The sequence below is a fragment of the Taudactylus pleione genome, unplaced genomic scaffold (genome assembly GCF_031769625.1).
Source record: "Taudactylus pleione unplaced genomic scaffold, aTauple2 ptg000108l, whole genome shotgun sequence".
NCBI lineage: Eukaryota > Metazoa > Chordata > Amphibia > Anura > Myobatrachidae > Taudactylus > Taudactylus pleione.
In genome coordinates this window covers 730036-862263 of record NW_028284510.1, presented here as the reverse complement: position 1 = coordinate 862263, position 132228 = coordinate 730036, and the positions used below count along the sequence as shown (strand labels likewise).

Sequence of the window (132228 nt, the reverse complement as noted above, 5' to 3'; positions counted from 1 at the left end):
TGTGGAAATGTCTATTGCCGTATAATTTGTCCAGATCCTGTGATATCAAGTTCATAAATACAGTTACTTCTGGACAGATGGTTTCAGGGGGAAAGAAGAGAGATTTATTTTTACATTTAGGTCGCTGTCGTTGTATTGATGTTATTGAGTCAGCTTCTTCTTGTAGTTCCTCAAGTGCTAATAATGCTGATGCTTCCAATTCAGTTAATGATTCTTGTACATTGGGATTGGTGCTATTCTGTTTGGATGAGAAGAACTTTTTTAATAGTAATTTGCGGCCAAATAATTTGAGGTCCTTTTCCCATCGAAAGCGATTGAAATTAGATGTGGGTGCGAATGATAAGCCTCTACTGAGGACATCCGTTTCTATAGTTGTAAGTGTGTGGTCTGATAAATTAATGATCTTAAGACTATCTGTTATTTCTTGTGTTGGTTTCGGGTGCTGTATCTGCTGGGCAATAGATTGGCCCATTTTGACCTTCCCCTTCTTGATCGACCTCCTGGTCTTCCTCTGTTGCCCCTGTATATTTCCCGATTTCCTCTTGGGTTCCCTAAAAAGGGGTGCTAATGAGTTGGGGGGATTAGATGTGTTGGGTGTGGTCCCCTCGTCACCTGAAGATTCCAGTTCCGAGGAAGAATAGTTGCTTTCCTGTTCTTTATAGGGCTACCTTCTATTTGATGATCTGCAATGAAAAATGCGACCCGTCAAAAAAAAATTTTTATCTCGAGAGAATTTACTCTTCTTTCTCTCAATTATAATTCTCTAGTAATTCTCCAGATCTTTTTTATTTTGCTCAAAGATTTTTTGGAAATTGATGTCCATTTCCCATTGTTCGAGTCGTTTGCCCAAGGATTCAATCTCTCTCACATTACTTCAAAATGAGATTGTCATGTTTAAGAAGTATGTTGATAAGATCTTGTGAGCATTTAATAAAGTCGAATCCCATTCCTTTTTCAATGATCCAGAAAAAAGTGGGAAAGCAGGGAAGAGATTAGGTCTCTAAACCCTCTAGGACAAATTTGATGTTTTTGATAATTTTCTAAAGTAGTCAAGTCCCATCCCACTCTTAGTTGTTTCTGAAGTATTGTTTGAGTTTCTGAAAGTCCATATCCCAGTTTGAATTAGGTTCCTCAAGTGTCACTTCACTAGGGAAAATCTCATTGAGATCTCCCATGAGTTTCCTCCTGGTGGAGAGCTCGGTTTTAAGATTGAAATTAGTCATGTCTTTAAATAGACAAAAATAGGTATATGTAAGTCAAAGTGATGTATTGATTCTATATCTATTACCAAATAATATACAAGTAAGATGATGTTCTGTTTATCCGTGCTAGGGCTCCAGAGACTGAAAATACTCAGTAAACAGATAGATTGGGGGAAAGGAGCTTTGGGGCCCACACAGGATAAAGCTAGAGAGAGAAACACCATCCCTAGTAATTGTTTTTATAAAATGGCTGGTGTAATGGTATTTTGATGTTACCAACTTAAATAAAGATCAACGTGCACAAGGATTCTGGAGTTGGCGGTGCTCCCCTAAGTCAGAGAAATACAAAGTATTATGGGTAGAGAAAAGAAGACTGTTTGTTGGGGGCACTCAAATTATACATCTTAATAGAATTTAAAACTTAACATTTATTCTAATTTAAATAAAATATAAATGATTTTACAATACAGTACAAATGACATGTGCATTACTTATCCAAGCTGCGTTGTCCAACGCAGCATCGGATAATCTGCGTAACATCGACCGGCTATGGTGACCCATGGGGTCAAACAACCGGCCGCCGCAGTTGAGAGGAAGAGGCCAGTAAATCACCGTCAGCCGACGAAGATCCTGGTCTATTCCCTTCCCCCTAAGGGCGGCAACAAGCCTCCATTTTAGTAAACGGAGGCCATCGCTGCCCCCTCCCCTCCCACAAATGGCAGCAGACTGCCAATCACTGACAGTCTGCTTCCAGTCTGCAAGGGAGATTGCATACCCATTCTGCACGTGCCCAGAACATCGGGAATCTGCGGTCAGCGCTGAATTAGACCCATAGTCTGGAGCACATAGCACAAAATACAGTATTTGTACCACAAAAAATAGATTATAAATCATGGCAGCATACTATAATATTTTAGTGCCTATTAGGTTGTCAAACTACACAGGTTAGAAATCACAGTATGTACAACTGATAAATTGGTGGTTAAGTTTACGCTGGGCAGTGGATGTAAAGCTGACCATACACCGGGCTGCCACAACGAACAAGTACAGATAATATATAAGTATAACTGTGGCTGTCCACAAATTGCCTGCTATGACAGATGAGTTGAATATGACACAATTTGAAAATTAATATTATTTTCTTACCTCTCTTGGGAAAACCATCCGTCTCGGTCGTCCTCTGCTAGGCAGAACAGATTGGGAATTTGCGAGGACTCTCGAGTCATGTGCTCGTCCGGGCCATCCAATAAAGACATCTGTGAAGCCATAAATAATGTATAATAATAATCTATAATAAGTTTTCAAAGGGACACACATTAGTACATATGTACACATTATAAAACACTCACTGGATAAAAAAAAAAAATTACCAATACTTGTGGTCCACAACGGCCTGTAAGACGATGGAATGCTAGCCTTTTCTATTATAATAGTCTGCTGGGTTGTCACAGGGAGCAATGATGGAGATATGTGTACCGTCTATGGCATCTGCACACTGTGGATACCCACGCCTCAGGAAACCTTGTATTGTGTCCTCTAAGCGCTTTCATTGCGGCAGGTTGATGAACCGCTGGTAGATAGTATCCAGCAATGCCCACGTCACCTTGTACACTATGTTGCAGACTGTGGATATCCCAACTCCAAACAGACAGGAGAGTGTACAGTACTCTCCTGGGGTAGCATACCACCACAATGCAATGGCTAGCCTCCTGCTTGGCTCTATGGTTCTCCTAAAGTCGGCGGACTGCCTAGAAAGTGCTGGGGTCAGTATGTCCAGCATGTAATTGAATGTCACATGCGACATTTGAAAGTGTGCCATCCACTGCACATCCTCGAAAGCTTCCACAGTCACCATGAAAGCTTCTTCATGCTTGCGGTCTTGAGCCCACAATCTTTGGTCTGTTGACATGTTCATTTTCAGGATGGTTGACACAGTAGAGGATCTGAGGCCTCTTCTCCTGCGCATATATTGTTGCCGAGTGGTTGCCTTCTCAGCCACAAACTGCGCCCTCCTCCTCCTCCTCCTCCTGAAATAACTGTATAATATGCTGCACATTGTCAGAAGCTGCATCATGCTCTCACTGGCTGAATGAAACAGCAGGAAAGCACAAACACTCATGAGCTCTGGAAAACACACAGGTAGTCCGTCTGCCATGATTGCTGCAATGCTGTGAGCAGTCCCCGACCCTCCATTTTGTTCCCATTTGTGACCTCATCTATGTGAGCCTACAAAAAGTTCATTTTTAATTACATCCATATGGTTTTACAGAGCTGACCCGGGTTCAGTGTGAATGGGGTCAACCCGGCAATAACCCAGGTGGAAGGTGCAGTGTGTAAGGAGTCTGACCCGGGTCGCAGCCAAATCCGACCCGGTTTCAAAATCCCGAGTCAGATCAGAGTTTGCGATGTGAAAGGGGTATTACAGAACTTGAAGGTCTGCTGCTAATTTCTTGGTGCCAGATATCACAGGACACCTTCAAAGGTCTTGCAGAGTCCATGTGTCACAAGCCGCTGCACTGCGAATTCTGTGCAAGGTGAACATCGAGCAAGTGTTCACTGATCTCTGCCTACCTTCTGTCCATCATTCTGTGGATCAGTCCAGATTTTCTCCGGCATCTATAGCTGCTCCAATGCCGGTGATAGAGTTCTTGTGTTTCCAGTTCTGGCTTGTCTCCTGTCTCCAGTTGAGCTTCAGGTTTCCTGCCTCCTATATTGTTGTTCTGCTGCTTGTGTCAACCCGGTGGCACAGGCCGCACTACAGTGTCAGCTGCTTGTGTCAACCCGGCTGCACAGGCCGCACCACAGCGCCAGCTGTTTGTATCAACCTGGTGGCTCTGGTCGCATTCCAGTGTCTTTTGTGTGCAGTCCTGCGCATCAATACCAGTGACTTTGTTACAGCTGTACCTGGCTATTGCCGCATCTTGCCAAGTTATTCCAGCCCTCAAGGTTGCCACACGGCCCAAAGGCTGTTACACTACCCAAAGGTCGCATCTTGCCAAGCTATACCAGCCCTCAAGGCTGCTGCATGGCCCAAAGGCCGCCTCATAATCTATGGTGTTGGCCCACCTAGCCAAGCTTCTACCAGCTCACAAAGCTGTTGCACGGCCGCATCCAGCCAAGAGTTCCAGCCCTCAAGTCTGTTGCAGGACTTTACTCAAAAGAGTCACACGCATCCCAACACCATACCTCGATGGGTCAGAGATGGTTTGGTGGCACAAGGGGACCTACACAATATTAGGCAGTTGGTCTTAATGTTATGGCTGATGGATGTATAATCTATTTATAAATAACATACAGAAGTGCTGGTCACATCCTGTCAGCAGAAGCTCCATGACATGATAGATGGATTATTATACATTTGAAATTGTGTGTAACATAAAACTTCTGCATTTTATAAATAAATAGGAGGCAGTTTTCATTAGTCTTTTTACTGTCCAACATCAGAGTGCTGGGGACATTTGTGTGCTTATCAGAATGATTACTTTATCTTTTTCATTATTTTTACATTAAAAAGTGCCACAGCAAAACCAATTACCAAATTAAGAGGGGAGGGGGCCCATGAGCAGACTCTGACCGGTTTTCATGAAAATGGGAGGAGGGTGTGCAATGTGGGTTCCTCTGGACCCAGAGACCTGTGTGCACCACACACTCTGCGCCCATTACAGATACACCACTGCCCATGTGGCTGTTGGATATTCAGTTCATATATTTTTATACTCCAAGACCAAGTTATACAGCTCTAGCACCTCAACACTATAATCCTATAATACAACATTCATTATATATAACCAATAACTACTCAAATGTCTTCAATAGCCCCACAAATATATTCCCAAGGTACCATACACATTAATTCCATTTCAAACACTATCCAACACATCCTCATCATTCTTACATATACCCATCACAACATGATATGACGTCCTCTTCTCAAAGAATTAGGGGTACATTTAATAAAGTGAGAGTTTGTAGAAGTGAGTTTTAAAAGTGATGTTGCCCATAACAACCAATCAGATTCTAGCTATTATCTTCTAGAAGGTGCTAGTTAAGTGTTAAGTAGAATCTGATTGGTTGCTATGGGCAACATCTCCACATCTAAAAACTCTCACTTTAGTAAATATACCCCTAGATATCATATTAGAGTGTATTAGCTGGAGGGGTCCGCTATTGATACTAGACCTTAAAGCTAGTGCTTCGGCACTGCTCGCTCTCCCTGCAACAGAACGGAAATGGAGATCGGGTGTTCCGTTATCCAGGTCAGACCCCTCCAGCCAGTGGCGTAAGTTCATCCCAGGTGCCCGGAGGCAAGTTATGATTTAGTGCACCCCTATCCCCCAAATTTACAGCCCTAAGTGGGGTGAATATATTGTGGGTGATGGAGGAGGTGCCCGTTCAGTGCTGGCGCCCGGCGGCAGGCGCCTCCATTGTCTCCCATACTTCTGCCCCTGCCTCCAGCTAATAAACTCCCTGCAATAGAATGGAGACTGAGATCGGGTGTTCCGCTAACCACAGCGGACCCTTATAGCTAATACTCTCCCTGCAAGGAGATACTGTAGCAACAGAAAACAGGTGATTATACAAAATTTATAGAAAGGAGATGTCTGGGCGCAACTAAAACGGTATGCTGTAGCTCCAATCCTATCCTACTCTTGCCCAAAATACAAGAAAACAATAGTATATACAGATAGATTTTTGAAATAGGATCAAAGAGCGCTCCCGACAACTAGAAACAGGCAAATAATATTCCAAATGTCCAAAAAAAGGTTCTTACAAAGTTCCTTTATCTTTTTCTTTTCTTTATGCTTCTTTCACTCTAAGATTTTTCAATATGAAAAGGAAAACAAGAAAAGACAAAATCTGTATAAACTCTTTAAACGTTCTTCCTCACTTCATAAAGACATATGTGGAAATAGGTCTCTTCAAAATTAGCTCTCAACGCGAATCCGCCATAAAAATGTAATATCCATCAAAAAAGTAATGATTGAGATATGTAATATACCTTACTCACTTAGTAACTACATATACACCTGCTCACCAAGGTATCTTTATAGACGACACAATCTATACAAGGGAAAGCGTACCTTACTCACATAATTGATGTGTCTTCCTCCTGTAAAGGGATCTTTATTTGGGTTTTCTCCACATTATCTCATATGCAAAAGTCACGTTGTTATTTTTTAATGAAAAATGTATTTACTTTAAAAACATGAAGAATTTTTCTTCTTCATAAAAAACATCACAATTCATAGAAAGTCCACAGATTATTGTTCTCCAAGAGACATGGAGGGAATAATATAGTGTTAACATAGATGGTAAGTTTGTACCGCTGTCTGGATCAACAGTACAGTCACCTGAAAATACCTCCAATAGTCCAAGGATTCAAAAATTCTGGTCCTTTTCAATTGCACAGTTTCCATCAGCCAACGCATTTTTAACAAGTCTTTCTCAAGTCATTCAATGCTATATTCTCCTATTTATACTATTCATTCCCCCTTTACAGTTAGTTAGTTACAGAATCTTAGGCAGGATATAAATAACTGGAGTTTTAGGATTTTCCACATTTAAAAAATCTAATTCCTTCTTGTTAATAACTCCTAAATCCATATATTTCTTGAGGAACTTCAAAAAGTTACTCTTGATTCTATTTGTAGGATCTCCTTTCAATTTTAGATAAATTCCATCTTTATTTAACTGCCCCTCAATTTCTTTAATATAATCTAGTTTATCTAATACAGCCACTGCTCCTCCCTTATCACAGGATTTAATCACAATAGATGGATCTTTTTTTAGAGTTTTTATAGCCTCTCTTTCTTTCTTGGTAAGATTACTATTCTTCCTCTTTTTCTTTTTCATAATATTCAAATCTTCAATAACTGACTTAATAAAACAATCTATCATACCTCCTTTTACATGTGCTGGATATAAAGTAGATTTCTTCCTAAATATGGTTTCTTCCTTATCTATTTCTACTATGTTATCAAATTTATCCTTTTTCATCTCAAAAAATTTCTTTAAAGTTAATTTGCGCGCAAACTTATGTACGTCAATGAACATTTTAAAATAATCTATATCAATAGAGGGGGCAAATTTGAGGCCTTTTCTCAATTTTTTTCTTCTATATCTGTAAGGTTTTTTTTACTTAAATTAAAAATTTTTGTTCATCCTGAATCATCTCACATGTTTTGTTTTATAGCAAACACACAGATTCTAATAACTATATCCCCCAAAATAGTAGCCACCATCCTAATTGGCTGAGGGGGATTCCCAAAGACCAATTTATTAGGCTAAAAATAAATTGTAGTGATGATTCTCATTACAGAACACAAATATTGGAAATGGGGAAGAAATTTACAGCTAAGGGATATGATCCTGAATATATAGAGAAAGTAAAAATGGAAGTAATATCAGATAGAAAATGTAGTTTAAAGGGAACCAGGAAAGAGAGGGTCAACTAGAATACTAATTGGGCTTTTATTTCAGGTTTTAGTTCAGATTTAAAAAATGTAGAAAAGATTATAAAAAAATATTGGGATATTCTTTTAAAGGACCCTGTTTTAAAGGATATAATCGACTACAAACCAGTATTTATATATCGCAGAGCAGCTAATCTCAAAGACAATCTCGTCAGGAGTGCATTAGCTTATGAGACCCCTAACCCTATATGAACAAAGGGTTTTCACAGATGCGGGGATTGTATTGCGAGCAAGGCGGTCCCTGCATCTAAAACTGAAATTACTAATTTTATAGTAAAAGGTGAAGAATATAAAATTAACAGATTTATTACCTGTCATACGGCGAATGTTATATATTTATTGAAATGTAGGTGTGGTTTGATATACATAGGATGTATATCTAGGTCATTAAAAACTCGCCTAGCGGAGCACATCAGAAATGTTAGGAAAGGGCGGAATACACATACCCTGTCAGAACATTATAGAGTATCCCATAACTGTTCTACCAAAGATTTAATTGAGTTTATGGGGATATAAAATATAAAATCTAACTGGAAAGACAGGGATATTGAGGGGAACCTTGCTCGAGCAGAAATGCAATGGATATTTAAATTACAAACATTGACACCTGGAGGGTTAAATGCTGACTTTGAGCTGAAGAGGTTCTTATAATTTTTTATAATTTTAAGATCTGAATTTTATATATTTCATCTATTTTTGTGTACGAGAGGAGGATTGCAATATATTAATCTTGTTTTTATGGACATACCTCCTATTTTATACCTCCAACCTATTATAGAATAGTATCTCTAACTTGCATTCCAACATATGGAACACATAAATTACCAACAGTTGAGATACAGATATGTGGAGGCAAGCTTTTGGCTTGCACTTCACCACATATGGAGACTAACATTTCCGGTTTGCGGTCCACTACATGGATACGGACACATGGAGGCAAGCGTCAGGCTTGCGCTCCACCACAAGTGAAGACTAACATTTTCGGTTTGCGCTCCACTACATGGAACGCAGCAACTTCCGGGTACAGAGGTAATAATATTCAGATTTTTTTGAATAATTAAGCTTATAAATAGCGTGCCGATTTTAGCGTCAGACCACCGGTCCCGGGGAGGATATCTATTATATCGGGGAAGGGTTTATTCTTTATATGATATGATATGTTTGAATTTTGATGTATTGTATGTAAATTCTGTGATTTTGTGAAGTTCCAGTTCTGCCCTAATTGTAAAGGGGGAATGAATAGTATAAATAGGAGAATATAGCACAGTCCCCATTGAATGCCTTGAGAAAGACTTGTTCGAAACGTGTTGGTGCTGGGAACTGTGCAATTGAAAAGGACCTGAATTTTTGAATCCTTGGACTGTTGGAGGTATTTTTAGGTGACTGTACTGTTGATCCAGACAGCGGTACAAACTGACCATCTATGTTAACACTATATTATTCCCTCCATGTCTCTTGGAGAACAATAATCTGTGGACTTTCTATGAATTGTGATGTTTTTTATGAAGAAGAAAAATTCTTCATGTTTTTAAAGTAAATACATTTTTCATTAAAAAATAACAACGTGACTTTTGCATATGAGATAATGTGGAGAAAACCCAAATAAAGATCCCTTTACAGGAGGAAGACACATCAATTATGTGAGTAAGGTACGTTTTCCCTTGTATAGATTGTGTCGTCTATAAAGATACCTTGGTGAGCAGGTGTATATGTAGTTACTAAGTGAGTAAGGTATATTACATATCTCAATCATTACTTTTTTGATGGATATTACATTTTTATGGCGGATTCGCGTTGAGAGCTAATTTTGAAGAGACCTATTTCCACATATGTCTTTATGAAGTGAGGAAGAACGTTTAAAGAGTTTATACAGATTTTGTCTTTTCTTGTTTTCCTTTTCATATTGAAAAAACTTAGAGTGAAAGAAGCATAAAGAAAAGAAAAAGATAAAGGAACTTTGTAAGAACCTTTTTTTGGACATTTGGAATATTATTTGCCTGTTTCTAGTTATCGGGAGCGCTCTTTGATCCTATTCTAAAAATCTATCTGTAGAAAACAGGAGATGCACACAGCACTCCATTCCGGTGGTTCCCTCCATAGGAAGATGAAGGTGAGAAGAATTGTAATTTTAATGCTGACAGCCGCATCATTTGCCATATACCGACCATCTGTTATCGCTTTCCAAACAACATCATTTGGCAAGTATATTACACGCTTTTTTCTTTATAGAGGAATAAAATAACCACTCTAGTAACATTCTTGCTTTTATTGTTACACTTATATGGAACATTGGGCCTGATTCAGACCCACTCGTGAGCGGCTGTCCGCTAGCAAGTGGGTCGATGTTCTGCACTGAGCATGCGCACGACGGAGGGAGCTCCGTCGAGCGCATGCGCCAGACGCGACGAGCGAAGGACTTTCCTTCGCTCGTTGTGTCTGATCAAAGGGGGCGTGCTGTCGATGTTGATTGACAGCACGCCCCCTTTGGTGGGCGTGCCGGGGGCGTGCCTCCCTGACGGGGGCGTTCCTAGGGGAACGCCTACCGTCAGAAGCCGGCCCACTGACATCACTAGTGATGTCAGTGGGAGTGATTTTGGCTTTGATAGAGCCAAAATCACTCTGGGCCTTGCGGTTGAAAACCTCAACCGCAGGCTCCGGCTCGCAGTTTCGATGGTCGCGATGGTCAAGACCATCGCGGCCATCAAACTGCACGCTTGTATAGGCTGTGGGTGGTGACCCACAGCTATACGAGCGTCCAGGAGGACGCTCCATAGTTATGGAGGACGGCCCTCATTCAGAGCGTGCGCTCTGCTCAGAGCGTACGGCTCTGAATGAGGGCCATTGTGTCTCTATGCTATAAACGGAGCTACCTACATCTCAATTACAGCAGTGTTTTCATTTCACTTACTGTACACTGTGGATTTGTTTATTCAAATTGACTTTTGTTATTGGAACAAGAACCCAGAGCAATTATCCAAAGGAACTTTCTAAAACCATAATATTCTTCTGTTTTTTTCTGCTGTATATATCTCATTTCAATTTATCTATATATGTGTTGTCTGTTTATATGCTTTTTAGGACCACAAGTGTCAGATTACTATGTAATGTCAAATAAATATTGTTTGTTTCTTTTTTCAAATATCTGGGCAAATTTTGTATTATTTTTTATTATTTATGTTTTCACCTCAACAGCGCTGTCTATTTATTTAGTTTATACCCCAAGACAAGTAGCATACCTTATTTTTATAGAAATTTGGCATATTAGACGCATTGTAGATATACCCAAAGCCGCTCACAGTGTGCCAGAGACACAAGGCTAAGATAATAACCGCACAGGAATTTGGTATAACACATGTCCGAAGATGAAGATGAAGCACAAATGAGGAAAAGCTGCGGCTGCATGAAGGGAGCCAGTTGCTGCCAGATAATGTCACAGTGCAGCACCCTGCTCCCTGTCACTGCGGAGGAGCCGGCATTTTGGTGTCACCACCTAGAAGGATGAAACCCAGGTGCATTGCTCAGAGGCTTACCATACTATCCCTTTAATCCGGGACACTCATGAATTACACATGTTCTGTGGCTGGCTGACTGCAAACGGGCATTTCACCTGGTTTCAGTCAGCCACAGAACCAGTGTAATTCATGTGTCCTGGTCTAAAAGGATAGTATGGTAAGCCTAGGTCTGCACTCCCCATGGGACATCTATGGTTGAGACATCATGATGCAACTATGGACCATCCCTAGTGTGAAACAATTTGACCGCTGAGCTAATATACTACAATGGTATCACTGTCTGCCAAGCTCTGTCTCATGATTCTGGCTAATTGTTTGCCCTCGAGCAATTGCTACATGTCCTGTACTGTAATCTGCCATCACCAACTCTTCCTGTAAATAATTCCATTTAGCATACAGAACGGGGAACTGAAACTGTGCAGTGTGACTTTTTTCTCAAAACAGAATGAGCATTGTCACTGCTAAAGTGCATTACAGGGTTTGTTGCCAAACTACAGGATAATATCTCTGAAAATGACTATCAGTATGTGTGCACTGTTATGTAAACTGTTTCCATAGCAGACTGCAGACATCTATCAATATCTGTGCATTGATCAGATAATTTTTACATTTCTAGTGTGTATCATGTGACCCAAAGTTATAGGTAATTGGCATTGACTTCACAGTAAAATATATGACACTGATTTAGCTTCCCTGATCAATTATTGCATACATTGTGAACACATTATGTGAGGCGAAGTGGAAGCACTGCACAGATCACTATGATCTGTGCAGGCTTGGTTGTATTAATATGTTAATAAATGGTTAAACTGTTAAAGATGCACCTCCACCCCCCAAAAAAAAATCTTTAACCAGCCCCTAGCCTATGAGCCTAGAAAAAGGTGGTATTGGAAAATAGGGGGGAAAACATTGTTGAACCACAAGTGCCAGCATCCGTGCGTTCCTTGCTGAATCAGGCTCATAGCTGCATCTCACTTTCAGCAGAAGGGGTGAAACTAGGCAGTGCCAGGGCATTCGCACATAGGCAAAGTTTAGTGAGGGCATGTAATGGACGTTCTGTTGGAATATGCGAGCTATGGGCCTGATTAAGATTTGGAAACAGCGTAAGATAGAGCAAGTAACTGTATACCCGGACAAACCATGTTGCAATGCAAGGGGTGCAAATACATACATTGTTTTTGCATGAGGGTAAATACTGGCTGCTGTTGCATGCAGCCCACAAATACTGGACAGCTTTATTTTCACACTGCAATTTATATGTCAGTTAGTACACCCCCCTTCCAAATCTAAATATTTCTGCACATGTTACATCTATCCCACCAGCAGTGCAGCATGGTTTTACCAAAATGCGCAGTTACTTGCTATATCTTACTCTATTCCCAAATCTGAATAAGGCCCTATGCACAGTTATTTGTACACAGAGTTAGGGTAAATGCTAGTGCGCACTGATAATGTTGACGGCAATGGAACCGAGTGAAAGGATAGAGGCAGTGCGGTCACACAGATGTGCAAATGAAGGTGCAAGAAGTAATTCTCAAATAGACACCTGAAAAGGTATTTGCAACTCTAAATAAGACTGACCTCAAAGGGACCATACAAGTGCACCACCCTCAGCCTGCTTTCCAGGCACATATATATGCAGGGGCGTAGGGAGGGCGGTTCCAGTGGAGCGCAAGCACCAGGCGCCGAAGGTGTCTGGAGGTGCCGCCCGCTGTGTACCCAGCAGCTGTCTAAGCTGACAGCTTGCTAGGCAGAGGCGGGCTGGGCAGGGGGGCAGGGTGCCATGTGCCCCCCAAGCCGCAGGCAGTCTGTCTCTGTGACACAGCTGCACCGTGCGTGTAGTGCTGACTGGACGGAGTTCGGTCAGCATTACACAGTGACAAACACAGCCGCCGGTGCCGGCAGCTGTGTGTTTGTTTTAATGAGCAGCCGATGAGAGTCTGTCAGACTCTCATTGACAAAAATAAACAAAGAAACCAAGCGCCACAAAGGATTGTATATCAGTAATTATGATAATAAATAACAGCTGTGTATGAAGCTGCCCTCCACCTGGGAGTAAGCCACCACTCCCAATAGGCACCAAAAAAGATGCCAAAGAACTGTAAAAATGGTATAGGTGAAATGGCACTAGAAATACATTATAGCATTGAAACAATGTAATCATAAAGGATCACAAGGACTACAGAGACCACTTTTATTCAACTCACTGCACCAGTACCCCACCATCTGATCACTCCTCCAGCCAGCGGTTTGACACACAGTCTGGTTTTCTTTTCACCTTGAGTCCTGTTTGAGCCATCACAGGACCGGACTACCAGCTGCGGCCGAGCCCTGTTTACCAACACACGCCACCTATATCTCTCTGGAGAGAGTCACAGATCACTGGGAGTCCGGTCGTCCACTATCGGAGAGAGCCGCCTCATTGCTGAGTCCGGCCATATCCCGCAGGTGACCGCACGCCGCTGTATCCCGGACCACAGAGTTCACAGCTGCAGTGCTCCCGCATGTACCTCCGCACTGCCGTCTAGACATCAGCACTTCCAGCCGCGTACCAGCCGGTCTCCACTCCGGGCTGTCACCGCATCTTATTCTAGACCTATTGCATTCCGCGTCCGAGGGGTGAGCATGAGCCACTACTGTTGAAAGCGGTACATTACCACCCAGACCCATCCATTGGCACACTTTTGGGGTACCCTACCACGACTTTTCCTTATGGCCGCATATTGGTTCTAATAACCATTCATTTGTGGAGATCCACTCCCTGCCTGCACGGAGCTTTAAGTAGCCATACTTAATTTTTGGTAACACTGTTGCAGTTGATATAGGATACTTCTTTTCATCCATTCATTTATTTATTGTCGCAGAGACACGATTTTATCTGTATATGTTTTATACTTTATTTCCTTTTGTTGTACCAATATTATTGCAATCTTACAATTTATAAAATGATTTATGATTACATTGTTTCAATGCTATAATGTGTTTCTAGCGCCATTCCACCTATACCATTTTTACAGACACTCATTGACTGCTGCGCCTACTGCCGGATCCGGGCTGGAGCTCATTCATGAGCTCCATCTTCCAGCTCCCACAGTGGGTAATGGGAGAGACGTCATGACATCTTTCCCATAATGCAGAGCGGGCTGGCCCAGGAGGACGGACGGAGGAGCGGATGGCGGCAGCAGGAGCGGGGATTCAGGTAAGTGTTTTTTATTTTTATTGCATGTGTGTCTACTGGGGTGGGACCACCACTGGGGGCACTACAAGGGGGAGACCTCCACTTGGGGCACTACAAGGGGGGGAGGGGCTACTACTAGGGACACTACAAGGGGGGGCGGGGACTACTACTAGGGGCGGGGACTACTACTAGGGGCACAACCACTGGGGTCACTGCATCAGGGGACCACTACTGGTGGCTCTATATAAAGGGCAATACTGGGGATACTGCATAGGGTGGGGGGACTACAACTGGGGCCACTTTATAAAGGGCACTGCATAAGGGTTAACACTATTGGGGGCACTGCAAGGGGGGGACTACTACTGGGGCACTATATAAGGGGCTTACTACTAGGGGCACAAGGGGCACTGCACGGAGGAGGACCACTACTGGGGGCACTATATAAAGGGCACTGCATAGGGGGGATCACTACTGGGGATACTACTGGAGGCCTGCGTTCAGGGGACCTCTCCTGGGGCACAAGGGGCACTGCATATGGGCACCACTACAGGGGGCATTGCAAAAGGGCTCAACTACAGGGGCATTGTATATGGGCACCACTACAGGGGGCATTGTATATGGGCACCACTACAGGGGGCTTTGCATATGGGCACCACTACAGGGGACTGCCCCGTATCTTTAGTTTTACTTCTCTTTACTTTAATCCTGTATGGACCCGTCTCCTCCCTGGAACACTTGAGAGGGGGGGGGGGTCGTAACCCGCATGTGCTCCAGGCGCTCTGGCTACACGCTACTCCTCTGTATGTATGTAGCATGTAACGCTAAATACCGTCAGACAATTTAGCACATACACAGTGGAGGGAAATGCATATAAATGTTGTACTAATAGACCTACGTGTAACTGTAAATGTGCCCAGTAAGTCCAGGCCAGCTCATTTGTGTTTACTAAGAGAAGATGCAGCAGATTAGGGGTGAAAGACTTCTCTGTAAATAGAAAAGGGAAATAGAGGACAGAATAACCCAGGAGAAATGCTAAATGTTTCTTATAGTCAGAGGACACCAAGTAGAGAGAGACTCGGATCCTGATTTGTGAGTACAATGTATTATAGTTTTTAGTTCCTACATTCCAGGTATTATTACTGATGCATTTGTAGTGTATACAGTATATAGGTATACAGTAATAAAATAGCTGATCTAGTCATTGCACACTGTGAGGAATTAGTATAACCATTATCATATGTAACTGTTTGCTATCAGAGAACATACTGTACTGTCTGAGTGCAGGAATTATGCTATAACAGGCAGACGGTGTAGCATGTTCTGTAGGTCAGCTGTGCTCTGATCAGTAGAAATATACACATATAGGGGTATTCAATATGGGAGCGAAAACTCTGTTTTTGCGTTCATTTCGTACCTACTGTATGACGTCATTATCGCAGGTTTTAGTTTTACACCGTATTCAATTCAAAGACTTTTCGCAGGTTCGAAAAATCTTTGAAAAAAAACGGGGATAACTTTTCACCACTGAATAGGTTGCGAAAAAAAGTGCAGAATTGGGGTTTAGGGGTGCAGGCTTAAAATAGTTTGCACCCCTGGGAATGACATTTTAAAAATAACTGTCAAAAATTTTTTAAAAAAATTAGGGACACCCCAAAAAATTTATTTCAAAATTGGGGTGAAAAAAAAAAATGGGAAAAAATTGTTTAACAATAGGGAAATAGGTTCAGGGCTATTCTGCAAATATGCGGCAGGTGTATTCTAGAATAGTTTAATAGCGGCAGGTACACAGTTGCAGAATCCCAGAAAAATCTCCGATGTGGAGCGAAAAGTCCAGTACGGACTTTTCGCTCCCATATTGAATACCCCTCATAGAGTGATTATTAAATCAATAATTAGAGATGTGCGCGGAGCCCTGTGTTTTGTTTTAGGTTCTAATTCATCATTGTGTTTTGGTTCGGATTCGGTTTGGGTTTGGGTTCTTTAAAAAAATGGATTAAAATAGATAAAAATTTCTCTAAAACAAATTTTTCTTAAATCGATAAATCATGTAACTCGGACCTGTTTACATGCAATCCAAAACCCGAGTTCAGTTTTTATATCTAAATTCCGAACTGACTACAGAACCGAACCAATACTCATTTCGACTTGGAACCCAATGTGATTCCAAACTGGGACTCGATTTGACTCAGAACCTCTAAGTTTGGGTGTGTTTGTATTTCAGGAAAATCGAACCACATACTGTATCGCTATAATCTGATGAGTAGAATAACAAATGCATTTTTAGCTGTTACACACACATTTTATATCCAATATATACAGACCGAGCCGTAGCTAGACATTTTAGTGCCCTGTGCCATGAAAAGTAGTTGTATCCACCCTCCCCATTTTAAATAGGGACAGAGCATGCCCAAAAAAAGGGCATGGTCTTGTGGGGAAGTGGCGTGGCCCCACAATAGTACCCCCAATTTAAATGACACCATACAATAGTGCAACCTTATTCACATTACACTGCACAGTAGCATCCCTTATACACATAATGGCATACAGTAATGCATCTTGCACATTATGCCACACAGAAATTTCCCACACACAATATGCCACAGTAATGCCCCTTACACATTATGCCACATATTAGTAATGCCCTTAAACACATTATTCCACACAGTAGCGCCCCTTACACATTATACCACACAGAAAAAGACGAATCACTGGTGCTCAACTCCAAATTACTAATTATATATAAATACATTATGCAATAAAAATTAGCAATAAATAAATAGTGGTTTTTAGCATAATCATGGCCAAGGTTATGGGCCTACCCACCATATCCAGGTAACCTCTGTAGGGTAGGTCCCTAACATACTAGAGTTCAAATCCAGAGAGCAGGACACCCCCAAACCAGCTCAGCCTAGCCACCCCATGTCATCGCTCTAATGAGAATTGGGTTGATTTTTGGGGCAAGGGTGCCCTGGATTGCTTTGGTTGGGCTGCTTCAGGGCATCGTATTATAACACATTTTTCCTTTTTTTGCACATTTTAACACTTTACTGTTTGTATTATATTTGTATTTTCACTTCTCCATCCTATATATGCAGCCGCAGCTGCTCTTACCTATCTTACTTTACACTTCACCTTTCTCATTAGAGTGATGCAAACTTGTCCGCATACCTACAATGCATTGTCCACCACTATATAACCAAACATAAGGGTGACAGGTCAGCACAATTTACTTCACTTTACTACATTTTTTTTCAGAACTTCTCAAAAACAAACTTTTGGCTTAGGGGTGCAGTGAAAACAATACTGATACACTAGGGCACCGTGATGCAAAAATGTTTGGGAACCACTGAAGTAGACTGCATTAGTAGTTAGAGGTTGTCAGGCTAGGCAAAAAGCAATGATAATTCAGATAATATATTCAAGGGTAAAGAGGCACATTGGCATTGGTACAGATATGTATTCAGTTGTTTGTGACAGCAGAGCGCATGCACAAATAGTTGTAAGTGAAATGGTCATTTCTTGTAATGATCAAACAGGGAGTTCCTTGTAGAGTGTCCTAGTTATGCAGACAGCAGGTGTTTGTGGTGAAGAGGTAGTGAACTCACAATTGATGCTCCAAAGCTGTCCATGGGGTAAATTTACTAAAGTTCGATTTTGTTTTCTGTTCGATTTTGGTTCGATTTTTATGAAAGGATTTACTAAAGGCCAAATCGAATGTCAAATCGAACAGAAAAAGGAATTAGAAATTAAATAGAATTTCTGAAAAACATCGATGTTTTTACATAGAGGACAATAGGATCCCTTCATTTACTAACATTCGATTTGTAAATCAAATGAAAAACGAACTCAAACTCGAACTGCAAATCCCCAAATGAATAGAAGAACTTCATGCAATCATTTTCAGCATGATCAGTTCGATATCACACAGATACATGCATACATCAGTGACATTCATGCATGTATCTTACTGAAAAGCTTGTAAAGAGTGAATGTTTAAAAAAAAATTATGTGGGGTCCCCCCCTAAATAAAACAACCAGCCCCGGACTTTCATAGCCAGTCCTTTTTGTGTAAGTACAGGGAAAAACTTGTGTAGGGTTCCACTGTACTTAGCACAACCAGCACCAGGATTAGATCTGGTCCTGGTTCTGGAATTACATGGGAAAAAATGCATAGGGTTCCCCTTTAATTCCCACAACCAGCACCGGACCATTTCTAGTGGAGGGTAATGTCACAGCCAAGGAAACACTATCATCGGGTTCCCCAGCCGAAACATTATCCCTGACCACTAGTCAGCCCAGGCCAGGAAACCCTGGGGAGTTGGGGATGCCCCAATAAAGGGATCCCCCTCTCCAGGACACCCCAAGCCTAGACTGATATCCCGGGGCTATGCCCACCACCCTTGGGTGGTGGGTTGATAGTGTAAGTGTAGTGTGTAGATAGATAAGTGTAAATATTGTCTTTACAGTAGAACTACAGGTCCCAGCAAGCGGTATACAATCGGGAAGCCGGCTGCCGGAATCCCGACAGCTAGCTTCTCGACTGCTTTATCCCAGCGTGGGATAAATGACCGGCGTCTAGACTCCTGTCATTTCCCCAATCGAAGGGATGCCGGGCTCCACGAGCGGACAGCCGTGGGTGTGGAGTGTTAGGTTTAGGGCACCCGGGGTGGACTTAGGGTTAGGCACCCCCCCGGGAGGGTTAGGCTAGGGGGAGGGAGGGTTAGGCTAGGGGGAGGGAGGGTTAGGGTTAGGCACCCCCGGGTGGGAACTTAGGGTTAGGCACCCCCCGGGGGACTTAGGTTTAGGCAGCGGGGAAGGGGGGGTTAGGGTTAGGCACTTGGGAGAGGTTAGGGTTAGGCACCCCTAAGGAGGGTTAGGGGGTTAGGTTAGGTTAGTTTATACTTACCTTAGTGACGATCGGGATTTCCAGTGCTGTCGGGCTTCCGCTGCCGGGAGCTCTGATTTTGTCAGCCAGGGCGCTGCCGGGAATCGAACCGCCCGCCATGCGGCCAGTGGTATTTCATACCGATTCCCAGCAAGCTCCCCCACATGCTGGTACGTGGAGAACCACAAGTACCAGCATGCGGGGCATTAAGGGCCCACTGGTACCTGTAGCTCACCTGTAAGGAAATGTTTAAATAAACACAATACACATACCGTGACAGTATAGTTTTATTACATACACTCACACTTCCTCACCTACATTACCTGGACTAGTCCACTGCTCCCTGTAGGCATCCATGGTCTTGGTAAATAAAAAAAATGAGAAACGCGACCCACGCAACACATAACAACCACGAGGCTTGTTACCTCCCGAATGATGAGCTCAGACGCGGCTTCTCCCTTTGTAGAGCAGTATCTGAGTGTTCTTTGGCTGAGAGAGGTCAGCCCCCACCTCTCTCAGCCAATGAACGGCTCCCACCATTGAAGTCAAGCACTTTTATTTTTTTGGACACTGGGGAAGAGCACCCCTAAATGAGGCAGCAGCCCCTTGATGAACAACACAGACAGAACCCCTTTTTTATGGACAACAAAGCACCCCTGCTGAGTGCAGACAGACCACCTGCACAGTCACAAATACATGGACGAATACCTGCAGCAGTGTCACCGAACAATAATAGCGCAGCTAAGTTTCTAACGCACACACACACAAAAAGTACTTCTTTTTTTTTTCACACTGGGGAAGAGCACCCCTGATTGACAGAGACCCCCCCTGGACAACACAGCACCCCTTTATGGACTCCAGACCTACCCTGATGGACAGCAACACAGCAGCAGCCACAGTTAATTGACAAGACAAGTGACACAGCAGCTGCAGCACACACTGAAGGAAGCCCCCTTTATATACTGCAGCCTAAGCCCCTTTATGTACAACACAGCAGCAGCCTATAGGCCAAGACCCTAACTTGACACACACACTGACAGTGACTGACAGTGACTGACTATGTCTGCTAGCTTCTCTCTCCACAGCCGGAGTGAAAATGGCGCCGATCGCGGGGAACTTTATATAATCCAAAACCTGCAAGAATCCGACAGCGGGAGGATGAGGCTTTTTGCTTCGTTTTCGGGTCTGAGTCAGGCGGCTAAACCTGAGCCAGCTCGGTTCTCGCCTCGAGTGGGTCATCTCTAGTTCATATATACACAGTCCAAGGAGTACAATTCTGCAAATAAAACTCTATGTACAGACACAACCATTACAACTTTAGTGTAGATCATAATCATGATTGTCAGAAAATATAAAACATGGGCAAAGGAAGAACATATTAGATAAAACATAAAATGCTGTGAATATAGGTCTAGGAGTAACAGAAATAAGAAAGAGGAAGCACTGTGTCACCACACGCTGCAGCTGGAGCCAGTCAGTAGTGTGAAAATGGAAATGTTCCGTATCTGTGAATTATTAGTGAGACAATGATACGTGCAGTAACCGTGAATAGTGGGTACAGTGGAATCAGTATGATTTACCCGACAGCGACAGCCCGACAGAGGAGGAAATCCCATTCGTCCTAAGGTAAGTACTAACTAACCTAATTCTACCCCCTAACTCTCCCTTAGGGATGCCTAACCCTAACCTCCCCCCAAGTGCCTAACCCTAACCCCCCTCTAAGTGCCTAAACCTAACCCCCCTTCACGGCAGCCTAAACCTAAGTCCCCCAGGGGGGGTGCCTAACTCTAACCTTACCCTGGGGGTGCCTAACCCTAACCCTCCCTTCCCCTAGCCTAAACCTATCCTCCCGGGATGGGGTACCTAACCCTAAGTCCCCCCCGGGAGCCCGTAACCTAACCCTCCCCCCCGCGACTGTCCGCGCCCATCTTACCTTCGATCGGTAAGCCGGGTGTCAGGCTCCCGGCATAGGTCTAATGACAGGCGTCAGGATTTCGACACCTGCCATTAGTGCCTTGCCGGGATTAGACAGTCGGGAAGCCGGCGGTCAGGATTACGTCCGTCGGTTTCCTGGTACGGTAGGTGAAACCTGAAAGTGCTGTATTCTCCAAGGCTGGATTGAAGTTGCTGATCAAAATAAGGAAGAACTTCGATACTAGAACAGAGGTTTCCAAACTCCACCATTACAGTCCACATTTAAGGCTATCCATGCTTGAGCACTGATGACAAGTTTTTTTTTAGTATTATTAGTTATTACATTTCATTCATAGAACACCACTATGGCCCCGATTCAGGCCCACTCGCAGCCGCTGGCCGCTCGTTGGGTCTGTGGGCATTTTTTTTTTCTCTGGCCGCTCGCAAAGCTGTGGGAGCTGTGGCACAGCTTGTGCGAGCGGGTTGCAGACCATTGCGATAATCGCGACCATCGGCCTTGCGACGAGACCCTGGGGTAGGGTCTAGCTGCCTAATAGAGCAGGAAGTCCACTACTGACATCAATAGTGATGTCAGTTGGACCGCCCAACAAACGCCAGGCGTTCCTAAGGGAATGCCTGTGTTTGTGCAGCCACCCCCCCTACCCACCCAAAAAAAGGGGTGAGCTGTCAATCAACATCGACAGCCTTCCCGTCTTGTTGCGAGCCCATAGCGACTGAACTTCAGTCACTCAGCGGGGCGTGCACATGCGCACGCCAGACCCGGCGCATGCACAGTGCACAAACATCGAGCCGCTTGCTAGCGCACAGTGCTTGCGAGCAGCTCTGAATGAGCTCCAGAGAGCAAAACAATAAGACAATACAGGGTAACACAGTTCAGTACAAATAACACTACAAATCTCCACACAGCCACTGATGCAATGTGTGCAATTGAAAAGTACAGCGGCAGCGGAAACCTGTATCTGCCAGCATGGGCACAAATGATGGATCTAGTTCATCTGCAAAATCAAAATCAGATGATTGGGGTCCAGGGGTAGAGAGCTGAAGGAGGATGTGTAGCAGGTGTGCAATAGAAGTAGGTGATGAGAACAGGAGGGAGGAGGGCCCTGCTCATGGAGCTTAAGCTGGGTACACACCAGACGATTTTATGAACAATTGGGCCGATTCTGATGCATCAGAATGAGAAATTGTTCATATCGTCCAGTGTGTATGCACTATGTTACTGACGATGCACGCTTTCACATGTGGTCAACAACATCGCCCATCGGACTTGTATGCAGGACCAACGAATGCGGCATGGTCCCCGGCGTCATTCCGTCGCTGCCGGCATCGGCAAGTGTGTATGTGCTTCCTGATACCGGGCTGCCGCTGTCAGGATTTGAACCGCTGGCCCTGCGTCCTGCAGTAATACCTACTACACCCAAACAGAAGACATAAAGGACCTCATTCAGGGGCGGTCGTAAGAAGTGATCGCTCTCTCTGAATGAGGGCGGCCGCTTCTTTTTTGAAGTGCGGCCTCCTGGTCGTTAGTTAAGCTGTGGGTTACCACCCACAGCTTAACGACCGACCAGGTTGATGGTCGCGATGGTGATCACCATCGCGACCATCGGGGCTTACGACCAGACACTAAGGTTGGGTCTGGGCACTCGTAAGCCCCAGGGAGCTTTCTGCTCTGATAGAGCAGGAAGCTCCCCCCTGACATCACTGATGATGTCAGTGCGGCCATCCACAAAACGTTAGGCGTTCGCTAAGGAACTCCTCCGTTTTGGAAACCACCCCCCGGCAACCAAACTTGTGTGATCACACTGAAAACTTGAAATAAAAGAAAAAAAGTGTGTGTGCTAGTACAATGTAACAGCATAATCACCAATAGTGATGTCATTCATTTAAAAAATATGTCACGTACCAATTTAAAAATATCACAGTTGATGTGACACACATGCAGAATTAATCTGAGAGTTAAACCTGTCACCCCACCCATGCAGCATGTATATTTACTATTTGCACCAGTTATTGTTCTAGACTGAAAAGTTTTTGTACACATTTTATATAAATATATTTTTTTCTATAACTCCATTCAATAAATTATATTGGGAAGATTTAGGAAGTGAGTCTAGCATGTTTTTCTATATAAGCAGTGTGTAGAATGTACAAGTATATGAAGATGTGTAGGAGTGTTCTTATTTTTTTTCCATATTTCAGGAGTTCATAGATATACAAGATAAACCCTGTATCCAGCTACGTATCATGGAGGGAATGGGAAAAGGCTGCAGTGTGTGGGTCTGTCATGTGATCACCATCCTCTCCCTGCTCTGGGAAGGTAAGTGTGACATACAGTACTGACATATAAGTGCTAACAGCGAGTGCACCTGCCATATAACTATACTGTATATGGGCTTGATTCAGCAAGGATCGCTATTCTGCTAGAACGCACGCACCGCAGTTGCTAATATTAGCGGTGACATGCAAATGTTTGCAAGCGCATTGCGATCACATCTTACCATAAGGACACCTACTTCTTCTTACTCTCATCCGTATACTTGGGCAACATAGTGAGGTAATCTGTAACATCGATTAACATCGGAGCCATACGCACAGTTAAGGCAGGTCAGACCTCACTCAAGAATTGCAGTGGATAAATTATGCACGCCCCTGCAATGCCGTCCCAATGCCCATGCACGCCTGCGTTCGCCCGACCACCCCCCCATCACCACCCACAAACGGGACTTCCTGTCAATCACTGTGCTCGGGGTCTGCGTAGCCTCTGCAAATGCATTTCCCATCGCAATTGCTAGTTCACGCACGCGCACTGCGATGCATACACAATGCGGGACATTATTGCGTGCAGTACTAACCACCTCCCAGTCACCGCCCAGGAAAGGTCATTTTCCACAACATTTCTGATACCGTCTTTCCCCCACATAACAGCGCCTGTGGTGAGTACACTCTGTGTAATGTATACGCTGTAGGGGCTGTCAGAAATTTTCACGCATGCGCAGTTGCAAAAATTGTCTCAACTATGTGACCATCGGCATCACGTGTGGGTTGTATGTGGCTCTGAATCAGAACCTTAGTATGTCACTATATCTCACATACATTCATGAACATGGTCACCCTGATTATAACCGTTATGGGGCCCCTTCAGCTACTGAACAATCATAAACCTTCAACAACTGAGCGAGTCTAAACTCAACTTCCATCCCCTCACTAAACTCCCTCATCCATCTAATCTCATGTAATCTCATCTACCCCCATCTCCACACCCATAGTACAACTATACACTACATTCCTCTCAGCGTCAGGTAATGAGTGCACATATGTTCCTGGTGGTATGTTATAGAAAATACAATTAGATACAATACAAAAGCCACAGGAGGCATCGTAAGTAAAAAGACGCCCACTGGCGACTTCCCTGGTCCATGGCTGCATCCGACAACGCAGCATAGGATCAGCTACGTGACCATTAAACATCTGAGTTACCCTCAGGTTACTCAGGAGGTCCGGGAAAATCATGCACCTGAAGCCAGTGAAATTGCATCCAAGGATGCACCCGCTGGCTTTGGCACGCACTGACAATGGGTTCGACATGGCCCTGTTTTCACCCCCAAACACCAGCAGTACGTCAATATCTAATTTATATAAATTTCTGACCCATATTTTGTATCTAAAACTGACTAAAATGAGACTGAATATTATTGCATGCAGTGGTGTCATTAGCGGTGTGGTGGGGGTGCGGACCACACCGGATGTCACCCTCCAAGGGGGTGACACCAAAATGCCGGCTCCTCCTCATTGACTGGGAACCGGGCGCTGCGCTGTGATGTTATTGTGCAACGCCCGGCTCCCGATCACTGAGGAGCCAGTATTTGGGGGGAGGATCTTGGGGGCTGCCCAGCATCTCCAGGAGTGGTCTGCATGCCTCTACATAGATGAAACAGGGGGAAACTAGCTTAGTTTAGCCTTTAACATGCTTGCTGCTTTATAAATCTGGGCATACTCACATGTGTTCCTGCAGCGGCACCAGCTCATACTCTATTCCATTTAGCCCAAGGTATAGGAATTTGCTCATCTAGTTGCTGTACCACCGGTAGTTCCATCAGGAGCCAGTTCCTATATCTTATCTGACTCCAGAACCATGGGGCTCTGGTCACTGCATCAGTTAGCAGTTTGCTACAGAACTCCTTAGTACCATTAATTATCCATGGCTCCTACTGAGGGAACCAGCCCAGCTATGGAGACATCCGGCTCCACTATCTACTATCTCAAAGTGGTCCAAGATTGCAGCCAGCAACCTAACGGTGAGCTGCATGAGCCCCTAATACAAGCACCTGTCAACACAATATATAACCCAGAGTAGAGTAGTCCATAAGCGCTGCTAGATAGAGTATTACCAGTCCCAGGAGTTTCTGTGGAAATGTCCTGTATTCTCCAAAAAGGAAATCCAAAACAGAAAAACAGGACATTTTCATCAATTATCCATATACAGAAATCTTCTATGAATCCTACAAGATCATCTGAACTAACCTCATATACACTGCTCAAAAAAATAAAGGGAAGACTAAAATAATACATCCTAGATCTGAATGAATAAAATATTCTTATTAAATACTTTGTTCTTTACATGCTGACAACAAAATCACACAAAAATTAACATTGGAAATCAAATTTATTAACCCATGGAGGTCTGGTTTTGGAGCCACACTCAAAATTAAAGTGGAAAAACACACTACAGGCTGCTCCAACTTTGATGTAATGTCCTTAAAACAAGTCAAACTGAGGCTCAGTAGTGTGTGTGGCCTCCACGAGCCTGTATGACCTCCCTACAACGCCTGGGCATGTTCCTGATGAGGTGGCGGATGGACTCCTGAGGGATCTCCTCCCAGACCTGGACTAAAGCATCTGCCAACTCCTGGACAGTCTGTGGTGCAACGTGGCGTTGGTGGATGGAGCGAGACATGACGTCCCAGATGTACTCAATTGGATTCAGGTCTGGGGAACGGGTGGGCCAGTCCATAGCATCAGTGCCTTCGTCTTGCAGGAACTGCTCACACACTCGAGCCACATGAGGTCTAGCATTGTCTTGCATTAGGAGGAACCCAGGGCCATCCGCACCAGCATATGGTCTCACAAGGGGTCTGAGGATCTCATCTCGGTACCTAATGGCAGTCAGGCTACCTCAAGCGAGCACATTGAGGGCTGTGCGGCACCCCAAAGAAATGCCACCCCACACCATTACTGACCCACTGCCAAACCGGTCATGCTGGAGGATGCTGCAGGCAGCAGAATGTTCTCCTTGAAGTCTCCAGACTCTGTAACATGTGCTCAGTGTGAACCTGCTTTCATCTGTGAAGAGCACAGGGCGCCAGTGGCGAATTTGCCAATCTTGGTGTTCTCTGGCAAATGCCAAACGTCTCCTCCACGGTGTTGGGCTGTAAGCACAACCCCCACCTGTGGACGTCGGGCCCTCATACCACCCTCATGGAGTCTGTTTCTGACTGTTTGCGCAGACACATGCACATTTGTGGCCTGCTGGAGGTCATTTTGCAGGGCTCTGGAAGTGCTCCTCCTGTTCCTCCTTGCACAAAGGCGGAGGTAGCGGTCCTGCTACTGGGTTGTTGCCCTCCTACGGCCTCCTCCACGTCTCCTGATGTACTGGCCTGTCTCTTGGTAGCGCCTCCATGCTCTGGACACTACGCTGACAGACACAGCAAACCTTCTTGCCACAGCTCCCATTGATGTGCCATCCTGGATGAGTTGCACTACATGAGCCACTTGTGTGGGTTGTAGACTCCGTCTCATGCTACCACTAGAGTGAAAGCACCGCCAGCATTCAAAAGTGACCAAAACATCAGCCAAAAAGCATAGGAACTGAGAAGTGGTCTGTGGTCACCACCTGCAGAACCACTCCTTTATTGGGGGTGTCTTGCTAATTGCCTATAATTTCCACCTGTTGTCTATTCCATTTGCACAATAGCATGTGAAATTGATTGTCAATCAATGTTGCTTCCTAAGTGGACAGTTTGATTTCACAGAAGTGTGAATGACTTGGAGTTACATTGTGTTGTTTAAGTGTTCCCTGTATTTTTTTGAGCAGTGTATATGAGATGGGTGCATCAAAAGCTTTCTTTAGGTCTTCACCCCCATATAATGGTATACACAATCAAATGGATAATGTCACTTCCCTCAAGAGAGACACTCACCTAGTACACGTTCCCTATGTTCACAAAAAGGTATCTTTACATCAGACCTCCTTTGGCTATGCGGTATATGATTTTTCTTTAATGTACAGATTCCAATCCACGGTGTGTATCCATATAAGTAGATAATTCAGGACGAGTTGTATATTAAAACATTTATTTTTACATCCAATAAATATAAAAAGTATTTTTCCATATGGACAAAAAAACATTTAAAAATCAACCATATAATATTTCATGCCCCCACATATTATATTGTTTGGTCCACTTCACACCCTAAGAAATCAGGGTACACCTCATCTCGTTTAAAAAAATCTCCATAAACAATGGCTTTTTCTATAGGGGAGAGTTTCCCCATCAGTTGTAAAAAAAATCCAAAAGGGTAGCTTAGAGTGGAAAATCAAACCTGGGGTTCTCCAAATCCTTAGGTCTGATTAACCACACACAGAATTTGCCAGCAGCCTATTTTTTACACCCATAGTGTGATTGGACCAAAACATATCTAATCAGCTATATACAAGGGAACACCAAGTGTCTCTCCACCTTCCCACATTGAAGTGCTGGAATATGAGCTACAGTACAACAAACTACAGTGTATCTTTGAAGAAACCACAGAGACAATTTATCCCCACTAAGATACTCTATTGACTAATATAATGACAAACGTTACCCAGTCTGCAGCTGACTCTAGTGTCAGGATGCGACTTGGGATCGGCCGCTACTCATCTCCGCGCCAGCATTCTTGGGCTTGGGCGTTCAATCGCTGGGAGTGGAGGTGAGTGGTGGCTGTGTATTCTCCCCAGGGTCTGCTAGGGCTTCTGTGCGTGCGTCCTGGGTCCCGGGGTGCTGGGCATGGGCACAGCCATGTTGGTCCATATCACCTGACTATTCTCTCCCAATGGTAGTCCTGCGGTCACTCAGCTGATCCTCTGATCCAATGACCAGCTACCCAGGTGTATTTAGTCTGACTCCAGGAACAGGAAATTGCTGTTCAACTTCGCTGTTCCAGTGACTGTGATACTCACCAGTGTTTCTCCATGTAATCCTCAGTATGTTGCTCCAGCTTTCTTGCTATCCTCCAGTGTTATTTGGATCAGCTCCCATGCTGACTCCCAGCATGTCACTTCTTTTCTCTCACTGAACTCCAGTTCTTCATGCAATAGCTCTTGTGTTGTTTATTATTGTGCTGTTCAGTTCCGCAGCTGCCTCCCTGTGTTATAGGTTTCAGCTTTCATGCTGATTACTAGTTAGCTCTCAGTTGAATTCCAGTGTTATACTTTCCTGTGTTCTTCAGAGCAAATCTGCGACTAGATCCATAGCAATTCTCAGTGCATTCCCGTGTTACACTTTCCTGTGTTCTTCAGAGCAAATCTGCGAATGGATCCACAACAATTCTCAGTGCATTCCTATGTTACACTTTCCTGTTTTATTCAGAGCAAATCTGCAACTAGATGCATAACAATTCTCAGTGCATTCCTGTGTTACACTTTCCTGTATTCTTCAAAGCAAACCTGTGACTGGATCCCTAACAAATTCTCAGTGCATTCCTGTGTTACACTTTCCTGCATTCTTCAGAGCAAGCCTGTGACTGGATCCCTAACAAATTCTCAGTGCATTTCTGTGTTACACTTTCCTGTGTTCTTCAATGCAAGTCTGTGACAGTATCTCTTACAAACCCTCAGTACACCCCTGTATCTACATTCCCAGTGCTCCTCGGAGCAAGGCTGCAGCTGGATCATCTCCTGTAACCATTTCATTTCCTAGTGTTAATGCATTTCTAGGGTTCTCAGTGGTAACTCTCTTAAATATAGTTTCCGGTCTTCCTGCAACTCCCAGGTACCTGTCCAGAGGGCCGCGACCTGTTCACTTGGTGCAGCGAAACCCATATCCCAACTGAAGGGGTCACTGGTGAAGACCACCAAGTGAGTTAGACTCCATGCCTCTGGCCAGGTCTAGCCAAACCTGGGTTTGGCTGCAATAGGGAGACCTAGTCACTTTCACTCATCTAGGGTCTAGTACTGTAGCATTTAGCCTGTTTACAAATATCTTTTTAGTCTGCAGCTAGAGATTGGTACACTCGAAACTCATTTGCACCTATTATTATTTTTATTTGCATCCATTAGATGTTGCTATACTGCTAAGAGTATGTTTTTTAATAAATGTGATACGTTTTTTTTTAACCCTTTAGACAGTAACTGAGATTTTTAATATAAATCTTGGAAGGACTTTTGTGCAGCCAATCTTTCCCAAAATAAAGACACCTTGAGCAGCTGACAGTATCTAATAATTGTAATAGACTAACAGCTAATAATACTGTAACTCCTGCAATACATGCAGGGTGCTTTTACAGATGAATGGTTCAGTTTTCCTGGAAACTGAACACACCCAAACTTAGGGGTTACGAGTGAATCCAAGTCTCGGCTCGGGTCTTCCTTCCCAGTTCAGATCCCAAAATGAGGCAAAACGTTATCTTCTCGGCATCAGATATCTCATATTATGGACCGCATATAAAAGTCCCTCAATTGAGCGCCATTTCACACAGCAGAGCAGAGGGAGAGGGTGTGGGACTGGGCTTATAAATAATGCCATTAGCACAACATCAGGGAGCAATAAGGGTGCCATTGGGACTGGATTAGGAGTCTGTGTAGGACCAGGACTGTAGAAGTAGGTAGTAGTAAGAGTAGGTAGATGGAGTAGGTGCCTGGGAACGGTTACTGCAGGCATCGTTGTCACCATACCTGTGTTTGTTGTTTGTCACGCACACTGACTACACACTCACACACTGCAGTGCAAACAAACAGGCTACTGTGTGTGCTGCTGCTGCTGATTGTTTTTTTGTTTCTTAAAGTGAACCTGCACCTTTTTTTCTCAAGGAAATCTATCACTGAACTACTGTATAGAAATACTCTGTCTGAGCTGAGGCAGCTGCACCCTTTGTTTTGAGTCTTTTTTCCTGTGGGGCAGATGTATGAAGCTCTGGGAAGTGATAAAGTGCAGAGTGATAAACGACCAACCACTCAGCTCCCAGCTGTCATGTTACAGGCTGTGTTTGAAAAATGACAGTTGGGAGCTGATTGGTTGGTTGTTTATCACTCCCCTTCATATGTCTGCCCCAGTCTTCTTTGGCTCTGTATGGAGGGGTACTCTGCTTCCTCCTGTATTGACCAGGTCTCTCTCTTACATTACGTCACCACCACCCCAGAGCAGGTCTGTCTCCCCTATCAGTTACCACAGACTCCCTCTATATGACCTGTCACACCTCATGTGCATGTGCTGCTGCTTCCAAAAGTTTCCCAGTCATGTGACCTGCTGACTGCTAGATCACTAGGACATGACACTGCACATGTGCCCATCTCTCTGCACTACCCAGACCAACCTGGGGTGCACAGTCTCAGACATGGCTCCCGTGCCTTCAATAACAACAGCTGCATTGGGACAAAGCTTAATCGATACCTCGCAACTGTAGGGTATAACACGCACACACATCAGGGTTGATGACTTTCTGGCTGCCTCTTCCGGGAGGGGGCAGCCAGAACGGCATTGCAGGTGGCCGTGGCCGATACTGAGGGGCGGAGCCGGGGGTGTGGCCACGTGAGCACATCATCTTGGCCCCACCCCCACTACACAATGCTGAGATTACCAGCAGTGTGAAGCAGGGGAAGGGGCCAAGTTAACGAAATTCAGCGTGAATCGTGTAACCACCCCCCCTCCCCCCCGCCTATTTTTCCGGGTGGCCGGGAGCGGCAGTTGATTTTCGGGAGGCTCCCGGCTAAATCAGGAGTGTAGGCAAGTGTGACACACATAGATAATCTTCCCTGAAATTTCTACTATGCTTCCTCTATGCAGCTTTATCCACTTATATAAATGTCTCTTATTGAGTATATTATGTTGTACTGCAATGTATCATGTCAGTTTGTGAGTAATCACTTAGTACATCTCTCCATAGATACCACATGTCAGGAGCTGCCTGGTTATACAATCCAGCTGAATGGTGACGTCACTGTACAGGAGGGTCTGTGTGTCACCATCCCTTGTACTTTTACTGCTGACTATAGGAGGACATTCACACATTCCACAGGATACTGGAAGATAAGTGATAAGGAGATTGTAGCCTCTAATAACAAAGCTGCTAAGGTGGTAAAACCAAACTTCCGTCTGACAGGAAATCCAGACACAGGAGACTGCTCACTGACAATAACTGCTGCCAGGAGGGAAGATACTGGGACGTATTATTTCAGGTTTGAAGAATCAATCAAATATAACTATATAACAACCAAAACATCTGTGACAGTAACAGGTAAGCTTTGCTTTTGTTCACCCTTTGATAATGAATATGAATTCATTTAATATTGAGATTAACCAAATGTTTATGCAGCGTGTAGTAATTCTACCCCAATAAGTAACCTGAGAATATGCCGCAAACTATCACACCCACCTCAGGAGCCGATCTCCTCCTGTCCTCCCCTTATGCCTAGTCAGTATCATCAGGATGTACAGGATGTAATACTATGGGGTCCTGTGGGGGAAGAAAGGTGGGAAGTTATTATGCACCAAAAAACATCTTATAGTGAATATTGACCTATATCTCACATGCTATAATTTTTTTGTAATACTACATTTTACTTTGGTTACAGGAATACAGTCATACCCTAAGTTTACATTCCCTGATTTCATAAATTTCTGCAATATACACTTCCTTTCTTTTCTAATGCATCTTAATCAGTGGAAAATTTGACCTAGGGGCTGCAGGGCTGTAGACCACCCAGTAAGATTCACCACCCAGTAAGTCCCCAGTCCATGCACTAGCAGGCGTCACATTGCAAGTTCTTTCTGCTAGTCCGACACTGGATTGTCACTCTCCAGAAGGAGTTTTTTTCTCCCTGAGACTGCCAGTCCTGACTAAAGCTAGATTAAGGTTTTGGGGGGCCTGGGATGCTTTTAGATGATCCATCAATTCAATCTTATCCAGAAATAATGATATACAATACATATTTAATCAAAGTTTGTTTTTTTTAACAGAATTTTGAAAAGTAACAATACAAACTTTGTAGACTATATAACAGTTGCAAAGCAAAAGCAAGTATAAATAAAAAGTGCAAATAAATAAACAAGCATATATCAAAAGACTGTGCAACATGTTAACAAATATAAATTGAATAGAACTTTAACACAAATGTAACAACCATAGGAAAATACTAGAGATGAGTGGGTTCAGTTTCCAGGAAATTGGACCCACCCAAATTTACCTGATCTGAGATGCCCCGGCTCGGATTTCTCCACCATTTTTGTAATCCAAAACAAGGCGAATCATCATCTTCCTGTTGTCAGATCTCACTTGTTTTCGATCCAATATAAGTCCCTCCGACTGTGATTTAGGCGTCATTTATCACAGGACCGCCTGAGGGAAAGATCAGGAGATACAGCGGAGCTGCAGAGTTCAACCTTAACTTCTTCAAGTTCAGCAACACTGTTTGTCTTTGATGGGCAGTGGCACCCACATCCCCCTTACAGTAATACTGTCCTAGCTAGTTATTTTGGATAGGCAGTCAGCAAAACATTGTTTTTTTTATAGCGCAGAACATTATTCTATTATATAACTAATTACGTGTTGTGTGTAGTTTAAAAAAAATACTGTTTGTTTAAAAAACTTCAGGTTATGATACTGTGTTCTTTAAGTCTAACACTAACGGTCAGTAGGTCAGGGGCTACCACCTTAATGTCTGCAGAGTGCGCCGCAGTCAGTGGGCACTTTTGTTTTTTATTTTTTTAAATTGTGTTTGTTCAAAAATCTTCAGCCCATGATACTATATTTTAAGTCTAACACTAACGGTCAGTAGGTCAAGACCCACTGCCTTAATATTACAGTATGTGCACAGTGTGTCACAGTTGGAGGGTAGTTTGTTATTGTTTTTAAAAAAACAGCATTTGTTAAAAAAATTCAGTCTGTAATTCTTTAGTTTAAGTCAACACAAATGGTCAATAGCACCTGTGCAGTGAATTGCAGTTGGTTGGTAGTAAATTTTCTTTAAAAAAAAATAATGATTGATCACAAAACTTCAGGCATCAATATGGATCACAATGATCAATCAATAGAACAGCAGGAGCAGCAACCAAGCACTCGCAATGCAGCTGCTGCCACCAGTCCTGACGATACCACTTCAATGTCATCTACTAAAGCCGATGCTCAAGGGCATAGTGGCTTACAGTCAGGGTATCTAATATCAAAACCATATTTTACATTTCTAAAGAAGAAAACACCTCTAATAAAGGGAAAGTTTAGGGAAAGGGTATAACACACACACATCAAAGGGTCTAACACACACACAACTTTCTGGCAGAGATTACCAGCATTGTGAAGCAGGGGCAAAATTACGAGATTCAATGTGAATTGCATCACCGCCCCCCCAGGCTTTCCTACCCTCCCGATTTGGCTGGGAGCCTCCCAAATATTCGGTGCCGCTCCCGGCCCCCCCGGAAAAGCAAGCAAATCTCCCGGCATCCACCTACCCTCCTGACCTCCCTCCAGAATAAACTAGAAATCCCCGTAGGGGGGGGGCAGTGACTCGATTCATGCCGAATCATGTCATCAAAAATAACAACGTTTCAAAGAGGGGGCGGGGCCAAGATGATGCAATTGCATCGCCCCACCCCGGTTCCGCCACCAATGTGACATAACTGTCTAGGCATGCCCCCCACTGTTAGCTGACAATCAGCTCCCTCCTGCAGTGGCAAGGGTAGGCTTGTCCTTTATTTTTAAATGGTGGTTCTGTAACTGCTGTCAGTCAGGCATCTTCTGCCTCACAGGATGATGCAAGACCGTCTCACTGTGAGTCAAGAAGAGTTATCTAAAATATGAAAACTGAAATAGTGCTTAAAAAACAACTAAGTGTGAGCCTAACCTCTCTGGTACTGTACTCATAGAGAAGCCTCCTTCCACTATTTCTGCACCCTCTGCCAATGTGGGGATGAGCATCACAAGTAAAGAAGCTGACCTACACATTGAGGATGCTACTGTGGAAGTGCAACAGGGATATGTGTGTAGCTTATGCCAGTGCTAATGAGGATGTTGTTTGTGTAAGTCATGCACCAGCAGAAGCAGTTCTTGCCCATGATAAGAATAAATCCATCGTCATGCCTGAGCATAAAACCCCAAAATCCACCTCTTATATGTGAAATTACTTTTACCCAAATCCTGATAATAATTATATTGCCATCTGTAGAATTTGTAAAGCCAAAGTAAGTAGAAGTAGGGACCCTAACCATCTAATGGTTTCCAGGATTCCTCAGAAGAATGCTTGAGCACTAGGCCTGCTGCCTATGCTGCTGAAGGTGGATCTTCATCCCAGAAGGGGACCAAGAATACCAGTAGAAGTTTTATAAAACAATTGACTGTTAAACTATACTTTTCAAGATTTCAAGAGGAAGCAAGTATGATATCTGCCACCCAGTTGCACAGCAGATCACTGAAGCCATGACGGCTATGTTAGTATTAAATCTTCATCCAATATCCATCAATCATTTTTTAGACAAGCTAATTGAGATCCTGTGTCCCTGCTACCAAATTCCATCTCAATTCCAGTTTACAAGAGCAGCAATTAAACAAAAAACTATGTATGGGCCTACAAAATGACATTGTACCCTCTATCCACTTAATCACAGATATTTGGACAAGTGGTATTGGTGAAACGAAAGGTTACATGACTGTGACAGTCCACTGGGTGGGTGTATAGCCTTCAGCAGCAGGAACAGCAGCAGCATCTAACAAACTATGCAAGCTCATTCACAGGCAGGCTACTTTCTGTGTTACCATCTTCACTAAGAGGCATACTGGTGTCAACATGTTAGAAAAACATGCAGTAGTCATATGGCCTACCCTGCTAGGACTCTGCTCAGGATTTGTCATTTCTGATAATGCAACAAATATTGTGAGAGCTTTACAACTGGGTGAATTTGAACATGTCCCATGTTTTGTGCACAATCAACTTGGTGGTACAGATATTTTTTGAAAATGACAGATGCATGCAGGAGATGAACATTTTCACCATTCAACAACTATATGTAGAAGATTGCAGCACGTACAAGAACAGTTCAATTTGCCATGCAACCAACTGAAACAAGAGGTGGTAACAAGGTGTAATTCAACCCTTTATATGCTTCAGCGAATGGAAGAACAGCAACAAGCCATTCAAACCTACAAAACAAGCCATGACATAAGGAGAAAAGGAGAAATGTACCTTAGTTCAGCACAGTGGAGAAAACATTTTGTGATATGTGAGGTATTGAAACCATTTGAAGTACGAACATTTGAAGTGAGATCTGACACTGCCAGCTTGAGTCAAGTTATTCCCATAATTAGAATACTGGAAAAGCAGCTTAAGAAACTGAAGGAGGATATGAAACTAAGTGATTCTGACAAGTATGTTCATTTGTCAACCATGCTTGATCCTAGGCTTTAGCCATACGCCATATCTTTCTTTCCAACTGGCACAGATCTTTAGAGATGCAAAGGGCTCCTTGTGGGCAAGTTGTCAGATCAAGCAGCACATGACATGATGACATATCCAACTGCTGCTGCCAGGATAAAACTGAGCTTTCCCAAGAGACCCACTCAGGGGCGTCTTAAGAGATGAGGGGGCCCGTGTGCACTCCCCTTGTGAGGCCCCCTCTTCTCTCCCCAGTGGCCGGCAGCCAACTGATGCAGCTGGCCAGCCACCGTAGCATTAGTAGACTCCGGGCACTAGAGTGTGCCCGGAGTCTACTGCACATGTGCAGAACACCAGAAAAAAATGGCCATGGTGGCCATTTTCCGGCATTCTGTGAAAGCGCAGTAGACTCTGAGCACTAGAGTATGCCCAGAGTCTTCTGTACAAGCACAGAGCACCGGAAAAATTGCCGCAGTGGCCATTTTCTGGTGTTCTGAGCAGAGCTGACAACTGATGCGGGACTACAGATAGGTGAGTTTAAAATAATATGGGTGCAGGGTGTGCGGTGCGGGGCCCCCCTGGACCCAGGGGCCCATGTGCCCTGCACACACTGCACCCATTATAGATACACCACTGGACCCACTGGTGATGAGGATGAGTCAACTCAGCACACTAGAATGACATAACATTTTGAAATCTGGACAGGTCAAAAAGAATTGCCCAAAATTAGTGACACCTCTACCATGACTCAATCAGATACAGTAACCACCCATTGAATATGGAGGATTATTTTAATGACAGTGTACAAATAAGCATGTCAGACAGTTCCTTTGACTACTGGGGGGAAAAAGGCAATTTTGGAGACCCTTGTAAAAACTCGCTTTAATGTACTTAAGCTGCCCACCCTCCAGTGTGTACTCGGAAAGAGTTTTCAGCACAGCCAGGAACCTTGTCAGCAATCAGTGTAGGAGGCTACTTCCTCATAATGTGAAAAAGAAGATGTTCATAAAAATTACCTTCAAATGGAAGACCTTTCCTGCCATTTAGGTCAAAGTACAGAGACTACTGTAAGTGGTACGCAGCAACTTTTTATTACCTGTGTTTGAATAACCACGATTTGTCATTTGATGTTTCAATACATTTGATGTTATTTCACTATGGGATGTCCCCTTTATGATTTTATTTGGAGGAGCTGTTGACATGGAGGAGAATTATATGTTAATTGATATCCTGAAGAAACCCATAAAATTAATTCTTCTGATGAGGAATTTTATCAACAGGAGTGACGTTTAATAGAATCTTAATTGGATTGAAAAACTGTGTTAGTTGTAGTATACCCTAGTGAAGGTGCGCTTGATATACATACCTGTTTCTACGAGGAAAAGGAACAAACTTACCGCATCTGTAGGCAGTGCTGCGCATGCGCTGGTTTTACAGATGTAACAGCGCATGCGCAGCACTGTTTCCAGATGCGATAAGGTAGTGTAGAGAGGGAAAAGTATCTATTTCCCCAAAAGCTGTCATCGCAAAAATGACAGCTTTTCGGAATAGATACTTATGGAGAGGTGGAATGATGAATTCCACCTATAATTAGGTAGAACTCCATGCGAGTTCTAAAGCTAATTATTTCCAGAGAAGTTTTAGGTTTAATGAATAGGCCCCAGAGTGAGAATCTTGTTGAGGTTAACAAGATAATAGTAGATCATCTTCATAATTTATGTTCAGTATTCACTACAGAAAGAGAGGGGAAGGGGCCACAGTTAAGTTGCAAGTAAATACATAAAAATGAGGTAGATACAAAGACATTTACAGAGGAGAAGGTCCTAAAAGAACTCTCAAAACTGAAAATGGATAAATAAATGGGGACAGATGGCATACACCAAGGATACTAAAAGAGCTTAAAAACAAATGTGGATGCAAGGAAGAAGAAAGTGACTACCGACCAGTGAGCCTTACATCAGTAATAGGGAAATTGATGAAAACACTCCAAAAAGAAAGAGTTGTAGAACACCTCAAACCAAGCAACTTACAAGGGGTGTAGTAGGTATTACCGCCGGCCGCATGGCCGACGGTTCAAATCCCGACAGCGGAAGCACAGCAGAGGTGAAGATCCTGATCGCTAATTAAGGTAGGTGCTGTTAACCCTACTCCCTACCCTAACCCTCCCTTAGGGGTGCCTAATCCTAACCTCCGCCCCTAGTGCCTAACCCTAACCCCTCTCTAAGTGCCAATACATAACCCCCCTTCCCTGCAGCCTAAATCTAAGTCTACCGGGGGGGGGCCTAACCCTAACCTCCACGCGGGGGTGCCTAACCCTAACCCCCCTTTCCCTAGCCTAAACCTAACCCTCTCAAGGGGGTGCCTAACCCTAAGTCCCCTCTGGAGCCCTAAAACCTAACCCTCGCCCCCCGCCCAGAGCCCGGCAAACCTTCATTCGGTACACCGGTCGTTGGGCTCCCAGCATAGGTCTAATGACAAGTGTCGGGATTTCGACATCCGTCAGTACCTTGCCAGGATTAGACAGTTGGGAAGCCGGCATTAGGCATTTAGACCGTCGGCTACCTGTCTACATCCCCTTACAAGATCCCAAACAGTATGGATCTACAGATGGGAGATAATGTCAAACAAATCTTATTGATTTTTTTGGTGGTGTGACTAAAGTAATAGATCAAGGTGGGCCATATATGTAGCCCATCTAGACTTTTGACACTGTCCCACTTTGCATACTGTTATATAAACTTAAAAGCTTAGACCTTGATTCTAAGATGGTTGAATGGATAAGATCTTGGCTGCAGGATAGAAAACAGAGAGTCATAGTAAATGGAGTGTATTCACAGGAGGGAAAGGTTACCAGTGTGAAAAAATATTATATAGAAATTCCAACCACAATAAAAATACAGTTTGGAGAAGTTCAGGGAATCAAACTTATTTCCAAATGTTTATTTTGATTGACATCAGAGCAAGGTAATAATGTCTGCTATCTGTTTCCAATTTATATTCAGATCTTGTGCAAAAGCCAGAAGTCTCCAATCCCGGGACCCTAGTTTCAGGTCGCCAGGTGACTCTAACTTGCTCTTTTTCTGTGAACTGCACGGGAACTTCCCCAATTTTCCAATGGACAAAGAGCAAGAGAGGAAATTGGGAAAACTCATCAACTGTGACATTTACTCCATATCCGAGAGATCACAACACAACTGTAACCTGTAAGGTGACTTTCCCAGGGGTGACGTCTTCTACAGAGAACACTATAAGCCTGAATGTTCACTGTAAGTATATATATTTACTCATAAGCATAATAGTACTACCTACTAACATTTAATTTGTTCACCACACATTTATACTTGGTGGCCTGTGTCATATATAATAAAATGGCTTATCCCAGTACATCACAGCAATAAGAAATGTTTAGTATTGGTTATTGATGAAAATGATCTTGCTTGGTTGGTGGCTCCGATAAGAGCCTGTTGCAGTGAACACTAAAGGGCATATTTACTAAAGGTAAATTTTTTTGTCTATATCAAAACCGACACCATGTGTGACTGTACAAATCGCATTATAACTAGCTGTCAGTTTTAATTCCATTTGAAAATTGACGTCAATGTCAGTTGGATTTTGCAGGTGTAAATGCAGTCCTGACAGTCCCCCTGTGCGAGCGCCCACAAAAGGGGCATGGCCTCGCATCAAAAGCAATGTGGGCTCGCCTGACAGGGACGTGCCGTGAGTCACGGGGACCTGGCCTCGCCGCACGCCCCCGTCTTTCAGATTCCCTAGCTGAACAGAGTGCTGGGAGTTGGAGCTGCTCGGCTGGGGTTTGACACGGACTGACTCATCTGCCCACCGGCCCTTCTGGCATTTTCCAGAAGTGCCAGATGGGCAGTCCAGCCCTGGGCACCAGGGAGGGAAGGTTAGGGTTAGGGAGAGGGGGAGGGTTAGGATACTGACTGACAAGTGTCGACATCCTAATTCTGTTGGGAAGCCGACGTCTGGATTCTGATCACCGTGATCCTGAGCGCCGACATCCAAAACCCAATCTGGCGTGCGCAAGTGTTTGTCATTTAGACTGTGCAGGTAAAGGCTGGTGGCTTCCCAGCGGCTCCTGGAGCACTGGGAAAACCCCCAGCATGACAAGGACAGGGACGTGACACTCAGCCACACCCCCAAAATGTAACACATTTGGGTGCATGGTCTCACCGGCATGAGGCCATGACCCCTTTCACGTGCTCCAAATGTGCACTGGGTAAAGACTACCCTCCTTCCCTCTCAGAGTCCCTGCACACTCAGCCAATAAACAAGCTCTTTTCCACATACTGTACCAACTAAACAAATGTATAAAGAGGTTTGGGGTTTTTTTTTACATCACATGCGAAGTCTTGCAAACCGCATTTTCTTATGTTATATGCTAAAATCTCTATAGTCTCCCTCATGGGAACTTACTCTAATACTCTAATAAAGCAAAAAGTATTCTAATGCATAATGCAGCAAAAATACTGCGGGAATTTGAGAAACATTATAATAAAAAAAAATACTGTATAAATCCAACATTGACTCAAAATCTAACCTGACATTAAATTCTGGTGGTGTTGAGCATTATGGTACCTTATAAATCAAATCGACAATATATTCTGTGGTTTGTGTTCCAAACTACAGGGCAGATTTATCAAAGCTTGGAGAGAGATAAAGTCCCAACGAATCAGCTCCAGTTAATTAAGAAACTGTGGGGCCTATTCATTAAGCGTAAAAATTCAATGGAGATAATTAGCTTTAGAACTCTCATGGAGTTCTAGCTAATTATAGGTGGAATTCATCATTCCACCTCTCCATAAGTATCTATTCCGAAAAGCTGTCATTTTTGCGATGACAGCTTTTCGGGAAATAGATACTTTTCCCTGCCTACACTACCTTATCGCATCTGGAAACAGTGCTGCGCATGCGCTGTTACATCTGTAAAACCAGCGCATGCGCAGCACTGCCTACAGATGCGGTAAGTTTGTGTACCCCCCCCGACCCCCCCCCCACCCCCCTCCCCCCTCCGCTCACCTCCCCCCCCGCCTTACCTGTCCGCGCAGCAGCTTCCGGCTCCGTCCTGCTGGTCTGTCATGTGGTTTCCCAGCAGACCACCTGACAGATTAGAGAAAAAAAAAAAAAAATTTATCTTTTTCTAAACTTTGTTGTGCTCTGCTGGGGAGCACACATGTCCGACCAGCCTCCGGAGCCTGAGGACGGAGCAGAGCGCCGGAGGGACTCGTCGGGGGACCTGCACACGTGGATACAGGTAAGTTTCACCTGCTATTCGCCACCTCACAGTGGCGAATAGTTACTGCATCAAATTCCGAAAATTCATAATTTTCGGAATTTGATGAATACCACAATTTCAACATCCCCATACTAATGTACTAATGTATGGGGAGTGTGGAAATTAACGCAGGGGGACTTAGCAAGGAGATATCTGTGATTCAATGGAGATAATTAGCTTTAGAACTCTCATGGAGTTCTACCTAATTATAGGTGGAATTCATCATTCCACCTCTCCATAAGTATCTATTCCGAAAAGCTGTAATTTTTGCGATGACAGCTTTTCGGGAAATAGATACTTTTCCCTGCCTACACTACCTTATCGCATCTGGAAACAGTGCTGCGCATGCGCTGTTACATCTGTAAAACCAGCGCATGCGCAGCATTGCCTACAGATGCGTTAAGTTTTGGACCCCCCCGACCCCCCTCCGCTCACCTTCCCCCCCCCCCGACTTACCTGTCCGCGCAGCAGCCTTCGGCTCCGTCCTGATGGTCTGTCATGTGGTTTCCCAGCAGACCACATGACAGATTAGAAAAAAAAAATTTTTTTTTTTCTTTTTCTAAACTTTCTTGTGCTCTGCTGGGAAACCACATGACAGACCAGCAGGACGGAGCCTGAGGACGGAGCAGAGCGCCGGAGGGACTCATCGGGGGACCTGCACATGCGGATACAGGTAAGTGGATTCTGCTATTCGTCACCTCACAGTGGCGAATAGTAACTGCATCAAATTCCGAAAATTTATAATTTTCGGAATTTGATGAATACCACAATTTCCACATCCCCATATTACTAATGTATGGGGAGTTGGGAAATTAACGCAGGGGAACTTAGCAAGAAGATATCTGTGATATCTCCTGTGTTAAGTCTGTTCATGAATACCAAAATAACGTTATTTAAGGAAAATGTCCTTAAAAACGTTATTTTAGTTTTGATGAATAGGCCCCTGTGTTTGAAAAATAACAGTTAGGGGCTGATTGGTTGGTACTTTATCTCTCTCCATTTTATCTCTCTCCAAGGCTTAGGGCATCTAACCTGGTGTCTGGCAGTTTAAGAATCATATATTAACCTGTTACATACTGTAGATCATCCCGGCCATAATAATTTTTTGTAAAGTTCACAATTTTGCCCCCGATTCACTAGGGATCGCTATTGCGATTGCGAACATAGGCGACCGATTGTTGCATACTGTGCGTGCGTTGGCTTCGCAGTATGCATGCACATCCACAGAACTGCGATCACGCATCACACAAAGCTATCGCAGAGTGAGTGACAGGAGGTCAGCGTTTTGGGGTAGTGATGGGGATGTGGTTGGAGAAACGCAGGCGTGCCTGTCTGGTTAAACGCCGTTGAATGGGCGTGCATAAATTATCCGCTGTGACGGCATACGCAGGTTCAGTGCTTACTGCTTGCGACAAGGTTAACAATTCTGAGTAAGGTCAGACCTGTTGCAATTGTGCTTGAGGGGCCGATGTTACTCGATGTTCCCGATGTATACGCAGGACTACAAGGTATTACGGATGTGAGATAGCGGTAGTGTGCGTCTCTATGCTGGCTGTGCGATGGCATTGTGATTGCATTCATTAGCATATTTTTGCAACAGATTTGCGTACGTAATCACAGCCGCTATCACAATAGCGATCTGTAGAGAATCAGGCCCTTTGATCTTCTGTTTCTTATCAGCTTGGATTGATGTAGAGGGGCTTGTTGTTCATTATTCTGTGTAGCATCTATTTTCTTTAATGTAAATAAAGTATTAACAGAAAAAGATGGGTATACAGTGATGTAAAAGTTCCACCAAAGCTGTCTCATTACAGATCCACCAAGAAAACCAGATATCAAATTTTACGAATATAAAGGTATGGCGATATGTCTGTTTAAATACTGTTATACTAAGTGTCTTGTTACTTCAATATTAAATTATAGCAGTTATAGACAATCAATAGTATGAAAAGAGTTGAATGAAATATACTCATCATTATAGCATCTACAGTACAAATATGATGCTTGGTGAACCCATGAGATTTAACAGCTTCCCAACCAACAAACAACTTATAATGGAAGATCAGACTTCAGAGAAGAAAATGGAAGAGCCAAGTCATCTTTTCCCAGTATCTCTGTAATAATACAATTATTTACATTGTACAGTATAGTAACATTTATATAGCGCCAGTATTTGTTGTTGGGCTTCGACATTTGAAACAAACTAGCAATAAAACAAGACTGATTAAGAACAGACAGACTGGAAAGAGGATCCTGCTCGTAATCTTATAACCTATAGATTATTGATAACAGTGATCTATTGGTAGCTGACACAATCAAGTGATCATTAGCTGCAGTGATGGGAATGGGAACAGCACACAGGCAGATGATAGGGTGGTCAGATCAGCTGAATGTACAATCGGTCAGTATCTACAGTACCTCTGATAGCAACATCTATATTAATAGGACAGTGATACAGAAGAGGTAGTTGCTTATATTATTATTATTATTATTATTATCCTTTATTTATATGGCACCACAAAGGTTCCGCAGCGCCTTACACAGTACATAAATGAGCACACAAGAAAAACAGTTAATAGTAATACAAAACAATGCAGGACAAGGACAAGGTTATAAACTCAGCTGCAAAACACAAGCAGCAGGACATGAGCAACCAGGTGGTAGGTGCCATTGTAGGGAGTTAGGAGTAAATTATACTATAAGTAGGGGGAGGAGAAGCACGTGAGGATGAGGGCCCTGCTCGTGAGAGCTTACATTCTAAAGGGGAAGGGCAGACAGACAGGGGCGACACAGAGGGGTAGATAGTGAAGAAGGAGCATGGAGCAGTGGGTTAGGATATGTGCTGCGGAATGTGTGTGTATAAGACGACCTGATGTTATGTAAAAATTAAGTCCTTCATACATCTATCTCTATGATAGAAAATAGATTGTTTGTGTTATTTACATGAGAGATGTACAAAGTAAAGTAGAAGCACTTTAATTTGTGTGTTACATTTTAGCATCTATATACAGCCTGACAAGAAATGCAGCTATTATGGGACTGTCCCGCCATCCTAATACAGTAGTGACTACTTTAGTTCCAGCTGCTGGGTGCTATGCCATGCTCCTGTGAGTGGGTGCATCTCACATGCTAGACCCACTCACAAATGGGTGCAGCCATACATGATGTGGTCCCACAGGATGTTGCAGTACCCGGGCCCAGAATTTCTCTTGGCAGCCCTGGAGGTGACAGACAGAACGAGGAGGGAATGGGGCTTAGTAGTGGGGTAACAAGACCATGGAGGGAGGTGGTTGAGAGTGGAGGTATAGGAGAAGTGGGGGAAAGAAGCAGAGGGTTGGAAGCAGACTGATGAGAGAAAAAAAGGAAGAACAGCAAGTGGAGGAAACAGGAGGGGGAAGAGAGGGACGGATAAAGTAGAGGATTATGTGGACATAGAATATGGGGGTTGTGTGAAGTAAGGGTGTTCATGCTGTGGACAAGGTAATAATTGAGATGTAAACTGGAGTGGAGGCTGTGTGATGTAGAGACAGTGAGATATAGAGTCAGTGTGGATTAAAGTTGTTAAATGTTCAAAAATACATGTAAAGAACAGTGCTGCTAATGTATGAGCGCAGCTCCAAAAGTGATATATAAAGGAGAGGTATGTGAGTAGTGGGTGCAGGAATTAGTTTATAAACAAATGATTAATGTGGATAGATGTGACACAATTGGAAAAGGCAATACAAAATGAATGAGGACAAAATTACAATGTACCCGAGCTGATCCAGTCCAAAGTGTTCTGTTCAACAAAGATCAATCAACAAGAGCAGCACACAGACAGGGGAGCACTTGCAGTGTCCAAGCAGTGAGTGCAGTAAGTAGTTGCCTGGATACAGCAGAAGATGTTGATTTTGTTCATTCACATAAGTATGTTGCTTCTTGTTGTTCAGAAAGTGTTCTGGTTTTGAGTTTCGTTTTCCTCCAGTTTAACTCCAGCGTAACTCCGACTTAGTTATCAAATTGTATTTACACTTATAATCAGAACACTTTGAATCTTAACACAGACTATGGCAGCCTGTGGGAGCAGTAATATCTAAAGTTACAAACATGTGTCTCTGTGCTCACTGATTGGGACCCCACCCCAAAAGCTCTAACACACACTAAATTGGGATGCAATAAAGTCTAAGATAAACAATTTGTGAGAAGGGGGAGGCCAACACAGATTCACAATACATTCCTAACTTCCTTTAGATAAATTGCTCTTAGTATAGCAGTAGTTGTAATTTACCCAGTATAAATTTTCAAAACTGTGCTGAGGCAATCACTAAAACAGCATCTGATGGGAGCAGTAGTTGTAATTTACCCAGTATAAATTTTCAAAACTGTGCTGAGGCAATCACTAAAACAGCATCTGATGGGAGCAGTAGTTGTAATTTACCCAGTATAAATTTTCAAAACTGTGCTGAGGCAATCACTAAAACAGCATCTGATGGGAGCAGTAGTTGTAATTTACCCAGTATAAATTTTCAAAACTGTGCTGAGGCAATCACTAAAACAGCATCTGATGGGAGCAGTAGTTGTAATTTACCTGTGGAATGCAGAGAAGAAGTCACATCAGTCTTTGCATGGTGCGCATATGACAAATAAGATCTGCAGCGTAACTCCGACTTAGTTATCAAATTGTATTTACACTTATAATCAGAACACTTTGAATCTTAACACAGACTATGGCAGCCTCCGGCTATGCAGCCTGTGGGAGCAGCAATATCTAAAGTTACAAACATGTGTCTCTGTGCTCACTGATTGGGACCCCACCCCAAAAGCTCTAACACACACTAAATTGGGATGCAATAAAGTCTAAGATAAACAATTTGTGAGAAGGGGGAGGCCAACACAGATTCACAATACATTCCTAACTTCCTTTAGATAAATTGCTCTTAGTATAGCAGTAGTTGTAATTTACCCAGTATAAATTTTCAAAACTGTGCTGAGGCAATCACTAAAACAGCATCTGATGGGAGCAGTAGTTGTAATTTACCCAGTATAAATTTTCAAAACTGTGCTGAGGCAATCACTAAAACAGCATCTGATGGGAGCAGTAGTTGTAATTTACCCAGTATAAATTTTCAAAACTGTGCTGAGGCAATCACTAAAACAGCATCTGATGGGAGCAGTAGTTGTAATTTACCCAGTATAAATTTTCAAAACTGTGCTGAGGCAATCACTAAAACAGCATCTGATGGGAGCAGTAGTTGTAATTTACCTGTGGAATGCAGAGAAGAAGTCACATCAGTCTTTGCATGGTGCGCATATGACAAATAAGATCTGCAGCGTAACTCCGACTTAGTTATCAAATTGTATTTACACTTATAATCAGAACACTTTGAATCTTAACACAGACTATGGCAGCCTCCGGCTATGCAGCCTGTGGGAGCAGCAATATCTAAAGTTACAAACATGTGTCTCTGTGCTCACTGATTGGGACCCCACCCCAAAAGCTCTAACACACACTAAATTGGGATGCAATAAAGTCTAAGATAAACAATTTGTGAGAAGGGGGAGGCCAACACAGATTCACAATACATTCCTAACTTCCTTTAGATAAATTGCTCTTAGTATAGCAGTAGTTGTGATTTACCCAGTATAAATTTTCAAAACTGTGCTGAGGCAATCACTAAAACAGCATCTGATGGGAGCAGTAGTTGTAATTTACCCAGTATAAATTTTCAAAACTGTGCTGAGGCAATCACTAAAACAGCATCTGATGGGAGCAGTAGTTGTAATTTACCCAGTATAAATTTTCAAAACTGTGCTGAGGCAATCACTAAAACAGCATCTGATGGGAGCAGTAGTTGTAATTTACCCAGTATAAATTTTCAAAACTGTGCTGAGGCAATCACTAAAACAGCATCTGATGGGAGCAGTAGTTGTAATTTACCCAGTATAAATTTTCAAAACTGTGCTGAGGCAATCACTAAAACAGCATCTGATGGGAGCAGTAGTTGTAATTTACCCAGTATAAATTTTCAAAACTGTGCTGAGGCAATCACTAAAACAGCATCTGATGGGAGCAGTAGTTGTAATTTACCTGTGGAATGCAGAGAAGAAGTCACATCAGTCTTTGCATGGTGCGCATATGACAAATAAGATCTGCAGCGTAACTCCGACTTAGTTATCAAATTGTATTTACACTTATAATCAGAACACTTTGAATCTTAACACAGACTATGGCAGCCTCCGGCTATGCAGCCTGTGGGAGCAGTAATATCTAAAGTTACAAACATGTGTCTCTGTGCTCACTGATTGGGACCCCACCCCAAAAGCTCTAACACACACTAAATTGGGATGCAATAAAGTCTAAGATAAACAATTTGTGAGAAGGGGGAGGCCAACACAGATTCACAATACATTCCTAACTTCCTTTAGATAAATTGCTCTTAGTATAGCAGTAGTTGTAATTTACCCAGTATAAATTTTCAAAACTGTGCTGAGGCAATCACTAAAACAGCATCTGATGGGAGCAGTAGTTGTAATTTACCCAGTATAAATTTTCAAAACTGTGCTGAGGCAATCACTAAAACAGCATCTGATGGGAGCAGTAGTTGTAATTTACCCAGTATAAATTTTCAAAACTGTGCTGAGGCAATCACTAAAACAGCATCTGATGGGAGCAGTAGTTGTAATTTACCCAGTATAAATTTTCAAAACTGTGCTGAGGCAATCACTAAAACAGCATCTGATGGGAGCAGTAGTTGTAATTTACCCAGTATAAATTTTCAAAACTGTGCTGAGGCAATCACTAAAACAGCATCTGATGGGAGCAGTAGTTGTAATTTACCCAGTATAAATTTTCAAAACTGTGCTGAGGCAATCACTAAAACAGCATCTGATGGGAGCAGTAGTTGTAATTTACCTGTGGAATGCAGAGAAGAAGTCACATCAGTCTTTGCATGGTGCGCATATGACAAATAAGATCTGCAGCGTAACTCCGACTTAGTTATCAAATTGTATTTACACTTATAATCAGAACACTTTGAATCTTAACACAGACTATGGCAGCCTGTGGGAGCAGTAATATCTAAAGTTACAAACATGTGTCTCTGTGCTCACTGATTGGGACCCCACCCCAAAAGCTCTAACACACACTAAATTGGGATGCAATAAAGTCTAAGATAAACAATTTGTGAGAAGGGGGAGGCCAACACAGATTCACAATACATTCCTAACTTCCTTTAGATAAATTGCTCTTAGTATAGCAGTAGTTGTAATTTACCCAGTATAAATTTTCAAAACTGTGCTGAGGCAATCACTAAAACAGCATCTGATGGGAGCAGTAGTTGTAATTTACCCAGTATAAATTTTCAAAACTGTGCTGAGGCAATCACTAAAACAGCATCTGATGGGAGCAGTAGTTGTAATTTACCCAGTATAAATTTTCAAAACTGTGCTGAGGCAATCACTAAAACAGCATCTGATGGGAGCAGTAGTTGTAATTTACCCAGTATAAATTTTCAAAACTGTGCTGAGGCAATCACTAAAACAGCATCTGATGGGAGCAGTAGTTGTAATTTACCTGTGGAATGCAGAGAAGAAGTCACATCAGTCTTTGCATGGTGCGCATATGACAAATAAGATCTGCAGCGTAACTCCGACTTAGTTATCAAATTGTATTTACACTTATAATCAGAACACTTTGAATCTTAACACAGACTATGGCAGCCTCCGGCTATGCAGCCTGTGGGAGCAGTAATATCTAAAGTTACAAACATGTGTCTCTGTGCTCACTGATTGGGACCCCACCCCAAAAGCTCTAACACACACTAAATTGGGATGCAATAAAGTCTAAGATAAACAATTTGTGAGAAGGGGGAGGCCAACACAGATTCACAATACATTCCTAACTTCCTTTAGATAAATTGCTCTTAGTATAGCAGTAGTTGTAATTTACCCAGTATAAATTTTCAAAACTGTGCTGAGGCAATCACTAAAACAGCATCTGATGGGAGCAGTAGTTGTAATTTACCCAGTATAAATTTTCAAAACTGTGCTGAGGCAATCACTAAAACAGCATCTGATGGGAGCAGTAGTTGTAATTTACCCAGTATAAATTTTCAAAACTGTGCTGAGGCAATCACTAAAACAGCATCTGATGGGAGCAGTAGTTGTAATTTACCCAGTATAAATTTTCAAAACTGTGCTGAGGCAATCACTAAAACAGCATCTGATGGGAGCAGTAGTTGTAATTTACCTGTGGAATGCAGAGAAGAAGTCACATCAGTCTTTGCATGGTGCGCATATGACAAATAAGATCTGCAGCGTAACTCCGACTTAGTTATCAAATTGTATTTACACTTATAATCAGAACACTTTGAATCTTAACACAGACTATGGCAGCCTGTGGGAGCAGTAATATCTAAAGTTACAAACATGTGTCTCTGTGCTCACTGATTGGGACCCCACCCCAAAAGCTCTAACACACACTAAATTGGGATGCAATAAAGTCTAAGATAAACAATTTGTGAGAAGGGGGAGGCCAACACAGATTCACAATACATTCCTAACTTCCTTTAGATAAATTGCTCTTAGTATAGCAGTAGTTGTAATTTACCCAGTATAAATTTTCAAAACTGTGCTGAGGCAATCACTAAAACAGCATCTGATGGGAGCAGTAGTTGTAATTTACCCAGTATAAATTTTCAAAACTGTGCTGAGGCAATCACTAAAACAGCATCTGATGGGAGCAGTAGTTGTAATTTACCCAGTATAAATTTTCAAAACTGTGCTGAGGCAATCACTAAAACAGCATCTGATGGGAGCAGTAGTTGTAATTTACCCAGTATAAATTTTCAAAACTGTGCTGAGGCAATCACTAAAACAGCATCTGATGGGAGCAGTAGTTGTAATTTACCTGTGGAATGCAGAGAAGAAGTCACATCAGTCTTTGCATGGTGCGCATATGACAAATAAGATCTGCAGCGTAACTCCGACTTAGTTATCAAATTGTATTTACACTTATAATCAGAACACTTTGAATCTTAACACAGACTATGGCAGCCTCCGGCTATGCAGCCTGTGGGAGCAGTAATATCTAAAGTTACAAACATGTGTCTCTGTGCTCACAATGTATTGGTCCATCACAGGTGCATGTAAGGGAGGGGTTGATCTAGATTAGACAAAATAAATATATGACCCAATGAAGGTGCTATTATTATGTAACGTAGGACCACCAGAGCAGAGACGCCTTGCCGTGGCTGGTGGCTTACCATATGTTTGCAAATGTATGTAACTGAGATCTCTGCATTGCTATTGTCGTGTAGGAAGTACAGTATGTCTCTTTTGCTGGTCCATTATGGTGTACTGGGGGAATTTCTTTTATGCTGAAAGGAGCCTGGGGAAGGGAAGGTGAATTGAATCATTAATGATGGTAGCCATCAGTGGCGGATTTTACCTAGTGGCTGCACTGCCCCCCCCCCAGTAAAAATCTGCCACCACCAGTGAGCCCCCGTGATTGCAGTGGTTTCCCATTGGAAGCAAAGTCTGCTAGTCGTATGCAGGAGACACCAATTGGAAGCCATTCCCTTTCATTTCTGACAGCTGTAATATGCTTCTAGGGAGCTGCAGCTGATGCAGTCCTCTACAGCTGAGGGGGAAAAAGAGGGGGTGGGTTTGTGTTCATGCGCAAGCTTGCGGCCCCTGATGTAGTCCATAGAAGCAAGGGGCTTGTGTGCAAGTGCAAAACCCTTTTTTTTTTCACGCATAAAGTTCACTTACAGGGTGCTGCTTAGGTGGGCAGTTATACAGACCTGGCCTGAAATTGCTACTCGTATCTGGACATTCCTGCACTGCCTTAGTTATTCAGAGCTACTCTGCAGTTACTACTGGTATTCAGACCTTCCTGCACTATTTTCTGCCTGCTGGACTTTTCGCCTCCTTCACCTGTTTTGCAGGCGGAAAAGTATCGCACGCGTGCCCGATAATCCCCGTATTCAATTTCTATTGACGCGGAAACGGGACCTGGCAAAACTGGAAGCGGCAAAAAAACCTGACAATTTTCAGAAAATCATCCTGGCTCCCCCCTAAAGATGTCCAGACACGGGGGATCACTATGGGTGCCCCCATTTTTGCCTGCTGAAGGGAAGTTGGGTTTTTACATGTGACTTTGAAGAGGTGATGAAAAAAAGCATTTAGCATTTTTCCCTAAAATTATTTTTAAAAATTCTTCAAAAATGCACCTGCCGCTACTACCCGCAATGAAGAAAACACCTGCCGCATACTTGGGTATCCCTCTGGAATCAATTTAGCTATTTTAGAAGTTTGTTCCCTGTTTTTTTTTTTTACCCCCAAAATGAAAGTACATTTTTTGGGGTGTCCCGATATTTATAATTATTTTTTTACTTTTTTTGACACACATTAATGTTAGGGGACATTCCCAGGGGTGCAGGCTATTTTTTTAAAGCCTGCACCCCTAAACCCCTATTCTGAACTTTTCTTTGCCACCTATTGTGTGGAGAAAACTTATCCCCGATTTTTTACAAAGACCTTTCGCATCGGCAAAAAGTCTTTGAAATTGAATACGGGAATAATTGAAACAGGCGAAAATTACGTCATCGGCGATAAATTATCACCGATAATGGGTTTTCACCTCAAATTGAATATGGCCCCTAGTTTCTTACAGAAGCTCCTACTATCCTGACTGTAAGTCCTGGGGGTACCCGAGTACCAGAGAGAACATAAATCTCTAAGGGAAAAGTTGCTGCTATACGTGAAGACCAGTGGCGTAACTAGGGCAGGGCTGCCGGGGCTCGTGCCCTGGGGGCCATGGGACTGGCGGCACGGGGGGCGCCGCCAGCCATGGTACCGGCCCATCCTAGTTAGCCAGTGAAGTGCCGACCACAGTGAGGACCTGAATCAGATTGTCGCCCGTAAGCGCATGCGTCTGTCATCTGCGATGTACAATCGAGCGCTCATAGTACACAGACAGGATGCTACTTTGAGTGACAGATAGTGCCGTTTGTGGGTGGTAACAGGGGAAGGTGCTTGTGAACGGGGGAGTGGCTGTGCGAACGCAGGCGTGTCTGACCGTCAGAGCGGTGTTTAATGTGTGTGCATAATTAGCAAAGTAGCGTCATTGCACATGTGACTAGGTTGTTTTTTAGCCTAAACTGCTCGCAGTGTTTGGGGTAGGTTAGGTCAACCCCAAGCGCTGTGAGCAGCTCCGATGGCCCTCAATGTTCACGATTAATCAGACTCTTCCCGGAGATGACATGTGCTGCGAGTGACAGGTGGGAGGTTTTAAAGTCCAGCGTATGCTAACTGCCGTCGGTCACTAAGACATAGAGGGCGTCCTTACAGCGCAAAGAGCGATCGCTTACACGGCCCCTTTTTGCAAGCGAGCGATTGCATCTTGTGAGCGGCTCTGAATCAGGTCCTGAGTTTGGTCAGCACTACACATTTACTCAGGACCAGCGCTAGGTTTCCCTGCACCCATCGCCCCCCAGTGCTGCACAGCCAAGCTCCTTCCCTCCCCCTGAGTGCTTACCCAATAGCACCAGGAGGAGAGTGGGAGGCGGGCACAGGCTAGTGCATTTACACACACATTGCAGCAAGCGCGGCTGCAATGTGTGTTATTCATCAGCCAATGAGAGTCAGACAGACTCTCATTGGCTGCTGCTGCTGCGCCCACTGCAAGAGCCGGGCTGGAGCTCACTCATTAGCTCCGAATTCCAACTCTTGCAGTGGGTCATGGGAGAGACATCATGATGTCTCTCCCATAATGCAGAGCGCGCCAGCCCGAGAGGACTGACTTGCAGACTGCAGCGGGAGCAGTGGCCACAGCCGAAGCATGGATTCAAGTAAGTGTATTTTATTTTCTTTTATTTACTTGTGTGTATTTGTGGGGGGCAGGAGGTGGACTACTACTGGGGGGGACTGCTACTGGGGGCACCACAGGGGTGGTCCTCTATTGGGGGCACGACTGGGGGGACTACTACTGGGGGCACTGCATCGGGGGGGCTGGAATACTACTGGGGGCACTACAGGGGGGTCCTCTACTGGGGGGGACTTCTACTGGGGGGGACCTCTACTGGGGGCACCACTGGGGGGGACCTCTACTGGGGGCTCTACTGGGGGGGACTACTACTGGGGAAACTGCATCGGGGGACCACTACTGGGGAAACTGCATAGGAGGGTACTACTACTGGGGGCACTGCATAGGAGGGGACTACTACTGGAGGCACTATATAAATAGCACTGCATAGGGGGGGCTACTGGGGCACTGCATAGGAGGGTCTACTACTGGGGGCACTATATAAGGGGCTCACTACTGGGGGCACAAGGGACACTGCACTGGGGAGACCACTACTGGGGAACTGTATAAGGGGCACTGGATATGGGGGATCACTACTGGGGGTCTGCATAATGGGGGACCACTTCATGAGGCACTGCATAATGGGCATCCCTACTGTGGGCATGCATAAGGGGGACCACTACTGGGGGCCTGCATAAGGGGGACCACTACTGGGGGCACTATATAAGGGGAACTAATGGGGGGATACATAGTATGGGTTGCTGGTTGGGTGGATAGCAGCATAGTAGGGGTTACTGGGTGGTAAAGGGCAGCATAGTAGGGGTAGCTGGTTGGTGGAGAGTAGCATAAAAGGGGTTACTGGGTGGTGAAGGGCTGCATAGTATGGGTTGCTGCTTGGTGGAGAGCAGCATAGTAAAGGTTACTGGGTGGTAGAGGGCAGCATAGTAGGGGTAGCTGGTTGGTGGAGAGTAGCATAGTAGGGTTACTGGGTGGTGAAGGGCAGCATAATATAGGTTGCTGGTTGGTGAAGAGCAGCATAGTAGGGGTTACTGGTTGGTGGAGAGCAGCATAGTAGGGGTTGCTGGTTGGTAGATAGTACCAGAGTAGGGGTTACTGGGTGGTAGAGAACAGCATAGTAAGGGTTACTGGTTGGTGGAGAGTAGCATAGTAGGGGTTGCTGGTTGGTGGAGAGCAGCACAGTGTGTGTTGCTGGTTCGTGGAAAGTAGCATAGTAGGGGTTACTGGGTGGTTAAGGGCAGCATAGTCTGGGTTGCTGGTTGGTAGAGAGCAGCATAGTAAGGGTTACTGGGTGGTGAAGGGCAGCATAGTAGGGGTTGCTGGGTAGTGACGAGCAGCATAGTAGGGGTTGCTGGTTAGTGGAGAGTAGCATAGTAGGGGTTACTGGGTGGTGACGGGGTGCATAGTTGGGGATGTTGGTTGGTGGAGAGCAGCATAGCAGGAGTTACTGGTTGGTGAAGGGCAGCATAATATGGGTTACTGGTTGGTGAAGGGCAGCATAGTAGGGGTTGCTGGTTGATGGAGAGCAGCATAGTATGGGTTGCTGGTTGGTGGAGAGTAGCATAGTAGGGGTTACTGGGTGGTGAAGGGCATCATACTATGGGTTGCTGGTTGGTAGAGAGTACCATAGTAGGGGTTACTGGGTGGTGAAGGGCAGCATAGTAGGGGCTACTGGGTGGTGAAGGGCAGCATAGTAGGGGTTGCTGGTTGGTAGAGAGTAGCATAGTAGGGGTTACTGGGTGGTGAAGGGCAACATAGTATGGGTTGCTGGTTGGTGGAGAGCAGCATAGTAGGGGTTGCTGGTTCGTAGACAGCAGCATAGTATGGGTTGCTGGTTGGTGGAGAGCAGCAAAGTAGGGGTTACTGGGTGGTGAAGGGCATCATACTATGGGTTATTAGTTGGTGGAGAGCAGCATACTAGGGGTTGCTGGTTGGTAGAGAGCAGCATAGTATGGGTTGCTGGTTGGTGGAGAGTAGCATACTAGGGGTTACTGGGTGGTGAAAAGCACCATAGTAGGGTTTGCTGGTTAGTGGAGAGTAGCATAGTAGGGGTTACTGGGTGGTGAAGGGCAGCATAATATGGGTTACTGGTTGGTGAAGGGCAGCATAGTAGGGGTTGATGGTTGATGGAGAGCATCATAGTATTGGTTGCTGGTTGGAGGAGAACAGCATAGTAGGGGTTACTGGGTGGTGAAGGGCAGCATAATATGGGTTGCTGGTTGGTAGAGAGCAGCATAGTAAGGTTTACTGGGTAGTGAAGGGCAGTATAGTATGGGTTGCTGGGTAGTGGAAAGGAGCATAGTAGGGGTTGCTGGTTGGTAGACAGCAGCATAGTATGGGTTGCTGGTTGGTGTAGAGCAGCATAGTAGGGGTTACTGGGTGGTGAAGGGCATCATACTATGGATTGCTAGTTGGTAGAGAGTACCATATTAGGGGTTACTGGGTGGTGAGGGACAGCATAGTAGGGGTTGCTGGTTGGTGGACAGTAGCACAGTAGGGGTCACTGGGTGGTGAAGGGCATCATAGTATGGGTTGCTGGTTGGTGGAGAGCAGCATAGTAGGGGTTACTGGTTGGTGGAGAGCAGCATAGTAGGGATTACTGGTTGGTGGAGAGCAGCATAGTAGGGATTACTGGTTGGTAGTGAGTAGCATAGTAGGGTTTGCTGGTTGGTATAAAGTAGCATAGTAGGGGTTACTAGTTGGCAGAGAGTAGCATAGTAAGGGTTACTGGTTGGTGGAGAGTAGCATAGTAGGGGTTACTGGATGGTGAAGGGCTGCATAGTATGGGTTACTGGGTGGTGATGGGCTGCATAGTATGGGTTGCTGGGTGGTGGAGAGTAGCAAAGTAGAGGTTACTGGTTGGTGGAGGGCAGCATAATAGGGGTTAATGGGTGGTGAAGGGCATCATAGTATGGGTTTCTGGTTGTGGAGAGTACCACAGTACGGGCTACTGGGTGGTGAAGGGCAGCATAGTAGGGGTTGCTGGTTGGTGGATAGCAGCATGGTAGGGGTTACTGAGTGGTGCAAAGCACCATAGTAGGGGTTGCTGGTTGATGGAGAGTAGCATAGTAGGGGTTACTGGTTGGTGGAGAGTAGCATAGTAGGGGTTACTGGTTAGTGGAAAGTAGCATAGTAGGGTTTGCTGGTTGGTATAAAGTAGGGGTTACTAGTTGGCAGAGAGTAGCATAGTAAGGGTTACTGGTTGGTGGAGAGTAGCATAGTAGGGGTTACTGGATGGTGAAGGCCTGCATAGTATGGGTTACTGGGTGGTGATGGGCTGCATAGTATGGGTTGCTGGGTGGTGGAGAGTAGCAAAGTAGAGGTTACTTGTTGGTGGAGGGCAGCATAGTTTGTTTTGTTGGTTGGTGGAGAGTAGCATAGTAGGGGTTACTGGTTAGTGGAGAGCAGTATAATAGGGGTTGCTGGTTGGTGGAGAGTAGCATAATAGGGGTTACTGATTGGTGGAAAGCAGCATAGTAGGGGTGTACTGGGAGGTGAAGGGCTGCATAGTATGGGTTGCTGGGTGGTGAAGGGCTGCATAGTATGGGTTGCTAAGTGGTGGAGAGTAGCATAGTAGGGGTTACTGGTTGGTGGAGAGCAGCATAGTATGGGTTACTGGGTTGTGAAGGGCTGCATAATATGGGTTACTGGTTGGTGAAGTGCAGCATAGTATGGGTTGCTGGTTGGTGGAGAGTAGCATAGCAGGGGTTACTGGTTGGTGGAGGGTAGCATAGTATGGGTTGCTGGTTGGTGGAGTAGCATAGTAGCGGTTACTGGGTGGTGGAAAGCAGCATAGTATGGGTATACTGGGTGGTGAATGGCTCCATAGTATGGTTTATTGGGTGGGTAATGGTAGCATAGTATGGGTTGCTGTTTGGTGTAGAGTAGCATAGTAGGGGTTACTGGGTGTTGAAGGGTTGCATAGTATGGGTTGCTGGAGAGCAGCATAGTAGGGGTTAGAGGGTGGTGAAGGGTAGCATATTATGGGTTGCTGTTTGGTGGAGAGTAGCATAGTAGGGGTTACTGGATGGTGAAGGGCTGCATAGTATGGGTTACTGGGTGGTGAAGGGCTGCATAGTATGGGCTGCTGGGTGGTGGAGAGTAGCATAGTATGGGTTACTGGTTGGTGGAGAGTAGCATAATAGGGGTTACTGGGTGGTGAAAGGCAGCATTGTATGTGTTGCTGGTTGCTGGAGAGCAGGCAAGTATGGGTTGCTGGTTGGTGGAGAGCAGCATAGTAATAATAATAATAATAATAATAATAATAATAATAATAATAATAATTTTATTTATATAGCACTTTTCTCCCAAAGGACTCAAAGTGCTTTACATTTACAGTACAAAATACAAAATAAGCTTAAACAAAGGACATTAGTGAAATGCTTGGGTGAATAGGTGAGTCTTGAGTCTATTTTTGAAGGATTCTAGAGTGGAGGCCTCTCGAACTGTGTGTGGAAGTGAGTTCCAAAAGGTTGGAGCCACAAAACTGAAAGCTCGACCCCCAGACGAATTCCGTGAGATTCTAGGTACTGTTAATAGTCCTTCGTCAATGGATCGCAGTAATCGAGTGGGACAGTAAGGAATCAGAAGCTGTTTCAGGTACCCTGGGCCATGGTCATGAAGGGCTTTGTAAGTTATTAATCCAATCTTGAAAGCAATTCGCCATCTGACAGGCAGCCAGTGAAGGGAGTAGAGAATGGGTGTTATGTGGCTGGAACGGGGCTGGTTGGTTAATAGCCTGGCAGCTGCATTTTGTACCATCTGCAAGCAGTGTAATTCTTTTGCTGGGAGACCGAGGTAGAGGGCGTTGCAGTAGTCTAGGCGTGATGATATAAATGCATGTATGACTTTAGGCAGATCTTCTGAGGGAATTAAGTGCTTGATTCTGGCTATGTTCCTCAGATGAAAGAATGAGGATTTGATTGTGGCTGATACCTGATGTTTAAGTGTCAAGCCACTATCCAGGACAACACCAAGATTCCGCACTTGTTTAGTGTTTTGTAATTCTGAACCCCGAAGCGTAAGTCCTGCTGGTTGGCTATGCTGTAGCCCTGTCCTGTGACCTATCATAAGGACCTCTGTTTTATCAGGGTTCAGTCGCAGCCAACTGGCACTCATCCACTCCTGAAGCTCAGCTCGGCAGCCATTTAGGGTTGTTATTGGGTCCTTTGTACCTGGAGCAAAGGACAGGTACAGTTGTGTATCATCTGCATAGCAGTGGTAGACCAGGCCATGACGTCTGGAATGCTAGTAGGGAATGCTGGTTGGTGGAGAGCAGCATAGTAGTGGTTACTGTTTGGTGGAGGGTAGCATAGTAGGGTTTACTGGGTGATGAAGGGTTGCATAGTATGGGTTGCTGGTTGGTGGAGAACAGCTTAGTAGTGTTTGCTGGTTGGTGGAGAGCAACATAGTAGGGGTTTCTCGTGGTGGAGAGTAGCATAGTAGGGGTTACTCGTTGGTGGAGGGCAGCATAGTAGGTGTTGCTGGTTCGTAGAGAGTAGCATAGAATGGGTTACTGGTTGGTGGAGAGTAGCATAATAGGGTTTACTGTGTGGTGAAGGGCAGCATAGTATGAGTTGCTAGTTGTTGGAGAGCAGGATAGTATGGGTTGATGGTTGGTGGAGAGTTGCATAGTAGGAGAAAGTGGTTGGTGGAGAGCAGCATAGTAGGGGTTACTGGTAGGTGAAGGGAAGCATAGTAGGGGTTACTGGTTGGTGGAGAGTACCATAGTAGGGGTGTACTGGGTGGTGAAGTGCAGCATAGTATGGGTTACTGGGTGGTGGAGAGTAGCATAGTAGGGGTTACTGGGTGGTGGAGAGTAGCATAGTATGGGTTACTGGTTGGTGGAGAGTACCATAGTAGGGGTGTACTGGATGGTGAAGTGCAGCATAGTATGGGTTACTGGGTGGTGGAGAGTAGCATAGTAGGGGTTACTGGGTGGTGGAGAGTAGCATAGTATGGGTTACTGGTTGGTGGAGGGCAGCATAGTATGGGTTACTGGGTGGTGAATGGCTGCATAGTATGGGTTACTGGGTGGTGAAGTGCAGCATAGTTTTAGTTGCTGGTTGGTGGAGAGTAGCATAGTAGGGGTTACTGGCTGGTGAAGGGCAGCATAGTATGGGTTGCTGGTTGGTGGAGAGTAGCATAGTATGGATTACTGGGTGGTGAAAGGCTGCATAGTATGGGTTGCTGGTTGGTGTAGAGCAGTATAATAGGGGTTGCTGGTTGGTGAAGAACAGCATAGTAGGGGTTGCTGGTTGGTGGAGAGTAGCATAGTAGCGGTGTACTGGGAGGTGAAGGAATGCATAGTATGGGTTACTGGGTGGAGAAGGGCTGCATAGTATGGGTTGCTTAGTGGTGGAGGGTAGCATAGTAGGGGTTATTGGTTGGTGGAGAGCAGCATAGTATGGGTTGCTGGTTGGTGGAGAGTAACATAGTAGGGGTTACTGGTTGGTGGAGAGCAGCATAGTATGGGTTACTGGGTTGTGAAGGGCTGCAGAGTATGGGTTACTGGGTGGTGAAGTGCAGCATAGTATGGGTTGCTGGTTGGTGGAGAGTAACATAGTAGGGGTTACTGGTTGGTGGAGAGCAGCATAGTATGGGTTACTGGGTTGTAAAGGGCTGCATAGTATGGGTTACTGGGTGGTGAGGTGCAGCATAGTGTGGGTTGCTGGTTGGTGGAGAGTAGCATTAGTAGGGGTTATTGTCTGGTGAAGGGCAGCATAGTATGGGTTGCTGGAGAGTAGCATAGTAGGGGGTTACTGGATGGTGAAGGGCAGCATAGTATGAGTTGCTGGTTGGTGGAGAGTAGCATAGTAGGGGTTACTGGTTGGTGGAGGGCAGCATAGTATGGGTTACTGGGTGGTGAATGGCTGCATAGTATGGGTTGCTGGGTGGTGGAGAGTAGCATAGTAGGGGTTGCTGGTTGTTTGATAGTAGCATAGTGGGGGTTACTGGGTGGTGGAGATTAGCATAGTATGGGTTACTGGTTGGTGGAGAGCAGCATAGTAGGGGTTGCTGGTAGGTGGAGAGCAGTATAGTAGGGGTTGCTGGTTGGTGGAGAGTAGTATAGTAAGGGTTACTGGTTGGTGGAGAGTAGCATAGTAGGAGTTTCTGGGTTGTGATGGGCAGCATAGTAGTGGTTACTGGTTGGTGGAGGGTAGCAAAGTAGGAGTTACTGGGTGGTGAAGGGCTGCATAGTATGGGTTGCTGGAGAGCAGCTTAGTAGGGGTTACTGGAGAGTAGCATAGTAATGGTTACTGGTTGGTGGAGAGCAGCATAGTAGGTGTTACTGGTAGGTGAAGGGCTACATAGTAGGGGCTACTGGTTGTTAGAGTGCAGCATAGTAGGGGGTTGCTGGTTGGTGGAGCGCAGCATAGTATGGGTTGCTTTACCACCTTCCATAGGCAGAGAGCTCCCCAGTTCCACTCTATCAAAGCAGGTTGAAAGCAGGCGCTGATATGATGTTGTGCGCCTGAATTATATCTTTTTGCTGGAAAACCGAGAAACTGCCTCTCACACCTATTTATTTATTTATTTATTTATTTATTTATTTATTTTTTATTTATTTTTTTAAGACACTTTGATTTTTTCTAAATATAATTTTCTCACATGTCCCTAAAATTCTCTATCGCCTTACTCATGTTACTTCCTATAGATACCCCCTTATGAATGGTGTAACTTTATATCCATTTCTAGAACTGAAGTTACAGGTGACAGCAGGTACACATTGTTTGTTAATACAGCAGTTTCACTTCATGGGCCCAATTCAGAGGTTTGTATTGTCAATGCCGCACGAGAGCGGCCGATGTTTTCAGTATGCGCGTGCATCTGAGTCGCAATGTGCACACTAGGGGTGTGCATCGGCCACTTTTCGTGTTTTGGTTCTGTATTTTTTTGGAAAAAAGCATAAAAACAGCTAAAATCACAGAATTAGTTTTTTTTTTTTGTTTCTACGCTATTATTAACCTCAATAGCAATCATTTCCAGTCTATTCTGAACACCTCACACCTCACAATATTGTTTTTAGGCCAAAAGGTTGCACCAAGGTAGCTGGATGACTATGCTAAGTGACACAAGTGGGCGGCAAACAGGGCAGCGTACCCCTACACCACACAGGGCAGTCCCTGTAAAAATTATTTTGATGAAGGGCAGCGTACACCACAGGACAGCCCCTGTAAGAAAAAAATATTTTTGGGCAGCAGCCCTTTGACAGGAGCACAGCACCCCTGCGCACTTGCCTACGCCGATGACAGGTGTGGCTAACATGGCACGCACACAGAAAAAAAAAATATATATTTTTTTTAACACTGGTGGTAGGTGAAGAGAGCACCCCTGAAGGACGAGCACCCCCTGAACACAGCACTACAGCCAGCTAGCCCCTATGGACAGGACAACAGCCAGCCCCTATATGGACAACAGTAGCCAGCCAGCCCCTATGTATATGGACAACAGTAGGCAGCCAGCCAGTGTCAGCAAGAGCTCCCTCCCTCTTCACAGTAGCCAGCCAGCCCAATATGTAATGTATTATATGTATCACACAAAAGTACTAGTAGTAGCCAACAGCTCCCAGCTCCGTCCCTCTTCACACAGTAGCCAGCCAGCCCAGTATGTAATGTACTATATACAGTATAAGTATATATATTATATCACAGAACACAGTAGTAGCCAACAGCTCCCTCCCTCTGCATGCACACTCCACAGCCGGAAAGAAATATGGCGGATATCGCGGGACCTTTATAGAATCCAAAACCAGAGAGAATCCGACAGCGGGATGATGACATTTTGCCTCGTTCCGGGAACCGAGTCTGACGGGAAAACACGAGTCGGACTCGGTTCCCAGCTTGGATAAGGGGAGGCTCGGGGGGGTTCGGATTTCCCGCTCATCCCTAGTGCACACGGATAACAATGGTTACTGCCAGAGGCGTCACTGGGTCTGGTGACACCTGGTGCACATTCTAAATCTCCCCTGCGCAGCGGAGCCAAGAGTGCCCGAAAAGAGGATGTGGCCTACCATAATGGGGGCTTGGTCTCACAGGAACTCCCAATAGCATCACTCCAGGGGCTTGCCCTAATCCCCGGACCTGGTGGGCTGTCCCCGGAGACTGTGCCTGCACTGCCGGCTCCTCCTCTGTGACAGGCTCCGAGTGCTGCAGGAGAATGTCACACTGCACCACCCTGCTCCTGTCACTGAGGAGAAGCCACATTTTAGTGTCATCCCCCCCGAGGGTGACACCCGGTGTAGCCTGCACCCTCCGCACTCCTTTAGTGATGCCACTGGTTACCGTTCTAAGACGCAGATTATTATTATCCTTCATTTATATGGCGCCACAAGGGTTCCGCAGCGCCTTACATAGTACATAAACATAGTATATAAACAGTTGAGAAGAACAAGAACACAGTGTCATACAGTTCAAGACACTACAAGACAAGTACATGGAATATAAACACTGCTGCAACAGAAGCAGGATGGCAAAAGGCACGGGTTAGGTGCTTTTGAGTATAGAGTAGATAATATAAGTACTGAAAGGATAAGCACAAGAGGAAAGAGGGCCCTGCTCGTGAGAGCTTACATTCTAAAGGGGAGGGGCAGACAGACAGGGGTGACACAGATGGGGTAGACAGTGAGCATGGGACAGAGGGCTAGGATGACAGATGGGTGGATTCCTATTTTACAGTATGTGAGGAGGTATTTGGATTAAGATTTACACCACTGACATTCTACTTTAAGAGGCAGTTTTTGTAGGTGTCTGTGGAAAGCCATGGCTGTTATATCAGTTTATGTGAAGCCACTTCATCAAGGGCTATTTAGAGTTTGGTTAACGTGTGAACCAGCAGTCTCAGGTGAATGTAGGAATTGATGAAAGTAGTTATTGTAAAGAGATGTTCACATGTAAATTAATAATAAGTAGTGATCCAGTGTGAATTCTATAAGGCACATTTAGTGATTTGGAGGGTGATGGGGGACCCGTGGGGTTTGCAGGATATTTATTACATAGTAAATCCGCTGTATGTGTGTGGGGCCTGGATTTGGTGATATGTCACCAGATAATAAAAGCAGAAGGATGGAGAAGTAGATATAGTTGTAGGTGTGTAAAAGTTTTCTATAGTGACACAATGAGGCTGTAATAGTCAATGTATGATGAATAGAAAGCTCATTAGTTTTTAGAGGAGGTGAGTGACTCATTAGGGTGGCAGTGTGCCCAGAGAGGGGAGATGCAGGGAGAGTTAGGGATGTTATATCCTTAGAGAAAATACAAAGGAGGGAGTTGATAAAAAGAAATGTGTAGTACATGGTGAGTTTTAGGTTTGTTTCTTTTAGACAAATTTTAAAGCAATACCTTTTTTAATCTGAAATGACCTTAGATGTTGGTCAATGTTTGTTCAACTGTTTGATTAACTGTTATGTTAGCACACTGTGATTTAACACTTGGTGCATTTAACCCCAGCTGCCCCTAGACTGAATATAAAGGAGTGGTATCCTTGATTAAGACAGGCTACAACTGACTCAATTGCTCTGCTGATCAAAGGAGATAACTTGCTCTGAGTTGGAGAAAAACCAGGCCAGATATATACCATAAACTATGCTTCACTGAACAATATAGACTATAGAGGAAAAAACAAATCTACCTGTATGCAAGAGAGACAGTCACATACATTTAAAACCGCACATGATTGCATGAAGGTCTATGCAGAATATAGATGCAATAAGCAGAATGAGAGACAGTCACATACCTGAGGGATGAAATTAAATAAACAGATGATTAGTTCATATTCACGCACGATATCTGTTTGATTAACTGTTATGTTAGCACACTTTGTGATTTAACACTTGATGCATTTAACCCCAGCTGCAAACAGCCCCAGCTGCCCCTAGACTGAATTTAAAGGAGTGTTATCCTTGATTAAGACAGGCTACAGCAGATCAAAATTGCACACAGAGAGATGGAATTTCGGGGGCACATCTGCCTGGTAACAAGGGGGTGACTAACCAGACTCGGGCACGCATCTAAAGATGCAGCGGCCTCTGACACCATCATCAGATGAAGAATCTGAGCCACCATGGGGTTGGTGCAATCTTGATGGCGTGTGTAGTAAATACACACAGTGATGAATTAGCAGCGGGTGTCAAAGAAGGAAGACCACCGGCTGCGGAATTAGCATTAGGCTGCAACTGCGTCCATCTCTGAATCATGTCCAATACATATAACAGTGTATTGGAGAAGAAGATAATCATGGTCTCTCTACTGTTACATATATAGTAGCGTCACTGTCACTAAACATTAATGGGAAAAATAATACCTTTAACGATTTTGGATCCAAACAAGGTAGGTCATATAATTATTTATATGTTTTCTAGGAAGAAAACAGGAAACTGGAGCTCTGGTCGTGTTGGAAGGAGACACACGGACGTTACACTGCGCGGCAGACAGTAACCCAACAGCCAGTGTGATCTGGAAGAAGGGAAAGAACGATGATCCTAGCACCGTGATTGGAAAAGAGCTGGAGCTCAACCTCACAAATATAACCACAAGCACAGCTGATATATATTTCTGTATAGCATCAAATGAATACGGAAATTCGAGTACAAGTGTCACAATAACTGTGCAATGTAAGTTGTATTCATATTTAACATTAGACTGATTATTTGTACACAGTTTATCAGTACAATGTAATTCAGCCTCAGTGACAAACCCCAATAATACTGAGCAGGGAAGGGGATAATGGGTAGCAGGTTTCATAGAAGAAATATTTCCTAATTAGAGGCCGTGTTGTTAGTCATAGAGTAGGATTAGAATTCAAAGGGGTAAATTTACTAAGATGGGAGTTCTATTTAAGAAGTGATGTTGCCCATAGCAACCAATCAGATTCCAGGTATTATCTTCTAGAAGGTGCTTGATAAATGAGAAGTAGAATCTGATTGGTTGCTATGGGCAACATCACTTCTTAAACAGAACTCCCATCTTAGCAAATTTACCCCAGAGTGTGAAAACATTGAAGGTGCTACTACTTCAGCAAACATACAAAGACATAAACGAGAATCGCTGAGAACTTCCCTCAAGATAATTCCACATGTGAATCCAGTTCCAAGAATGACAGTTCTCTATCTCATGTCTATAAAAAAACAAAAGCGTAATTCCACCGCTAGCTTTTCTTTACCCACAAGGTTATAGGGATAAAATGTATGTTTTCTCCATTAGGTATAGCGGAATTTTTTTTAAAGTAAGCATATATAGTGCAGACAGGCCCTAGGATATCAAGATACTTATTCATAAAAGGTTAAAAGGTCACAAATAACAACCTGTTAAAATCATTACATCAACAGAAATCCATCATGAATAACATAAAGAAGCAGGGATGTAGTGATAAGACGGGCGGCCACATGGCCGCTGGTCTCAATGCCGACAGCGGAATCCCAGCAAGGGATGTAACATAGGCATTGAAATACCGACGCCTATGTTAAACCCAAAGCCGGAACGCCGAGGATGCCAGCCCGAACATAGGTAAGTCCGGGGCACCCTTAGCGTTAACCGCGCAGGGGGTGTTTAGTATTAGGGAGTCTAGCAGGGTTAGCGTTAGGTTTGGGGGGGGTTAGGCACCCCTAGGAGGGAGGGTTAGGGACCCCCCCGGGAGGGTTAGGTTTAGGGTGCGGGAGGGGGAGTTAGGTTTAGGCACCCCTGGGAGAGAGGTTAGGGTTAGGCACTAAGGGGGGAGGTTAGGGTTAGGCACCACTAAGGGATGGTTAGGCTTAGGGTGCTGGAGGGGGGAGTTAGGCACCACTGGGGGGAGGTCAGAGTTAGGCACAACTAAGGGATGGTTAGGCTTAGGGTGCTGGAGGGGGGAGTTAGCCACCTCTGGGGGGAGGTCAGAGTTAGGCACAACTAAGGGAGGGTTAGGCTTAGGGTGCTGGAAGGGGGGTTACGTACCACCGGTGGGAGGTTAGGGTAAGGCACTAAGGGGGGAGGTTAGGCACCACTAAAGGACGGTTAGGGGGGGACAGGGGAGGGTTAGTATACTTATCTACCCCAGTTAGGATCTCCTCAGGTCGGACATCCGCTGTTGGGATTTGAACCAGCAGCTAAACAGCCGCTGGCATTTCAATCCCATTCCAAGAAGCATCATGATAACAGTTGTTGCAGCTCAAATTAGGCCGGTTTTGATCTTTCATTTGAAAATGAATGGCAAACAGAACTTAAAAAATGATGGCAAACCAGTACAAACAGGAGCATCGCTCAGTATGGTTTGTGCAGGCTTCATTCTTGTAAAATGTGATTAAAGGGTAGAAAAATATAATTAAAGCCTAAAAGGCTACAATTTTTAGTGTACATGTACTGTGTTTGTTTTAACATTTTCTTTACAGGTGGATTACAGGTGCCAAAGGGCCCTTACTGTCTGGGCTTTCTGGCACCTGTGCGTCTCCCAAACTCGCCACAGGCAGGTTTATTGTTTGGGCAGGTTTCCCGTTGATTTGCGGTCTGTTTTTTTTATGTTACTTTTAAAAGTGACCGTTAGTAAATCTGTGGATCCTCATCTTATCTTTGTAAAAAAAATAGATTGTTTGGTTTGATGTTCTAAAGTCATGTTTTTAGACGGTTTTCCAGTGGCTTTGCGTTTAGTACATGGTCGGTTTGCAAAAGTGACAGAAAATTGGCCAAAAAGCCAAAAGCGACCTTATTGTAAATTTACCCCAGTATCAACAAGTTGATGTTATCATTACACAGTACAGTATGTGATTAACAGAGAACTACCGCACAGGTTTAGTTCGACAAACACCTTGAGAAATTGTATATATGATGTATAACAAATTCTGAATTATAATTAGGACGACAGGGTATATGTTACCTGCTACCTATAGATTTGCACAAAGGAAAAGAAAAAGAGGTAGTTTTTGGATATACAAATATACAACAAAATAAAATGTATCTTTTATAAAATATTCACTAAAAATAATAATTGATTCCCTTCCAGGAAATAAGAGAATAGCAAAGTATTAAAAAATAGACCAGAAAATGTAGTTTAAAGAATAAAGATTAAATACATATGCCAGGGATAGGTACCCACATCTGGAATGACTTCTAAATAGGGGTACTATAATGTGTAGTAGTAGCCCACCCCTATACAGTGCTCCCAGTAGTAATCTCCCCTATGCAGTGTCCTTTATATAGTGCCCCCAGTAGTATTCCCCCGAAAGCATTGCCCCCAGTAGTAGTCCCCCCATGCACTGCCCCCAGTAGTAGTCCCCCCTATACAGTGCCCCCAGTAGTAGTCCCCCCATGCTCTGCCCCCAGTAGTAGTCCCCCCATGCTTTGCCCCCAGTAGTAGTCCCCCGGCATACAGTGCCCCCAGTAGTAGCCCCCCCTATGCATTGCCCCTAGTAGCACCCCCCCCTATACAGTGCCCTCATGAAGTGGCCTCCCTATACAGGGACGCCTGTAGCGCTCCCCCCTATACAGTGCCCCCACTAGTAGTCCCCCATGCTCTGCCCCAGTAGTAATCCCCCGGTATACAGTGCCCCCAGTAGTAGCCCCCCTCCTATGCATTGCCCCTAGTAGCACCCCCCCCCTATACAGTGCCCTCATGAAGTGGCCTCCCTATACAGAGACGCCTGTAGTGCTCCCCCCTTTACAGTGCCCCCACTAGTAGCCCCCCATGCTCTGCCCCCAGTAGTGGTCCCCCGGTATACAGTGCCCCCAGTAGTAGCCCCCCCTATGCATTGCCCCTAGTAGCACACCCCCCTATACAGTGCCCTCATGAAGTGGCCTCCCTATACAGGGACGCCTGTAGCGCTCCCCCCTATGCTGTGACAGTGCTGCCCCACACGCACACAAAAAGAAAAAAAACTTACCCGAATCCCCGCTCCTGACGCGAGTCCCGGCTCTTCTGTTGCACAGATGGTAGAGACGTTAGTGTCATGACGTCTCTCCCATCATCACCAGCTGCGGGGGGGAGCCGGAAGGCGGAGCTCATGAGTGAGCTCCAGCCGGCTCCCTCAGCTGACGAAGCAGCCAATGAGAGTCTGTCTGACTCTCATTGGCTGCTGTAACATACACACAGCCACCGGCTGCTGTGTGTATGTCACTGTGTAGTGTGGCCACACTCACTGCGCGGTCTACACTACTCTAGCGGAGGGGACACTAGCGGCGGGCGCAGACAGCGCACCGCTGCTAGTGGGGGCCCCTCCGTGTGTGGGGGCCCAGGGACGACCGTCCCTGTCACCCCCCCTTAATCCGGCCCTGTATATAATATACACACACACACACTATGTGGATGAAAGTGGTTGGGCACTGACAGCAACTAGATCACCAAGATGTTATTGATGTCAGTACTTTGTAGGTCCACCACGTGCAGTGATTACTGGAGACACCCTTCTCGGCAAACTGTCCACAAGTTCCTGGACACCAGCAGGCGGTATGTTTTACCATCCGCCTTATGTACAGTGACCAACTGTGACACTGAGGAAGGTCGAGTCAGCCTAGAACGCTCCCGTCACTCCAATTCATCCCAGAGGTTTTAAGATCTGGACTCTGAGCTGGCCAGTCCATCCGGGTTACTGCACATTAATGGCCATTTGGAACTCTTGTGCAATGGTATGCATGTTATGCATTTTGCTTGCATGGGAGTGTCAAATCACTTCTGTCTACATAGCAGTGACGTGTGCAGTGAGGTAAATGGCTGGGGAGGCACTGGCTAGGATCAGAGCCAGATTTACACATATATGAACCCAAGGGTTCATGTGGGTATTATACAAAGGTGCAGCACGTCTGCTGCTGCTTGGCTCTGTCAGTCTGGTTGCCTGTAATCCCCAACACTCACTTGTCTCAAAATATCACCCAACTCAAATTCTTGTTTACAAGAATATTGAAGTCTCCACTCTGTGGAATTCCTTCCCTTGAACAAAAAGACTTTCCTCTCGCCTTCACACCTTCAAGTTGAAAACTCATCTCTTCAGCAATTTATCCAATTCTTGAACCACCCTCCTAAACTCTTAAACCAGTGGTTCTCAAAATGGGTGCCGTGGTACTATGGGCTTCCACAGGGCACTTGCAGGGGTGCCATGATTTGGTGGTCCAAGATCAGATCAAATTATTTCTAGTCAATGTGATAGGCAAAACTAGTGCTTGTTAATCATAAAATAACACAATCGATGTCCTGTCCACCACCACCACATAAATGAACCATAGATTGGAATAGGATTAAAATTCTGACAGTGAGAGTCCGACAGGTGGAGATCCCGACGGGCGTTGGTAAGTACTCTAACCCTCCCCTCTTCCTCCCCTAACCCTCCTTTAGGGATGCCTAACCCTAACCTCCCCTCCTAGTCCCTAACCCTAACCTCCCCAAAGGGTGCTTAAACTTAACCCCCCCTCTCTGCACCCTAAACCTAACCATCCTGGGGGGGGGCTGCCTAACCCTAACCTAGTGCCTAAACCCCCTTCCCCTAGCCTAACCCTAACCTTCCCCGGGGGGTGCCTAACCCTAAGTCCCTCCAGGGGTCCCTAAACCTAACCCTCCCATCACTGGGCTAAGTGTTATACTTACACGTCAGGAGACGATCGGGATAGCAGTGGTGGGTCCTCCGGCGTCGGGATTAAGATAAGATAGGCATCGAAATGCCGAAGCCTAAGACCCTTGTCGGGCAGGTCCAGTCGGGATTTAGACCGGCGGTTTTGCGTCCATTGGTCTATTACCTACATCCTTGTAGATTAACAAGTAAGTAAACACAATTTACTTAATTTAATACTTGTTGCTGATTTTCTCAATAAGAAACTTTTGGCCTATGGGTACAGTGAAAAAAATGCTGATACTCTAGGGTGCTGTGATTCAAAAAAGTATGGGAACAACTGGCTTAAGCTATTCTATCAATTTATCACACATTAATTCTGTTCTACCCACCTCCCACCTCTCTACACAGTTTACAGTTCTTTCTATGCTCAAAAAGACTCTAACCTCATGGACATTAATGTGTGGCTGGATCATATTGCCCAAAAAGTACTTTTTACTCTTGCAATGTGGCTGGACGGATGTGTGTGCAGCATTCAGGATTTGTACAACTTGCAAAGATAAAAAGGTTTGCATTTGTACATCTTGCAATGTTACATGGTCTGTCGCTGCAAATTCGAAACCTGTGCAAAATCTGTACTTAACGCTAAATCATCATCGTAGACCAGTGTGTACCACACTGAGGTTTGCAGGTTTCTGCCAGTTTGCTTGACTTTTAGTAAATGTTGCAATTTATTAAAGTCAAAATCGTCATGATACCACATTATTTTAGACCGCCAAATGTGAAATGTAATACTCGGTCTAAGACCTGGCCAAGATAAAACTGTACCGTTTCATCAAACAGCGGTTTTCTGAACTACACGGAAAACTCACAAACATTCTAGACCTAGGGCCATATTCAATTAGGCTGTGAAAAGCTGTTATCGGCGATACTTTATCACCGATGACGTCATTTTCGCATTTCTCACTTATCCCGTATTCAATTTCCCAACTTTTCGTCGGTGCGGAAAGTCAGTGGTTCGAACCCAGCAATAAAGTATCACCTATGAATAGGTGGTGATAAGAAGTGCAGAATTGGGCTTTTGGGGTGCAGACTTCCAAAAACCACCCTGCACCCCTTGGACAGTCCCCCAAAGTTATTCGGTGTCAAAAAATTTTTAAAAAAGCAGCACAGGACACCCCAAAAAAGGTACTTTCATTTTGGGGGTGAAAATAAAAAAGTTGGGTGATAAAATTTTAAACTAGCGAAATAGTCTCAGGGGGGATCCCCAAGTATGCGGCAGGTGATTTTTTTGATTGCAGGTATTTGCGGCAGGTGGATTTTTCACAATTTTTTAAAATTCACATTAGCCACTTTAAAATATGCTAGTACCCATATTCATGTACCCCAAATTTGATGGGACTACTAATTTTTCCCCAAAAGTTGCTAAATGCTATTCTTCACCACTTTACCAAAGACGCTAAATAGCACCTATTGAGACCATTTAAAGACCCCATATACCTTTAGCAGGGCTATTTGGGGGTATCCATAGTGATCCCCTATGTTAGAGCATTTTTTGGGGGGTGTCAGGCTGATTTCCCCAAAAATGACAGGACTTTTCGCTGATTTCCATTTCGCCGGGTCCCATTTTCGCTGATTTGAAATTGAATACAAGGAATCGCGGGGACGAACGCGATACGTTTTCAACCCTGAAATCTGCGATGACGGTTAAAAGTCCAGCAACTGACCTTTCACTCCAAATTGAATATGCCCCCTAGTTGTGAAAGTTGAGATTGCCGAACTTACCTGCGGTTTGAGAAATGTACCTATGAGAACGTGCCAAAAAAACTATGGCCCTCATTCAGAGCCGTACGCTCTGAGCAGAGCGCACGCTCTGAATGAGGGCCGGGCTCCATTTTCATGGAGCGTCCTCCTGGACGCTCATATAGCTGTGGGTCACCACCCACAGGCTATACGAGCGTGCATTTTGATGGCCGCGATGGTCGTGACCATCGCGACCATCGAAATTGCGAGCCGGAGCCTGCGGGTGAGGTTTTCAACCGCAAGCTCCGGAGTGATTTTGGCTCTATCAGAGCCAAAATCACTCCCACTGACATCACTAGTGATGTCAGTGGGCCGGCTTCTGACGGGAGGCGTTCCCGTGGGAACGCCCCCGTCAGGGAGGCACGCCCACCAAAGGGGGCGTGCTGTCAATCAACATTGACAGCACGCCCCCTTTGATCGGACACAACGAGCGAAGGAAAGTCCTTCGCTCGTCGTGTCTGGCGCATGCGCACGACGGAGCTCCCTCCGTCGTGCGCATGCTCAGTGCAGACCATCGACCCACTTGCGAGCGGACAGCCGCTCGCGAGTGGGTCTGAATCAGGCCCTATATTCCCAATTACACCTCAGGGTCAAGCTGTGTTTCAATTAGGGGTGTGCACCGGCCACTTTTCGTGTTTTGGTTTTGGATCTGGATCTTTCTTCGTGTTTTGGATCTGGATTGGTTTTGCCAAAACCTCCCTTCTGAGTTTTGGGTTCTGGGTTTTGTGTTTTGGATCTGTATTTTTTTTGAAAAAAAAGCATAAAAACAGCTAAAATCACAGAATTTGTAGGTTTTTCTGCTCCTATGCTATTATTAACCTCAATAACCTTAATTTCCACTCATTTCCAGTCTATTCTGAACACCTCACACCTCACAATAGTGTTTTTATGTCCAAAAGGTTGCACCGAGGTAGCTGGATGACTATGCTAAGCGACACGAGTGGGCGGCACAAACACGTGACCCATCTAGGCGTGATACTGCAGTGGCAGACAGGATGGCAGTTTGAAAAACTAGGTCCCAAACTGTACATAATGCAAAGAAAAAAAAGAGGTGCAAGATGGAATTGTCCTTGGGACCTCCCACCCACCCTTATGTTGTATAAACAGGACATGCACACTTTAACAAACATTTCAGCGCCAGGGTCTGCCACACAACTGTGGCTGAAATGATTGGTTCGTTTGGGCCCCCACAAAACAAGCTGGCAATTAATCTGTCCCTGCACAAACTGGCTCTACGGAGGCAAGATGTCATCCTCATCCTCCTCATCCACCGATTCCTCACCCTCTTCAGTGTGTACATCCTCATCCTCACAAAGTATTAACTCGTCCCCACTTGAATCCACCACCACAGGTCCCTCTGTACGTTCTGGAGGCTGGTCTCCCTGGAAGAGCTGATAATTCATTTTGATGAACATCATCTTCTCCACATTCTATGGAAGCAACCTCCTACGCCTTTCGCTGACAAGGTTCCCGGCTGCACTAAACACTCTTTCGGAGTACACACTGGAGGGGGGGCAACTCAGGTAAAATAGAGCCAGTTTGTACAGGGGCCTCCAAATTGCCTCTTTTTCCTGCCAGTACAGGTATGGACTGTCTGACATGCCTACTTGGATGCTGTCACCGATGTAATCCTCCACCATTCTGTCAATGGTGACAGTATCATATGCAGTGACAGTAGACATATCAGAAATTGTTGCCAGGTCCTTCAGTCCGGACCAGATGCCCAAACTTGGTCCTGTCTGCCCTGCATCACCGCCAGCGGGTTGCTTAGGATACCTAAGTTTTTTCCTGGCAGCCCCAGTTGCGGGAGAAAATGAAGAAGGAGCTGTTGACGTGTCACGTTCTGCTTCAGCTGACAGTGTGTTCACCAGCAGGTCTTTGCACCTCTGCAGGCTTGTGTTGGCTGGAAAGAGAGACACCACATAGGCTTTAAACCTAGGATCGAGCACAGTGGCCAAAATGTAGTGGTCTGATTTCAACAGACTGACCACCCTGGAATCCTGGCAAAGCGAATGAAGGGCTTCATCCACAAGTCCCACATGCCGAGCGGAATCGCTCTGTCTTAGCTCCTCCTTCACTTTCTCCAGCTGCTTCTGCAAAAGCCTGATGAGGGGAATGACCTGACTCAAGCTGGCAGTCTCTGAACTGACTTCACGTGTGGCAAGTTCGAAGGGCTGGAGAACCTTGCACAACACGGAAATGATTCTCCACTGCGCTTGAGTCAGGTGCATACCCCCTCCTTTGCCTATGTCATAGGTGGATGTATAGGCTTGAATGGCCTTTTGCTGCTCCTCCATCCTCTGAAGCATATAGAGGGTTGAGTTCCACCGCGTCACAACCTCTTGCTTCAGGTGATGGCGGGGCAGGTTCAAGAGTGTTTGCTGGCGCTCCAGTCTTCGGCACGCAGTCGCTGAATGGCGAAAGTGGGCAGAAATTTTCCGGGCCACTCAAAGCGTCTCCTGCACGCCCCTGTCGCTTTTCAGAAAATTCTGCACCACCAAGTTTATTGTGTGAGCAAAACATGGGACGTGCTGGAATTTGCCCAGATGTAATGCCCGCACAATATTGGTGGCGTTGTCAGATATCACAAATCCCCGGGAGAGTCTAAGTGGGGTAAGCCACTGGGCGATGATTTCCCTCAGTTTCTCTAAGAGGTTGTCGGCGGTGTGCCTCTTACTGAAACCGGTGATACACAGCGTAGCCTGCCTTGGAACGAGCTGGCGTTTCTGAGATGCTGCGACTGGTGATGCTGCTGCTGTTGCTGCGTAAGGTGATACATCTACCCAGTGGGCTGTCACAGTCATATAGTTCTTAGTCTGCCCTGTTCCACTTGTCCACATGTCCGTGGTTAAGTGGACATTGGGTACAACGGCATTTTTCAGGACACTGAGGACACTTTTTCTGACGTTTCTGTACAGTCTCGGTATCGCCTGCCTAGTGAAGTGGAATCTAGATGGGATTTGGAACCGGGGACACACTACCTCCATCAATTGTCTAAATCCCACTGCACTAATGGCGGATACCGGACGCACGTCTAACACCAACATAGCAGTCAAGGCCTCAGTTATACGTTTTGCTTCAGGATGACTGCTGTCGTACTTCATCCTCCTCGCTAAGGACTGTTGGAGGGTCAATTGTTTAGTAAAAGTAGTGGTGTTCCTACTTCCTCTCTGGGATGATGAACGACTCCCAGCAGCAGCAACAGCAGTAGCGGCTGCAGGAGGCATAGCAATGCAGGATCCTCCGGAGGAATCCAGGATAGGAGAGTCAGTCATGCCAGTGACATGGCCTGCAGGAGTACTTCCGATCCTGACTAAGGAGGAAATTGACGAGGAGGGAGTTGACGGTGTGGTTTGCAGGCGCTTGGATACAACAGGGCAACGGGATTTAGGTGTCCCTGGACTGCTTACGGTCTTAGCCAAAGTTTCTGAACTTGACAGTAACTTATTATGAACGCGCTGCAGGTGCCATATAAGGGAGGATGTTCCTAGGTGGTTAACGTCCCTACCCCTACTTATTCCACCTTTACATAAGGTACATATGGCAAGACAGTTGTTGTCCGGATTTGGATAGAAATATTGCCAGACCAGTGGTGGAATGTTTGGTCTTCTGCCCAGGCATGACCGTGATGGGCTTTTTCATCCCACGGACAACAACTGTCTCCCCCGGAGCCTGATTTAAACAAACCACATCACCATCAGAATCCTCCTCGCCAACTTCCTCCTCAGCGCCAGCTACACCAGTATCCTCTTCCTGTTGTACTTCAACAGTGACATCTTCAATTTGCATATCAGCAAGTGGACTGTGGGTGCTCCTTTCAGCACTTGCAGGGGGCGTGCAAATGGTGGAAAGAGCCACCTCTTCCCGTCCAGTGCTGGGAAGGTCAGGCATTGCAACCACCACCACACTTCGACTCTCCTTGGGGATTTGTGATATCTTCTTAGAAAGCACAGTTCTTCGCTGTGCTTTTGCCAGCTTAACTCTTTTGATTTTTTTAGTGGGAGGAGGGCTTCCATCGTCATGTGAAGCTGAACCACTAGTCATGAACATACTAGGGATCGACCTTAGCCGTTCCTTGCCACTCCGTGTCGTAAATGGCATATTGGCAAGTTTACGTTTCTCTTCAGCTGATTTAAATGTTTTTTTCAAGGTCATTTTCCTGAACTTTGTCATTTGGGATTGTATGTGCCCTCTATTATGACATTGGGCATCGGCCTTGGCAGACGACGTTGATGGCATGTTATCGTCTATCTCATGACTAGTGGCAGCAGCTTCAGCACTAGGAGGAAGTGGTTCTTGATCTTTCTCTATTTTATTTTTATTGGAGAAAGTTTGATCCTCCATTTATGTTATATCGATTTGATATATACGTGCGGCTAAACACAGAAAATATTTTTTTATTTTTGCTGGAGAGTAGTGCACTTTGTGGGTTACACCAGCCTTTAAGAAATGAGCCAGCCGGCTCTTTACTTATGGGATACAGGCGCACGCTTGGCGCTGCGTCTTTGTTGATGCACGTGCGGCTACTGCGCACACAATTCACAAACACAGAAAATATTTTTTTTTTTGGTTTGGACTGGAGTGTACTTTGGGGGTTACAGCACCCTTTAACGGTCAAGCCAGCCGGCCCTTTACTTATGACACAGGCGCACGCTTGGCACTACTTTGTTGATGCACGTGCGGCTACTGCGCACACAATTCACAAACACAGAAAATATTTTTTTTTTTGGTTTGGACTAGAGTGTACTTTGGGAGTTACAGCACCCTTTAACGGTCAAGCCAGCCGGCCCTTTACTTATGACACAGGCGCACGCTTGGCACTACTTTGTTGATGCACGTGCGGCTACTGCGCACACAATTCACAAACACAGAAAATAATTTTTTTTTTGGTTTGGACTGGAGTGTACTTTGGGAGTTACAGCACCCTTTAACGGTCAAGCCAGCCGGCCCTTTACTTATGACACAGGCGCACGCTTGGCACTACTTTGTTGATGCACGTGCGGCTACTGCGCACACAATTCACAAACACAGAAAAAATATTTTGTTATTTGGTTTGGAGTGTACTTTGGGGGTTACAGCACCCTTTAACGGTCAAGCCAGCCGGCCCTTTACTTATGACACAGGCGCACGCTTGGCACTACTTTGTTGATGCACGTGCGGCTACTGCGCACACAATTCACAAACACAGAAAATATTTTTTTTTGGTATGGAGTGTACTTTGGGGGTTACAGCACCCTTTAACGGTCAAGCCAGCCGGCCCTTTACTTATGACACAGGCGCACGCTTGGCACTACTTTGTTGATGCACGTGCGGCTACTGCGCACACAATTCACAAACACACAAAAAATATTATTTTTTTAGCACTTGGGGGGAGCACCCCTGATGGACAAAGCACCCCCTGGACAACACTACAGCACCCCTTTAGGACTGGGACACTGCACAGGACTTTGGAGTGGACACAGCCCCTATGGAGAACTGACTGCACAACACAGTCCAGCCAGCCCCTATGGACTTTGAAGTAGTGGACACAGCCCCTATTAACAACAGCAGCACAGCACAACACAGCCAGCCCCTATGGACTTTGAAGTAGTGGACAACAGCAGCACAGCGCAGCACAGCGCAGCACAACACTACTCTGCACTACACTACACTACACTACACAGCCCAGCCAGCCCTAACTCCCACCCTCCCTCTTCACTGTCCACAGCCGAGTGAAAAAATGGCGCCGACGCGGGTACCTTATATAGGATCCAAAACCCGCAAGACCCGGAAGGCGGGATGATGACGTTTTGCCTCGATTTCAGATCCGAGTCAGGCGGGAAAAGTCGAGCCTGACTCGGAACTGCCTCGGATCGGGGGGGCTCGGGGGGGTTCAGATTTCAGAAATCCGAACCCGCTCACCCCTAGTTTCAATGGAACTATTTAAATCATAATACATCAGCATGCACACTGAAATTCTTAGTCACCCCCAGTGGTAGACAGACCAGGCTGTTTCCCTAAAAATAGGGAGACCAAAGAGCATTGGTCTCCCCATTATAGAGCAACCCAACACCACTAGACAGCCTGTGCTGGTTCCCACTGTAACAGAGAATACCACAGAGTGTAGTGGACCTGATATGGAGAAAAGTGTTCAGCATTGACCTGGTGACTCTATGAGAAGAGGGTGATACAAGAAAACAGCATGGGCCCTTTTTCAAGATACTATAATCTCTGAGAAGAGCTCTGGGGTCTAACCGCAGAGTTACCAATGTAATGTTAAAAGTAGGGGTGAGCGGGTTCGGATTTCTGAAATCCGAACCCCCCCGAGCCCCCCCGATCCGAGTCCGATCCGAATCAGGCTCGACTTTTCCCGCCTGACTCGGATCTGAAATCGAGGCAAAACGTCATCATCCCGCCTTCCGAGTCTCGCGGGTTTTGGATCCTATATAAGGTACCCACGTCGGCGCCATTTTCTCACTCGGCTGTGGACAGTGAAGAGGGAGGGTGGGAGTTAGGGCTGTGTAGTGTAGTGTAGTGTAGTGCTGCTGTTGTCCACTACTTCAAAGTCCATAGGGGCTGGCTGTGTTGTGCTGTGCTGCTGTTGTTAATAGGGGCTGTGTCCACTACTTCAAAGTAAATAGGGGCTGGCTGGACTGTGTTGTGCAGTCAGTTCTCCATAGGGGCTGTGTCCACTCCAAAGTCCTGTGCAGTGTCCCAGTCCTAAAGGAGTGCTGCAGTGTTGTCCAGGGGGTGCTCTGTCCATCAGGGGTGCTCCCCCCAAGTGCTAAAAAAATAATATATTTTCTGTGTTTGTGAATTGTGTGCGCAGTAGCCGCACGTGCATCAACAAAGTAGTGCCAAGCGTGCGCCTGTGTCATAAGTAAAGGGCCGGCTGGCTTGACCGTTAAGGGTGCTGTAACCCCCAAAAGTACACTCCAGTCCAAACCAAAAAAAAAATTATTTTCTGTGTTTGTGAATTGTGTGCGCAGTAGCCGCACGTGCATCAACAAAGTAGTGCCAAGCGTGCGCCTGTGTCATAAGTAAAGGGCCGGCTGGCTTGACCGTTAAGGGTGCTGTAACCCCCGAAAGTACACTCCAGTCCAAACCAAAAAAAAAATTATTTTCTGTGTTTGTGAATTGTGTGCGCAGTAGCCGCACGTGCATCAACAAAGTAGTGCCAAGCGTGCGCCTGTGTCATAAGTAAAGGGCCGGCTGGCTTGACCGTTAAGGGTGCTGTAACCCCTGAAAGTACACTCCAGTCCAAACCAAAAAAAAAATTATTTTCTGTGTTTGTGAATTGTGTGCGCAGTAGCCGCACGTGCATCAACAAAGTAGTGCCAAGCGTGCGCCTGTGTCATAAGTAAAGGGCCGGCTGGCTTGACCGTTAAGGGTGCTGTAACCCCCGAAAGTACACTCCAGTCCAAACCAAAAAAAAAATTATTTTCTGTGTTTGTGAATTGTGTGCGCAGTAGCCGCACGTGCATCAACAAAGTAGTGCCAAGCGTGCGCCTGTGTCATAAGTAAAGGACCGGCTGGCTTGACCGTTAAGGGTGCTGTAACCCCCGAAAGTACACTCCAGTCCAAACCTAAAAAAAAATTATTTTCTGTGTTTGTGAATTGTGTGCGCAGTAGCCGCACGTGCATCAACAAAGTAGTGCCAAGCGTGCGCCTGTGTCATAAGTAAAGGGCCGGCTGGCTTGACCGTTAAAGGGTGCTGTAACCCCCAAAAGTACACTCCAGTCCAAACCAAAAAAAAATTATTTTCTGTGTTTGTGAATTGTGTGCGCAGTAGCCGCACGTGCATCAACAAAGTAGTGCCAAGCGTGCGCCTGTGTCATAAGTAAAGGGCCGGCTGGCTTGACCGTTAAGGGTGCTGTAACCCCCGAAAGTACACTCCAGTCCAAACCAAAAAAAAAAATATTTTCTGTGTTTGTGAATTGTGTGCGCAGTAGCCGCACGTGCATCAACAAAGTAGTGCCAAGCGTGCGCCTGTGTCATAAGTAAAGGGCCGGCTGGCTTGACCGTTAAGGGTGCTGTAACCCCCGAAAGTACACTCCAGTCCAAACCTAAAAAAAAATTATTTTCTGTGTTTGTGAATTGTGTGCGCAGTAGCCGCACGTGCATCAACAAAGTAGTGCCAAGCTTGCGCCTGTGTCATAAGTAAAGGGCCGGCTGGCTTGACCGTTAAAGGGTGCTGTAACCCCCGAAAGTACACTCCAGTCCAAACCAAAAAAAAATTATTTTCTGTGTTTGTGAATTGTGTGCGCAGTAGCCGCACGTGCATCAACAAAGTAGTGCCAAGCGTGCGCCTGTGTCATAAGTAAAGGGCCGGCTGGCTTGACCGTTAAAGGGTGCTGTAACCCCCGAAAGTACACTCCAGTCCAAACCAAAAAAAAATTATTTTCTGTGTTTGTGAATTGTGTGCGCAGTAGCCGCACGTGCATCAACAAAGTAGTGCCAAGCGTGCGCCTGTGTCATAAGTAAAGGGCCGGCTGGCTTGACCGTTAAGGGTGCTGTTACCCCCGAAAGTACACTCCAGTCCAAACCAAAAAAAAAATTATTTTCTGTGTTTGTGAATTGTGTGCACTGTGGCTGCACGTGCATCAACAAAGGAGCAGCGCCAAGCGTGCACCTGTGTCCCATAAGTAAAGAGCCGGCTGGCTCATTTCTTAAAGGGTGGTGTAACCCACAAAGTGCACTACTCTCCAGCAAAAATAAAATAATATTTTCTGTGTTTGTGTGCGCTTTAGCCGCACGTATATATATCAATATAACATAAATGGAGGACCAAACTTTCTCCGATAAAAATAAAATAGGGAAAGATCAAGAACCTCTTCCTCCTAGTGCTGTTGCTGCTGCTGGGAGTTGTTCATCATCCCAGAGAGGAAGTAGGAACATCACTACTTTTACTAAACAATTGACCCTCCAACAGTCCCTAGCGATGAGGATGAAGTACGACAGCAGTCATCCTGAAGCAAAACGTATAACTGAGGCCTTGACTGCTATGTTGGTGTTAGACGTGCGTCCGGTATCCGACATTAGTGCAGTGGGATTTAGACAATTGATGGAGGTAGTGTGTCCTCGGTTCCAAATCCCGTCTAGATTCCACCTGCATCCTCAAAGCAGCAGCGACAAGCGTGCGTCTGTCTGTTAAAGGGTGGTGTAACTCTCAAAGTGTTCCAAAAAATAAAAAACTATTTTTTTAATGTGCTTGTGACTTGTGTGCGATGTAGCCACACTTGCATCCTCAAAGCAGCAGCGACAAGCGTGCGTCTGTCTGTTAAAGGGTGGTGACACCCTCAAAGTGTGCTACACAAACAATTAAAATATTGTTCTTTTTTTTTTGGTCTTTGTGAAATGTGTGGGCTGTAGCCACACCTGCATCCTTAAAGCAGCAGCGACAAGCGTGCGTCTGTCTGTTAAAGGGTGGTGACACCCTCAAAGTGTGCTACACAAACAATTAAAATATTGTTCTTTTTTCTGTCTTTGTGAATTGTGTGGGCTGTAGCCGCACCTGCATCCTTAAAGCAGCAGCGACAAGCGTGCGTCTGTCTGTTAAAGGGTGGTGACACCCTCAAAGTGTGCTACACAAACAATTAAAATATTGTTCTTTTTTCTGTCTTTGTGAATTGTGTGGGCTGTAGCCGCACCTGCATCCTTAAAGCAGCAGCGACAAGCGTGCGTCTGTCTGTTAAAGGGTGGTGACACCCTCAAAGTGTGCTACACAAACAATTAAAATATTGTTCTTTTTTTTTTGGTCTTTGTGAAATGTGTGGGCTGTAGCCGCACCTGCATCCTTAAAGCAGCAGCGACAAGCGTGCGTCTGTCTGTTAAAGGGTGGTGACACCCTCAAAGTGTTCTACACAAACAATTAAAATATTGTTCTTTTTTTTCGGTCTTTGTGAAATGTGTGGGCTGTAGCCGCACCTGCATCCTTAAAGCAGCAGCGACAAGCGTGCGTCTGTCTGTTAAAGGGTGGTGTAACTCTCAAAGTGTTCCAAAAAATAAAAAACTATTTTTTTAATGTGTTTGTGACTTGTGTGCGATGTAGCCACACTTGCATCCTCAAAGCAGCAGCGACAAGCGTGCGTCTGTCTGTTAAAGGGTGGTGACACCCTCAAAGTGTGCTACAGAAACAATTAAAATATTGTTCTTTTTTTTTCTGTCTATGTGAATTGTGTGGGCTGTAGCCGCACCTGCATCCTTAAAGCAGCAGCGACAAGCGTGCGTCTGTCTGTTAAAGGGTGATGACACCTCAAAGTGTTCTACACAAACAATTAAAATATTGTTCTTTTTTTTTTCGGTCTTTGTGAAATGTGTGGGCTGTAGCCGCACCTGCATCCTTAAAGCAGCAGCGACAAGCGTGCGTCTGTCTGTTAAAGGGTGGTGTAACTCTCAAAGTGTTCCAAAAAATAAAAAACTATTTTTTTAATGTGTTTGTGACTTGTGTGCGATGTAGCCACACTTGCATCCTCAAAGCAGCAGCGACAAGCGTGCGTCTGTCTGTTAAAGGGTGGTGACACCCTCAAAGTGTGCTACAGAAACAATTAAAATATTGTTCTTTTTTTTTCTGTCTATGTGAATTGTGTGGGCTGTAGCCGCACCTGCATCCTTAAAGCAGCAGCGACAAGCGTGCGTCTGTCTGTTAAAGGGTGATGACACCTCAAAGTGTTCTACACAAACAATTAAAATATTGTTCTTTTTTTTTTCGGTCTTTGTGAAATGTGTGGGCTGTAGCCGCACCTGCATCCTTAAAGCAGCAGCGACAAGCGTGCGTCTGTCTGTTAAAGGGTGGTGTAACTCTCAAAGTGTTCCAAAAAATAAAAAACTATTTTTTTAATGTGTTTGTGACTTGTGTGCGATGTAGCCACACTTGCATCCTCAAAGCAGCAGCGACAAGCGTGCGTCTGTCTGTTAAAGGGTGGTGACACCCTCAAAGTGTGCTACAGAAACAATTAAAATATTGTTCTTTTTTTTTCTGTCTATGTGAATTGTGTGGGCTTTAGCCGCACCTGCATCCTTAAAGCAGCAGCGACAAGCGTGCGTCTGTCTGTTAAAGGGTGATGACACCTCAAAGTGTTCTACACAAACAATTAAAATATTGTTCTTTTTTTTTTCGGTCTTTGTGAAATGTGTGGGCTGTAGCCGCACCTGCATCCTTAAAGCAGCAGCGACAAGCGTGCGTCTGTCTGTTAAAGTGTGGTGACACCTCAAAGTGTTCTACACAAACAATTAAAATATTCTTCTTCTTTATTCTGTCTTTGTGAATTGTGTGGGCTGTAGCCGCACTTGCATCCTCAAAGCAGCAGCGACAAGCGTGCGTCTGTCTGTTAAAGGGTGGTGTAACCCTCAAAGTGTGCTCCACAAACAATAAAAATATTCTTTTTTTTTTTCTGTCTTTGTGAATTGTGTGGGCTGTAGCCGCACTTGAATCCTCAAAGCAGCAGCGACAAGCGTGCATCTGTCTGTTAAAGGATTACATCGGTGACAGCATCCAAGTAGGCATGTCAGACAGTCCGTACCTGTACTGGCAGGAAAAAGAAGCAATTTGGAGGTCCCTGTACAAACTGGCTCTATTTTACCTGAGTTGCCCCCCCTCCAGTGTGTACTCCGAAAGAGTGTTTAGTGCAGCCGGGAACCTTGTCAGCGAAAGGCGTAGGAGGTTGCTTCCACAAAATGTGGAGAAGATGATGTTCATAAAATGAATTATCAACTCTTCCAGGGAGACCAGCCTCCAGAACGTACAGAGGGACCTGTGGTTCCAGCAGGGACGAATTATACTCTGTGAGGATGAGGATGTACACACTGAAGAGGGTGAGGAATCGGTGGATGAGGAGGATGAGGATGACATCTTGCCTCCGTAGAGCCAGTTTGTGCAGGGACACATTAATTGCCAGCTTGTTTTGTGGGGGCCCAAACGAACCAATCATTTCAGCCACAGTTGTGTGGCAGACCCTGGCGCTGAAATGATTGATTTGTTAAAGTGTGCATGTCCTGTTTATACAACATAAGGGTGGGTGGGAGGGCCCAAGGACAATTCCATCTTGCACTTCTTTTTTTTCTTTGCATTATGTACAGTTTGGGGCCTAGTTTTTCTAACTGCCATCCTGTCTGCCACTGCAGTGTCACTCCTAGATGGGTCACGTGTTTGTGCCGCCCACTCGTGTCGCTTAGCATAGTCATCCAGCTACCTCGGTGCAACCTTTTGGACATGAAAACACTATTGTGAGGTGTGAGGTGTTCAGAATAGACTGGAAATGAGTGGAAATTAAGGTTATTGAGGTTAATAATAGCATAGGAGCAGAGAAACTAACAAATTCTGTGATTTTAGCTGTTTTTATGCTTTTTTTAAAAAAAATACAGATCCAAAACACAAAACCCAGAACCGAAAACACGGAAGGGTGGTTTTGGCAAAACCAATCCAGATCCAAAACACGAAGAAAGATCCAGATCCAAAACCAAAACACAAAACACGAAAAGTGGCCGGTGCACACCCCTAGTTAAAAGGGTCCTTAAGTCCTATGCCCGTTAGATAAATTTACATTTTTGGGGTAGAGGGGTCTGATGTCCATAACCTTCTATCTGTATGACAACAAGAATGTAAAAATGAATGCGATGTAAACTGAATTTTTTAAAGTTGCACCAATGCTGTTTAATTTCAGATCCACCTAGAAAACCAGACATCGTCATTTTCTCATCTAAAGGTATGGACACATCATTTTTTATACTCTTCTTAAATGTTTTAGATCTTAAAAACAATATTTTTTAATTCAACAATCAGTACATCAGTAGATATATATTATTAATTATAAAATTGCTCCCTGATCTAAATGAGGTCATTACGCATATTTGCGCGATGACCTAATTGCAGCTGTGGCACATGCACGACGTGCGCCCCAGCTCCCACTACATTAGGTGTGATGTGCATGCGGGTGCCGCAGCGATGGAAGAAAAGAGGAATGGGTGGGGGCAAGCATAATGGGTCGGGAGGGGACAGGAGGGGGTGGGGACGAGAGGAGGTGGGGATAGGGGGGAACTGCTCACCGGCAGGTGAGGTGACTCTGTAGATCCAGGGTCCATTTATTTACTAGTATATTATATATATTGTCATTATATTTAGTAAATCACATGAGTTTAATTGCATCCCATCAACTGAAATGACTTGTAGTAGAATTCAATGAGGTCTGAGTTGGTGTTTTAAAACATAGGGCCTGATTCAGAGCCGGACGCTCTGAACGAGCGCCCGCTCTGAATCAGGGCGTGGTTTTTTTTTGCGAAGCGGCCTTGTGGACGCTTGCATAGCTGTGGGTTACCACCCACAGCTTATGCGAGCGCCCATGATGATGGTCGCGATGGTCAAGACCATCGCGACCATCGGGCTTGCGACGAGACCCTTGCGGTAGGGTCTCGTCTGCCGCAAGCCCTGGAGTGCTTTTGGCTCTATCAGAGCCGAGAGCGCTCCCACTGACATCACTAGTGATGTCAGTGGGGCCGGACCCAGACGGTAGGCGTTCCCATGGGAACGCCTCCATCTGGGCAGCCATGCCCCCGGCACGCCCACCAAAGGGGGTGTGCTGTCACTCACCATCAACAGCACACCCCCTTTGGTGCGAGACCCATAACGACGGCTACCCCGTAGTTATTCGGGTCTCACGGAGGCACTCGCGAGCGGGTCTGAATGAGACCCAGTATACAAAATGGACGGGATGTAGGGCCGTTGCCTTCTAGCACTGGAACCAGGATGACAGTTTGTGGTTCCTGCACTGTGCAAGGAAGCTCTTATTTTAGTTCCTGGGCAGGTACTGCAAATTCTAGAACCTGGGGGTAAATTCTTGCATATTTTGCTTTGAATGGTATTGCCTTATAAATGTTCTACTTAAACAGCTGCCACTTTGTCCCCCGATGTCCTGTAGATGGATTTCTTTGGTGAAGTACACCCACAACCAGAGGTCCATATGGTTCTTGCTAGATGGGATCCAGTTATGTGACCGGAATGCCGGTTAGGGATTTATGACAGGCGTCAAGATACCGACGCCTGTCATAATCCCAACGTCGGAATGCAGAATGACGTGGGCCAGAACGAGGTAAGTACAGTCGCCCGACCTCTTAGCCGCGCAGGGAGGGGGTATGTTTAGGGCACCCCCAGTGGAAGGTTAGGGTTAGGCACCACCCCGGACAGTTATGTTCAGGGTGCGGGGAGGGGGGATTAGGTTTAGGCACTAACGGGCGGAGGTTAGGGTTAGGCACTAGGGGGGAGGTTAGGGTTAGGCACTCCTAAAGGAGGGTTAGGGGGGGAGGGGAGGATTATCTGTACTTACCTCCGCTGTCGGGATTTCCTACCCTCGGCCAGCCACTGTCGGGATTTGAACCGGCAGCCATACAATCCCATTCCTTGCTGGAGATGTGCGGTTTAGTTATCCTGAAATATAAACACACCTAAACTTAGGGATCTCAAGACTACTCGAGTCCCAGTTCAGGATCACTTTGAGTTTTCGAGTCAATTCGAGACCCGGGTTGGTTCTGCAGTCGGTTCGGAACTCTGATCTAAAAACCGAAATCGGCAGGTCCGAAATAGCTGTTTTATCGCTTTTTTAGATACATTTTTATCAAATTTTTATTTATTGATCTTCATTGATTTATAAGGAAACCAAAACCGAATCTGAATCAAAACACTTGGTTAGATGATAGAATCCTATGCATTCAAATTCTGGGTGGAGGGGATGACAACGTGGGCTGTGCTGGACATGACAGGCAGGGAAGAAGCAATGAGGGCATCGAAATGATGGACGGGCAGAGGAGAGTAGGAGGCAGAGAGGGAGAAGGTGCACGAAGCAAAGAGAAGGAGAAAAAGACAGGACAGGGGAAAAAGTCAGCACAAAAAGGCCTAAGTCATAATATAGCAACATAGACTCCTAAGGCCCAAAGGGAAAACATAATTAAGGGGTTTTGATCACAGAACACAAGCCTGGCACTGCATCAGTGTTTAATACCCGACAGCCGGAATGGACTTCCGTCATATGTCCATATTTACAATTGTGTTTTTGTCATCACAGACTGATTCAATTGTTATCAATAAATTGGCTTAGGCCACTTATATGGTTTTGTGTAATAACTATATTTGTCCTTCTGACTAATGATATGAAAGATTCTAAGCTTCTTAACACCCATAATGATAATTATGTAAATCATGTATAAATGTTTATGCTTTATCGCTTTTTGCTAGAATATATATATATATATATATATGTTAGGGGTGAGCGGGTTCGGATTTCTGAAATCCGAACCCCCCCGAGCCCCCCCGATCCGAGTCCGATCCGAGTCAGGCTCGACTTTTCCCGCCTGACTCGGATTCTGAAATCGAGGCAAAACGTCATCTTCCCGCCTTCCGAGTCTCGCGGGTTTTGGATCCTATATAAGGTACCCACGTCGGCGCCATTTTCTCACTCGGCTGTGGACAGTGAAGAGGGAGGGTGGGAGTTAGGGCTGTGTAGTGTAGTGTAGTGTAGTGCTGCTGTTGTCCACTACTTCAAAGTCCATAGGGGCTGGCTGTGTTGTGCTGTGCTGCTGTTGTTAATAGGGGCTGTGTCCACTACTTCAAAGTCCATAGGGGCTGGCTGGACTGTGTTGTGCAGTCAGTTCTCCATAGGGGCTGTGTCCACTCCAAAGTCCTGTGCAGTGTCCCAGTCCTAAAGAGGTGCTGTAGTGTTGTCCAGGGGGTGCTCTGTCCATCAGGGGTGCTCCCCCCAAGTGCTAAAAATATAATATATTTTCTGTGTTTGTGAATTGTGTGCGCAGTAGCCGCACGTGCATCAACAAAGTAGTGCCAAGCGTGCGCCTGTGTCATAAGTAAAGGGCCGGCTGGCTTGACCGTTAAAGGGTGCTGTAACCCCCGAAAGTACACTCCAGTCCAAACCAAAAAAAAATTATTTTCTGTGTTTGTGAATTGTGTGCGCAGTAGCCGCACGTGCATCAACAAAGTAGTGCCAAGCGTGCGCCTGTGTCATAAGTAAAGGGCCGGCTGGCTTGACCGTTAAGGGTGCTGTAACCCCCGAAAGTACACTCCAGTCCAAACCAAAAAAAAAATTATTTTCTGTGTTTGTGAATTGTGTGCGCAGTAGCCGCACGTGCATCAACACAGTAGTGCCAAGCGTGCGCCTGTGTCATAAGTAAAGGGCCGGCTGGCTTGACCGTTAAGGGTGCTGTAACCCCCGAAAGTACACTCCAGTCCAAACCAAAAAAAAAATTATTTTCTGTGTTTGTGAATTGTGTGCGCAGTAGCCGCACGTGCATCAACAAAGTAGTGCCAAGCGTGCGCCTGTGTCATAAGTAAAGGGCCGGCTGGCTTGACCGTTAAAGGGTGCTGTAACCCCCGAAAGTACACTCCAGTCCAAACCAAAAAAAAATTATTTTCTGTGTTTGTGAATTGTGTGCGCAGTAGCCGCACGTGCATCAACAAAGTAGTGCCAAGCGTGCGCCTGTGTCATAAGTAAAGGGCCGGCTGGCTTGACCGTTAAGGGTGCTGTAACCCCCAAAAGTACACTCCAGTCCAAACCAAAAAAAAAATTATTTTCTGTGTTTGTGAATTGTGTGCGCAGTAGCCGCACGTGCATCAACAAAGTAGTGCCAAGCGTGCGCCTGTGTCATAAGTAAAGGGCCGGCTGGCTTGACCGTTAAGGGTGCTGTAACCCCCGAAAGTACACTCCAGTCCAAACCAAAAAAAAAATTATTTTCTGTGTTTGTGAATTGTGTGCGCAGTAGCCGCACGTGCATCAACAAAGTAGTGCCAAGCGTGCGCCTGTGTCATAAGTAAAGGGCCGGCTGGCTTGACCGTTAAAGGGTGCTGTAACCCCCGAAAGTACACTCCAGTCCAAACCAAAAAAAAATTATTTTCTGTGTTTGTGAATTGTGTGCGCAGTAGCCGCACGTGCATCAACAAAGTAGTGCCAAGCGTGCGCCTGTGTCATAAGTAAAGGGCCGGCTGGCTTGACCGTTAAAGGGTGCTGTAACCCACAAAGTACACTCCAGTCCAAACCCAAAAAAAAAATATTTTCTGTGTTTAGCCGCACGTATATATCAAATCGATATAACATAAATGGAGGACCAAACTTTCTCCGATAAAAATAAAATAGAGAAAGATCAAGAACCACTTCCTCCTAGTGCTGAAGCTGCTGCCACTAGTCATGACATAGACGATAACATGCCATCAACGTCGTCTGCCAAGGCCGATGCCCAATGTCATAGTAGAGGGCACATACAATCCCAAATGGCAAAGTTCAGGAAAATGACCTTGAAAAAGACATTTAAATCAGCTGAAGAGAAACGTAAACTTGCCAATATGCCATTTACGACACGGAGTGGCAAGGAACGGCTAAGGTCGATCCCTAGTATGTTCATGACTAGTGGTTCAGCTTCACATGACGATGGAAGCCCTCCTCCCACTAAAAAAATCAAAAGAGTTAAGCTGGCAAAAGCACAGCGAAGAACTGTGCTTTCTAAGAAGATATCACAAATCCCCAAGGAGAGTCCAAGTGTGGTGGTGGTTGCGATGCCTGACCTTCCCAGCACTGGACGGGAAGAGGTGGCTCTTTCCACCATTTGCACGCCCCCTGCAAGTGCTGAAAGGAGCACCCACAGTCCACTTGCTGATATGCAAATTGAAGATGTCACTGTTGAAGTACAACAGGATGAGGATACTGGTGTAGCTGGCGCTGAGGAGGAAGTTGGCGAGGAGGATTCTGATGGTGATGTGGTTTGTTTAAATCAGGCTCCGGGGGAGACAGTTGTTGTCCGTGGGATGAAAAAGCCCATCACGGTCATGCCTGGGCAGAAGACCAAACATTCCACCTCTTTGGTCTGGCAATATTTCTATCCAAATCCGGACAACAACTGTCTTGCCATATGTACCATATGTAAAGGTGAAATAAGTAGGGGTAGGGACGTCAACCACCTAGGAACATCCTCCCTTATACGGCACCTGCAGCGCGTTCATAAAAAGTTACTGTCAAGTTCAGAAACTTTGGCTAAGACCGTAAGCAGTCCAGGGACACCTAAATCCCGTTGTCCTGTTGTATCCAAGCGCCTGCAAACCACACCGTCAACTCCCTCCTCGTCAATTTCCTCCTTAGTTAGGATCGGAAGTAGTCCTGCAGGCCATGTCACTGGCATGACTGACTCTCCTATCCGGGATTCCTCCGGAGGATCCTGCATTGCTATGCCTACTGCTGCCGCTGCTGCTGTTGCTGCTGCTGGGAGTTGTTCATCATCCCAGAGAGGAAGTAGGAACACCACTACTTTTACTAAACAATTGACCCTCCAACAGTCCTTAGCGAGGAGGATGAAGTACGACAGCAGTCATCCTGAAGCAAAACGTATAACTGAGGCCTTGACTGCTATGTTGGTGTTAGACGTGCGTCCGGTATCCGCCATTAGTGCAGTGGGATTTAGACAATTGATGGAGGTAGTGTGTCCCCGGTTCCAAATCCCGTCTAGATTCCACTTCACTAGGCAGGCGATACCGAGACTGTACAGAAACGTCAGAAAAAGTGTCCTCAGTGTCCTGAAAAATGCCGTTGTACACAATGTCCACTTAACCACGGACATGTGGACAAGTGGAACAGGGCAGACTAAGGACTATATGACTGTGACAGCCCACTGGGTAGATGTATCACCTTACGCAGCAACAGCAGCAGCGTCACCAGTAGCAGCATCTCAGAAATGCCAGCTCGTTACAAGGCAGGCTACGCTGTGTATCACCGGTTTCAGTAAGAGGCACACCGCCGACAACCTCTTAGAGAAACTGAGGGAAATCATCGCCCAGTGGCTTACCCCACTTAGACTCTCCTGGGGATTTGTGATATCTGACAACGCCACCAATATTGTGCGGGCATTACATCTGGGCAAATTCCAGCACGTCCCATGTTTTGCTCACACAATAAACTTGGTGGTGCAGAATTTTCTGAAAAGCGACAGGGGCGTGCAGGAGACGCTTTGGGTGGCCCGAAAAATTTCTGGCCACTTTCGCCATTCAGCGACTGCGTGCCGAAGACTGGAGCGCCAGCAAACACTCTTGAACCTGCCCCGCCATCACCTGAAGCAAGAGGTTGTGACGCGGTGGAACTCAACCCTCTATATGCTTCAGAGGATGGAGGAGCAGCAAAAGGCCATCCAAGCCTATACATCCACCTATGACATAGGCAAAGGAGGGGGTATGCACCTGACTCAAGCGCAGTGGAGAATGATTTCCGTGTTGTGCAAGGTTCTCCAGCCCTTCGAACTTGCCACACGTGAAGTCAGTTCAGACACTGCCAGCTTGAGTCAGGTCATTCCCCTCATCAGGCTTTTGCAGAAGCAGCTGGAGAAAGTGAAGGAGGAGCTAAGACAGAGCGATTCCGCTCGGCATGTGGGACTTGTGGATGAAGCCCTTCATTCGCTTTGCCAGGATTCCAGGGTGGTCAATCTGTTGAAATCAGACCACTAAGTTTTGGCCACCGTGCTCGATCCTAGGTTTAAAGCCTATGTGGTGTCTCTCTTTCCGGCCGACACAAGCCTGCAGAGGTGCAAAGACCTGCTGGTGAACACACTGTCAGCTGAAGCGGAACGTGACACGTCAACGGCTCCTTCTTCATTTTCTCCTGCAACTGGGGCTGCCAGGAAAAAACTTAGGTATCCTAAGCAACCCGCTGGCGGTGATGCAGGGCAGGCAGGACCAAGTTTGGACATCTGGTCCGGACTGAAGGACCTGGCAACAATTTCTGACATGTCTACTGTCACTGCATATGATACTGTCACCATTGACAGAATGGTGGAGGATTACATCGGTGACAGCATCCAAGTAGGCATGTCAGACAGTCCATACCTGTACTGGCAGGAAAAAGAGGCAATTTGGAGGCCCCTGTACAAACTGGCTCTATTTTACCTGAGTTGCCCCCCCTCCAGTGTGTACTCCGAAAGAGTGTTTAGTGCAGCCGGGAACCTTGTCAGCGAAAGGCGTAGGAGGTTGCTTCCACAGAATGTGGAGAAGATGATGTTCATCAAAATGAATTATCAGCTCTTCCAGGGAGACCAGCCTCCAGAAGGTACAGAGGGACCTGTGGTGGTGGATTCAAGTGGGGACGAGTTAATACTTTGTGAGGATGAGGATGTACACACTGAAGAGGGTGAGGAATCGGTGGATGAGGAGGATGAGGATGACATCTTGCCTCCATAGAGCCAGTTTGTGCAGGGACACATTAATTGCCAGCTTGTTTTGTGGGGGCCCAAACGAACCAATCATTTCAGCCACAGTTGTGTGGCAGACCCTGGCGCTGAAATGATTGGTTTGTTAAAGTGTGCATGTCCTGTTTATACAACATAAGGGTGGGTGGGAGGGCCCAAGGACAATTCCATCTTGCACCTCTTTTTTTTCTTTGCATTATGTACAGTTTGGGGCCTAGTTTTTCAAACTGCCATCCTGTCTGCCACTGCAGTTTCATGCCTAGATGGGTCACGTGTTTGTGCCGCCCACTCGTGTCGCTTAGCATAGTCATCCAGCTACCTCGGTGCAACGTTTTGGACATAAAAACACTATTGTGAGGTGTGAGGTGTTCAGAATAGACTGGAAATGAGTGGAAATTAAGGTTATTGAGGTTAATAATAGCATAGGAGCAGAAAAACCTACAAATTCTGTGATTTTAGCTGTTTTTATGCTTTTTTAAAAAAAAATACAGATCCAAAACACAAAACCCAGAACCCAAAACACGGAAGGGTGGTTTTGGCAAAACCAATCCAGATCCAAAACACGAAGAAAGATCCAGATCCAAAACCAAAACACAAAACACGAAAAGTGGCCGGTGCACACCCCTAATATATGTACAACGCCATATTATGCAGTGTTGTACAGAGTACATTTATTTACACTGATTCCTGTCCATTGGAGATCACAAAATAAACTCACACACATGCACATATACTGTAGATTAATTTTTGTTAGCAGCAAATTAATCTACTAGTATGTATTCCGACTGTGGGTGGAAACCCAAAAGCCCAAGTAAAACATACAAACTCCACACAGATAGGTATCTAACAACTTTGCCAACATGTATTCATAGTTTTATGCTTTTCTAGGAATAATACAGATAACGGAACTTGTGACAGTGCAGGAAGGAGACTCGCTGAGATTAAGCTGCTCGGCAGACAGTAACTCGGTAGCTAATGTGACCTGGATGAAGGGAGGAGCTAATGTTCTCAGCAGTACTACTGGACAAGGGCTGGAGCTCAGTCTGATGGACATAACATCTAGCAACACTGATACCTATTACTGCGTAGCATGGAATGGACTTGGGAAATCTAACAAAAGTGTCAAAGTAACTGTACAATGTAAGTTTTGTCGGTGTATAGCAAAGCAGTAGTAAAACATAATGGTGCTCATTTAGAGGTGCACTAATTAATTTCTTGCTTAAGAAATGCATTTCCTGGAGAGACACAAGTGACGTGGACCAGGTTAGAGCAAAGTAAGAACATGTTTACGTAAGTGTGACAAAATTCGACTGAATGGGGTAAATTTACTAAGATTCGAGTTTGGTCGAGATTGCAATCTAGGGTGAGTTTAGGCATGTTTTTCATCTCACAAATTTACTAAAGGCAAACTCGGGTGAGTTTGGGAGAGAGTTCTTTAATCTCACTTGTCAAACTCGGGTGACATCGCAAACTCAAATCTTCTCACCATCAGGCAAACTCGGAAGTACTTTTCATGAAAAGATGCAGTTTGCAAATTTACTAAAATTCGAGATTTTAATCTCGGGTGAGATTACAGCAGACAAATTGAAGTTTCAAACACTCACCCTCCTGATCTGCGAGGTTTCCAGAAACATACACAGATCAGTGTGATTTGTTTGTTTCTGCATGTGTAGGTAATGTATAGTGTTTTTATTAAAAAAAAAAAAATTATGCAGAGTCCCCCCCAAAAGCCATAGCCAGTTCCGGACTGGTCAGCCAGTCCTGGTTCCAAAAATTATGGGGAACAAAACGAGTAGGATTCCCCCATAATTTAGGAACCTGCACCTGGCTGCAGGGCCAGTGCTGGTTTTAAATATAAGGAAAAAAAAATTGCATAGGGGTCCCCCTAAATTTAACACCAGCACCGGACCCAAACCGCCCAGGGTGCAATGCCGCAGCCAAGAGACTCTATTATCGGGTCTCCATCGCCAAAGAATTCTTACCCCAAGCCAGGCAGGCCAAGCCGGTAATCTCAGGGGAGGTGGGGACCCGCCATAAATGGGCCCCCCCTCTCCCGAAACCCAAGGCTTGGTCTGAAGCACAGGGCTCTTCCTCGCACCCCTGGGCTGTAGGTACGGGGGTAATAAAGTGTAAAATAGTAGAAAACTAATGTATTTTACAGTGGAACTACAGGTGCCAGCATGCCTGCCCTTTTGCACTTGTGGAACTACAAGTGCCAGCAGGCTGTCGGCACCCGTACCCCCACTGTAAAATAAATAGTAAAACAAGACAGAACACACACACCGTATATAGTAGAGCTTTATTACATACATACCTCACTCACACATACTTACCTACTGCCAGATGTTCACATCCACTTGTCCCTGTAGATCCCGTTTGGAGTATCTGAAAAAAAAGATCTTATACTCACCCCCATCCTCGTGCTGGTCTCTGTAGCATCCAGGGGTCTTGGCAAAAAAACAAACCGGCACCCAAACCATATAGTTACGTTATCGGTGTATGTGTGTGACCACATACACCGCTACCCGGCTCATGACTGCGAACTGTCAGGAGCCACCAGCCAATCAGCTATATATCATTTTTACCCCTATATTGAAAACCTGCACTGGCCCTACAGCCAGGTGCTGGTTCCTAAATTACGGGGGAACCCTATTCGTTTTGTTCCCCGTAATTTTTGGAAACAGGACTGGCTGACCAGTCGGGGGCTGGTTATTCTTTTGGGGGGGCCCTACATAATTTTTTTTTATATGTAACCCTTCTTTTACAGGTATAACACACAAGCAGGCTGTACATATCTCACTGATATATGTACAGGCTGCTTGCTCAGGAGAGATTTGCAAAGAGAAAACACTGCAATCTCGGGTGAGTAATCTAATTGTAACTTGCAACTTGGGGGAGATATCTCTATCTGCTTCACCATCGGAATAATCACTTTCAGCTAAACTCACTTCTTAGTAAATTTGCGAGATGAAAAACGGGAAAATCACCCGAGATTCAGCGATGCAAATCGAGATTAAAAAAAAAAAACTTGACCAAACTCGAATCTTAGTAAATTTACCCCAATGTGTTACAGAAGATTTACTATAGCTTCTAAAACAGGCTTCTAAATCAGGGTGGGACCGGCAAAATGACCCAGCACTTGAGTCGGGTATTAGGTAAAATTCTGTGTGAAAGTTGTATAACTAAAGTTTCTAAAACAGACAAGTGAATATGTTACCCATAGCAACGATCAGATTCTGTCTATCATTTCCTGTAATGCAATAGAGAAATTATAGTTATAGTCTGATTGATGCTATGGGCAACATCACCACTTGTCTGTTTTAGAAACTTTAGTTATACAACTTTCACACAGAATTTTATCTAATACCCAACTCAAATGCCGGGTCATTTTGCCGGCCCCAGCCTGAACACCCTTTCAGACAAAGAAACAAATTACCAGGTTAAACATTTCTACCTGGTAATTTGCTGACTAGCACAGTTATTTTTTCTGTCTGAAAGGGTCAACCCGGGTCTAAATTCTCGGCTCTCCAACCCTGGTAAAAAACGGGAATTTCGACCCGGGTTGACCCTTTGAGACAGTAAAAAGTAAAAGATCTGTGTTGATCAGCAAATTATCAGGTAGAAATGTACCCCAACGCATCAATAGACATGGCTTATAGGAGATATAGCAGTGTTGAAAGATGAAGGAATATGCAATGATTACTAGGTCTATCTTTTGTTTATAATGCATCACAAAGTGTACACATAACTGGCCATGGAGGAAACATAAAAACAAAGAACATAGAGCAGACAACCATTGCCAAGAAAGAACCATTGCACATGTACATATCATGAAACAAGAAACTAAAGTAAAAATACAGAAAGGAAGGGACAAGGGCTAGAGTAGAGCAACTCACTGTAGATTGTAGGAGTAGGCTGTGGTGAGTCACAGATGGAGGAAGCTAATAGAACACTTAATGATCCTTTACCTATCATATGCAGTGGTGCACCCAGGGCGGGTTTCTGAGTACCCAGATACCCTTTTTACGGATCATTTTTTTCCAAAATGGAAACACTGTCTCCATTTCTACAATGGCTAACCCTGCATTGGCAAGGATCCACTGTTTCCTCATCAATGCAAGTTTGTTCCCCAATGTTCCACTGACGTATTGGGGAAGGTTTGTTTGATTGAGGTACAGGAGATGTGTGCACCTTTAGTTAAATCCTCCTGTATTTAAAATACAGGTCGCTCAACATGCCATGCAGGGGACTTGAACAGCCAATCTCATACACCACAGTCAGACACAAAACACATGGAACTATTTGCTTCTGTGTTGCAAACTTAGAAATTCTAACTACATGAAGCTAGTCGTAATTGTCAGTTTAAACCATTACAGCCATTGTGTGGTGGCCATCTTCCCAGAGACCTGCGCATGCGCTGTAGAGCCTAACCCCTGCCCTACCTGAGATAGCGGATGGGGCCCGAATGGAGACTACACACGGACCCCTCCTTTCTTAAGCTGCCTCTGGAGCAAGCACAGCTTGACTAGTATGGGGTTGGTCAATATCATGGTAGAGGGGCTTAACACAGACCACAAAAGCCGTGCTGGTTCCCACAGGTTTGTTGCTCTCTGTTTTAATGGATACCAGACCCAGAACATACAGTGCAGCAACTGGTTACATTTTGGTACAGTAGGTGGCTCTACTGCTTGAGTATTTACAGTAATTATTTATTTTCAAAAGATGGTTTAACGTAACATGGTTTTGCATTTATCAAACCACCACACTATCTATGTAATGATGTAGTATCATGCATCCACAGTTTTATACAGTACACATTTTAGGTTATCCTGGCCTTAATCATTTTCAGCAAAGCCTGATCACTTGTACAATTTTCATCTGTTCGGTGTACTGTAAGTATAGTTTAGTGTAGAAGATCCATTTGCCCATTATTGTGTACAGCAGTGATTTCGCTTATACTAACTTAAAATCTTAACAACTACCAAAAAGATTTTTTTCTACAAATTCTACAATAGTTGTTTCATTACAGACATGCCTAGAATACCGGATGTCAGCATTGCCCAATCTAAAGGTATGGCATTATATATTTATTTACACTGCTGTATTACAGTATTTGTTTGGATTGTTGCTGTAACATAAAATAATAACATATATTCATATTATACAGTATATCATTATTATACAGTATATCATAGCTTAAAAATATCTAATTTGTCAAAAGTAGTAAATTAAATATATTCAACATTATTATATCAACAATACGATGTTTTGTAAATACGAGTGCTTGAGAGTAACTGCTTCCAAACCACCGAACAACTTGCAATGGTTTCTCAGATGAGCTATTGTATTGAATCATAAAAGTGGCAGTGCTCTAATGTCCCCCTTCTTTTAGAGCTGTAATCCAGATACCTGTATTAGTTTCCAGTTCCTGCGCTGTCCCCAACATATTTTTGATTTGGATACTGGGCTAGAGATCACTGTTACCTAGCTGTCAGGATGCGGCCTGGCATCGGCCTCTACTCACCTCCGCGCCGGCTTCCTTGGACTTAGGTGTTCAGGTGCTGGGAGTGGAGGTGAGTGGTGACTGAGTATTCTCCCCAGGGTCTCCTAGGGCTTTCGTGCATGTGTCCTGGTTCCCGGGGTGCCGGGCATGGGCGCAGCCATGTTGGTCCATATCACCTGACTAGTCTCTCCCAATGGTAGTCCTGTGGTCTCTCAGCTGATCCTCTGATCAAATGACCAGCTACCTAAGGGAATTTAAGTCTGACTCCAGGAACAGGAAACTGCTGTTCAACTTGCTGTTCTCCAGTGTTACTTGCATTAGCTTCCATGCTAATTCTCAGTATGTTACTTTAGCTCTCACAGAACTCCAGTGTTTCATGTAACAGTTCCTGTGTTGTCTTTTCTTAGCTTTCTTGCAGCCAGTTACTGTGGTGTCAGCTTTCATGCTAATTACTAGTTAGCTCTCAGCTGGATCTCTAGCAATTCCCAGTACATGCCTGTATCCACATTTCTCTGTGTTTCTCTGTGCAAATCAGCACCTGGATCTCTAGCGATTCCCAGGACATTTTCCTGTGTTCTTCAAGCAAGCCTGCAACTAGGATCCCTAACATTCTCAAGTGCATTCCTGTGGTCAAGTAGTCAGTCCATCTCCTGTGTTCAAGTATTCAGCTCATACACTGATCTCCTGTGTTTGGGTATTCAGTTCATACACTGATCTCCTGTGTTCAAGTATTCAGTTATTCTCCTGTGTTCAAGTATTCATTTGATACGCTGACTCCTGTGTTCAAGTATTCACTTCATTAACCAATCTCCTGTGTTCAAGTAATCAGTTCATGCTGAACTCCTGTGTTCAAGTATTCAGTTCATACGTTGAATTACATTCCTGGGGTACCCAGTGCTAATTCATTTATTATAGGTACAGTCTTTCTGCCACTCCCAGGTACCTGTCCAGAGGGCTGCGACACGTGCATGCACATCGCTGGTCCTTGCCGGATATCCATTAGACGACTTTCTGAACAATCCGTCCAAAACCTCCTGGTTTTGAAGGATCGTTAATAAAGACGTCTAATGGATAGGCCCCTTTACAGGGATAATTTAAAGACCACTGTACAACTAAACTTTTCAGCAAATAAAGAAAATCTTTGTTTTCGAAGAAACAAGGGTGTCTTCCATTGTGCCCACATTTGGGCTAAGTCAGCAGAAGACCCAAAGAAAGTTTGTACTACAGTAGTTGTGCCTTTCACACCTCATACCTGAGCCTTGTACTGTAGATACTCACACCTGAGTGTTGAAAATAACTAGACCAGGGGTACTACATCTCTCTCTCTCCCTCTCTAACTCACTGTCTTATTCTATCTCACTCTCTCACACACCCTCTTTCACTTTCTCTCTCTGAGGGGAATTCACTTAGGTGCGAGTTTGCAAAAGGAGAAAAACTCGCACACTTCGCCTTATAATTCGCACACTTCGCCTTCATGCGCGCACCCGAGAAGCGCAGAAATAATTTAGAAATGCAAATGTGCACTATTCACAGTGAGAGTGTGTGAATTTTGTCCAAAAAGTGAACAGGGAAATTAGCATGAAAAACTGGGCAGACCTTCTTGGACTCCCAAAGATTAAAAACTTTGGCCCTCATTCAGAGCCACTCGCTATTTGCGGTCGTTCGTTCAAAAACAAGGGGTGGCTATTCAAATGAACCGTTCACTAATTGCGGTCTGTTCACGCCTCTATGTCTGAATGAGCGAGCAAAACTTGCGTTCGTTTTTTGGAAAAATACGCCCCCTGGCCGCTCGCATCCTACGTCATGTCCGCTATTTTTTAGATTAATCGAGTACATCGACAAGGGTATGAACTGCTCGCTATTCTTGTGGTTGGTGTTTGCTACCACAATTTTGCGAGCAGTTCTGACTCTAAAATAACCCAGTGACGTGGTCAATGACGCTGCTGTTTTAAATATGCACACCCATAAAACGCCCGTTTTGACCTTTAAGCACGCCTGCGTTCGGATTTCCACTCCCCATTTTCAAGCACCTTCCCCTGTTACCACCCACATACGCCTCTTTCTGTCACTCAAAATAGCAGGCATTCGCTATTTTGCGAGCACAAGAATTTCGGCCGCACTGACTGGTTAGCGCATGCGTATAACGATCCGTACGCATGCGCAGTTGGGCTAACATCGCTCGGAACGAACGAGCGGCCGCTTACAAGTGGCTCTGAATCAGGCCCTTTGTTAGCAGAATCACATAGAAGACTGTAGGTGGCCGTGAGGACAGTACTGTACACTTTTAAAAGGTGTCAAATAGCTGATTTGTGCACTTTTAAAAAAAGTAAAGTAATGTAAAAAGCTGAAGAATTTAATTTAATTACACAGGAATTAAACTGAAAACGCAAAAGTTGCCTCAAATTACCCCAAAAGCAGAAAAAAAAGATGCTTTTGGGGTAATTTGAGGCAACTTTAAAAAATATTAAAAATGATAGAAAGCAATAATTTTTCTTTGAAATAAATACTTTCGTTAAATTTGGGGTGCATTATTTAACTAAGAAAAGCACATTTTGGGGTAATTTGAGGCAATTTTTTTTTTCCACTCCAAAAATTATCTTAATTGGCCCAATTAAGTTAATTGAAAATGTCCTAATTAGTCACTAAGTGGGTGACCAAGGGATTCTGAAGCAAGTCCCGATATTTTTACCTTTAAAATACAGATTTTCCCTACTTTTTCACCTGCTCAGGGGGGAGCGAACAAAAACAGGCAAATTTACTCTGAAAAAGAAATGCGAGTTTGGAATTGAATTGCAAATGTAATTCACAAGGCAAATTTGCAGTGATTTCACCTTGCGGGACCAAACTCGCACCTAATTGAATTCCTATCTACAGTATCTCTCACTTACTCTCGCTCTCTCACACTCATATCTTCAAATTCCTCCCTCAAGTGCTGTTGAGAATCCTGCTGTGGGTAGCTGTCAGCAGGGAGAGCCCGAGCGTATAGTGTCCACTGCGCTTGCAATAGACGGACACCATATAAAATTATATGTACGTATACACAGTGCCAGTTTATTGTGTAATCTTAAGGTGCCCATCCACTAGACGATTGAGTTGAGCGATTGAACGATAACGATCGTTCAATCGTTTGCAAATCGTTTGCAAAAATTTCTAAAACGACCAGCGATGCGCGTGCCCGCAGGTTGTTTAGACATCAATCATCATGCAAACATGCTGGTCAACCTGACGATAACGTCAGGTTGAGCATGTTTGCAGATGATTGATGAGCCTGCACTGAACGACTGCTCGTTCAGTGCAGGCTCATCATAGACTGACAAACGACTGCAAGATTACAATGTCGTAATTATGCAGTAGTTTTCATGTCTGCTAGTGGTTGGGCACCTTTAGTTGTACTAGTATTCATAGTTTTATGTTTTTTGTTCTAGGAGGAAGAATAGAGATAACGGAAGCTGTTACAGTGCTGGAAGGACACTCGCTGAGATTAAACTGCTCGGCAGACAGTAACCCGGCAGCTAATGTGACCTGGATGAAGGGAGGAGAGAATGTTACCAGTAATGTGATTGGACAAGGGCTGGAGCTCAGTCTGACAAACATAACAGCTAATGACACTGATACATATTACTGTGTAGCATGGAATGAATATGGGAGAGTGAACAAAAGTGTCACCATAACTATACAATGTAGGTTCTGTTAGAATGTAATAAAGCAAAACTAAAACATCACATATTTAGGGCTTCCATAAATAAAAGTCAAAATGTGGGATGCAACCGTCCAAATAACCCCAAGCCACATGGGAGCCTACACACATTTATAATTATTCCATCTTTGTGTGATGCTTTGTAATTGAATGTCTGAAGAATTCTCTGAGCTAAAATGATCTTTCATAAACTCTGTATACAGTATTACAGAGAGATCAGAGATTTATCTTTATTTATTGTGAAATCATTTGTGTAGGGTTGCGACTTATTGAATAATAAGGAATCACTGGTGGCAATCTGACCTACTCTACTACTAGTGTCATCCAAAGGACCAACAGCTATCGTTTTATTCATCTACAATAATAAAGTGATTATTCATACACAGCTCAACAGTAGAATGTAACAGTTTTGAAAACAACAATACTTTGAAGCATTAATGGATAACAGGATTGATAGTAGACACAGCTCTAATTTAGGGGTCAATTCAATTAGACACGATATGCTGCACTTACGGAACTGCCGGACTCGTGGGATTTTTGTTTGCAGCCCCCTAGGGCTGCATACAAGGTTCCTTCAGTCTGGGGGGACATTGGGCCACGAAGGGGGCAAGTTCCGCTGCCATTGCCAGTGTTTCTACGCTGTTTCAATGGCAACTTGCCCCCCTTGTTCCTAATTAAATTGAGCCCTTAGAATCTGTGGATCTGAGTTACGTGCAGTTTCGCTTTATGGATGGATTTCACCCCAGGCATGCACTGGAACATGCATATACAGGGAGTTGTGACTGTGTGCTAAGTGTGTGACAGACAGCGGCTGCTCCAGAATTCAAATAGGGGAATCACACCAACTGCCACTCTAAACACTGCCAAACATCGCTGGCCCGGAGTAACTGGCAGTTGGTGTGGCTCCCCTGTTTGAATTTTGGACTGTCACACACGTAGCACACAGTTATTGCGGAGGAACTCCCCGTACAACTTTGACCAACTATGTCAATTCAGAGTTGTGAGCATTTCAGCCAAATCTCCATTTGCGTCTGAGTGGGTGTATGTGGGCATTAACTGGGTGTTTGTATGTAGAAGTGTTCCATGGGCGTGTCATAGGTGTGTAGACAGAATTGCCGGCTATTCATAGTTGTCCGTACGCAGAGAGCTGTCTGATTACAGATGGATCTGTTACACCTAGGATAGGTCTGGTGCACGTACGCACTGTTAGCAATGACGGCTACTTTCACAGGCAGATGTATAGGGACGGTGTGACTGCCATCTCTACATTTGGGAGGAGATCCATGTTTTTATTTCTGAGAATGGAATGCGCCACAGATGCGCCTAACTTGTGTGCATCTGTGAATCAACCATTTTGTAATTCGACTTAATAGTTTAATGAATTAGTCATATTAGAAATATACTATATTGCAGACTGCCAGAGTAAACAGTATTTTGGTAAAGAGCTAGTAAATCTTTAGTAAAGCTTTAGAACTTTGACAATTTTCCTGTTTGTCTTAAGACGCATACACATTACACACTAGACGATTTTTTGAAAGATATGAATGATAACGATATAGTTCAACGATATGTCGTTCATATCGTTCAGTGTGTATGCGGTGAATGACCAACGATGCACGTTTCCACAGGTAGTTAACAATGGCCCTCATTCAGAGCCGTACACTCTGAGCAGAGCGCACGCTCTGAATGAGGGCCGCCCTCCATAAAAATGGAGCGTCCTCCTGGACGCTCGTATAGCTGTGGGTCACCACCCACAGCCTATACGAGCGTGCAGTTTGATGGCCGCGATAGTGATGACCATCGCGACCATCGAAACTGCGAGCCGGAGCCTGCGGTTGAGGTTTTCAACCGCAAGCTCCGGAGTGATTTTGGCTCTATCAGAGCCAAAATCACTCCCACTGACATCACTAGTGATGTCAGTGGGCCGGCTTCTGACGGTAGGCGTTCCCTTAGGAACGCCCCCGTCAGGGAAGCACGCCCACCAAAGGGGGCATGCTGTCAATCAACATCGACAGCACGCCCCCTTTGATCAGACACAACGAGCGAAGGACTTTCCTTCGCTCGTCGCGTCTGGCGCATGCGCACGACGGAGCTCCCTCCGTCGTGCACATGCTCAGTGCAGAACATCGACCCACTTGCGAGTGGACAGCTGCTTGCGAGTGGGTCTGAATCAGGCCCTATGTTTGCTGTCGTGCAAACATACAGGCCAAGCTGACGATATTGTTAGAAAGTGCCTGTTCAGAGATGTTGCAGGATGACATCACTGGACAATATCGTTAACAATATCGTTCAGTGTGTACACTCAATATCTTTCACCAATATCTTTCAGCACATCGTCTAGTGCAGAGGTTCCCAAACGCGGTCCTCAAGGCCCACTAACAGTCCTGGTTTTAGTAATATCCTTGGTTGAGCACGGATGGATAAATCAAAATAACTGAGGTACTAATTAAGTCACATGTGCTCAAGTATGGTAATCCTTAAAACCTGGACTGTTAGTGTGCCTTGAGGACCGTGGTTGGGAACCCATGGTCTAGTGTGTATGCCCCTTTAGTGTATATTTATATAGAATCATTAAATCTGTGCAACTGTTATTTAAAGTTATCAAAAAAGTTCAAAATCAACAGAAAAATTGTTTTGTAAAAGTTCAATATTTTTTTTTTCATTACAGACCCACCTAGAATACTGGGTATCACCACTTCCTCATCTACAGGTAGGGTGATCATTTTATCTGCTATTGCTGTAACAGTTGTGTCAAGCTGTTGCTTCAGACAGTATAATAAAGTAGGAATTATAATCAGTCATCAGCATCAACATAACTAATTTATATATATTCAGCAACATTACATCAATAGTATACAGTAATACTGTATTATTTGATAAATCTCATCATTGTTTCTGTCTCCCAACCTCCGGACAGCTTATAATGGGCAGCTCAGACATCAGTGAAGACTGAGCTGCTGTTTTAAAAATACGTGTTTTGGTGCTTTGGGCTCCCCTCATGCAGGCACTTGAATCAGGCTAACCATGAAAGTTTCTGTGCCCAAGGATCTTGTAACTTGGATCCTGGGCATGGTGTTACACAGATTTCCAAGTAATCCAGGTGAAGTCATGGTGACATCATTGGACCTTCCTTCAGGCTGGAGGCAACAATGACAGAATAAGGAAGAGTCAACTGAGCACCCCATATAGGTCCCTCGTAGAAGTGATCAGAGCATATCAAGTGATTAGTTGCTGCAGTGATAAAGGAGGCTATAGGTGTTGGTTCTTCATCTCCTGACAGTGATGTCAAAATATAAAAGTTTAAAAAATATTAAAAAGGGGATACAGCATTAAAGAAGGATCAATACATGGTCCCAATATCTAAAGTCTATTTCCTTACTCCTCAAAATGAGATTACCCATTCTGTGTTACTGCAACACTCCCGCATAGATGCATTAATGTCAGATAGAAGACATGTGATCCTACAAAACCGGTGTCATTGCCCAAATTATACACCTTCCACTATCCTTACCCTACTTACTTAGCTGTTGTACACAGGTACTTTGGGTCACTGTACAGTTGTGATAAACAATAAAAAAATATATATGTCACTTTGATGATCATGATGATGATATCAATGTAAACTTTGACGAAGGTGACAACTAAATCCCCCAAAAAATGAGTTATTTTTATTAAATGTGGTATTTATAATTTATAGAATACACATTTTGATTATATTATTCTGCAATACTAATACCATCATTTGTATAATACTAGTACAGCGGGATGCAGTCAAGATACCGGTGGCCGCTATCCCGCCCGCCGCTATCCCGACACACTAAAGATAGGTGACGAAATCCCGACACCTATCATTAGCCCCACTACTAAATCCCAACACCCGGCATACCGAACAAACGTAAGCCAGGTGTTTTAGGTTCTAGCCGCGGGGAGGAAGGGTTAGCTTTAGAGCCCCCTAAGGGGACTTGGGGTTAGGCACCCCCCCCGGGAGGGTTAGGGTAGGGACAGGGGGGGTTAGGGTTAGGCACCACTAGGGGGGGTTAGGTATAGGCACCCCCTGGAGAGGGTTAGGTTTAGGGTGTGGACAGGGGGGGTTAGGTTTAGGCACTGACGGGGGGAGGTTAAGGTTAGGCACTAGGGGGGGGAGGTTAGGGTTAGGCACTAGGGGGGGGAGGTTAGGGTTAGGCACCATTAAGGGAAGGTTAGGGTAAGGAGAGGGGAGGGTTAGGGTACTTACCTACTGCAGTCGGGATTTCGACCCGTCGAACTGCCGCTGTCGGTATTTGATACCGGTTCCAGTACAGCACCACGCTATTGTTCATATTGTATGTCTTAGTTAGACTCTGTATCTCTATATTTGGTCCTGTCCAAAAGAGTCAAAACAGCTCATTCCCAGTTATGAATATGCTCCCTTAATAACTGCTTCAAATTAGTTGACCTGTCAATTTCCGTTTGAATGAGAGATTTCTACTTATAAACCACTAATTTGATATTGGATGTTATACAGTATATTTAAATTTACTATTCAGTCAGAATGCATATACTGTACATCATGTATATACTTCATATAGTGGTGATGCATATTTATTGCATGTATAGTAAGTTTGACACTGGGAGTATTTTTATATTTTCTCCTGTTTGACATCTACATTGTTTGATAGCCAATCCTTTTTTCATTATTGTATATAATAAATTGAATTCATACATTATTTTGTGATTAATATTTCATAAGGGAGGTAATAGACAGTATTGACCAACCTATTAGGAAGAAAATTCTTCATTAATGTATTTTTCTGAATAATATAACATAATATATATTTTTTAACTAATAAGAGAGCCGTAAAAAGAGGTTATTCTCTTTTGGTTTTTTACTCTCTTGCAAAACTAGCCTCTGTTAAGTCCGATATGTAACCCTGGGGTGCACCACCAACCATTGACATTTTCATGTGATAAATAACAATTATTACAAGGGTTGAGTATGAAATAACGGCGGCTGAATAGGTTCAAATCCTGACAGCAGCATCCCGATGGATGAAGATCCCGACAGGGGTGGTAAGTATGATATCCCTACCCCTCTCCCCCCATAACCCTAACCTCCTTCCCCTAGTGCCTAACCCTAACCTCCTCCCGGGTGGTGCTTAATCCTAAACCCCCTTCCTGCACTCTAAACCCATCCCTCCCAGGGGGTTGCCTAACCGTAAACTTCCCCCCTGGTGGTGCCTAATCCCCCCTCCCCATAACCCTCCCCAGGTGGGGTGCTTAACCCTAATCTAAACTTAACCCCCCCCCCACCCAACGACTAAGACCTAAAAAACCCCACCTACCTTCGTTTGGGATGCCACCCAGGGCCGTAGCTAGGGTAGTGGGGCCCGGTGCCATCGCACAGGGCAGGGGGCGCTGTTTGGGTCTGTCAAATATCTGTTTATTATTATTCTTGCTTGTAACTTCCTCTTATTTCATCCCCAGCATCTCCTGGCCTCTCCTATCTCTTCCCTGGCCCTTCCCCATGAAGCCATGGCCCTTTTTTGGGTGCATTATGTCCCTTTGAAAAATGAGTGGCGCGCCAATGCTCTTTCTGGCACAGGGCACCAAAAAGTCTAGTTACGGCTCTGCTGCCACCTGTCGGGATTTCCGCACCGGGATAAATATAGTCGTCGGGATTTCAACGCCCATCTTTAGTCCCAGGCTTACGACAGCTGGCATTCCGATAAGAGCTATACTTTGCGGTCAGCGCTGCGTCCTGGACTTCCGCAGAGTGACGCGGCGGCCGCGGGGCATTTCCTTGGAGGGATCCGATCCCTCATACCAGCGTGATGCGGTAAAAGCCCATGGGCTTTGATAGGATAACGCCAGCATTACCCTCCGCAATGGAGCCCCAGCGGCAAGCCAATGATACATATGGAAAATGCGGCAAATCCCAGAAAACTGCATCTTCCATTTAGCACATCCCGGCCCATATACATATATATATATATTTTTTTTTAAGCTAACAGAAAATGTATGATAACTTAAATAAAAATTGTACGTATTGTCAAGATGACCTCATAGAGGCAGTTGAGAGCGTAGGCGCACAGTGATGTCAGTTATGCCACAGAGTGCCCCATAAAGTCAGAGAGAAAGATACAGGGGCTCTGCACATAATTGTTTGGTCACTGGCCAGTATGCCGTCCCATGTTGGCAATTACTACGCTGACATCCATAATATCAACACCAGATTGTTACATGTTATGATGTAGACATGGTCAAAATGTCAGCATCTAACAAATCTAGAAAATGTCGACATGGACAAAATGTCAATATATGGCATGTCGACATAGTGAAGACAACACTATTAGAGGTTAAGATTAGGGTAAGGGTTAGGGTTACGAGTGGTCCGATACTGTAATCCCAAGTTCTTATAGGACCTTTGTTTTCCCTGCGGCTAGAGTCTTCAAAGAATTGTGGGCCCCATTCAGACCCGCTTGCTAGATGCATTCGCACGCAGCCGTCAGCTGCCAAAGTATGCAAATCCCGCAACATATGTTATTTTGAGTTGAACTTCAGTCTTCCCAATATATATATAAGATTGCATTAAAAAAACAGACAGACAATCTGAATTGCTAATCACATCTTTTTCATCAATGTGATTAAAAACACAGAAGAATCTCTGACCCTAAACTGCACAGTGGACAGTATCCCAGCCGCCGTTGTGAGGTGGACGAATGAAAAGGAAGATGAATTAGCCTCCAAATACGTAACTGGTGAAGGATTCGTGTGGTCACTGCTAAATGTAACATCCTCAGAGGCTGGTACTTACAGATGCACGGCATGGAACAGACATGGCTTCAGTGACAAACATAAAAAACTCAACAGCAGTCAAGGTACCATTTATATTATTACTAGTGTATGAAATACATGATGAAATTATTTGTTTAGTTAATTATGCATTCATTTTAACGTGACATATTTGTATTTTCCTGAATGCCATGATCATCTTTAACTTTTATGTTGACGCCAAACTAAATTTTATGGCACCAGCGTGCTCGGCTATTACATGATGAATCACACTGTGGGCAATGGGCCTCATTGGGACTCAAAGGCAAGTCCAAACGCGGGTATCTACAAACTGCGCATGCAGCGTAGAAAGTATACGCAGACTGAGCATCCGCCTTACGCACAGAGATCAGAAGAGCGCATAGATTGAGCCCTTCATTGAAGGATCTTTTTTTGTGTGAAGTGGGCGAATAGGTGGTTACCTGCGGACGCACAGAACATATCCGTCATGTGGGATTGTCGTTGGAGGGTTGTGTTTTAAGATTGCCAAGGCACACCTTCCAGCGATGCGGCATGCGCGACGTATGAAAAAACATACATATTGACTCCCACATAAAAAACACACACATTGGCCCAGAGCAGGTGCAAGGATTCTTGGCACTCTAGGCAAAACTTTGCTCTAGCGCCCCAACCTCCTCCCCCTACCTTCCCTTTCTTTCCTCCCCCTCAACTGCATGTTATACAGTACATTTACAGTATAGAATAGCAGGGGAAAAGCATGGGTGCAGCAACTGTCTATACAGTATAATCCACTTCTGCTGTCAGTACTAAGTAGCAAAAGGATGTCTGTTTCAGAGACTTCTTCATTTTTGTGCTGGCAAACTCAGTTACCTCAATGGTGCCCCTCAGGAGCCAGTGCCCTTAGGCGGCTGCATTGGCCTCTGCAGGAAAAAAATGCACATGCATTGGCCCCAGAGAAATAAAACACACATGCATTGGCCCCCACAGGAATAAAACGCACATACATTGGCCTCCGCAGGAATAAAATACACATACATTGGCCCCCACAGGAATAAAACGCACATACATTGGCCCTCACAGGATTAAAACGCACATACATTGGCCCTCACAGGAATAAGACACACATACATTGGCCTCCGCAGGAATAAAATACACATACATTGGCCCCCACAGGAATAAAACGCACATACATTGGCCTCCGCAGGAATAAAATACACATACATTGGCCCCCACAGGAATAAAACACACATACATTGGCCCCCACAGGAATAAAACACATATACATTGGCCCCCACAGGAATAAAACGCACATACATTGGCCCTCACAGGAATAAAACGCACATACATTGGCCCCCAGAGGAATAAAACGCACTACATTGGCCTCCACAGGAAAAAAACACACATACATTGGCCCCCACAGGAATAAAACGCACATACATTGACCTCCACAGGAATAAAACACACATACATTGGCCTCCACAGGAATAAAACACACATACATTGGCCCCCACAGGAATAAAACGCACAAACATTGGCCTCCACAGGAATAAAACACACATACATTGGCCCTCACAGGAATAAAACACACATACATTGGCCCTCACAGGAATAAAACGCACATACATTGGCCCCCATAGGAATAAAACGCACTACATTGGCCTCCACAGGAAAAAAACACACATACATTGGCCCCCACAGGAATAAAACGCACATACATTGGCCTCCACAGGAATAAAACACACATACATTGGCCTCCACAGGAATAAAACACACATACATTGGCCCTCACAGGAAAAAAACGCACATACATTGGCCTCCACAGGAATAAAACACACATACATTGGCTCCCACAGGAATAAAACACCCCTACATTAGCTCCCACAGGAATAAAACACACATACATTGGCTCCCACAGGAATAAAATACACATACATTGGCTCCCACAGGAATAAAACACACTTACATTGGCTCCCACAGGAATAAAATACACATACATTGGCTCCCACAGGAATAAAACACACATACATTGGCTCCCACAGGAATAAAACACACATACATTGGCTCCCACAGGAATAAAACACACATACATTGGCCTCCACAAGAATAAAACACACATGCATTGGCTCCCACAGGAATAAAACACACATACATTGGCTCCCACAGGAATAAAACACACATACATTGGCCCCCACAGGAATAAAACACACTACATTGGCCTCCACAGGAATAGAACACACATACATTGGCCCTCACAGGAATAAAACACACATACATTGGCCCTCACAGGAATAAAACGCACATACATTGGCCCCCATAGGAATAAAACGCACTACATTGGCCTCCACAGGAAAAAAACACACATACATTGGCCCCCACAGGAATAAAACGCACATACATTGACCTCCACAGGAATAAAACACACATACATTGGCCTCCACAGGAATAAAACACACATACATTGGCCCCCACAGGAATAAAACGCACAAACATTGGCCTCCACAGGAATAAAACACACATACATTGGCCCTCACAGGAATAAAACACACATACATTGGCCCTCACAGGAATAACACGCACATACATTGGCCCCCATAGGAATAAAACGCACTACATTGGCCTCCACAGGAAAAAAACACACATACATTGGCCCCCACAGGAATAAAACGCACATACATTGGCCTCCACAGGAATAAAACACACATACATTGGCCTCCACAGGAATAAAACGCACATACATTGGCCCTCACAGGAAAAAAACGCACATACATTGGCCTCCACAGGAATAAAGCACACATACATTGGCTCCCACAGGAATAAAACACACATACATTGGCTCCCACAGGAATAAAACACACATACATTGGCTCCCACAGGAATAAAATACACATATATTGGCTCCCACAGGAATAAAACACACTTACATTGGCTCCCACAGGAATAAAATACACATGCATTGGCTCCCACAGGAATAAAACACACATACATTGGCTCCCACAGGAATAAAACACACATACATTGGCTCCCACAGGAATAAAACACACATACATTGGCCTCCACAGGAATAAAACACACATGCATTGGCTCCCACAGGAATAAAACACACATACATTGGCTCCCACAGGAATAAAACACACATACATTGGCCCCCACAGGAATAAAACACACTACATTGGCCTCCACAGGAATAGAACACACCACATTGGTCTCCACAGGAATAGAACACACATACATTGGCTCCCACAGGAATAAAACACACATACATTGGCCCCCACAGGAATAAAACACACTACATTGGCCTCCACAGGAATAGAACACACCACATTGGTCTCCACAGGAATAGAACGCACATAGATTGGCCCTCACAAAAATAAAACACACTAGGTTGGCCTACATAGGAAGAAAACGCACATACATTGGCCTCCACAGGAATAAAACACACATACATTGGCCTCCACAGGAATAAAACACACATACATTGGCCCTCACAGGAATAAAACACACATACATTGGTCTCCACAGGAATAAAACACACATACGTTGGCCTCCACAGGAAGAAAACGCACATACATTGGCCTCCACAGGAAGAAAACGCACATACATTGGCCTCCACAGGAAGAAAACGCACATACATTGGCCCCCACAGGAATAAAACACACATACATTGGCCTCCACAGGAATAATACACACATACATTGGCCTCCACAGGAATAAAATACACATATATTAGCCTCCACAAGAATAAAACACACAGGGGTAAAATTACTAAGAATTGAGTTTGGTCAAGTTTTTATTTTTTTAAACTTCTTTGCTTCACTGAAACTTAGGCAGCTGCATTGGCCTCCACAGGAATAAAATACACTATGTTAGCCCCCACAGGAATAAAACACACATACATAGGCCCCCACAAAAATAAAACACACTACATTGGCCTCCACAGTGATAAAACACACAAATTTGCCATTGCGATACCATATGCAGCCTGAGGTCTCATAGCGTGCCTTAGCTGTGTGTATGAGTCCGATAGAACTTGATTGTACCAATGTTTTCGCAGTCTTGATAACCATTACGGATGTGCGTGTATGGTAAAGGGGGCGTCTATATGTAGTGCTGCGGCAGCATTGCGATCGCAGTTGATTAGCTTACAATCGCACTGAACTGCGCACGGGCGTTTCCAGATAGGAGGGGACCCATGTGCAGTCTCTGACACCGGCCCCCTCCTCTATGTCCAGCAGCCGGCAGCGTACTGAGCTGTGCGTGGCCAGTGCCGGAGTTATAGACTCTGGGTACTAGAGTACGCCCAGAGACTACAGAGTATACGCAGGTCAGCAGGAAAATGGCCAGTGCGGCCATTTTCCCTTTACTGCGCATGCGCAAACGTCGGGAAACTGGCTGCGGTGGCCATTTTACAGTCGTTTTTACAGCGCCGGACTCCCGTGCCGACGTGGGACTCCGGAGAGGTAAGTAATACTATGGGTGCAGGGTGTGCGGTGCGGGGTCCCCCTGGCCCCAGGGGCCCGTGTTCCCCGCACACCCTGCACCCATTATAGATACGCCCCTGGAACTGCGTGCGTACACTATATTTTACGATCCGTAGTGAATCAGGCCCTTTGTTTTAAGTAACATTTCTATTAATGTAGTATGTATATGTAAGCCTGAAGGAATGCTGGCAAGGTTAAGTTCTGTTACTAATATTGAATAAATTATTTATAATATGATGTAATATTAACATTTATATTTTGACAGGTACATTTAACACACACAATGACTCTATACCTCCCGCCACCAATGGTATGTTTATTATACTTCTCATGAATGTTTTGTATATGTTGTTTATCACCACTATTTACTGGAGTATTAATAATATAAAAAAAAAATTAACAATAATTATAAAATGAACGTTTAATATTAGTTTTGCCTGAGAATGGTAAATTGATTTAAATAGTTTATTCAGTTTATTCCACTGTAATTATGAAATGATCTCTGATGTGAAATAAAGACTCGGCCACTTTATCACAACAGTTTACACTGAATAATCTGATATGCCGATGTGTATACAGTCTCACAATTAGGCGCTTACAGTAAGGTATATACCCTTTAAGGAACATTAGTCCATTATATTGTTTCATCTTTGTATTTTGTTGATTTAGAACTTATTTAACCTGTATTGCAGGGTTAGTTTCCTTGTATGTATAGTAGTGGATTTTTCTATCCAATTTTCTTTTTGACAGATAACAACGTCCCCATTGATTTCCTTACCATGCTCCTTAGATAAAGGTTTAATATCTCCTTAAACAATATTATTGCTATGATTATCATTTGAGTTGTGATATACTTTGATTGCACACAATGTGATTCTGCTTTGATTGTACATTTGATTTCCATTTGATTCATCATCTGATTAAGATATGTGTAACACTTGATTTGTTATTGTAATAAGAAGCTATTAACTGGTAAGGCTCCCAATATGCTTTTAGTTCAAAGGAACCATCTGAATATTTTGCTAGGGGGTAATATATATATATATATGTAAAATCTTCACACTATTCACAAGATATACGTATATGATGCCGGCGGTCGCTATGCCGACTGCCGGCATCTCCACTACAAAATCCAGGCGAGGGTTAATTAACCTACGCCGGGAGTCCGGCGCCTGGCATCCAGATCGAAGGGATGTCGAGGCACTGAGCGCGGACAGTCGCCAGAGGGGGAGGGTTAGGTTTAGGGTTCCGGGGGGGACTTAGGGTTAGGCACCCCCCCCGGTGGTTAGGTTTAGGCTAGGGGGAGGGAGGGTTAGGGTTAGGCACCCCCAGGGGAAAAGTTAGGGTTAGGCACCCCACGGGGGACTTAGGTTTAGACGGCGGGGAAAGGGGGGGTTAGGTTTAGGCACAGGGGGGGCAGGTTAGGGTTAGGCACCCTAAATGAGGGTTAGGGGATAGATTAGGTTAGGAAATACTTACCTTTCGGACAATCGGGATTTCCTTCCACGTCGGGCTGGAGCTGACGGGATTTGAACTGCCGGCCGTGCGGCCAGCGGTGTAACATACCGATTCCAATCACACAGCATCAATGCATGAAGTCCTGCTGTGTAGACTATACTTCAGTTTAAGGTCAGTTGTATAACTCTTCTCAGGCCATCAACGTCAATATGTTAGAACTCTGTTTGTTTTAAATTGTCCACTGGCAGTATGCTTCCCTGCCGCTATGGGTCATCAGGCCTCATAATATGTGAGCTGCAATTCTTGTTCCTGCCAAAGGGTCTCCTCTTCTGACTTTGTTCTCTGGCCAGGAGTCAGAATTAATTATTCAGTCAGTACCATCATGAACAACACCTGACACCTGCCTAATATTCTGCTGGGTCCCAGTACTCATTACTGGGTCATTAATGTTTCCTGTACCGGACTTGAGTTATTCTGATGTTACTGTGACTGTTTAGACCTTGCTTTTGTTTCCAGCCTGCCACTGAGCCTTCCAGTTATAGCCATTTTCGACCAAAAACCCGGCTCTGACCTGGGTTTTCAGACATGGTTCCAACCCAGGTCAGACTCCATTTACACTGCATCTTCGATCCAGGTTATTCCTGGATCAGCCCCATTCACACTGAACCCGGGTCTACCCTCCTTAACTTGTGAGGTCATAAAAAGAGGGAGGTGACTGCTCCACAGCCACCAATCAGCTCATTTTAGGCATGACCCGGGTCGGATAACCTGAGTCGTGAGATGCCATTTACACTGCACCATTACACAGGTCCAACCTGAGTCCAACCCTGGAAGCTACCCAGGTTGGATTCCTAGATCACTTGACCCGGGTTATTTTTCAGGGGCCCTTTTGCACTGAGCCGCTACCCGGGAATACCCAGCAATAACCTGGGTTCTTGCAGTAGTGGAAAAGAGGTATAAGTAGGATTACTTTGTTTCCTGTCACAGCCCTCTGTCTGAATTCTGGACTTGTCTATTTACACCCTGCCCCTGTTCTGTGCCAGGAACTTGGCTATATTCACCTGCTTAGGAAAGATTCCTGGACTGCACACCCTGAATATATATAATGGGTGGTGCTACCTGTTGAGACTTCTTGCAGGCACAGGAACAGACAAATCACAGGTGCACAACTCCAAATTACTGATTATATATAAATATATTATGCAATAAAATTTTGCAATCAATAGAGGTTTTAAACCTCTATTGATTGCAAAATGTTATTGCATAATGTATTTATATATAATCAGTAATTTGGAGTTGTGCACCTGTGATTTATCTCCGTTCACTTTATCTCCATCCAAGGCTTAGTAAATAGACCCCTAAGCCCTCACGGTAGATCCGCTTTCTAATCTGACTGTGCTCATTTAACAATCAATCATTTAACATTAATAAAAATGACTCTAGCTCAGTCCCACCGCACGTTTCGTTATTGTGTAGCCTTAACATAACTACACTCTTTGTTTGCAAATGTATACAGTGTAACTAATCCAGAAATCAAATGGTTTTAAAAATGTAAACCTAACGTAAGGGGTGGAGCCTTCTTGGGATATTCCCAGTACCCCGGCGGGCCAGTCCAATACTGTTTATCTCAAAAGTGTCAACAACAATGCACACATAAAATAGGTAAACAAAGTAAAGGTAGACAAAGTAATAAATAAAGACATGAAAACAAAGTAGTGATAACAAGACATCTATAGGATAATATGACTGTCTATTTAAACATTAGTTAGTACCTGTTATGTTGCATTACATGGAATGGAATTATATTGTTTTCTGGTAGGAAAACTAGAGTCCTAAAAGGTGTATATGAAATTGCCCTAAATGAGTGTTACTGTATGTCAATACCAGAAGCGAAGTATGACTATAAGACCATTTAGACCAACTAATTGAGGTCTTCTCCTATATTGGCGCCTTAATCTTAAAGTTTATCATACATTCCAGTACTCAGATGCCCCCAAGACTTCCTACTCCATATAGTAGAGACTTATCACTAATTAGGTATTGCTGTTTATAAATGACCAGGACACTTGAAATGGGTCTTAGGATGTTATCAATTAAACAGATCCAGTATAGGAAAGGTGAATGATACAATAATGTAAAGATACAGTAGCTAGAGCAGCAATATCTTGCAGAAGTATTCACACTGACATGCGGCATACGGGGTTAGCACTAAAAGATCACTTGATGGGTCCTGGCAGGTATAATGGCGCACTCTTCGGTGGTTAAGGCTGCCTGATAGTTAATCAATAGTCCTTATAGTCCAATGTCAAAAGAATGTAATGTGTCTGCCCTGTTTTCTGCGAGTAGCAAGGCAAGAGACTGAGGGCCTGACTCAGAGCCGGACGCTCTTGAAGAGCGCTCGCTCCGAATCATGGCATTTTCTTTATTTTTTTTGTTGCGGCCTCCTGGCTGCTCGCTAAGCTGTGGGTGACAACCCACAGCTTTTGTGATGGTCGCGACCATCGGGGATTGCGACGAGACCCTTGTGGTAGGGTCTCGTCCGTCGCAAGCCCCAGGGAGCTTCCTGCTCTAACATCACAGTGCCTCCCACAAACGGCAGGCGTTCCTTCGGGAACGCCTCTGTTTGTGTAGCCACCCCCCTCCCCACCTACAAAACGGGGCGAGCTGTTGCCCCTTTTGTAGTGAGCCCCGGAGAATTTCTCTCGCTCGCCTCGGGGCTTGTGCATGCATGTGGCGTGCGCCGCACGTGCCCAGTACCCCACCATCGACCCGCTTGCGAGTGCTATGCGCTCGCGAGCGGGTCTGAATCAGGCCCTGAGTCCACGGATGCAGTTTCCTGGCCTTGCAAGCTTGGCCAGCCTAAGTAAGCTGAGGTGTATTCAGCTGACCGGTGGCCTGGCGCTGTCCACCATTGCGACCAATGGTTGCAATGGTGATCCCAGCCTGCGACTTCGGTCACAGTACTGGGATCACAAATGCAGGAGGGGGTGTCATACACCTCCTGCTGCATTTGCATATTAGCAAGGACGGAATTGCAAAGCTGCCTGCGTACTAAGCTGAGTTCTCCACAATATTATCAACATTGTTAAGTATTGGAGTCAATAAGCTTTATGGTGTCATTTGTTATCTTTATTTTGCAGGCACTACGACCACAATTCGTGATATAATGATCGGAATGATATGCGGAATCGGGATTGTCCTTGCTATACTTCTAGTGTCAAAATTATTTGCAAAGTAAGAATTCCTATGCACTTGTACACATGTACACACAGGGTCTGATTCAGGACGGAATTGCAAAGCAGCTTGTAACTCCGTCCTTGCAAATATGGTAATGCTGCACAAGGCGTCACACCTCCTGCTGCAATACTTATCCGAGCTGCGTTTTACACCTTCCCTCCCCTCCAATGACGGCAACACACCTCCGTTCCGGAAAACAGTGGCCAGCGCCGTCATCTCCCGCCCACAATCGGCAGCAGAACGTCAATCACTAGCATGCACTGCTGGATCAGGCCCATAGTCTTATTACGTTATATATGAAATTACTATACAGCAACTTCTAGTACATGGATTGGAAAAATGTTCAGATACAGAGGTGTGCGCTATTGTAGGCGTGACAGAACGTCTGTCGCAAGTAAGCCGCCAGAGCCATTACCACTGCATGCAAATTCGCATTTGCAAGCTCAGACTCGCCCCCAAAACAGTCTCAACACGCCTGCGTTTGCCTCACCCACCCCCCTGTAACCTCCCACAAACGCCCTCTGACTGTCAATCATACAGCGCCCAAGTCCTCACTGCGACCGCCGTCGGTAATGTAACTTGGCGCCTGCGCAGTACAAATAAATATGCTCACAGCCGCCAATATGACTATTCACTATAGGCCTGATTCAGAGACAGACGGTAAAGGCACAGAAGCTGCATCTGCGGACACACTGACGGTATCCCAGATTACAGTCCGGCGTCCGAGGGCGCAGTATCGGATCACCATCACGGCCATCGGTCACAGCATCAACTATCTGAGTGAGTCTAAGGCTACTCAAAATGGCCGCCTCATCTCCGCTACCAGGGCCAGTAACGGCTTCGGCACACCTCTAAAGTAGGGCCGGCACGCCCCGTTTTTAAGAATGCAGCCCATCACCGCCCCAACCCCGCCTTCAAATGGGCGCAGCCTGTCAACCTGGCTGTGGCATCCAGGGCACGGCGACAAGAGCCGCAGCGCTATCACTGGGCATGAGCAATGCAGCCCCCGGCACATGCCCAGTTTTAAAAGAAAAAATGGGCAGCTGCGTAAATATCGCCCTAGTAACCCCTTATGTTATTTATGATTTTAGTAAGACACGTTACGTGGGTAGCCAATTTACATATAGCACACACACGTCCCCATATATTTTAGAGATGTCTTTCATTGTTACCTAATGTGCTCCTGAAGTTCCTTACTTACTAAGCATTACAGCATCTGCGCTAATGAACCAAAATTAAGGGGAAAAAAACCAACCCTCTCACATTGTCTCCACTCTCACCCTATTACATTTGGCCCCATGTAGCAGACTGCAAGTTTCCCTTAATTTTGGTTCATTAGCGCAGATGCTGTAATGCCTAGTAAGTAAGGAACTTCAGGGGCACATTAGATAACAAAGAAAGACACCACTAAAATATATGGGGACGTGGGTGTAGTAGGTAATACCGCCGGCGGTTCAAATCCCGATAGCGGAAGCCCGGCAGAGGTGAAAATCCCGATCGCTAATAAGGTAAGTATAGCTAACCCTATTTTTCCCCCTAACCCTCCCTTAGGGGTGCCTAACCCTAACCTCCCCCTCAAGTGCCTAAACCTAACCCCCCCCTCTTCCCCACAGCCTAACCCTAAGTCTTCCGCGGGGGTGCCTAACCCTAACCTCCCCCCGGGTGTGCCTAACCCTAACCCCCCCTCTTCCCCACAGCCTAACCCTAAGTCTCCCGCGGGAGTGCCTAACCTTCCCCTGGGTGTGCCTAACCCTAACCCCCCCTTCTCCTAGCCTAACCCTAAGTTCCCCCGGGAGCCCTAAAACTTAACCCACCCCCCCCGCGGAGGTAAGCTGGATGTCGGGCCCCCAGCGTAGGTCTAATGATACACGTCGGGTATTCAACGCCTGTCAATAGCACCTTGCTGGGATTTGACAGTCGGGAAGCCCATGGCGTCTGTATTATTGGCTAATGGGAAATTAGAAGAAATATACTCTCTTTAATTGATCATTGATATGTTCTAATGCACCTTCCCTGCTATCGGTAGGAAGCAGAAACCACAACACGATCCCAGAGTGGAACAAGTAACAGATGATCCCAGCGAGTTGTACATGAATGTCAGGAACATACCGGAAAGGTCTGAGGTGAGTGCGGTTGATGGAATCTCTAGCGTCCACCATCGCTCACACTTCTATGTGAAATTCTAAAGCTAAAAACCTTTTGGGGAAAGTAATCCAACAATTTGAGATTAAAACCAAATGCTGTACCTGCTTCTACAGAGGTGCAGTTGTCGTGTCGACATTCAAAATGCTGACATTAAAATGTTAACAGGGATGTCGACATCTACAGAATATTGATATGTGAAGTGATGACATTCTGCAGAAAGTCAGCATTAGGGATAAATATCAATATGCTGAGTGTGTGGACGTGCCGCATTTATCATTACAGCCATATTCCTATCAAGGACTCATTATAACAATGTTCTTGTGGCCCAAATACTACTACAAATAATATTATACAATAGAGTCTGGGGTTATCAGTCACAGTAAATGTTTCCGGTGGGACCAGGTACTTTCTGCTGACAGGGTTTTAATAACGCTCCCAATGATGCGACATTTACACAGTGATTCCAACCAAATTATAAATAAAATAAGTATACTGTATGCAGGTCTCCGGGATTACGGCGTCCATAACGCGTTCCAGGGACAGCTGTACTGCGCATGCACGAATCACCGGGGAAATGACCGCTGTGATTTCTGCAGCACTAAAGTCAGTGGCGGGCCAACGGAGAGGTAAGTATGTTTAATTGGGTGCAGGGTGTGCGGTGTGTGGGCCCCCCTGGACTCAGGGGCCCGTGTGCATCGCACACCATTATAAATACGCCCCTGGTTGCATGCAATCTCTGGGAACAGGGAGCATCTCTGCCGGGAGGTCACGCCGCATGCCGTCTCTCAGGTAAGTCAGTGGCAGAGCAATAGGCTTTGGGGGTAGGAGGGCGGTAGGCTTAGGGGGAAAGGGGGGGCTCCGTGTGGCTTGAAGGGGGCCCCCACAATTTAGTTTCCCTGGGGCCCCCACCAGCCTTAATCTGGCCCTGCCAGTCCTGCATGTTAGCAGGCTGTGCCCCCAAGCCGCAGCATGACTGACAGCTGGCCAGGCTGTTTACGCTTCGGCTTACGGAACTTGGCCAAAGCAGCAACCAAGGGCCGCAACGGTGATTGGAGACAGTGGAACTCATTCAGAGCCGCTCGCAAAATGCGAGCGCTCGCTCTGAATGAGGGCAGCTGCTTCTCTGTAAAGAGCCGGCCTCCTGGCCGCTTGCTAAGCTGTGGGTTGATGGTCGCGATGGTCAAGACCATCACGACCATCGGGGCTTGCGAGGATACCCTTGCGGTAGGGTTCCGTCTACCGCAAGCCCCAGGCAGCTTCCTGCTCTAACAGAGCAGGTAGCTCCCTACTGACATCACTGGTGATGTCAGTAGGACCGCCTACAAACGGCAGGCGTTCCTTCAGGAACGCCTCCGTTTGTCTGGCCACCCCCACCACCATGCCTACAAAATGGGGCGAGCTGTCGATCAACATCGACAGCCGTCACTTCTCTCGCTCCGGGGCTTGCGCACGCGGCGCGTGCGCAGTGCCCCACCATCGACCCGCTTGCGAGTGGGTCTGAAGGAGGCCCAGTGTCTGCAGAAGCTGCTCTCGGATCACACAGCTGCATGCAGGTGGTGTCTAATTCCTACAGACACCTCCATTATAGTTGGACGGTATCGCACAGCCCCCTCCTTGAGGCTGTCCAATAGCCTCTGCATCTCAATCAGACCCATAATCACAGACATAGAAAAGGCACATACAGCGTAAACACAACGTCCAAACACAGATATAATGACGAGTCCCAAACTTTACTAACAGACAGCAGGAGGCAGTTTTGCCTCAATTATAGGTATAGGGCAATAGTATAATTTCACTGCTTATATAACGAGATCAGTAACAAGATGACCTTATTGTAAACCACTTGTCTGTTTGGTCACATAGTGACCAGACAGTTGTCTTTGTTCTTCTCGCTATACACACTTATCTGTCTACGTGCCCTTAAATGTATACAACCCTGTAGAGGACATTTAATCGATGTTAGTGAATTTCTTGTTTATTATCTTTCTGCATAGGAGATAAATGACACCAGCACACAAGTGGATTCAAGGAACAAGACAGCCGTGGAAGAGGAGCTGCATTACTCCACCATAAACTTCCCCGCTGCTCCCTCCAGGATCCCCTCCAGCCACGCAGACACGGACTACGCAGTGATAAAGCTAAGATAACGCCACAAATCCGCCACTCACATGATGTGGAGTTGAATGGTCTTCCTGTCTGCGGAGCGTACCTTGTGCGCTTTTGCAGTGCCCACGTGCCAAGGCTGAGCGCACTCATACACATTTTGAGTGCATTGACATTAACAACCAAAGAGGCGTAACTGGACTGTAACGGGGGCGCTTTCGCGCCAGCAAAGCTATGTGCATATTCTCCGTGCGCAGTTTGACAGCAAGATACGCCCAGTTTCCATTCAACAGTAGATCAGACCCGTAATCCCGCCATAGTCACTTACTAAGCATTGCTTCATTATTCCTGATCCCGATAGACAGCCACAACTAAACGGCAGCCACTGCCAAATGCCCGGCGGGACTTAGATTATCCGCCATGGGTAGAGATTTCCAGACGTTCCTTAATTTAGAGTCTTATTCACATCGTAGCTGCATACAAAGTCGCTTACAGTGTCCTAGGCACTTAGGATTAGTGTTTTTGTCACAAAGGAATTGGTTTGAAGTCACAGATTAAGCATAATGATGCACGGGCGCGGGTCATAGCCTGCGAGATGCGGACAGCAGGCAGATTTCAGTGATGTAGCCTGTACATTTAAAGCGACAATTTGTTTTAAGGCAAAAACCAACCTGGCTTTGTCTAAAACAAATTGCTGCTTTAAGTCTAGTGGCTACATCGCCAATATCTTTAAGCCAGCATCGCGCGGGCCAGAATGGGGATTTTTGAGTTTCAAGGTTCCTTTGTTACCAGCAATAAACGCTTAGACGCAATTCTCAGCTGCAAGATGTCCCTTGAAACTAATGTCAAATACTGTATCAGCACCATTTTCTTATTATGTTTATTATTTTTCCGTTAAGTGTGTATATAATAGTCTATGGGCACGATTCTAATCAAGGCGATGTGAGTAGCGCCGGGAGTGAGCTCCCCGGAGTTATTCAATACACCGCGCTGCCAAGTCCGACTAAGGATTTCTTCTCGCATCCCTCCGGGGATGAGAGCAGAAATCCGACAAAAGTCCCTTCTCGTTCTGCCCTTCGGGCCGGGAAAACAGCCTCGTGCCGGGAAGTTAGTTTGGGGAATGCCCGTTATCGCGCCTAAACACCCTGTTTAAGGTGCGAGAACGAGCCTTCCCCGACCTAACATCACGATGAATTGAATAGCTCCGGGAGCTATCTCCTGGCGCTATTCACATCACGCTCAATTGATTCGTGCCCTATCACTGCTAAGCTGTCAAGGCAGAGGGCCGAATGTAATAGGGTGAGAGTTTAGAAAATGTGAGGGTTTAGCAGTGATCTCTCACATTGGTCGAGTTTTATCTTCAAAATGGGAAAACATCTGGATGAGAGTTTAAATCGGGAGAGTTTTTTGAGTCTAAAACCATGCGAGCTTCCATGTTCTTGGACTCTGTTACATTTGGCGAGTTTAAAAGGTGTGAGAGAGTTTACTGCTAAACTCTCACATTTTCTAAACTATCACTAATACATTTGGCTCAGAGCACAGTTGTTTCTCTATGTAGTGATAATATAATGACCATACTTGAAAAAGTCTCTAGGTAAAGAGGGATGAAACGCGTTGACAAGTGGGGTTATCTCCTTGATTGTAGCAGCAAACAGCCGATTGGACTCTTATCACTATTCTGCGCCAAACCATAGATATCCGGAGCAACAATCACCGCTCTCCTCTGTATTAGCGTTCGGACACACAAGAGAAAATCGGCCACACACTGTAGTAAGGACAACCGGCTCCCTTAGCCGCAATTTAATGATACTCACCGGCTACCGAAAATCTATATGAGACAGGCGCGATATGGACATAACCGGGACCTAATAGCACCGCCAGGAGAAGCGAGAGATGCGTGCTGCTGACCATGGTTGTGATCTAGCGTGACCGGCCTGCAGCTTGCCTACGGGAACCACCGGGACTTACCAGGAGAGGTGAGCGACGTGTGCTCTCAGTCGCAGGTAACTCTAATCACAACCGGCTTTGGCTCCATATATTTACGGGGACCATCGGGGATTAGAGCCGGCACTGATAATACAAATTGTGAGTCTTTCCATTAGTATCTGTGCTGGGACACCAACGCAGACACAAAGACATTTCCAATTGTTTATACTTAACGCGCTGCTACAAAATAACTTTTATTCAACCATACTCGCCTAAATTTTATGGACAGCTGTCTGGTTTATGTTTTTATTATTTACCAAGTTATTATTAATTATTCAATATTTAGGCTATTGCATTTTTTATTGAGCAGCATAGTTATCCTTCATGATTAGGGGGTCTATTTACTAAGCAGTGTTAGGAGACAGAGTGAAAAGTGATAAGGTGCCAGCCAATCAGCTTCCAACTGTCATTTTTCAAACACAACCTGTGAGATGACAGTTGGGAGCTGATTGGCTGGTACGTTATCACTTTTCACTCTGTCCCCTAATACTGCATAGTAAATAGACCCCTTGATTATGTATCTGTTTTGTATGTGAGAGGTACTGATTATATCAGATTTCTACAGTGTGTTACTCTATTGTGTCAATTTATGATTTCCTAATTATATAAAGCATATTTTAGACAAGTGTATCATCTGTCATATCTTTATTAGGCTAAAACCAATCGCTGTGTCATTTTATTGTTTTTTATTGTGCATTTTTGAAGTATGACACTTGGCTTCTCACACATGCTGCTAGTTTGTTAAGTGCCTTCTAATAAGTATAATCAATTAAATAGCGCCGGTAGTTTTCCTACCATTTGTTGTAGTAAATGACCATACTTGCATTGGACTTGGGGCGGTTGTAAAGATGCAATTTGTGCCACTAGGGCCCTGCTCTCTGTTGCACAAGGCTGCAGTTTGCGTTATCCTGCAGCGGGGGCAATTCAATGATGTGACTCGCTTCTTGAAGGTCCCAGTCTGCCCACTTCATTAGGGAGGTGCCAGGGGAGCCACATACTCTTCCAGGAGTCTATTACGCACAATTCAGGAGCCTCCTAGATACTACAGGAGAATAGGCACACATGATTCAGTCAAGAGAAATCGTGTGTCTGGACTTAGAGCACAGAGCATTTACATAAAGGTTATAGAAAACAATTCATTTTCAACTGCTTAAGGAATTCCTTTAAAAATAACTGTCCACTCTCCCCCTTTACTAATTACAACATAAATGTTGTAGTCTGGTTCCTAGTGGGTGGAGTTAGTAATGAAAGTGGGTGGAGTTAGTAGTAAAAGTGGGTGGGTCAGGTAGGAGCATCTGCTGGAAAAGTTCTAAGTGACATGACGTCACTGATTTACCAAGTGTTGCAGAGTTCCCCACCTGAGAGTTTATAGATGATAAAAAGCTGCACAGACATATAATAACATATCCTCATATATCCAGGGTCCTGCACCATGGCAGGATGTGTAACACTGCACATATGCACATACACTTGTTAGGGAGCTGAGAGAAAACTGTGTAACCTGTAGGAGGCTCCGGGCAGCTCAGCAATTACTGTTGCAGCACAGAAGCAGTTTTAAAAATGTTGTTCTTCCTAAGAAATCAGAGAATATATAACATTGTAGTATCTGTATTGGGCATTGGGCCTGATTCACAGATCGGGGGTATCCAATTAGGCGCGATCGGCAATAACGGAGATTTTTTTCGCCGGTTATCCCCATTTTTCGATGATGTTTATTTTCACCCTCACCTATTATTTCATCCAAAATAATAGGACATTTCTTCTGAAAAAACATAGGATCCGCGATAAGTTCGCAGCCTTATGTGTTTTCACCATTTCAGGGGTGAGAAAACGGCATTTATCATGGATTATTTTTCAGGACACATCAGATCCCGAAAAAAAAAACAGATAATTGCCAGCGTCGGGCGGACTTTGGGGCTAATTGATTTAGGAGACTGTAAACACGCCAACATCGGTCACACCATCAGTATTTGCAGTAGTCTAACGTCTACTCTAGCTACTCTCCTCATATCCAGCTACTCTCCTCATATCCTACTACTCTCATATCCACTACTCTCCTCATATCCAACTACTCTCCTCATATCCAGCTACTCTCCTCATATCCAGCTACTCTCCTCATATCCTGCTACTCCCCTCATATCCAGCTACTCTCCTCATATCCAGCTACTCTTCTCATATCCAACTACTCTCCTCATATCCAACTACTCTCCTCATATCCTACTACTCTCCTCATATCCAGCTACTCTCCTCATATCCTGCTACACTCCTCATATCCTGCTACTCTCCTCATATCCAGCTACTCTCCTCATATCCTGCTACTCCCCTCATATCCTGCTACTCTCCTCATATCCAACTACTCTCTTCATATCCAGCTACTCTCCTCATATCCTGCTACTCTCCTCATATCCTGCTACTCTCCTCATATCCTGCTACTCTCCTCATATCCAGCTACTCTCCTCATATCCAGCTACTCTCCTCATATCCAACTACTCTCCTCATATCCAACTACTCTCCTCATATCCAACTACTCTCCTCATATCCTGCTACTCCCCTCATATCCTGCTACTCCCCTCATATCCTGCTACTTTCCTCATATCCAGCTACTCTCCTCATATCCAGCTACTCTTCTCATATCCAGCTGCTCTCCTCATATCCTACTACTCTCCTCATATCCAGCTACTCTCCTCATATCCAACTACTCTCCTCATATCCAGCTACTCTTCTCATATCCAGCTACTCTCCTCATATCCAGCTACTCTCCTCATATCCAACTACTCTTCTCATATCCAGCTACTCTCCTCATATCCAGCTACTCTCCTCATATCCAACTACTCTTCTCATATCCAGCTACTCTCCTCATATCCAGCTACTCTCCTCATATCCTACTACTCTTCTCATATCCAACTACTGTCCTCATATCCAACTACTCTCCTCATATCCTACTACTCTCCTCATATCCTACTACTCTCCTCATATCCAGCTACTCTCCTCATATCCAGCTACTCTCCTCATATCCTGCTACTTGCCTCATATCCAGCTACTCTTCTCATATCCAGCTACTCTCCTCATATCCAGCTACTCTCCTCATATCCAGCTACTCTTCTCATATCCAGCTACTCTCCTCATATCCTGCTACTTGCCTCATATCCAGCTACTCTTCTCATATCCAGCTACTCTCCTCATATTCAGCTACTCTCCTCATATACTGCTACTCTCCTCATATCCAGCTACTCTCCTCATATCCAGCTACTCTCCTCATATCCTGCTACTTGCCTCATATCCAGCTACTCTCCTCATATCCTACTATTCTCCTCATATCCAACTACTCTCCTCATATCCAACTACTGTCCTCTACTGTCCTCATATCCAGCTACTGTCCTCATATCCTACTACTCTCCTCATATCCAACTACTGTCCTCATATCCAACTACTCTCCTCATATCCAACTACTGTCCTCATATCCTACTACTGTCCTTATATCTAGCTACTCTCCTCATATCCAACTACTCTCCTCATATCCAACTACTCTCCTCATATCCAGCTACTCTCCTCATATCCAGCTACTCTCCTCATATCCTACTACTCTCCTCATATCCAGCTACTCTCCTCATATCCTACTACTCTCCTCATATCCTACTACTCTCCTCATATCCAGCTACTCTTCTCATATCCAGCTACTCTCCTCATATCCAGTTACTCTCCTCATATCCAACTACTCTCCTCATATCCAGCCACTCTCCTCATATCCAACTACTGTCCTCATATCCAGCTACTCTCTTCATATCCAACTACTCTCCTCATATCCAACTACTGTCCTCATATCCAACTACTCTCCTCATATCCTACTACTCTCCTCATATCCAGCTATTCTCCTCAAATCCAGCTACTCTCCTCATATCCAACTACTGTCCTCATATCCAGCTACTCTCCTCATATCCAACTACTGTCCTCATATCCAACTACTCTCCTCATATGCAGCTATTGTCCTCATATCCTACTACTCTCCTCATATCCTACTACTCTCCTCATATCCAACTACTCTCCTCATATCCAACTACTGTCCTCTACTGTCCTAATATCCAGCTACTGTCCTCATATCCAACTACTGTCCACATATGCAGCTACTGTTTCCATATCCAACTACTCTCCACATATCCTACTATTGTCCTAATATCCTACTACTCTCCTCATATCCAACTACTGTCCTCATATCCAACTACTCTCCTCATATCCTACTACTGTCCTCATATCCAGCTACTCTCCTCATATCCAACTACTCTCCTCATATCCAGCCACTCTCCTCATATCAAACTACTGTCCTCATATCCAGCTACTCTCCTCATATCCAACTACTCTCCTCATATCCAGCTACTCTCCTCATATCCAGCTACTCTCCTCATATCCAACTACTCTCCTCATATCCAACTACTCTCCTCATATCCAGCCACTCTCCTCATATCCAACTACTGTCCTCATATCCAGCTACTCTCCTCATATCCAACTACTCTCCTCATATCCAACTACTCTCCTCATATCCTACTACTCTCCTCATATCCAGCTATTCTCCTCATATCCAGCTACTCTCCTCATATCCAACTACTGTTCTCATATCCAGCTATTCTCCTCATATCCAGCTACTCCCCTCATATCCTGCTACTCCCCTCATATCCAGCTACTCTCCTCATATCCTACTACTGTCCTCATATCCAACTACTCTCCTCATATCCAGCTACTGTCCTCATATCCAACTACTGTTCTCATATCCAGCTACTCTCCTCATATCCAACTACTGTCCTCATATGCAACTACTCTCCTCATATCCTGCTACTCTCCTCATATCCAACTACTGTCCTCATATCCAGCTACTCTCCTCATATCCAACTACTCTCCTCATATCCAACTACTGTCCTCATATCCAGCTACTCTCCTCATATCCAACTACTGTCCTCATATCCAACTACTCTCCTCATATCCTACTACTCTCCTCATATCCAGCTATTCTCCACATATCCAGCTACTCTCCTCATATCCAACTACTGTCCTCATATGCAACTACTCTCCTCATATCCTGCTACTCTCCTCATATCCAACTACTGTCCTCATATCCAGCTACTCTCCTCATATCCTACTACTGTCCTCATATCCTACTACTCTCCTCATATCCTACTACTCTCCTCATATCCTGCTACTCTCCTCATATCCAACTACTGTCCTCATATCCAGCTACTCTCCTCATATCCTACTACTCTCCTCATATCCTACTACTCTCCTCATAACCAACTAAACATGGCCACTAAGGCAGTGTATTTGCGATAGGGAATGCAGCAGTGTTCCCAGACACGCCCATGACACTCCAATATCACGCCCTTCACACTCCAATATCACGCCCATCACACTCCCAGACATGCCCATCACACTCCCAGACATGCCCATCACACTCCCAGACACGCCCATCACACTCCCAGACACGCCCATCACACTCCCAGACATGCCCATCACACTCCCAGACATGCCCACCACGCGCCCATGACACTCCCATGACGCCCCCATGACACGCTCATGATGCTCCCAGACACAGCCATTACACTCCCATAACACGCCCATTACATGCCCGTAACACTCCCGTAAGGCTCCCATAACACACCCGTAACACTGCCATAACACGCAATTACACTCCCATAATGCTCCCATGACACGCCTGTAACACTGCCATAACAAGCCCATTACATGCCTGTAACACTCCAAAACCACACACATTACACTCCCATAACATGCCCCATTACACTCCCAGACACGCCCATGACACTCCCATAACAAGCCCATGACACTCCCATAACACGCCCATTACACTCCCAGACACGCCCATTACACTCCCAGTCACGCCCATTACACTCCCATAACACGCCCATTACACTCCCATAACACACTCATTACACTCCCAGACACGCCCATTACACTCACAGACACGCCCATTACACTCCCATAACACACACATGAAACGGCCCCTTTTTTCTATCACTTTAGGTCACCTCCTAGTCTCCACGCTGAAACACCCAGAGATCGCAGAGCCCTTCTCAAGTGTCAGCGATTACGTGCGCAATTGCAAATTAAATGGTAGAGGACGCATGGGTTCGTGCGTGCGCAGTAAGGGATTCCTAGACTTTTTGTGAATAAACATCGGCGCTGCACCCATCTCTGAATCTGCCGCATTGTCAGGGCTCTATCTCTGTTTTCAGTAATAGTCATCACTGTACATCTGGAATACCCACTGTCATCATACAAGGCAATGATACTTTGTATAAAATAATCTACATCAACTATTTAATTTTATTTAAGTTTTTTAATTGTTTAATTTTATCATCTTATCTGATTCAGAGGTTGGCCGATGTTTAAATTCTACGTCTGCGTCGCCCTGCGCAAGCGTACCGATGATTACCACTAGGAGGCGCAGAACAAATTTGGACGCAAGAGTCGTGAATTTCTTTGGGCGATCCTGGGAGGTAATTAATTAACCGATGGTATGATTGGTGCGGCTGCAAGTAGGTGTCGCAGAGGCTGAAGCGGCTGCTGCACAAGAAACGGCCCCAACTGTACTCCCCTTAGAATCAGCCCCATGAAGTGCAAATTAAATAGAACAATACAGCGGAAGCTAATTTACGCAGTTTTGGGTAACTACAAGTGCTTCAGAGTCAGACGGATCTTTGCCGGATCTCACTGGGCAGCGTCCATCCAAGCAAACACAAGAGATCCATCTCAGCGGAGTGTTATGGGAGTATATCTAGATTTCCGTGCCGTATACTCACACCACCATTACAGAAACTCACATTATTATAATGTAGGAGATCTGGCTTCCGCGGCTTAATGCAAACACGGTCACTTTGCGCTCGATTCAAAATCTGCCCCCAAGTGTCCTGTTACGCCATGTAAAATTATTCAACTTTCAATTTCTATGAAACTACAGTAATGCGTGTATTGTACATATAAATCTAAGAGAAGAAAAACGCTTCTGGGACACGATCCCGGACACACAGCAACAGGAAATAACAGCTCATGAATGCATACAATAGGGCCTGCGTTTTGTCATTTTTGTCATTTGACAACTACAGCTGTACACTCCGATGCACGGCGTAATCCACGCGAGTGATGTGATCGTCATATCATGTGACCTGGGATCAATTGCGTTGAAAGTGCAATTGGTAAAAAACCAAAAACTAAGGACCTCATTCAGAGCCGTTCGCTATTTGCGGTCGTTCGTTCAAAGACAAGGGGTGGCTATTCAAATGATCCGTTCGCACATTGCAGTCTGTTCACACCTCTAAGTCTGAACGAGCGAGCAAAACATACGCTCGTTTATTTGATAAAAACGCCCCCTGGCCGCTCGCACCATACGTCATGTCCGCTATTTATTAGATTAATCGAGTACATCGTACAGCGTATGAACTGCTCACTATTCTTGTGGTTGGTTTTTTCAACCGCTATTTTGCGAGCAGTTCTGAGTTAAAAAAAACCAAGTGACGTGGTCAATGACGCTGCTGGATTAATTATGCACACCCTTAAAACGCCCGTTTTGACCTTTAAGCACGCCTGCGTTCGAATTCCACTCCCCCGTTTTCAAGCACCTTCCCCTGTTACCACCCACATACGCCTCATTCTGTCACTCAAAATAGCAGGCACTCGCTATATAGCGTACAAACGATTTTCGGCCGCACTGACTGGTTCGCGCATGCGTACTAAAAACCGTACGCATGCGCAGAACGAGCGTACTGCCGCTAACGAGTGGCTCTGAATGAGGGCCTAAATGTATAAATGAGCAACTATGATTCAGAAAGTTTCAGGAATACTCAAATTCCAGTGATTTGTGAATTCAAAGCCACTTACTAGAAAAATCCTGGAACCAATGAGAAGGCGGGGACTGGTCACATGAGCTTGTATATGGCAGGGAAGAAAAGTTGTTCCTACTTTTGTTTAAAAAGAAAAAGAAAAAGCATTGGGATAATTACGTGTGGGCCAACAGAAATGTTTTTCTAATCACAGTAAGAGTAACGGGAATGAGCGGTGGCTTTATGGTCCTGGTAGCTGTGTATCACAGTAGCTGGTAGCCAGGCAGAACAGGTAGCCTGGAGATGCTAAGGAACAGTAAACAGTGGATGCCTGAGGTGCAGCAGAGAGCTGCGATTCTTCCTGCAGTGTTGGCAAAGACTGAGGACTGTGGAAACTGGTCACAGACTTGAGGTGCAGCAGAGCATGTCAGTGGCTGCAGCGCAGGAGTAGGCTTTGAGGACTGTGGAAACTTGTCACAACATGGAGGTGTATCCTAAGTACTGTGTAGGGAATTAGCCATAATGGAAGTTTGCTAATGCTGGCCATACACGCTACAATTATCGGGACGATCCGCCCGATATCGGCGGATCGCCGCGATAATTGTAGTGTGGGGGGGGGCGACCGAGGGTTAAATATTGCTCGGTTGGGCATGCTGGATTGTCCAGCATGCCCGTCCGATGCGATGTTACCCGGGGTAAACTGTCGGCCGCATCGGGCAGTGTATGCCCAGCGCAGCCGACAGACAGACATTTGCTGTGTGCCTTCCTACGGAAGGAACAGGGAAATGTCTCCTCCCCCGGGAGTGGAGCGCGGATGTCGGGCTATACACTGTGAGATTTCTCTCACAGTGAATGCCGCGGACATCTGCGGCTGGCAGCCGGCCAGATAAAATGTCTGTCGGTCTGACAGACATTTTATCTGGCAGTGTATGCCTAGCATAAGTGAAGCAAATGTCTGATTGCTCTCAGTTAAATCACTTTTTTTTTCAGTTTCTTAGTATTCCCAACTGTTCTTCTTAAAATCCAACCAGAATGCATTTAATAAATAAAGTTATATTTAATAACTACCACTAGATGTCAGCAGACTACCAGTTGCCAATGTATAATAAATTATAATAATAGTTCTTCTCTGTTATAAAATGTTTGCCCACTAGATGTCAGCAGAACACCTTGGCACACCAGCCATTCCTTGGAAATACTTTTGATTCATAGTTATGATTTTGCTTCATGTTTAATTGAGCCGGCATATTATGCAGCATTCTACAGTCATATAAAGAATGTTTGTTCATTCGCATCAGTCCCATCCCTGAAGGAGCTTATCATTTAATTTCCTTATGACAGGTACATAAACTAGGGCCAATTTAACCGGAAGACTTTTACCGATATGTTTTTATCTGAGGAAGGAAAGCAGAGAATCCAGAGTCCATATTGGGGAAGATACAAACTCTACACAGATAGCAACTTGGTTGGATTAGAGCCCATGGTCACATGTACACCATTACTGAATTCACGTGTCACTTGTAGAAAATAATAGTTACAAAAACAAACATATGAAACTCGGGAAACAATTTAATTGTCATCTGTGCCAAAGGTATTCATATACTGTATACTGCCTCCAAAGTTAAAGTGTGAAGT

At 44.9% G+C, this 132228-nt stretch overlaps 1 protein-coding gene across 1 annotated transcript; it reads left to right on the top strand.

Moving 5' to 3' along the window:
- Positions 1 to 15422: 15422 nt before the first annotated feature.
- Positions 15423 to 123113, top strand: LOC148525419 (sialic acid-binding Ig-like lectin 16). The gene is made up of 16 exons (XM_088470927.1): positions 15423 to 15454; positions 23385 to 23502; positions 31326 to 31676; positions 38805 to 39068; positions 42910 to 42951; positions 64258 to 64509; positions 83844 to 83885; positions 92284 to 92535; positions 96425 to 96466; positions 100324 to 100578; positions 103264 to 103305; positions 107231 to 107452; positions 112110 to 112154; positions 116443 to 116536; positions 118566 to 118662; positions 120679 to 123113. Exons 2-16 carry the CDS (start codon positions 23430 to 23432, stop codon positions 120829 to 120831), a joined length of 2226 nt encoding a protein of 741 aa, XP_088327053.1. The 5' UTR covers positions 15423 to 15454; positions 23385 to 23429; the 3' UTR covers positions 120832 to 123113.
- The last annotated feature ends 9115 nt before the right edge of the window (positions 123114 to 132228 follow it).

Bases quoted from the DNA above. Each gene is read 5' to 3' on its own strand.
- LOC148525419 (XM_088470927.1), top strand. From the start codon at position 23,430: ATGGAGGGAATGGGAAAAGGCTGCAGTGTGTGGGTCTGTCATGTGATC. The intron at 42,952-64,257 runs GTATGGCGATAT...TATGTTTTCTAG, and splicing joins CAAATTTTACGAATATAAAG to GAAGAAAACAGGAAACTGGA. The intron at 96,467-100,323 runs GTATGGCATTAT...TTTTTGTTCTAG, and splicing joins CAGCATTGCCCAATCTAAAG to GAGGAAGAATAGAGATAACG.